The sequence below is a fragment of the Prionailurus bengalensis genome, chromosome X (genome assembly GCF_016509475.1).
Source record: "Prionailurus bengalensis isolate Pbe53 chromosome X, Fcat_Pben_1.1_paternal_pri, whole genome shotgun sequence".
Classification (NCBI taxonomy): Eukaryota; Metazoa; Chordata; class Mammalia; order Carnivora; family Felidae; genus Prionailurus; species Prionailurus bengalensis.
In genome coordinates, this window is record NC_057361.1 from 94,050,691 (window position 1) to 94,194,869 (window position 144,179).

Here is a 144,179-nt window from a genome sequence, read left to right on the forward strand (position 1 = left end):
TTCTGCCCCACTTGTACACTCTCTGTCTCTAAAATAAAAAAAAAAATAAGTAAAGAAAAAATGTTTTCAAAACTGTGTATTTACTCATATGAAAGGGTATGCCCTGGGAGAGAAACTTTTAAGTAGGATGAGCTCCCAAAATTAAATACAAAATTTAATGATAAAGGAGGAAATGAAGAAAGGAGGAAACTAGTGTGTAATTAAGAATATGCTAAACAATAGACTAGATATTTATTGTTTAACTGTGTTGACATGTGAGGCAACTGGGATTTAAAAAGGTTATTGCCTTTGAATACTACTTGGCAATGAGAAAGAATGAAATACGGCCCTTTGTAGCAATGTGGATGGAACTGGAGAGTGTTATGCTAAGTGAAATAAGTCACACAGAGAAAGACAGATACCGTATGTTTTCACTCTTATGTGGATCCTGGGAAACTTAACAGAAGACCATGGGGAAGGGGAAGGAAAAAAAAAAGTTACAGAGAGGGAAGGAGGCAAAGCATAAGAGACTCTTAAAAACTGAGAATAAACTGAGGGTTGATGGGGGGGTGGGAGGGAGGGGAAAGTGGGTGATGGGCACTGAGGAGGGCACCTGTTGAGATGAGCACTGGGTGTTGTATGGAAACCAATCTGACAATAAATTTCATATAAAAAATAAATAAAAATAGATAAAAATGAATAAATAAAAAGGTTATTGCCGAGTAAGTTTGTAATCTAGTCCGTGATAGAGCCAGGTTTCAAATCCAGGTTGGTCTGAGCAGTTGATTTTATTTCCCTATCCTCTAAGAATCAAAGCATATAAGTAAGGATATTTTGATAATAAAAAAAAAATTGGCCAATTTGTAAATAAATGTTTTTAGTGAATTCAAGCCTAATGAACATAGAGTCTGCTAGATCTGGATTGGATTTCTGGGTCCATTGACTATATGTCCTTTCATAAATCACTTAACATCTCTGAGACTTGTCTTTTGGACATACACAAATAGAATTATTAAAATCTATTTGAAGGTCATTAGAAAAATTACATGAGACAGTACAAATACACTGGCTAACAGAATATCTGACAAATCATAGATGCTCAAGGAAAATAGATTGACTTTGAATAGAGCCCCTTATTATGGTCTATTTCCTAACTTATAGAAAATCGGCAATTGTTAGGAAAAGGTTTTCAACCGGCCAGGAGCAAAAATTCTCTGACCTCTGTATTTAATCTTTGGTAACTTTATTTAATATCAAGGCTTCAGCTAGTGCTTCCCCAGAAGACTCGCATCTGATTCAGCAATTCCAACCACAAGCAAAAATCTTGTACTTGGATAGGATGGTATATCACAAACCCAATTCATCTTTCTTTCTCAAAGTACCCCTTCTGCTGATTACTTCTTATCTTTTCATTTGGACTGCTATTATAATAACTAGCTTAGTCCGTTGACCAGTAAATGTTTGCACATATGGAGTTTCCAAATCAGGCTTTGATGCTTCCCTTTCATTTTAGATCATTTGTCTAAATAGTAAGTAAAGAAAAGAAGGAATTATCCTTTTAGCACATATGTGTCAGGCACGTTGCTGTGCACTGTGAGTGATTTTGTCTCATGTATTTCTCCCAACAGTGACAAAATACATTTCCATTTCATAAGTAAGTAAATTGAGGCTCAAAAGGGTTATATAACTTTCCCAAGTCCAATAGGATTTTCATAGCAGAACTTTCTCATTCCTACCACCATATGGCCAATTCAAAAGTCTGTCTCATTTGTAATCCAGTCATTTATTGGGGATTTTGTTGTTTTCCTTCCTTCTTTCCTCTCTCCCTTTCTCTTTTTCTCCCACCCTCTCTTCCTTCCTTCCATGTATTTAACTTAGGACCAAGCATGTCTACCACAGGAATACTATGGTAATTTCCTAATTGGCCTCCCTGCCTCCAGACTCTCCTCAGCACTCCTGCTCACCAATGCCAGATTAGTATTTCTAAACCACCAACTTCCTTAATTTCCACTTCAAAAAGATTGGTAGTTTCCCCTTGCCCATAGGAGAAAATCAAAACTACCCATCGGCATGTGCAAAGACTTTCACAATGTGGTGCCAATCTGTCTTGTCAGCATTAACTTCTGCCCCGCCCTTAAAATAAACCTGTCCAGTTAAGTTGTTCTATTTATTGCCCCCTAGACACTCTTTGAAAATTGCCTCCCCATGCACTGGATCATTCTTCTCCCCTATCTCCTCCCTCGTCTCTATCCATCAAAGACTATTCCATTTTGGGACCCAGACCAAGTACTTCACGTGAATTCACACATGACCATTCCATCTATAATGGAATACATTTAATGCATTTGTTGCTTGGAATACCAAACTGATGCTTTTTCAAATCATCATTAGAATAAATTGTTACCTACATATGTAATAACCAGTATCTTCCTCTACCACAGTACTATCCAAGCTATGACCTAGATCACTGCAATACCTTCCTAACTGGTTGTGTTGCCTCCAGTCTCCCACCCCTTCTATCTACAATGCAGATAATGATCCCTTAAACACACACACACACACACACACACACACAAACATACACACAGACACATGAAATGAGTTGGATCATGCAGCAGCTCTGTTTTAAGATGCTTGAGCATTACTAGTCATGTGACCAATATGGTAGTACCCAAGGTTTTCCATGACCATGTGTTTTCTGGACGTCAAGATGACTATAGCTGCAACAAGAGGCTGGATCAACATCCCGAGGTTGGTAGCTGAGTGCAGCCACTCCAGAACCCAGATGAGTTTTAGCTGCCACTTGGGCCTTATGGTCATTTTTCCTCATGACACTGAACTTGCAGGCAATCACGAATGGTATCGGAGCAAAACAGCTGAACACCCTGGGTTGCCTCATTCGCTTAGACTACTCCATCTGGTCTTGAGACTGGACCCAGAGCTGATCTGGAAAACCAGCAGTCTCTGTGGCTTCGTGAGTTAGACCCACAACCTGCTGAAAAGAGAGCGGTAGCTTCTAGCAACTGTGTTGGTTTCAGGGCCCCCTTGAGTTCAGGGGAGTCAATAGAAATTGATAATGCACTGGGATAATCTGTCTTTATCTCTCTGAGTGACATGCTCACCCAGCTGCATGCTGTTGGGACTTCGCATTTTTGGAAGCCATGTATAGTAGACCCACTGCCCTGGCTAACTGGTATAATGGAGCCATCTGTCAGGTAGCCAAAGTTAATCTTTACGCTATTAGCTAGGAAGGAACAGACAGATCTCCCTAAACTACTTTGCTGGAAGGGAGGCATGAGCAGAGGCAAGATCAAGGACCGCCTTCTAGAAGATAATGGAAGATAAGTATATTCAAGGTATCCCAGGACAAGCCCTGATACCTCACTGGGGCAAATATATAGCTTTCCCCCAAAAGGGCTGTGTATTTCGGCTTGTCCCTGGTCCTCATAAGTAATCTCTAGCTGAATTAAAAACCATAGCAGAAGGATTTGGGCCCCATCAACCTAGAGTGTATCTGTCCCACCTGCAGGACCACAGGCAGCCCTTTACTGTATGTCACTTTGGGCACTGACACCATTGGCAGTCCTGTACCGTTTTTTTCATTGTATTGACTATCAGCTGATGAGCACCATGTGGGTAAGGATCACAATAAAACCTTCTTCTGACTTGGTGCCAGACACAATATCCAGAAACCCTGCATTCTTTCTTGTCCAGTCCAAGCACCTTGGCATTCATGCATCACCCTGGAAATGTATAGCTGGACTGACCTTGCAGTGGTTACGGCTTCAGAGTAGGGCGCCTCGGCCAGGGACGTTAGGGGATATTGAAATTTTAAAAATCAATTTATCGTATCTCTGTACTTTCTTGGGGAAATAATTGGTAATTGGCAAATAGCTGATCTGAAAGTTATTGGTGCTTATGTTGCTCTCTCCTTCCTCACACATTGATCAATAATAATAGTAATAATAATGTCAGCCATTATCGATACGCACTTAATACAATTTGGCAGATAGGAAGTACCCACTAAGTGGGAACGGTTATTATTGTGGTCCAGGTCTCACAACCACCCCGGCTGTAAGCACTGTAATTGTCCACATTTACAGTAAGGAAACGGAAGCTTAGAGAAGGGACCTGACCTGATAAAAGTCACACAATGGATATTTTGCCGAAAAAGATTTTGACCTCCGTTCTGACTACACGCCTCAAGTTCTTAACCATTGTGCTCTCCTGACCTGTGTGGTTTAAACTCACTTTCAATAAACGCAAAACTGATGGAAATAGGTAAGAATGCTTATTATGTGTCAGACTCTACTTTAAGCACTTCTCATTGATTTACTCCTCACAACCCTATGCATAAGTGTTATCATCCTCATTTAGATATGAAGAAACTGAGGTTCACAGAGATGGCATCACTTGTCCAATGTCATACAGTGAGTAAGCATACCAGGACTCTAACCTGTCTTTGATCACAAAATTCATAGTCATTGAAAGTTTTAGCTTATTTGAAGAAGTAATCATGTATTTGAACAAAAATGCAAAATAACATAAAAGGGTGTATGTACCATCCCAGGCCATAAATCCCCATTGCCAGAGGCAATAAACACTGTCAGTTTATGGTATAATTTTCAGGAATTTTCTGTTTCTATGTACCTTAATTTTTAAAAAAAAATTTTAACATTGTTTATTCCTGAGAGAACAGAGCATGAGCAGGGGAGGGGCAGAGTGAGGGGGAGACACAGAATCCGAGGCAGGCTCCAGGCACCGAGCTGTCGGCACAGAGTCCCGCACAAGACTCAAACTCACAAACTGTGAGATCATGACCTGAGCCGAAGTCGGACGCCACTGACTGAGCCACCCAGGAGCCCCACATGTACCTTAATTTTTAATAAACCTACTGAGTAGGGGCAGTTGATTAACTGGGTGGTTCAGTTGATTAAGCGTCAGACTCTTGATTTCAGCCCAGGTCATGATCTCACGGTTGGTGAGTTCAAGCCCCACATCCAGCTCCGTCCACGCTGATAGCACAGAGCCTGCTTGGGATTCTCTCTCTCTCCCTCCCTCCCTCTCTCTCTCTACCTCTCCCAATGCTGGCACTCTCTCTCTCTCTCTCAGAATAAATAAATAAATATTTTAAAAATTACTGAGTCTACACAAATCTGAGGATCTAAGCCTTTGTATTCTCAGCTTATGAGTCATACAGTCATCCTACAACCATCACATGGCCAGTGGGAGAATAAGAACAAAGGACTTTTAGAATCTGTCCTCTAATTAACATGTTACTCTAATATGGTGCTGTGATAGAACCAAGTTAACACTACCGGAGTTGTACTAAAGAGGATACCCAACCTGGCTTTGAAGAATTAGGGAAGACGTTACGGAGGAAGTAACATCTAACTTGGAAAAATGATCTGGTGGTCAGGAGGGAAGGAAGAAGAGAATAAAGCCTCTCTAGAAAGCACACATTTCGAGTGCGAAGGTCTGGAGCAAATTGATGACAAGGGGAGGCTTTCATTCACCCCCTCATAATCTCTATCAGCACTATCCTCCAGCTATAAAATACACGCACAAATGGGTTTGCTTGTTAAGGAAGTACAACTTCAGATCAACGATTTTAGCACCATCTTCCAACAACACTGCTTCCCTTAAAGACTTCCAAGAGCATTGCTTCCCCTAAAGCTTTTCAGACCTTTTGGAGTTTGGACCAGCCAGAAGCATATTTGAGTAACTGCAAATTATTTAGTATATACAGACGGAGCACATTTCACGAGCATTTGATGGGAAGAGGAGATAAACAGTGAAGGCAAGAGATAAGGCTGGAGAGATAAGCAGGAGGCTGATCATTAAGCATTTGATGAGTTACATCGTATTCAACAGACTTTATCTTAAAAGTAATAAGAAATGAAGGTTTTTTAACAGAGGAATTACATGACCAGTTTTGTGATCTGTGCTTTAGCAAATCAATTTGGGCCACACCCTAGAGACAGGGATTGGGAAGGGCAGAAAATGAAGGCAAGGGGATGAGTTGGGAGAAAGTCTTTCGGTAATCCAGATAAGGGATAATGATTTTTTTAAATTTTTTTAAAATCTTTTTTTTTAAAGGTTTATTCGTTTTTTGAGACACAAAGAGAGCGTGGGTGGGGAGGGGCAGAGAGAGAGAGAGAGGGAGACGCAGAATCCAAAGCAACTCCAGGCTCTGACCTGACAGCACAGAGCTCAAAGCGGGGATCATGACCTCGGCCAAAGTCAGATCCTCAACCAACTGAGCCACCCAGGCGCCCCGATAATGATGAATTAGGATAAAGTAGTGGAAGTACAGTATATGGGTTCTAGCGATATGTAGTTTGTAAACAAATCAAAATGGCTGCTTGGGAAGATCGGTTGTTCAATGGCTGCTTACCTTGAGTTGGCAGGCAGGCATTGGAGGAGAAGCAAGTTTAGGGAAAAGAAGGCAATCTCAGCTTTGATAAATTTGATTTTTTTTTAAGTATTATTTGAATATAATAGAAAAAGAACCATGTAAGTATAGAATTTGATGAATCATCACAAAGTAAGGACATTAACAATCACCAATAATGGAGAGATAGAGCACTGCCTGCCCTCTAAAGGCCCCCTCATGAAAGGAGAAGATAGGATTCAGTAGGCAGAGAAGGAAAGGTTAGGACCTGAGGTCCCTTGGTGGGGAAAAACAACTTTGGAACAATGCTGGGAGTGTCTGACCACAGCAAACCCCCTCAGGCATAAGGTTCCTCTTAAGAATGTAACAGACCCCACCTACCCCACCCCCCCACCTCAGGTTTCCCTCAGGTATTTGACAAAAGACCTAAGTATGGCCTAGACCACCCCTCCTACAATGAAAATGAGCCAATCAGGAATGGACAACCCAACACCTAGAGCTATCAAGCCAATAAGAGTAGAACCTGAGAAGGAACAAGGGGGAAGGAAAAGGGGGGTGACCAGAACCTTATAAAACAAGGACCCTTGCCTATAGTCCTTGGGCATTCACTTTCGAATGTCCCCTCTCTGTAAAGAGAGCTTTCCTACTATTCTTCCTTTCTGATCTTATATTCCAGTAAACTTTTGCCTGCTGCTGATTTCATGTCCACCTCTTCATTCTTCGAAGCGGCGAGACAATGAATCCCGGGTATTGTAAAAAATCCTGCAACTCCCTCATGTTTTCTAATCGGTCACTACCCCGACTCACTGACCCAAAGTTGAATAATAATACCTGACTGGTAACATCATAGCTTAGTTTTGCCCTATTTTAATTCTATAAAAGATCTCATGTATTCTGTACTTGTGTTTCTGGCTTTTTTGGTTCAGTGAAATTCATCCATATTTCCTATGTGTGGCATTTAGTGGCTTCATTCTCATAAAGCAATTTATTAAACGTGTCTACCGTTATGGGCTAATTGCATTATTTTCAATGTCAGGTTTTTGCAAATAGGCTGCTGTGAACATTCTCATCCATGTCTTTTTGGTGCACGTACATATGATCTTTTGTTAGGTGCATCGCTGAGAGAGGAATTGTTCGGTCTATGTATATATGAGTTCAACTTCGGTAGATACAGCTTTGCAGAGTGTGTTGTGCATAAGAGTTTCAAGTAATCCACTTTCTTGTCAGCACTGTTCTTTTTCTAGTCTTTTTAATTATACATAGCCATTCTGGTGGGGTTATAGGTGTATCTCCTGGTTTTCATTTGCATTCCCCGATGAGTAATGGTGTAAAGCATTTTTCATGAACTTATTGGACATTTAGATATCCATTTTTTGTGAAGTGCACTGAATTTATAGATCCTCCAATCTACTGATAAGGTGCATCTTTCTATTAAAAATTTTTTTTAATTCTTCTCAAAAATATATAACATTTGTTTGTAGCTGTTAAGACAGTTTTCATTAGATTTATTCTTACACATGTGATTATAATTTGATGTTATAAGTAGTATCTATTTTTAAAATTTTTAATTTTTATTTTTTAAGATGGAAACATGACAACATGCTTGAATTTTAAGTATTTGTTTTATATTCAACAACCTTGCTAAGGTTCACTTATTAATTCTAATAGTTTACTTCTAAATATTTTGGATTTTCTATATATACAACCAAACCTTTTGACATGAATGACTCTTCTTTCTTCCCATTTGGTATACCTTTAAAAATACTTTTCTCTTTTATTATTGCATTGGCTAGGACTTTCAACTCAATATTGTAACGTCTTATCCCTCAAAGGAAAGGCTTTTGACACTTTGCCATTCAGTGTGGGAATTGTCCTAGGGTTTTTATGGGAACTCTCTGAAATTAAGGAAGTCTCATTCTATTCCTAATTCTCTAAGAATTCCTTTGACCTTATTTATCACTAAGCAATCTTGAATTGTATCAAATACTTTTATTCCATCTCTTGAGATCATCATGATATTTCTCTTCTGTGTAGTGAATTTCAATGATCGCATTGCAAATGTTAAACCCATCTTGCATTCCTGAAAAAAATCCCGCTTCATCATGTATTATATGTTGCTGGTTTCAGTTTATACTTTTTGCACGTATGTTTATGGTAGGGATAGACTTGTAATATTGCGTGCACTCATTGGCCTTGTCAGGTTTTAGTATTAAAGTTACGCTGGCCTCATAAGATGAAGTGGGAAGTATTGAATTTTTCTCTATTCATTGGAAGAGTTTGGGCAAGAAATGGGGACATTTATAAATGTGTGGAGACGTTCACTGGTAAAGCTACTTTTGTATAGCATAAGTATAATTTTCTTAATGAGCTGGATTACTCAGATCTATATTTTTTCTTGTGTACACTTACAGGTTGTAGTTTTCTAGGAACCTCTAAATTTTATTTAAATTTTCAAATTCATTGGCATGAAGTTATTCCTAATATCCTCTTAATTGTTTAATGCTTATAGGTTCAGTAAAATGTTTTCTTCTATTCTTCATATTCACCATGTGTCCCTTTTCCATTTGTCTTTTTTCTGTGTTTCTCAGTCTTGCCAGGGGTCTATCAGTTTTATGGGTCTTTTTCAAAGAAACAAGCTATGCTTATTGATATTTTTTTACAGTATAGTGAGTTCTTTTATATTCATTTCTGCTCTTTGCCATTTCATTCTGTTTGCTCTCTTGTAACTAGTTTCTTTTCTTCCCCTCCTTTTTTTTTTTTTGACTTGAAATGGATGCCATATTGGACACACCTTGGGCCTCATTTCACATGCTCTAGGCCTGTCTTTTCTCGCCAGCCTTATTGTGGCAAACAACTTCACACAGCTGTAACTTGAAAGCACTTTACCTCACTTCAACAGAGCTTATCCTGTTCTGTGATGGTGGATATCTGTGACAATCTGCCCTGCACCCATGAACACACAGCCTAGAAGTTTCGCGGTTGGGGGCAGAAGTGTGGGAGTCCATGAAAAACTCTTGATTAGTGGAAGATAGAAGCAAGAGGGTCGGCTCCCTTCTCTCTTCCCATGAGCTGATAATTCTCAGACACATTCTTCTTGGCTCCTCAGAATACTCTCCTTCATTTCGTTTTCTAATGTATGTATTTCAGGCTACATTATTACACCATAAGAGAGGTTTTATCTACCTCTAACAAGTTTTAATATTATAATTTAATTATCATTCAATTCCACATATTTTCTCATTTCCATTGTTATTTTTTTTTTTTCCCCGTTACTCGTGGGTTTCTGAAAAGTATTACTGAATTCCAACTATTTGGGAGATTGATTTCCTTGTTATCTTTTTTTGTCAGTGGTTTCGAGATTATTCCCATTCTGGTCACATTATATAAGTTGTGTGATGTGGGTTCTTATTTTTTTTTATGTTTATTTGTTTATTTTTGAGAGAGAGAGAGAGAGAGCGAGAGAGAGAGAGCAAGCGGGGGAGGGCAAAGAGGGAGAGAAGGAGACAGAATCTGAAACAGGCTCCAGGCTCCAAGCTGTCAGCACAGAGCCTGTCAGTGTCGAACTCATGAGCTTAACCGACAGAGCCACCCAAACACCCCAGTGTGATTTTGGTTCTTAAAATTAGCTGAGACTTGTATCATTGCTCAGCATATGGCCAATTTCGGTAAACGTTCCAAGAACTTGCATTCCGTAGTTGACATTCATGTCTATAAATATCAATTGTCTTGATTTTATCAACCATGTTGTTACAATTTTATATATAACCTTAAATGTTTTTGTCTGCTTAATGTATGACTCAGAGTGTATGTGTAGATCTTTGCAAATATTTCCCCCCCTTTCCTCTGTCCATTTTTACTGTATGTTTAAGCTATGATATTAAGGGCGTATAAATTGTTATATTGTTCTACATTATTGACGTTTTATCCTAAAATATCCCTTTTCCTTCTAGTAAGCCTTCTTGCCTTAAAATCTTTGTCCAATATTAATGTTATTTCATGAAATATCTTTAATTAATATTTTCATGATATATATTCATTTTGTTACTTTCAAGCTTTCTGAATTTTTGTTGAAATTGTGTCTCTTGTGAAAGTGGTTTTAAAAATTCATTCTAGACATTTATTTTCGTTTGGAGGTTGTTTAATTTAATGAAGTTTAGGTTTAACTTACCAACTTTTTATTCTTTGTGTGTGGATCTGTTCTATGATTTATTTTTTTATTCCCTATTTTGGAGTAATCAGGTGTTTTTATTATTCTGTTTTCCCCTCTAGTAACTCATCAGTTAAATATTCTTTTGTTCTTCCTTCGGTAGTTTTTCAGCATGACATTTTTATTGTTTTATGTGGTAAATATTCATTTATATTTACCTACATATATAGTCTGCACTGTTCTTTTTTCTTTCTTGCATTTCTCTGCTTCCACCTGGATTAATACTTGGTTTTTACTTGCATAACTCTCTCGTGGTATTTCTTTTAGTTCAAGGTTGCTGCTGATAAAGTTTCCTAGTTTTTTGTTTATTTGGTTGCTGCCGATAAAGTGTCCTTGTTTTTTGTTTGTTTGTTTTTCTGAAAGTGCCTCGATTACAGTTTATTTTTAAGGAGTCTGGCTCCTGGCCAAAAAACGACGGTGTGAGATTTTTTAGGCCCTATTTGTGATCATTGAGCAGCCCATTACCAAGGCTTTACCTGGCAGTCCCTATAGGGGAAAACTGCCCTCCCCACACTAGGTTTGGTGCACAGCCAGTCTCGAATGGAGTTGCAGTCAAGGACTCAGACTCCACTGGCTGGCCATGTTCTTATGTATATTTTGCATTCCTACCCCAGTGCCTTTACTTAGAGGTCTCATTATCTGGGGTGTTCATTAGACATCTCTGCCTAGGCCTTCTTGTGGGAGGAGGGGGGAGAACTCGGAAGATACTTTTCTCCACTCTGACCCGGTGCTTGGTACTTACTAGACCTTGCCCAACTTTCCTCTCCCCAGCCCCCAAGTCTGGAGTCTATAAAATTCCAAGAGCCATTTTTTGAGGCTCCTTTGGCAGTGAAACAACCCCCACATCTGCTGATCCATTTTGTCCTCAACCAGCATGCCATTCCATGAAAGAAAATGGAACAGGGTTTTCTCTGGTTTAGCCTCTTGCTACATGATTAAAGGCTTGAATGTTACTTTCATTTTTGGCTTGTTGCTTTAACTGACTACTCCAACACCTGACAATTTGCTCTCTCCAATTCATCTGGGCTTGTGACAATTTTCTGAGATGTTTTTTCTTTGGTGCAGAATTCTAAATTGGAGATTATTACCAATAATCAGCATTTTAAAATGTGATTACATGGTTATCTGACTTCCACTGTTTCTGTTGAACAATTGGCTATCTGTTTAGTGTTGCTCCTTTTATAATAATATCCTTATTTTTCACATGGTTGTATTAAAATGTTCTCTTTTGGTATTATTATCGGGATATACCTAGATGTGACCTCCATTGAGTTTATCCTAATTCGGGGATATCAAGTTTCTTGAAAACATGGCTTTTGAGAGCTTTGGACAATTCTTGATTGTGACAGTTCAAATGTTTCTTTTATGCCACTTTTGCTCTGCTTTATTTCTGGCCCACCAAATTAAACATATATTAAACCTACCATAGGACTTTCACGCTCTTTTATATTATCTCAACTTTTTTTTTCTCTATCATTCAGTTTGGATACTTTATTTGAATCTATTTTCTAGTTCACGTATTCCCTCTTCTACTATATTTGATATGCCCTTAAGTACATCTAGAGCTCTTTTTAACAGCAGGGGGTGGGGGGAGGACACAATTTGGGCCATAACAAACACAAAGTATAAAATAAAAAATACAGCAATCCATACTGATATAAATAAGCAATTCAATAAAAATAAAAAAAAAGGAGGGGCACCTGGGTGGCTTGGTTGGTTAAGCGTCCAACTTCAGCTCAGGTCATGATCTCACGGTCTGTGAGTTTGAGCCCTGCGTCGGGCTCTGGGCTGATGGCTCAGAGCCTGGAGCCTGTTTCAGATTCTGTGTCTCCCTCTCTCTGCCCCTCCCCTGTTCATTCTCTGTCTCTCTCTGTCTCAAAAATAAATAAATGTTAAAAAAATTTTTTTTTTAAATAAATAAAAAAAAGGAATAAAGACAGTCTCTTCAGCAAGTGGTGCTGGGAAAACTGGACAGAGACATGCAGAAGAATGAACCTGGACCACTTTCTTACACCATACTCACACAAAACTCGAAATGGGTGAAAGACCTAAATTTGAGACAGGAAAACATCAAAATCCTAGAGGAGAAAGCAGGCAAAAACCTCTCTGATCTTGGCCACAGCAACTTCTTACTCAACACATCTCCAGAGGCAAGGGAAACAAAAGCAAAAATGAACTACTGGGACCTCATCAAAATAAAAAGCTTCTACACAGTGAAGGAAACAATCAGAAAAACTGAAAGGCAACTGACAGAATGGGAGAAGATATTTGCAAATGACATATCAGATAAAGGGTTAGTATCCAAAATCTATAAAGAACTTCTCAAAGTCAACATCCAAAAAAACAAATAATCCAGTGAATAAATGGGAAAAAGACATGAATAGACACTTCTCTAAAGAAGACATCCAGATGGCCAACCGACACATGAAAAAATGCCCAACATCACTCATTATCAAGGAAATACAAATCAAAACCACAATGAGATATAACCTCACACCTGTCAAAATGGCTAACATTAACAACTCAGGCAACAACAGATGTTGGCAAGGATGCGGAGAAAGAGGATCTATTTCGCATTGCTGGTGGGAATGCAGGCTGGTGCAGCCACTCTGGAAAACAGTGTGGAGGTTCCTCAAAAAACTAAAAATAGAAGTACCCTACGACCCAGCAATTGCACTACTAGGCATTTATCCATGGAATACAGGTGTGCTGTTTCAAAGGGACACATGGACCCCATGTTTATAGCAGCACTATTAACAATAGCCAAAGTATGGAAAGAGCCCACATGTCCATCGAAGGATGAATGGATAAAGAAGAAGTGGTATATATATACAATGGAATATTACTCGGCAATCAAAAAGAATGAAATCTTGCCATTTGCAACTACATGGATGGAACTGGAGGATATTATGGCAAGTGAAATTAGTCAGTCAGAGAAAGACAAATATCATATGATTTCATTCATATGAGGACTTTAAGCCACAGAACTGATGAACATAAGGGAAGGGAAACAAAAATAATATAAAAATAGGGAGGGGGACAAAACATAAGAGACTCTTAAATATGGAGAACAAATAGAGGGTTACCGAAGGGGCTGTGGAAGGGGGAATGGGCTAAATAGGTAAAGGGCATTAAGGAATCTACTCCTGAAATCATTGTTGCACTCTATGCCAACTAATTTGGATGTAAATTAAAAAAATAAAATTAATAATAATAAAAAATAAATAAATAAGCAATTCAATAAATTAAAAAAAAATAGAGAAGAGATCAATCTCTTGCGCTGAAGAATTACAAACCAATTTTGTAAGTCTTCCACTATCAAGGAGGGGAAACATATCTCTCCATTCCTCAAGCATGGGCAACACATGTGAGTTCCTTCCAAAGAGTGCAGTATAGAGGCACCTGGGTGATTCAGTGAGTTAAGCATCTGATTTCAGCTCAGGTCATGATCTCATGGTTCCTGAGTTCACACTTCATGAAGTATCATTGACACAAAATGAACTGCCTGTATTTGAACTACACCATTTATAATTTCTGAGGTAAGCATATACTGAAGAAACTCACCACAAGATATCAGACATACCTAACTCTTTCAAAAGGTTTCTTGTGCTTCTTTGTAATTCCTCCTTCAAACCCTGTCCATCCATTTCTAGACAATCACTGATATAATTTGCATCATGTTTGCATTTTCTAGAATTAATATAATGGAATAATCAGATATATGTTTTTGATTGTCTTTAAGTGTAATCATTTTGAGATTCAGCCATATTGGCATGGGTATCAGTTGTGTTTCTTTTTATTGCTGAATAGTGTTCCACTCATCGGATATACTATAATTCGTTTATTTGCATGTATATGCACATTTGGATTGCCTCTAGTTTGGGGATATTGTGAATAATGCTTCTTTGAACATTTGTGTTCAAGTCTTTCAGTGGATTGATGCTTTCATTTCTCTTAGGTAACCACCTGGAAGTAGGATGTTTGTATCATATGGTAAATGTATGTTTAAATCTATGATGATACCAAACAAATTTCCAAAGTGCTTGTACCCATCAGCAATTTATGAGTGGTCCAGTTCCTAGACATCTTTGCTAAATCTTGGCGGAGTCAGGGTTTTTGATCCATTTTTTTTTTAATGTATTGTAAGGCAAGGGTCCAACTTCATCCTTTTCCATATGGCCATCCATTTGTTCCAGCACCATTTCTTGAAAAGCCTATTCTTTCCCCATGGGATAGTTTTGTCACCCTTGTCAAAAATCATTGACTGCAGATACAGTGTTATATGAGGACTTTCAATTCTATTAACTTATATGTCTATCTTTATGTCATTACTACAGTCTCTTGATTACTGTTGCTTTGTAGTAAGTTCTTGGGGAAAGTGTGAGTTTACCAACTTTGTTTTCAAATTGTCTTGACTATTTTCGTTCCACTGAGTTTTCATATAAACTTTAGGAAGCAGTGTTTGTCAAGTGTCTCCATTGAAAAGTTGCTCTTTTCCCCCTTTATATACTGTACTCTTTCAAAATTCTTTAAATGTTTTATTTATTTCTTGAGAGAGAGAGAGACAGAGAGAGAGCATGAGCAGGGGAAGGGCAGAGAGAGCAGGGAGACACAGAATCCAAAGCAGTCTCCAGGTTCTGAGCTATCTTCACAGAGCCTGTCATGGGGCTTGAACTCACAAATGGTGAGATCATGACCTGAGCCAAAATCGGACGCTTAACCAACTGAGCCACTCAGGTGCCTCTATACTGTACTCTTTGGAAGGAACTCACTATGTGTTGCCCACGCTTAAGGAATGGAGAGATATGCTCCCCCTCCTTGATAGTGGAAGACTTACAAAATTCGTTTATAATTCTTTAACGTAAGAGATTTATCTCTTCTTTATTTTTTTTTTAATTTATTGAATCACTAGTTTATATTAGTATGGACTGCTGTATTTTTTATTTTATACTTTGCATTTGTTATGGACCAAATTGTGTCCTCCCAAAATTTACATGTTGAAGCCTTAACGCCAATACCTGCATTTGGAAATAGGGCCTTTAAAAAGGTAATTAAGTTACAATGAAGCCATCCAGGCAGACTGTAAACCTATCTGACTGACCTCTTTATCAAAAGAAATTAGCATCTGGCTGCTTCGGTTGGTTGAGCGGCTGACTCTTGGTTTTGGCTCAGGTCATGATATTCGGTTGCGGGATCGAGCCCTGTGGCAGGCTCCACACCGCCAGGGTGGATTTTCTCCCTCCCTCTACCTCCGCCGCTACCCCGCTTGCATGGGTGAATGCGCTCTCTAAAAGCAAAAACAAAAACAAACCTCATAAAATAAAATAAAATAAAATTTTAAAATTATTTAAAAAAAGAAATTCGGACATAGAGACACCAGCGTATGCGCATGCACAGAGGAAAGGCAGTCCGTATGGGCACACAGCAAGAACGCAGCCATAAAGTAATACCGCATTAGAATCCAGTGCTAATTTATTTATTTTGTTGTTCAAATTGTTCCAGCTTTGATCATTGGTGTCTCTTTCAGGAGGCTTCTGTTTCACATACCTCCCCGTCTTCGCTGTTTTTTTTCAGTAGTCTCCTACGTTCTGGCAGTAGAAGCAGCTATAAGCCCAACTTGTATATATCTTGCCCCAATCCTATAATCACCCATTTCTCCAAGGAGTCTTGGCTCCTTTTATCAGAAAATGGTATTAGAAACCATGATCGGAGTGCGAAGCATATTCTTCCTCTCTCATATTTTTTTTTTGCTTTCCTATTCTTTTTTTACTGCATTCTCTTGCATTAGATTAATATTTGTCTCATGTAGCATTTTAATTCTTTAATGAATTTTTCACTATATGTTTTTAGGTTATACATCTTGACTTGTCAGCATATAGTTCAGATTTGTACTAACTTAATTCCAGTGAGATAAAAAAAATGTTACTTCTATATAACCCTATTCCCCTTTCCCTGTTTCAGTGGTATTATTGTTACGCATGTTACATAACATGTACATAATATATACAAATACAACAATGCATTGTTAAATTATTAATACAATTATATATATTTTTAAATATGAGAGAATATAATTGTTTATATATTTTTTTTAAATATGAGAGAAGAAAGGAGGGACAAGATATATTTATAGCATTTGTTGTATTCACTTCACCCCTCCACCACCACAAGGGGAAGCTTGCGATGTTTCTCCTAAGAGGATACAGCCTTAGGTGTGCCCATTGTCAACCTCCCTGTGATGACAGGTTTCATTAGGTCTCTCTTTTCTTGTTTCTTTTACTGACCACTCTCGGCTGTCAAGCTCCACTAATTGCCGGCTGACTGCTCTTTGTTTATAAACAAGGACCTGGACGTAAATTGCTTCACTAACTGATCCAATTTTTGTAAGCTTATTTATTTATGTTGAGAGAGACAGAGACGGCACAAGTAGGGGAAGGGCAGAGAGAAAGGGAGAGAGAGAATCCCCAGCAGACTTTGTGCCGCTAGCATAGAGCCCAATGTGGGGCTCGAACTCACGAAACCACGAGTTCATGACCTGAGCCGGAACCAAGAGTCAGATGCTTAACCAACTGAGCCACCCAGGCACCCCCTAACTGATCCAATTTAATTTAGGCTCTTTCGTAGGGATAGTTCGTGTGGTCAGTGCTTGAGATTTGTTCTGACTCTAAAGGGGCTCTCTTTCCCTGGTTCTTTCTGGTAAATTAGCTGGCCTATGGTTTAGCTTATATGTTTAACAAGTCTACCTCTTAATTGCTTTACTCCATAATCTCCATCCTTTTTCTTTTTTAATTTTTTAAAAAATTGTATTCATTTAGAGAGAGAGAGACAGAGAGTGCAAGCAGGGAAGGGGCAGAGAGGGAGAGAGAGAATCCCAAGGAGGCTCCATGCTGTCAGCACAGAGCCCAACACAGGGCTTGATCCCACCAACTGTGAGATCATGCCCTGAGCCAAGATCAAGAGTCCAACATTTAACCGACTGAGCCACCCAGGTACTCCATTTCCACTGTTTTTGAGAGTGTCTTCAGGCTTGAGCTTCCCGATCATCTAGTGCAAATGAAGTCAGTTACTTTGGGAAGAGCTCTGGAGCTCTTGGTTTTGAGACCTGCTTTCCCCCCACGTCTCTGAGCCATGGCCCATAACATGAGGACACAGAAAGTAGTGCAATTATGTTTATGTGACACTCCTTTTTTAAGAGCTGGGCCCTGGGAGCAAGTGGGGTAGTAATCCCAGGTCTCTTGGCTTGCCTCTCTTGGTATGAAACTACTGCCTCTGAGCTAGAGAGAAGGCATTCTGGGCCCCAGTGTTCTCATCATGCTGTACCCAAGGTAGAGTCTCCATCTCATGGCGGGAGAGTCAGCAGAAGAAAGGAGCCCCATTTCTCGCCCATATTTATCCAGAACATACCCTCTGCAACAGGTCGGGTGGGGGATAAGAACTGCTAATGTCCTATTTCTCCTGGAGAAGACACCTCTCTGAGTGGTTGACACCTCTCTGAGGAAACACTAGGTTCTTTTTTTTTTTTTAAAAAATATTTATTGATTTATTTTGAGAGAGACAGAGAAAGCACAAGTGGGGGAGGGGCAGACAGAGAGAATCCCAAGCAGGCTCCATGCTGTCAGCCCAGAGCCTGACATGGAGCTCGATCCCATGAACCCATGAGATCATGACCTGAGCGGAAATCAAGAATCAGACGCTTAACTGACTGAGCCACCCAGGTGCCCCAAAATGTGTTTTTGTAGTTGTGAAATATTTAGGGATTTTATAGATATCTTTTCCTTATTGATATTTAACTGACTTACATTGTCATCAAATGACATACTTTGTATTATTTTGAATCTTTTAAAATGTGTTGATACTTGTTGTAGACTCAGAATATGGTATCTCAGTAAATTCTCCATGTGTACTTGTAAGGAATGTTTCTTTTGGTGTTATTGTGTGGAGTGTTTATCAATGTAAATCAGGTCAACTTGATCAGTGAATACTGTTCAGTGTTTTCAGTGTCTTGATGATTTTAATTGTCCCTAGCAAATATTAAGGAAGAATTGTCAGAATATCCTGTTTTAATTATGAATGGCCATTTCTTATTGCTATCTTATTAAGTTTTTGCTGCATGTGTTTGAGGCTTCATTATTAGTTGCATAAATGTTTAGGGCATTGTTATATCCTCTCTATAAATTGATGATTATGAAGTGAGCCTCTTCATACCAGCTAACATGTTTGCATTGCTATATATTTAGGCTGAAATTAATATATCCACCCAGCGTTTTCTTCATTAGTTTACCACGGTATATAGTTCTCTATCCTTTTCACTTGTGACATTTTATTTATCGTGGGTTCCTCGTATACAGTGCGTTTTTGAGCCTTGCCTTTTTGTACAGTATGACAACCTAGGGTTTTAACTGGAGTGTTTAGATAATTTACCTTAACTGTTTACGGAGAAGTTGAACTTAAATCTCGCTTTTTACCCTTTTTCTGCCTTCTTTTTGACAAATTAAGTATTTGTACGGTTCCATTTCATCTCCTTTGTTGGCTTATTAGCTGTATCCCTTTTAAGAAACATAGTAGTTTTATGATTTATAGTATATATCTTTATAATATCACAGTCTACTGAAAGTAATGATATACTTTACTTATTGTATAAGACCCTTACAATAATTTACTTTTCTTTCCTACCTTCTTGGCCTTCGGGTTATGGTTGCCATACAGTTTATTGCTGATTGCCTTAAACTTATTAGAAACTTAAATTTCTAAAAATTATAGCTTATAATTATACATATTTACCATCTCTGACCCTCCTTATCCCTTTGTGTTAAACCAGATGTTTTTAATGAAGTATAGTTAACATGCAGTGCTCTATCAGTTTCAGGTGTATAACATAGTGATTCAACAATTCTATACATCACTTAGTGCCCCCATGATAAATGTAGTCACCATCTGCCACCAAAACTATTACTACAATATTATTGACTCTATTCCCTATGCTATACTTTTAATCCCTATGACTTACTTGTTTTAGAACTGCAAGTTTTTACCCCTTAATTTCCCTCACCTATTTTGCTGATCCCCCACGCCCACCTCCCCTCTGTCAACCACCAGTTTGTTCTCTGTATCTGTGAGTCTCAAAACAGATCTTCGTCTCTATGGTTTTCCTTTGGCTTAAGAACCTCCCTTTAACATTCCAAGCAGCGAAGTTCTGGTGGTAATGAATTCTTTCAACCTTTCTATGTTCAAGGAAGTCTTTAGTTCATCTTTAGTTGTAGAAGATACATTTTCTAGTATCATTATTTTAGGATGATAATTTTTTTTTTCCTTCTGTGCCTAGAAGATTTTGCTGCACAGTCTTTTCTTTTGCATTGTTCCAAACATGGAACCCGTTGTTATTATTATATTACTATATTTTTTCTCTACCTTTTTTTCATCCAAGATTTTATTTAAATTCAAGCAAGTTAACATATAATATAGTATTGGTTGCAGGAGTAGAATTTAGTGATTCATCACTTACATATAACATACCAACAAGTGCCCTTATTAATGCCCATCACCCATTTAGCCCATGCCCCTGCCCACCTCCCCTCCAGCAACCCTCACTTTGTTCTCTATCATTAAGAGTCTGTTATGGCTTGCTTCCCTCTCTCTCTTTTTATCGTTTTTCCCTTCACATGTTTACCTGTTTTGTTTACTAAATGCCACATATGAGTGAAATCATATGGCATTGATCTTAATCTTCCTGACTTACTTCGCTTAGCATAATACACTCTAGTTCCATCCACGTTGTTGCACATGGCAAGATGTCATTCTTTTGACGGCTCAGTAGTATTCTAGTGTGTGTGTGTGTGTGTGTGTGTGTGCATGTGTGTGTATACATACAATTTCATCTTTATCCATTCATTAGTGGATGGACATTTGAGCTCTTTCCATAATTTGGCTATTGTCGATAGCACTGCCATAAACATTGGAGTGCACGTGCCCCTTTGAATCAGTATTTTTATATCCTTTGAATAAATACCTAGTAGTGCACTTGCTGGGTTGTAGGGTGGTTCTATCTTTAACTTTCTGAAGAACATCCACAGTTTTTTCCAGAGTGGCTGCACCTGTTTGCACTTCCACCAACAGTGTAAGAGGGTTCCCGTTTCTCCACATCCTCACCAATATCTGTTGTTTCCTGTGTTGTTAATTTTAGCCATTTTAACAGGTGTGAGGTGGTATCTCATTGTGGTTTTGATTTGTATTCTCCTGATGATGAGTGATGTAGAGCATCTTTTCATGTGTCTGTTGGCCATCTGGATGTCTTCTTTGGAAAAGTGTCTGTTCATGTCTTCTGCCCATTTCTTCACCAGATTATTTGTTTTGGGGGTGTTGAATTTGATAAATTCTATATGGATTTTGGATACTAAATGTTTATCCAAGATGTCATTTACAAGTATCTTCTCCCATTCTGTAGGTTGCCTTTTAGTTTTGTTGATTATTTCCTTTGCTGTCCAGAAGATTTTTTATCGTGATGAATTCACAATAGTTCATTTTTGCTTTTGCTTCCCTTGCCTCAGGATACATGACTACTAAGAATTTTCTACAACTGAGGACAAAGAAGTTGATGACTGTGTTCTTCTCTAGGATTTTGATGGTTTCCTGTCTCACATTTAGGTCTTTCATCCATTTTGAATTTATTTTGTGTATGGTATGAGAAAGTAGTCCAATTTCATTCTTCTACATGTTGCTGCCCAGTTTTCCCAATACCATTTGTTGAAAAGACTGTTTTCCATTGGATATTCTTTCCTGCTTTGTTGAAGATGCATTGACCACAGAGTTGTGCATCCATTCCTGGGTCCTCTAATCTGTTCCATTGATGTACATGTCTGTTTTTGTGCCAGTACCATACTTTCTTGATGGTTCCAACTTTATAATACAGCTTGAAGTCCGGAATTGTGATGCATCCCACTTTGCTTTTCATTTTCAACATTACTTTTGCTATTCAGGGTCTTTTCTAGTTCTATACAAATTTTAGGATTGATTGTTCTAGCTCTGTGATAGATGCTGGTGTTATTTTGATAGTGATTACATTGAAGGTATAGATTGCTTTGGGTAGTATAGAAATTTTAACAATTTTTTTTTCTTCCAATCCATGAGCATGGAATACTTTTCCATTTCTTTGCATTTTCAATTTGTTTCATCAGTGTTCTATAATTTTCAGAGTACAGATCTTTTACCTCAGTGGTTAGGTTTATTCCTATGTATCTTCTGGGTTTTTTTGCACTTGTAAACAATTGGAGTCAATTACTTGATTTCTCTTTCTACTGCTTCATTTTTGTTATATACAAATGCAACAGATTTATGTACATTGATTTTATATCCCGTGACCTTGCTGAATTCATGTATCAATTCTAGTAATTTTTTGGTGGAGTCTTTTGGGTTTTCCACATAGCATATCATCTCATCTGCAAAGAGTGAAAAACTTTGACTTCCTCCTTGCCGATTTGGATGCCTTTTATTGCTTTTTGTTGTCTGATTGCTGAGGCGCGGACTTCCAACACTATGTTGAGCAACAGTGGTGAGAAAGGACATCCCTATTGTGTTTCTGACCTTAAGGGAAAAGCTCTCCTTTTTTCTCATTGAGGATAATATTAGCTGTGGATCATTCATGTATGACCTTTATGATGCTTATGTTACTTTTATCCCTACTTTCTTGAGGGTTTTTATTAAGAAAGGTTGCTGTATTTTGTCAAATGCTTTCTCTGTATCTATTGAGAGAATTATATAGTTCTTAACCTTTCTTTTATTAATGTGGTGTATCACATCGATTGGTTTGTGGATATTGAACCACCCCTGCAGCCCAGGAATTAATCCCACTTGTTCATCGTGAGTAATTCTTTTAATGTACTGTTGGATTCAATTTGCTGGTATCTTGTTGAGAATTTTTGCATTGATATTCATCAGGCATATTGGTCTGTAGTTCTTTTTAGTGGGGTCTTTGTCTGGTTTTGGAATCAAGTTAATTCTGGCCTTGCTGAATGAGTTTGGAAGTTTTCCTCCCATTTCTATTTTTTGGAATGCTTTCAAAGGAATAGGTATTAATTATTCTTTTTTTTAAAAATTTTTAAACATTTATTTATTTTTGAGAGACATAGCAAGACAGAACACAAGTGGGGGAGGGGCAGAGAGAGAGGGAGACACAGACTCTGAAGAAGGCTCCAGGCTCTGAGCTGTCAGCACAGAGCCTGACGTGAGGCTCGAACTCACAGACCGCAAGATCATGACTTGAGCCAAAGTCAGACGTTTAACCAACTGAGCCACCCAGGTGCCCCTAATTATTCTTTAAATATTTGGTAGAATTCTTCTGGGAAGCCATCCAGCCCTGGACTCTGCTGTGTTGGGAGACTTTTGATTACTGATTCAATTTCTTTATGGTTACGAGTCTGTTCAAATTTTGTGTTTCTTTTTGTTTCAGTTTTGCTAGTTTATATGTCTCTAGGAATTTATACATTTCTTCCAGGTTGTCCCATTTGTTGGCATATAATTGCTTATAATATTCTTTTATAATTGTATTTCTTTAGTGTTGGTTGTGATCTCTCCTCTTTCATTTGTGATTTTATTTACTTGGGCCCTTTCTCTTTTCTTTTTGGTAAGTCTGGATAGGGCTTTATCAATTTTCTTAATTCTTTCAAAGAATCAGCTTCTAGTTTCATTGATCTGTTTTTTTTTTTATTTCTATATCATTTATCTGCTTTAATCTTCATTATTTTCTTTCTTCTGGTTTTGGGCTTTATTTGCTGTTTTTTTTTTTTCCCTAGCTTCTTTAGGTATAAGGTTAAGTTGTGTATTTGACTTTTCTTCCTTCTTGAAGAAGACCTTTATTGCTATATATTCTCCTCTTGTGGCAACCGTTGCCATATGCCAGAGGTTTTGAAGTGTGGTGTTTTCATTTTCGTTGGCTTCCATGCATTTTTTAATTTCTTCGTTAATTCATTCATTCTTTAGCAGGATGTTCTTTAACCTCCAAGTATTTGTTGTCTTTCCAAAATTTTTTCTTGTTTTTGACTTCAAGTTTCATAGCATTATGGTCTGAAAATATGCACGGTGTGATCTCAATCTTTTTGTACCAGTTGAGACCTGATGTGTGACGCAGTGTGTGATGTATTCTGGAGAATATTCCATGTGCACCCGAAAAGAATGTGTATTTTGCTGCTTTAGGGTGAAATTTCTGAATATATCTGTTAAGTTCCATCTTGTCCAGTAAGTCATTCAAAGCTATTGTTTCCCTGTTGATTGTCTGCTTAGGTGATCTGTCCATTGTTGTAAGTGGAGAGTTAAAGTCCCCTACTGTGTTATTATATTATTATCAATGAATTTCTTTAAGTTTGTTATTCATTGATTTATATATCTGGCAGTTCTGAGTTGGATGCATAAATATTTACAATTGTTAGATCTTCTTGTTGGATAGACCACTTTATTATGATATAATGCCCTTCTTTATTACTTATTACAGTCTTTGTTTTAAATTCTAGATTGTCGAAGTATGGCTACTCCAGTTTTCTTTTGATAACCATTAGCATGATAAATTGTTCTCTACTCCCATACTTTCAATCAGGAGGTGTTTTGGGGTCTAAAATGAATCTCTTGTGGGGCACCTGGGTGGCTCAGTCAGTTAAGCGGACAGTTTTGGCTCAGGTCGCGATCTCAGAGTTCTTGAGTTCAAGCCCCACATCAGGCTCTGTGCTGACAGCTCGGAGCCTGGAGCCTGCTTTGGATTCTGCGTCTCCGTCTCTCTCTCTCCCTTGCTTGTGCTCTCTCTCACTCTCTCAAAAATAAACAAACATTAAAACAAAAATTTTTTTTAAATAAAAACAAATAAAATGAGTCTCTTTTAAGCACCATATAGATGGGTCTTGCTTTTTTATCCATTCCGATACCCTGTGTCTTTTGATAGAAGCACTTAGTCCATTTACATTCAGAGTAATTATTGATAGATACGAATTTAGTGCCATTGTATTACCTCTAAAGTCACTCACTGTTCCTGTAAATTGTTTCTGTTCCTTTCTAGTCTTTGTTGCATTTGGTCTCTCTTTCCCCTCAAAAGGTCCTCTTTAATAATTCTTACAGAGCTGTTTTAGTTTTCACAAACTTCTTAGTTGTTACTTGTCTTTAGCATTCTGTCTCTCCTTCTATTCTGAATGACAGCCTTGCTGGCCTTTGCTGGATAATGTATTCTTGGCTGTAGATTTTTCCCATTTTCCACGTTGAATATATGATTCTGGCTACTTTTTAGACTTTCTCTTCACCACCAGTTTAAGTAGCTTGACTATCATGTTTCTTGGTGTCGTTCTCTTCATGTGTTTTTTCTGTGTGGATTTTGTTGAATATCTTGCATCTCTGGATTTATAGTTTTAATGGGTTTTGGAAAATGTTTGGCGTTCACTTCTTTAGGTATTTTTCTTTCTCAATCTTTTCTTTGGTGATGATAATTACACATATATTGTCTCAGTGTTCTTTGATACTCTGTCCATTTTTATGACCTTTTTTCCTTTATGTGTTTTATTTTAGATAGTTTCTATTGCTGTGTCTTTAAGTGTGCTATAATTTATAGTTATAAAACTAGCACTATAAAATAGTGTGCTAGTTTTGAATCTGCTGTTGGTCTATCCAGTGAATTTTTTATTTCAAATATTGTAGTTTTATTCTCTGGGGGTTTTATTTTGGTCTCTTAAATTTCCCATGACTCTACTTAATATCTTTTTGAGTATATGGAAGATCATGATAACTGTTTTAATGTCATTGCCTACTAATTTTATCATCTATTCTGTTTCTGGGTCTACTGATGGTTTTTTTTTCCTCCTCACTCTGAGTTCTACTTTCCTGCTTGTTTGCATGCTACACATTGTAGATTTTACCTTGCTGATAATTTTTATATACCTGTAAATGCTCTTGAGGTGTTTATTCAGGAATAATTAGGTCTTTTTGAGGTTTACTTTTATATTTCGTTAGGTAATATCAGTGCAACCTTTATTCTAGATCTAACTTTGTCCCTCTTAAGATAATAGCCTTCTGAATAGCCTATCCAAACTTCTGTGAAGCATATGGCTTTTTCCTCATTGTGGCTGGTGGAAACACAAACTATTTCTAGCCCCAGGAATTGCTGCCTCTAATTTGTTTAGAATTAGCGCGCCTGTGTGTGTGTGTGTGTGTGTGTGTGTGTGTGTGTGTTGTTTGGTTTTTTCTGGCCTTGTGGGTTTTTTTTCCCCACCCATGTTCTGGTTAGAACTTTTCTGAGGAATTGAGAGGACTCCTGTGGAGTCCTTGAGCCCTTTTACCATCTGAATTTTTCCTCCATATGCTTTAGCCTGAAATGTCTCTTCATCAAGTAAACTGAAACAGTCTAAGATTCACTTGTTTGTTTCCCCTTTCCTTGGAAATACGTCCTGTGCTACCACATAGTCAATGCCTAAAAACTGTTATTTCATATATGCTTTTTCTGATTTTTTAATTCTTTCAGACAGTAGATAAATCTTGTTTCTGAAATTCAGTTTTGGGCTGAAACAGAAATCGAATCTTCTGAATTCTAAATTCAGTTATTGTATTTCTTAAGTCTAGAATTATTATTTGATTTTTATAGTTACAAGTTCTCTGCTATTTTACATTTTTAATTTATTTTTTTGAGCCATCTCATGACAGTCATTTTCAAGTCTCTATCACCTTTTTACCATCTTTTGTAATTTTGATATTATGAAGAACTTAATTAAATTTAAATTAAATGAAATTTTATTTTATTTTATTTTATTTTATTTTATTTTATTTTAGAGAGGCAGAGAACATGAGTGGGAGAGCGGGGCAGAGAGAGAAAGAGAGAGAGAGAGAGAGAGAGAGAGAGAGAGAGAGAGAGAATGGCCCGATCCCATGACCTTGGGATCATGACTTGAGTGGAAATCAAGAATTGGATGCTCAACCAACTGAGCCACCCAGATGCCCCTATATTATGAAGAATTTTAAACATATACAAAGCGTATAGAATAATATAATTAATTCTAATATATTCATCAACAATCTTCACCAGATATTATGACATGTTCCATCCAACTCATCCTCTTCCTTTATACTATTTTGAAGCAAATCCCAAATGCTATCTCATTTTTAATAAACACTTCAAAATGCTTCTCTAAAATATAAGGACACTTTAAAAAACAGTAGTCTTAGTATGTTTATGATACCTAAATATTAACTAAAATTACTGTATATCATAAAATATCCACTGAGTATTTAAAATCCCATTTGTCATAAAGATCATACATTTTTTTTTTACCATTTAAAAATTAAAGTTAACATAATGTCCACACGTTGCCATGGACAGATATGTATTTCAAATTATTTTTATTTGTAGGTTCACTATTTTTTTATGCAACTTATTGCGAGGAAAAAGAAACTTAATCATTTTTTTCTGGATAGTTTTCCCAACTGGCTTTCGCAGATTGTTTCTGTGTAGTAGATAGATCAATATGTTTCCCTGTCTTTTATATTTTATCTGAATCAGAGTTGGTAAACTATAGTCCTTGGACCAAATCTGACCAACCACATGCTTATGTGTGGTGTGCAAGCGTGCAAGCTAAGAATGTTCTTTTCATTTTTAATGGTTGAAAATTAAAAAAAAAAAAAGAACATTCAGGAGAGACCAAATCTAGCCCACAAAACTTACAGTATTTACTCTCTGGCCCTTTACAAATTTTTTTTTTGCAGATCCCTGCTCTTAATTAAACCTGGATCCAGAGATTTGGGGCTCATCTATGAGGGCTCATCATCCTTTTTACTTTTTGTAAGACTATTGCATGGTTGTCTTGGCTTTTTCTGTCACATGACATACAATACCTGGTTGACACTTAACTGATTAGATTTGATTGAATACCAGACATTGTGAACAAAAAAAAAAATAGAGATTTAGAATCTGAACAATATTATCATTCCCTAGAGATTTAGTGCTAATTTCACAAATTACTTAGATTAGAGGCATATTATATTAATGTAATCAAGGAATATACTGATTCAAAGCTACGCGTTAGTCCTTTTAAGAGCTCATCTATTTTTAGTTCAACAATCCTTTTTTTTTTAATTTCAAGATTTTATTTAAATTCTTTAGTTAACATAGAGTGTAATATTAGTTTCAGGAGTAGACTTTAGTGATTCATCATTTACCTATAACACCCAGAGCTCATCACAAGTGCCCTCCTTAATAGTACTTCTAAGGTATGTTCTTTTCAGGTCTGAAATAAAAGCTTGAAGGGTTTATCAGGTCTCATCCTCATTTTGGGGCCTTGCACTTCAATAAACTTCCTCAGCCATGTGAAATTTCTCAAAGTTCTACACACAGATCTCCTGGGGAAAACTTGTTACCTTTTCTCCGGGATATTGGTCCCACAAGTGCTTCTGAATCTAAAGCTTTCCGATGCCTTCAGGAAGGCTTGTCTAGCAATTTTCCTTGTGTTCTTATCGGTAGGGTTGTCACAAAACAAATTATTGTGCCATTGCCATAAATGGTAACTACGTATTTTATTTGAGATGCTTGTATAACATCTAAAAAGGAAATGTCTAGAGGGCAAGCAGATATAAGGATCTGGAATTATTCCTCCACCTGTCTCCCAAATATTGGTATCTTCCTAAATCTCATCTTCCTGTCTTTCGCTGACCTATAAACCCCTATATCTTCTTTTACCTTCTATGTGCTTATGCCTCTTCCTTCTAAGGTATTTCATCCAGGACTTTCTCCTAAGATCCAGCCTTCAATTCCTAACTCTCTATAAGTTATCCATTTTGATGTTCCATACACACTTCAGAAACATATTTCTTGATTGTTTCCCAACCTACCAGCTGACATATTATTTGTTCTGAGTTCACATTCTTTCTTAAAACTGTCATCTAATTCTTCACCAAGTTCTGACTGTTTGCTTCCTATATATCTGTCAATTCCATTCATTTCCCTCCATGTTCGTTGTTACCCTATTGATCTTTTAAACGTCAGGGACCCTAAATTATTATTCACCATTTTACCTCTAGCACCTAGTAGAACGTCAAATCCTCAAAAACATTTAGTTAAGCAGCGTGGATTTTATTGAAATTTGAGGACAAACTACATACAAATATGTGAATTTGAATGTACCATCTTAACATTGGACAACATGAGCCTTGGGAATCTGAGTTCTATTTTCTCACACCTGGTTAGGAGCACAGATTCTAGGGTCAGACCATGTGGCTACAAATCCTGTATTTTCTTATTTACTATATGAAATTGAGTAAGGTTTTTAATTGCTTGGTGTCTCTGTTTCTTCATCTGAAAAATGAACTGATCTTGGTACGTTCTAAGATTGTAAAGATTAAATAATGGATGTAAAGAGCTTAAAGCATTGTCTGGGACATAGAAAGTGTTCAGTAAAGGTTAGGTAGTTAAAATTTCATTTTATACAGTATAAAAATTTGATGAGCACATCTTCTGTGCATCTATCCGTGTACTGACCGTGGTATTTAAATTGTCAAGATTTTATAACTCCTACCAAGAATGAGAAAATGTATTAGTTCATACATTTCAGTGTTAACAGATGATATTTACAACTAATAGCATTTGGGGGCGCCTGGGTGGCTCAGTTGGTTGAGCGTCCGACTTCGACTCAGGTCATGATCTCACAGTTTGTGGGTTCGAGCCCCGCATCGGGCTCTGTGCTGACAGCTTGGTCACAGAGCCTGCGGCCTGCTTCGGATTCTGGGTCTCCTTCTCTCTCTCTGCCCCTCCCCCTGCTCATGCTGTGTCTCTCTCTGTCTCTCAAAGATAAATAAATGTTAAAAAAAATTTTTTTTAAAAACTAATAGTATTTTGATATAACTTATTTAGAAGCTTTAAAAAATCAAATTCCTAGAGGAGTTTTTTAATCATTAAAAATCTGACACTACCGAAGCTAATGTGTTATTACAGATTCATTGATTTAGAGAAACATACATTTACTTAATGGGATTCTAAAGTTCTTCATTCTGGATATTTTTTATGTTTATTTATTTTTGAGAGAGAGAGAGAGACAGAGGGACAGAGAGCATGGGTGGGGGAGGGGCAGACAGAGAGGGAGACACAGAATCCGAAGCAGGCTCCAGGCTCCGAGCTGTCAGCACAGAGCCCCACACGGCCCGAACTCAGGAACGGTGAGATCATGACCTGAGCCGAAGTCGGTTGCTGAACTGACTGAGCCACCCAGGCACCTCAACACTTACTTTTTAAAAAACTGTATTTTCTCTTTAATGCCCCATCCATTTCTATGCTGCTATGTGTTCTGAATTTTCTGACACTCTAGAACAATTTTCTCTTCTTTGCACGAACATCATACGCAACCGGAAATGTATATGACCCAAAGAGGAAACTAGAAAATTAACACTTTGCGCTCAGGTTTTAAAGCCTCATTGTAGTTTTTACTAGTGATTGTAATATTAGGTTTTAAAAATTATGTTAAATCATAATCTTCACACAGTTAGCCCTGCCATCTGAACTGTATAGCTGTCTGTATTTTCCAGACTGGTTAAAAATGACCAGATCTTCAGCAAATCGTTCCCACTTATTCCCATGTTAATACTAACCTTGCCATGAAATATTCAAATACCGTGTATTTTGTGTTAACCACTTTTCTCGGGTAAAAATGGCCAATATATTTATTGCCTGTGGGGACTAATTTGGGGGGGGGGGAAATAAGATAGCAGTACGAGTAACTGCAACCTAAGCTTTTAAAAACGGCACATATCAGTCACCAGTAGGGGAAAGAAACAATCTAGGCATTCACTGAAGCCTGACCTAGAAATAAATGAGAGAGTTACACTGGAATGTCAATGTCTAGCTTAACATGGCAACCTTTCAATAATACACAGGAGGAGGCCTGTAAAAGCTAAGCTATTGGGGAGGCAACCCCCTCTTCTGATGGTTAGGGGGTTTATTAAGGTTGCTTGAAGTACTCCTGCGGCTGCTAATCTGTGTCCCTGGTTTTGTGTGAGTGTGGTGGTGATGGAAGTGTATGCAAGGTAGAAACCACTGAAGGAGGGTATCTGGGATGTCAGGGAAGTTGATAACCTGAGGGGGGAGCGCCTCGAACATCAACGTGTTCTGGGTCAATTGATCACCTGAAAAATAGTGACTTTTTTTTTTTTTTTTTTTTTTTTTTTACGTGAGAAATAAGCGAGGACGTAGTTGGACTCAGGGTGGACGTTATGAAAGGGAAAACAAAGAACTCGCCCGCTGTCTCTGTTTGGGAATGACTGTGATGGGGAAATTCTTGAAGGTATGGATCTAGTCTCTCTTGTTTAATGGTCTATCCTTCGCGCTTAGCACATAGCAGTGCTAAAGCTTCTTTGTTACGTAAGATATAAGACCATCCCAGATGTAGACAAGTTTTATGTTCGTGTGACTGCCTAAATCCTACGAGTCCCAGGAATTAGAGGTTGCAAACAGGGTGAGGAGATGGAAATTTGGAATATTAGACATATATAAGGAAAGTAGATCTGGATGCACTGGGGAGACGACTTGGTCAGCTAAACAGAAGTAAGACAGCACTGAGTACTTGGGGGAAAAAAAAAACAGAGTTCAGAAATTCAGATAGAAAGCATCAAAGAGGTTCTTAAACTCAATTGAAACCTTGTCCAGACCGTGAGGACAATGAACTGTCACCCTAATGCAAATTCTATTTAGTCTGCATGTTAAACATCTTTCCCATCGAACCCTTCTTTGTCATCCCGACTACTGCAAATCTAGTAAAGTTTCTCATGATCTCTCCCTAGGACATTCACAACAATTTTCCATGAACGTAGGTTCCCCAAGAGCAAGGGTTCTAGAAGTATTGTCTACTGCTGAATCCTCGGAATTTGGAACAGTGCCAAACATATAGCCCACTTTCTTTCTTTTCTTTTTTTTTTTTAGTTTTCTTTTTCACTTTTTTTTTTAAGTAGGCTTCACGCCCAGCATGGAGCCCAACACATGGCTTGAACTCACGACGCTGAGATCAAGACCTGAGCTGAGATAAAGAGTCAATGCTTAACTGACTGAGCCACCCAGGCACCCCCATATAGCCCACCTTCAATTACTATCTTATCCATTTATGCAGAAAGTATTTGTTAAGCACCTACCATGTGCCAGGCTCTAGGTAAGGGTATGGAGGAACAGTGGAAAAGAAGTTAGGCATTTATCCATGCCTACATGAAACTCACATGTTAGCAGGATTATAAATAGTAATAAACATGAATATGTAGCATATTTTCAAGTAGCAGATAGGTTCTACGAAGAAAAGGAGAGCAGAGTAGGAAGGCGGAACATCATAAGGAATGAAAATCACTTTAGACAGGGTTTTCAGAGGCTGGCATGAGGAGGTAACCTCCATAGAGACCTGAACAGAATAAAGAAGAAAATCACGTGAAGACCTGGGGAAAGATCATTTCAGGGAAAGGGAGCAGCTAGTTGTAAATGCCTTGGAGTGGAAACAAACTTGATGTGCTTAGAACAGAGTGAAAAAGGCAAAGTGTTAAGAGTTGTGGTTTGAAGTAGCTTTGTTGAATAAATGCTTGAACGGCAGGCACATCAGCAGCTTGTTTAACTCAGCCCTCTCTGTCAAGGCTGCGATGGCTGCCAGATGTTAACCTAGGAGAAGACGCTGGGATTCATTACGGGAAAATGGTTCCCACTAATTTAATCAGGCTAGCAAAAGAAAAAAAAATATATATGAAAATATACATATGAAAATGTACATATATATGAAAATATATATGTATATGTGTATATCATATACATATACATATATATGAAATATACATATATATGAAAATATATATGTATATGTGTATATCATATATACCATATATATATATATATATGTACATATATATATATATATGGCAGCCTCTGGCTAACAAAAGAAAAAATATATATATATGAAAATATACATTTATATGAAAATATATATGTATATGTATATCATATATCATATACCATATATATCATATATATATATATATATATATATATATATGGCAGCCTCTGTTCCTAAGTGGTGCCAAATAAGTCTATCTGTATCTCTGAACCTCTCTCTGCTGACTTCAGCCAAAAAAAAAAAAAAAAGAGTTGTCAAGGGCAGATTAGCCTGGGTACTGATAGGGCCTCCTAGAGCACTGTGCAGTTCAGCTGAAGTGCTAAAGAAAAGGCTGCAGAACTCAGAAAGAAATTTAAGTAAAATCTCAGGGCGAAGAAAGTCACAAACGGTTGTCCTTGTTCATCACATGTCTTCCTTTAGGTAACAGAAACTCCAAAGAATACCGATCAGCCCTCCGTGAGAAAAGCAGCAATCTGGAGACAATGGGAGTCATAGAGACTTTTGCTCATCCTATAAAGTACTACTGAGCTCCACATCAAGGGAGACAGCAGAGTTCATGAGACTCCAAGGTTAAAGTAGATATTGTAAATTAGCTAGAAGTTTAACCAGTATTCTAAATAAACTGGTAAGCTTATGGACAGGAGTACAACCTGTGAGATACGATCATATTCTGAATCTTGTGAAAGCAAGAACTGTATATTCAAGCAGGAAGTAATCAGTGTTCCACCTTCTGTAATCATTCAAGCAAAACGCTTATTTTCAGGGGGAAACTAAGCAGATATATTTGAAGGAATATGTAGCTCTGTGCTGTAGAATCGGACTCAATACATGACAAAGCAATATCGCACTTAACCTCCCAGATTAGGATTTACTTATTAAAAATAATAAGGTGCTGAAATTTTGAAAGCTCCCCACTCCCACTACTCCAACCCCAACAGTGGAGAGAAGCATTGGCAAATTCAGAAAATGGGTATTGAAATAAAGCCAGTCTTCCTAATTCGAGAGCTTTATCCAACTGATGAAAAGTAACACTAAAAGACCTATTTTGAAGGAAGTCTTTGAATCAGTTTTGTGGTCTTTTAAATTCAGAAAGGGTACCTCTTCTTGAATTCATCTTGTAGAAGAGTTCAGTAGGCATGGGGAAAAACACAGTCCTTTTGTTTTTTAATCATGGACAATGCAATGTACCATCACCAACATCACTGTCATGAAGATGTATCAATTATTTAGTACACGGAACTGCACAACTGTGATGTGTTATTTATAAGTGAAATTGGGACATGGGGTTTGGTAATCCAGATTTTACTGGCCATTTTGAGATCACACCCATCATATCATTCGCTCATTTGAGAAAATATATAAACCTCTGCTCCTCTGCTATATGCTAAGTATGCTATTTACATAGTTTGTGTTTTTTTTCAGGGAGCTCACCTTGACCTGGTTTTGGATGTTCAAGATCTGGTACATATTAGTTGCTAAGTAAATATTTATCGAGTGAACAAGTGAAGGAAAAGGTTCTTCTCATGCTAGAGTTTACAGTATAATGTATCTCTCATCATTGGGGCGCCTGGGTGGCTCAGTCAGTTAAGCATCCGACTTTGGCTCAGGTCATGACCTCACCATTTGTGAGCTCAAGCCCCGCATCAGGTTCTGTGCTGACAGTTCAGAGCCTGGAGCCTGCTTCGGATTCTGTGTCTCTCTCTCTCTCTGCCCCTCCCCCACTTGCACTCTCTCTCTCTCTCAAAAATAAATAAAACATTAAAAAAATTGAAAATATCTCTCATCATTTAATATGAAGACGAGGGGCACCTCGGTGGCTCAGTCAGTTAAGCACCTGACTCTTGATTTTGGCTCAAGTCACAATCTCACAATTTGTGAAATTGAGCCCCACATCAGGCTCTGTGCTGACAGCACAGGACCTGCTTGGGATTCGCTCTCTCCCTCCGCCTCTGCCTCTCTCTCTCGAAATAAATAAAAACTTAAAACAATGAAATGTAATAGGAAAAGTATGGACTAGTACATAGGCAGTAGAACAATAACATCAACACTTCTATTTCTAAAATTCTATGATTCTGTGTTAGTAGCTAAGATAGCTAGATTCTATATTAGTAGCAAAGCATTATTTTATCTGCTGGTCGGGATAAATAAGTTCTAAGAATGGAGTAAGAATAAGTTCATGCTAGGGGCAATTCTCAAAGTAAAGGAGGGGGCCCAAAGCTCTCTTCTGACAATTTGATTAACGTATCAGTTCTTCCGGAAGGAAGTAGAGTCCTAAGAACTGTTGAAAAGATGAGAATATGATATCGGTTGCTGGTTTTTTGTGCTGCCACCCTCTTCTTAGAGTGATGGTGTTGGGGCATTGAAATTATCCATTGTTTTAGTTGTGTGAGTGTGGCATCCAAGGAATATTTTATTTCTTGGTATTTTGCCTCAAATAAGATACCCTGACAACAGATGGCAGATAACAATATAGGAAGGCGGTATGGGTAATTGAGAAAATGCAATCAATTTAGTTTTTTCTGTATCATTACTATTTAAAACCAAACGATGATGCCACTAACTAGCTACGTGACTGTGATCATTTAACTTCTTGGGGCTTTGGTTTCCTCATTGTTAAAATGGAGCTTTCTTACAAGCTGGTGCCCGAAGTTGTTCCTGGATCCCTAATTTTATGATTCTGACATTCACCAAGCTCAACCCTTTTACCTTTGTGCTTTAAAAGTAGAAACTCTATGGTTTCTCATTTATTTTGAATTGCCTCCCTGTAAACGTCACCCCCCACCCTAAAACTCCTTTAGTTGCTGAGTAATAGATTATTTTTAATACAGAGATAAGATTTCTTAAATCAAGCTTACTGGAACATTACTCAGTCACTTCTAATCTTTTCTGGAAGAGAGTGATATATGAATAATAGATAAATGACATGAAAATAAGACAGCATATTTAAAAGCCCACTCAAACAAAACTTTAACAGGGTTTTTAAGCACAGGAAGCAGAGACATCAAAATCTCTCACCCCAGGGAGTTCACTTTGTGGGCGATGGCAAAGGGTATTCCAGGAATAAAACATTTTGGAAAAAAATGTCAGAGGTGAGAAGACTTATTATACCCAGACATATCTTTAGGCTGGCCAAAACAGTAAGGAGGTTTAGGGTCACAGACGCTAATCAAGAAATGATGCAACTTAGACTACCATGTAAACAAGGTACAGTGTTGACATGTGCTATAGTTAAAAGTTGGAAGACAACTAGATTGTCTTATAGTCATAGTACAAGTAATGATTCCCATTTAATTCAGCCATCCTGTGAGCCAAGCCCTGCATAAAGCATTTTACATACATTTACATATTTATTTCTCATATTAACCCTATGAAGTTAGTAGTTTTACCCTAACTACTAGGGTAAATATAAATTGAAGAAACTGAGGCTTAGAAAGTTAGTTACATGTTCCAACATCCCACAGCCTGTATGTATCAGAACCTAGCTGAAAGGTCTGCCTTACTATGGAGTTTATGATCTTAAATACAACGTACAGAGTCCGTACTCCAGTATAACCCTGATGATTCCAGGGATTCGCTTTCCAGCTTTGCATGCCTAAGAATTCTGTTGCTGACAGGGGCACATGGGTAGCTCAGTCAGTTGAGCATCTGACTCTTGATTTTGACTCATGACCTGACTCTCGATTTTGACTCGGGTCATGATACCAGGATTGTGGGATCAAGCCCTGCATCAGGCTCTGCACTGAGCATGGAGACTGCTTAAGATTCTCTTTCTCTCTCTCTCTCTCTCTCTCACTCTCTCTCTCTTACTCTCTCTCTCTACCAAAAAAAAAATTCCATTGCTGACATATAAATGCACACTTCTCTGACACCCTTTGATTTGAACTCTATGTTCACATCTCCTTCTATTTTGCCAACATGACTTGTGACATGTTACAATTAATTGACTAAAGCTCATTTTAACAATTGCTCCGTTTTTACTTCCTTAATGGAGTCTTGAGTGACACATTCTGCGGATTCAGTTCAGAAAGCTGCCTAGGTTGTCAGGAACACGTTTCTTAGTTTGCACCCATTTTCTAATCTGACCAGTGTCCCTTTCAAAAAAAATCGCAGGGTTCCCATTTTTACAGTAAATATCAACATTCATGATATCAATCTTACAGCCATTTAGCTTTAAAATCAAGTGTGGCTCCGAAATATTAGTAATGCCAATAGGTGTTTAGAAGGAAAAGAAAATCCACATTTCTTACTATTATATTTGAATATCCCAGTGCTCTTTTATGTTTAAAATTTTCTTGTTGGGCTACCTTTGTAAGAGTGACTATTTTCTTCACTTTCAATTTGGCTTGTAACCATTGGCTATACGGAGAGGTATAGATTTATCCCTCTATACTTATAACCTATGCTATGTACTTAAGAATATACAGAATGAACTCATGCACTGTGCTAGGCAACAGAGATACAGAAGTGAATTGGAAATTCTTCCTACCTTCAAAGGACCTTAGTGTCTACTCTAGCATTACCTAAGATGCGTTTCATGAAATTTTAGTATCCCTTGAGACAGTAGAACTTTAAAATCAGGGATTTCCTCAATACAAGTAATATCTTTTAAAGTAATGGATTTATTAGATGGGGAGAATCTTTTTAAACATTTTTTTTAAACCAGAGAAATCCACATTTACTTGACCACAGATTTTTTCCATCCTTTATTTCTCTTTCATACACACACATATAAATATTAACATTTAGTAGGATGTGTTTTATGGGAATAAACACATAAAACAAAGGCTAGAAATGCTCAAGTGCAAAGCAGAAAAACAAAAAATTAAAAATAAAATGAACAGATGTGATTTCTTCCTCACCTGGCGTCATACCTAGGGAAAAGCTTAGCTTACACCTGTAATCTTCTTACGGGACTGCTGGGAAAATGCAGGGGGTGTCTGTTGTTCATAAGACAATATTGTAAATTAATTCTATTTTTCAACCTTTTAAAGGAATATTTCAATTTAAGCTTACTATGTAACGCATTCTTTTATCAAAGTTAAACAAATAATCGAATTAAAAAATGGGAAGAAGACATGAGCAGACATTTCTCAAAAGAAGACATCCAGACGGCCAACAGACGCATGAAAAGATACTCATCATCACTGACCATCAGTTCAAAAGTTCTAGTTCAAAAGTCATGACTATATTTGTGTTAATCTAGAATTCCTAAATTACTGATCAATTTTAACTGTTACTTTTCGTAAATATGACATGGTTGCCGTGAGTAATTTCATTTACAAGTTAATTGAATCATTACAATTTATTCACAATAGTTAAATAATACTTGAGCATGGCACCGTGTGAATAATGGAAATAATATGAATGTTGTATTAAAACAACAGACTGGAGCAGTGATCTACAGATGCATCTTTTAAAAATTAATTTATTTATTTTCTTTAATGTTTCTCTTATTTTTCAGAGAGAGAGACAGACTGTGACCAGGGGAGGGGCAGAGAGAGGGAGACACAGAATCGGAAGCAGGCTCCAGGGTCCGAGCTATCAGCACAGAGCCTGATGCGGGGCTCAAACCCACAGACCGCAAGATCATGACCTGAGCCGAAGTCAGATGCTTAACCTCCTGAGCCATCCAGGTGCCCCAATTTATTTTTTTAATTTTAATTCCAGTATAGTTAACATATAGTATTATATTAGTCCCAGGTGTACAATATAGTGATTCAACGATTCTATATGTTACTCAGTACTCCTTGTAGTATGTGTACTCTTTAATCCCCATTACCTATTTCACCCATCACGCCCACCCACCTCTCCTCTGGTAACCATCAGTTCTATATAGTTAAGAATCTGTTTCTTGGTCTGTCTCCCTTTTTTTGTTTGCTCATGTGTTCTGTTTCTTAAATTCCACATATGAGTGAAATCATATGGTATTTGTCTTTATGTGGCTGACTTATGTCGCTTAGCGTTATACTCTCTAGCTCCATCCGTGTCATTGCAAATGGCCAAGAGTTCATTCATTTTATGGCTGAATAATATCCCATTGTATATATACACCATTTCTTCTTTATCTTTTCATCAATTAGTGGACACATGGGCTGCTTCCATAATTTGGCTATTCTAACTAAAGCTCTTATAAACCTAGGGGTGCATGTATCACTTTGAATTTGTGGTTTTGTATTTTGGGGGTAAATACCCAGTAGCGTGGTTACTGGATCATAGGGTAGTTCTATTTTTAACTTTTTGAGGAACCTCCACACTGTTTTCCACAGGGGTGCACCAGTTTACGTTCCCACCAAGAGTGCAGGAGGGTTCCTTTGTCTCCATATCCTTGCCAACACTTGCTGTTTCTTGTGTTGTTGATTTTAGCCATTCTGACAAGTGTGAGGTAATATCTCACTATACTTTCCATTTTCATTTCTCTGATGATCAGTGATGTTGAGCATCTTTTCATGTGTCCGTTGGCCATCTGGATGTCTTCTTTCGAGAAAAGTCTGTTCATGTCTTCTTCCCATTTTTAATTCGATTATTTGTTAATTGGGTGTTGAGTTGTATGAGCTCTTTATTTATTTGGGGGTACTAACTGCTTATCGAATATGTTATTTGCAAATACCTTCTCCCATTCAGTAGGCTGCCTTTTAGTTTGATCATTTCCTTTGCAGTGCAGAAGCTTTTTATTTTGATGTAGTCCCAATAGTTTGTTATTACTTTCATTTTCCTTGCCTCAGGATACATAGCTAGAGAAGTGTTCCTGTGGCTAATGTCAAAGAGATGACTGTGCTCTCTTTTAGGATTTTTATGGTTTCAAGTCTCATAGTTAGGTCTTTATACATTTTGAGTTTATTTTTGTTGTGGTGTAAGAAAATGGTCCAAATTCATTCTTTTGCGTGTAGCTGTCCAGTTTTCCCAGCACCATTTGTTGAAGAGACTGTTTCCCATTGCATATTCTTGCCTCTTTTGTCAAGGATTAATTACTATATAATTGTGGCTTGTTTCTGGGCTTTCTAACCTGTTCCATTCACCTATGTGTCTGTTTTTGTGCCAGTACCATACTGTTTTGATGACTACAACTTTGTAATGTCACGTGAAGTCTGGAATTGTGATACCTCCAGTTCTGTTTTTCTTTTTCAAGATATCTGGGCTATTTGGGGGCATTCGTGGTTCCGTATAAATTTTAGGATTGTTTGTTCTAGTTCTGCGAAAATTGCTGTTGGTATTTTTATAGAGATCGCATTAAATCTGTAGATTGCTTTGGGTATTATGGACATTGTAACAATATTTGTTTTGTGAACCCATGAGCATGGAACGTCTTTTATTTCTTTATGTCATCTTCAATTTCTTTCATAAGTGTTTTGTAGTTTTCAGAGTACAGGTCTTTCACCTCTTTGGTGAGGTTTATCACTAGGTATCTTATTAATTTGGGTGCAATTGTAAATGAGATTGTTTTCTTAATTTCTCTTTCTGCTGCTTCATTATTAGTGTGTAGAAATGCAACAGATTACTGTACCTTGATTTTATATGCTGTTAATTTACTGAGTTGCTTTATCAGTTCTAGAATTTTTGGGTGGAGTCTTCGGGGTTTTCTACATGTAGCATCATGTTCTCTGCAAATAGTGAAAGTTTTACTTCTTTTTACCAATTCATATACCTTGTATTTCTCTTTTTTTTTTTTCTAATCGCTGTCACTAGAACTTGTAGTACTATGTTGAATAAAAGTGTTGAGAGTGGACACCCTTGTCTTGTTTCTGACCTTAGAAGGAAAGCTCTCAGTTCTTCCCCATTGAGCATAATGCTAGCTGTGGGTTTTTCATACAGGGACTTTCTTGTGTTGAGGTATGCTCCCTCTAGACCTACTTTATTGAGGGTTTTTATCATGAATGGATGTGGTGCCTTGTAAATGCTTTTCCTACATCTATTGAATTAATAGGTTTTTATCCTTTCTCTTATTGATGTGATGTATCACACCGATTGATTTGTGGACTTTGAACCATGCTTGCATCCTAGGAATAAATTCCACTTGATCGTGGTAAATGACTTTTTAAATGTATTGTTGGATTCTGTGTGCTAATATTTTGTTGAGGAGTTTGCATGTATGTTCATACATAATACATACATATCTTGGCCTGCAGTTCCCCTTTTTAATCATGTCTTTATCTGGTTTTGGTAATAGGGTAATGCAGGTCTCATGGAATGAATTTGGCGGTTTGACTTTTCTATTTTGGGGGACAGTTTGAGAAGTATAGGTATTAACTCTTCTTTAAATGTCTAGTAGAATTCACCTGTGAAGCTGTCAGGTCCTGGACTTTTGTTTATTCGGTATTTTTGATTACCAATTCAATTTAATTTCTGATAATCAGTCTGTTCATATTTTCTATTTCTTCCTGATTCAGTTTTGGGGGTTATATGATTCTAGGAATTTTTCCATTTCTTCTAGGTTGTCCAATATATTGGCATATGTTTTTTTCTTAATATTCTATTATAATCCATTGTATTTCTCAGTTGTTATTTCTCCTCATTGATTGTATTTATTTGAGTCCTCTCTCTCTCTCTCTCTCTCTCTCTCTCATTCTCTTTGATGAATCTGGCTAGAGTTTTATCAATTTTGTTGATCCTCCAAAAAACCAGCTCCTAATTTCATTGATCTTTTCTATTGTTTTTTGTAGTTTCTATTTCATTTATTTTTGCTCTAATCTTTATTATTTCCTTCCTTCTAGTGGTTTTGCATTTTGTTTGTTGTTCTTTTTCTAGCTCCTTCAGGTATGACTTTAGGTTGTTTACTTGAGATTCTTCTTGCTTTTTGAAGTAGGCCTATATTATACAATACTTCCCTCTTAGAACAGCTTTTGCTGTATCCCAAAGATTGTGGACCATTGTGTTATCATTTTCACTTCTCTCCATGTAATTGTTGATTTCTTCTTTGATTTCTTGGTTGACCCATTCATTGTTGAGTAGCATGTCGTTTAACCTCCGTGTATTTTTGTTCTATCAAGATTTTTTCTTGTGGTTGATTTCTAGTTTCAGAGCATTGTGGTTAGAAAAGATGCATGGAATGACTTTGATTTCTCTGAATTTGTGGCGGCTTGTTTTGTGGCCTAATGTGTGACATATTCTGGAGAATGTTCCATGTTCACTTGAAAACAATGTGTACTCTGCTGTTTTAGAATGGAATGTTCTGAATATATTTGTTAGATCCATCTGGTCCAATGTGTCATTTCAAGCCACTCTTTCCTTCTTGACTTTCTGTTTAGGTGATCTGTCCATTGATATAAGTGGGGGTGTCAAAGTCCCCTTCTATTATTATATGACTATATATACGTTTCCTTATGTTTATCATTAATTACTTTAAATATTTGGGTGCTTCCATGTTGGCTACATAAATACTTACAATTGTTATATCTTCTTGCTGGATTGTGCCATCAATGATTATGTACTATCCTTTTTGTCTCTTGTTACAGTCTTTCTTTTAAAGTCTATTTTGTCTGATATAAATTTTTCTACCCCGCTTTCTCCTCACATCCATTTGCATGATAAATGCATCTCCCATGCTTCACTTCCAATGTGTGTGTGTCTTTAGGTCTGAAATGAGTCTCTTGTAGTAAGCCTATAGATAGGTCTTGTCTTTTTATCCATTCTGTCACCCTATGTCTTTTGATTGGACTGTTTAGTCCATTTACATTCAAAGTAATTATTCATAGGTATGTACTTGTCATTTTGTTACTTGTTTTATGGTTGTTTTTATAGTATTTCTCCATTCCTTTCTTCTCTTGCTTTCTTCTCTCACAATTAGTTGGCTTTCTTAATGATATTTTTGGATTCCTTTCTCTTTATTTTTGCATATTTGTTTCTGGTGTTTTATTTGTGGTTACCATTCAGTTTGAATATAACATCTTCCACATACAGCAGTCTATATTAAGTTGATGGTCACTTGTCTTTGAACCTATTCTTTACCCCTCTTCTCCCCATGTTTTAAGTGTATGCTATCATACTTTACATCCCTTTATTTGGTGAATCCCTTCATTGATTTTTACAGGTATACTTATTTTTACTGCTTATGTGCCTCCTATCGTCCTTATTCTTGCTTATGGTCTTCCCTTTCCATTCAAAGAGTCCCCTTTAACATTTCTCGTGGGGCTGATTTATTGATTATGATTTCCTTTAACTTTTGCCTGTCTGGGAGACTCTATCTGTCCTTCTATTCTGAAGGATACCCTTGCTGGATCGTGTAGTCTTGGCTGCAGATTTTTTTTTTCCTTTCAGTACTTTTAATACAGCATTTCACTTCCTTCTGGACTGGAAAGTTTCTGGTGAAAACTCTGCCAATATTCTTATGGGCATTCCGTTGTATGTGACTGCTTTATTTTCTCTTGCTGCATGGAAAATTCTCTTTACAACTACTTTTTGCCATCTTTTTTAAAATTTTTTTTTTAACGTTTATTTATTTTTGAAACAGAGAGAGACAGAGCATGAACGGGGGAGGGTCAGAGAGAGGGAGACACAGAATCCGAAACAGTCTCCAGGCTCTGAGCTGTCAGCACAGGGCCCGACGTGGAGCTCGAACTCTCGGCCTGCGAGATCATGACCTGAGCCGAAGTCGGACGCCCAACCCGCTGAGCCACGCAGGCGCCCCTACTTTCTGCCATCTTAATTACTATGTGTGTTGGTATGGACCTCCTTGAGTTGATTTTGTTGGGAGATATCTGTGCCTCTTGGATCTGGATTTCTGTTTCCTTCCCTAGATTTGCCGTGTTTTCAGCTGCCATTTCTCCAAATAAATTTTCTGTCCCCTTTTCTTTCTCTTATTCTGGGATCCCCGTAATGTGAATGTGATTACACTTGATGGTGTCACTGAGTTCCTCAAGTCTATTCTCATTTTGCCTGTTCTTTTTTTCTCTCACCTGCTCAGCTTGATTACTTTCCATTACTCTGTCCTCCAGGTCACCGTTTCATTCTTCTGCTTCATCTAGTCTACCGTGTATTCTATAAAGTACATTTGTAATTTCATTTATTGTGTGTTTCATCTTGGAATCGTTCTTTTTTGTCCTATTATGAAGGGTCTCTTTGAAGTCCTCTACACTTTTCTCAAGCCCAATGAGTATCTTTATGATCATGACTTCATTACTTGAAATTCTCTCTCAGGCCGATTACTTATTATCTGTTTCCCTTAGGTCTCTTGCTGTGATTTTTGTCCTGTTCTTCCATGTGGGACATGTTCCTCTGTCGCCTCATTTTGTAGAACTCTGCGTCTGCTTCTGTGTATGAGAAAAGACAGCTACGTCCCCTGCCCTTGAAAGTAATGGCCTTACCTGTTGGGATGGGCACTGGGTGTTGTATGGAAACCAATTTGACAATAAATTTCATATTAAAAAAAAAAAAAGAAAGAAAGTAATGGCCTTATGAGGAAGAGGTCCTATAGTGCCCAGCCATGCATTATCCTCTCTTCACCAGAACCTGGCACTTTGGGGGTGTCTTCTATGTGTAATGCTATGTGTATCCTGCCGTTGTGATTGAGCCCCTTTTCCCTTTAGTCGAGTCGTCCGCAGTGGCTCTCTTGACCTCTTGTGGGCAGGGTTTGGTCCCTGTGGTGTTGGTGGGCCCATCTGGGGGGATGCCTTGGTCTTGAGTTGAGTCAGCCCAGGCATTTGCCAGAGATGCTGTGGTACCAAACCGCAGGGCTGTTTCCCTGTGTGGTGGTGGTTGTTGTTTTTCCCTGAAAAGCTTTCATTGGTGGACAGGTTCTGCAGTCAAGCCAGTTGTCCACCCGCGGCCCCGTTGCCGGTTCCTCTAACTGGTGTATGTGGTTCTCTTTCCCTCTCTCTGGGGGCAAGAGTCACTGCAGCACCACTCTGTATGGGCTCTGGCTAAGAGCATATTTGAGAGGGCAGATCCGCAGGTGCCCAGCATAGGGGAGGGTAGTGAAATGGGCAGGAAGTGCTGCCCAGCTTTTTGTGCCCCATCCTCTGCGGGAAGGGCCCTGCAGTGCTGACGATGAGGGACCCGAAGACCAGCGGAGGGCAGATCACAAGCTAGCACCCCTCCCCTACCCCCGCAGGAGGGATCTGTGTGATATTCCTCAGGCACTCCTGGCTGCCCAAGAACAAAGGAGAGAAAACAAAATGGTTGACTGATAGAGATCACAGTCCTACAGGACAGGAGTCTTGTCAGTTTACAAGTGGCTTAGTAAATTGTAAGAAAGAGACAATCTTATCAACAGCCTAATCTCCAGAAACCTATAGACTCATTTTCCTACAGCTCCTAGTATCTACCTCCCCCTCCACAGCGATGTGGGGAACAAAGGCAAGAAAGGAATGGTGGGTAAGATTAAATTTCCTTATAACCTGCAGCCCATCGACAAATACTGGAGGCAGGCAGGCTAGAATGTTTCTCCAAAAACCCCTTACTGTCACAATGTTAATGCCTTACTAGAGGGAAAACAGCCTTAACTTGACAATAGCAAGGCCACTGGCAGGTTAGGAGCCCTCTTTAGCATATCAAAGTCCTTCTGGAGGCCTCCCTTTGGTCTTTACATCCCCCCCACAAAGCCGGAGTGTATAACCAGTCACGCTTCACAACCCCTTTCTGCCCAAGGGTCCTGTTCGGGTGTTTCAATAAAGTCACCTCTTTGCACCAAGGACGTCTTCAAGAATTCTCTCTTGGCCTTCCGCTCTGCCCCTCCCCATGCCAAAACCTCGTCACTGGGACTGAGGTGGGATGTCCAGAGGACTGGATTGGCTGAAGCACAGTGTAGGAGGGAGGGCTGGCAGGACTGGCACAATAGGGAGTGAGTGAGGGTTTACTCTCGGGGCAGGAGAGGGAAATGGCCCCTGGTGGTTCCTTGGTTCCTGGAGGAATTCCCCATCAATTTCTATCCCTCCGGGACAGGCTCTGAGATGAGAAAGCGATGCTTCCTCCCTTAGGCCCCAGGAGTTTTTCAAACTTCAGCCTCTATGCTGTATCTTTGCAGGCTCTGCTCTCCCAGAGCTGAACCAACTGACTTCAAAATTCCAAGTTTTAAGTCCTGCTGATTGTAAGGACTCACAAACTTTGGTCCCTCTCCTTTTCAAAACCAAACGTCATGGGGATTTGTCTTCCCCACGAGGGCGCCCCGGTGCGGAAGTCTATTTTCTCCACCCTCTGGGCCTGCTGTATCCCTCTCCCTCACAGTCCCCGGAGTCTGGTTTGTTTGGTTTGTTTTTCCCAACCGTGTCTCTGTCCTTCCTACCTTCAGTGGGGCCACTTCTCTACATTTAGTTGAGGAGTCTATTCTTCCAGTCTTCAGGTCATTTTCTGGGTTATTTATACTGTGAGTGTTATCTCGTATCCATGGGAGGAAGTGAGCCTAGGGTCCCTCTATTCTGCCATCTTCCCCAAGGGAAGACAGACCCATCTTAAAGGATTTTGTCAGCCTTGTACTATCCACGCTGAGGTTATAGTTTCATATTCTTTGGCAAGAAGCAGGGCATTTGCACTATTCTAAATAGTTAAACCGTGAGTACTTCTCCCACCGGTAGTTTAAATCTAATTTCCAATTTCAGATGAAATTCTATGTGCAGAAGATGCCATAGCATTTTTTCCAACTATGATTTTTTTTAAGTCCAAGTTACCAGAATGAGTTAACTATTTTGTATAAATCAACAGTGCCTCAGAGGAATGTAATTTCTAGTTTTAAAAGCTCAGATGGAAGAAAGTACCACAATTTATTACATTTTCAAAAGTATCGCATTACAACTTGATATTATATTCTGCTTTTTTGTCAGTGTTGTTCATAATTGTGTGGATCAATAATAAATTAGCATGAAATAGCAATTCGAATCATATCGGTAGGCATGTCCTCAAGGTCAGTTTAAATGATTTATGACTGAGAAAATTAGTATAGATTTTACGATTTGTTTATCTAGATGTCTTTCATGTGCAGGGACTAAGAATTTCTCAGGTTTTTCGGGGTACTCAGTATTCTAAAATGCCATCCCTTGAAAGTGATTTAAACTGGAAGGACAAGTTGCAGTGATATACTCTTACATATCCACTTGTTCATTTGTTCATTCCATCAACGTGTCCTGAGTTCCTACTTGGTACCAAGCATTGAAGTAGAGAAGGGAATATAAAGTTAAGTGGATCACAGAACCTGATCTCAACATTTAGTGGATAAGAAGAACCTATAATAGATAAAAACAATGAAATATCTTAGACACTTTGCTAGAGATGAATAAAGGGCTATAGAAACACAGAGGCAAGGGGCGCCTGGGTGGTTCAGTCAGTTAAGTGTGGGAGTCTTGATTTCAGCTCAGGTCATAATCTCCTAGTTCATGGGATCGAGCCCTGTGTCCGGCTGCAGGCTGATAGTGCGGAGCCTGCTTGAGATTCTCTCTCTCTCCCTCTGTCTCTGTCTCTCTTCTGGTTGCACACGCATCCGTTTTCTCTCTCTCTCTCTCTCACAATAAATAAATAAACATTTTTTTTAAAGTTACTTCAATGAAAAAACGTATTTGAAAAAAGGAAACACCGAGGAAGGAGCAAAAACAAGAACTTGTACCAAAGTAGAGGTAATTCTAGGACCCAGGCATCAACAAAGTTAGAGTAAACTTTGGAAGCTCTATGGAGCAGAGAAATCCTTTATTTTTAACCTTACATGGAAGTCATTTCTCAGTCTTATTTAGACTATGTTCAAAAAAATGGAAAATGCTAAGTCTAACTGCATTGCTCGGTGTCACAAATACTTTGAGGGCCTCAGTCCCTACATTCCAGCAAAGTAAAATTATGGTGAATCAGCATGGAGACCGACTCGTAATGTTAGTTTTAACGTTAGGTATCTTCAGATTTCATGACTGTTGGAAAGTATGGCAATTTACTATAGACACCGTAAAAGACATGAATTCATTTAAATTGAGTTCAGTGCAATGCAGTTTGATTTAACTTTTAATTTCCCACATATATGCCTGATTATGTTCTATTAGAGAACCAGACTTCCACTGGGTCAGGAATAACACACGGAACAAATTGTGAAATGCCCATTCTTCAATTAGTGTTTGAACTCATTTCGGACGAGTTTGTCTTTATAAACTGTTTGACTGAACGGCAATTATAATAAAATCAGTGTAAGTTACAAACGCCTGGTTCTTTACTGCTGAAAGGTAAGATAGATTTCACCATGAAAAGTTTGTATGCATTGTTTTAGTTGTCAGTTCTTTAAAAAATAAAATTTTATGGCAGCTTAAAGAAAGAATCTCAATCAATTACTACAACGTTTCCCTTATAGCATCCTAAATCTTCTATACAAATGCAAATGCTTTGGGTATTATACCTGACTGAATCGAGTGTGCTATGTGCAGGAGTAATTGCTCAGGATTCTGTTCAGCCATAATTGCAAATAACCAAGAGCAGAGCCCTGGAGAATTCATAATCAGCAGGAAGTGTTTTGACACAGAATGAGCAAATGAGCTATTTTAGCAACACAAAGAATGGTGTATTGCACGCAGAATAGAGATGGTGATCCTGGCATCAGGATCAATAGAGAGGAGAAAACAGAAACATTGGGAAGAAGTATTGAAAAGAAGGGTAACATTGTGTACATAGATTTTTTTTTTTGGCGGGGGGGGGGGGGGGGGGGAGAGAGAGCTCAAGTATTAAGAGCTAAACCAATTAGTATAAAAGGAACGGAGATGTGGCCAAACTGTCACTCTGTTGTTCTTTAGAATCTTTATTGATTAAAAGTAACAGTCACTGGCAGTCTTTTATACAATGGACTAGAACGAAATAGCTTTGACCAGTCTGTTTAGTATCCCTCAGGCCCTTTGGGGAGAAAATGGTGTGTTTCATTGAAGATTCTAGTTATTGGGGAATAGTAGGGATTAGATGCGGAATTCATCCACATATGGTAGCTGCAAGGAAGAAGAATGTTTTCAATAAAATTAAATGTTGCTCTTACTATGACCTTTTACAACCCACCATCTTGTAGGGCCTCTAGGACATCAGTATTATAAAGGGCATTTATGAAAAAAAAAAACACTGAAATCAACAAACATCTTATGATCCATAGAGAATGCTGACTATCTAATGTGATAATTTACTAGTTTCACTTAATCTTTATACTTGCTATTCCTTCTGCCTGGAACTCCCCTTCTTCCCATGACTCCCCCCTCACATCATTTAGGTTTCTACTCAAATACCGTTGACTCAGGGAGAGATCTCCCTGAGATCCTCCTCTTCATAGCAATATTCTCTATTCTTTTATCCTGTTTTATTTTCTTCATAGTGATTTTACTGCTTGACGTTATATTGCATGCTTGTTTGTTTATTTCCTGTCTCCTCCACTAACATGTAAGTTGCTTAAAGACATAGCATTTATCTGTTTTGTTCATTGTTATAACATCATTTCCTAGACTATGCCTTATATAAAGTAATTCCTCAATAACTACTGGTGTAAAGAATTAACCTAGAATTTAGTATATTAGTTAACCAGTTTCTTTGGTCTTTGTTTGGGTGAGACATAGAATAGTTACATGTTGATGGGTGGGGAGTGGAGAAAAAGAAGGTAACCATGTGATTAGTGTTCAGATCAGGGTAATCAAGGTCGAAGAACATAGTGTGGAGCGTGAGTACCTAGGGGCCAATGTGAAGACATTTGGGTACATCCCGTCTAAATGGAGGATGACAATTTACAGTACAGACAATGATAAGGGCATTTTTTGAAGGAAGCAGTTTAGAGGCAGATTATCAATGAACACAGACAAATGAAACAAGAAGGAAACAGCAGGACCGAGCATAGATAAACAGATCACCCCAGCTTTACATTGGAGTTCTCACAAGGGTCTAGCCTACTCAGTACCTAGCACTGTCATAGCCTGGGAAATAACTGTCTTCAATAGTTATCTATTGTGATAGTCTTGTCTGAGTCCTAGTAACATTTTCTGAACCCTGATAAGGAGAATAAAGCTTCTCATATTGGATGCAGCACTCTCTTCTTTAACAAGGGCCTGTCTCACAATAGTATCCATTGCATTTGACTAGAAAAAAGGGTTTCCCATGACCACTATAGCTGATAGTCACTTGCATAAGCTGTGTTTGGGTGAGAAATGTAACTGGTGGGGCACCTGGGTGGCTCAGTCAGTTAAGCGTCCAACTTTGGCTCAGGTCATGATCTCGCGGTCTGTGGGTTCCAGCCCCACGTCGGGCTCCGTGCTGAGAGCTCGGAGCCTGCTTCGGATTCTGCGTCTCCCTCGCTCTCTGCCCCTCCCCCACTCACGTTCTGTCTCTGTCTCTGTCTCTCTTTTTCTCTCTAAATAATAAAATAAACATTAAAAAAGTAAAAACAAAAACAGGAAATATAGCTGGTAAGGAAAGAAGTTTCTTGAGGAGCTTATCAACTACACAGTAACGACCTGCCATACCATCCATCATATTTTCTGGAGCTGTGATCTGCGCCTACAGACTTGAATGCACACAGCCTGGTGCCCAGCTGTCCTAGTGTCCAGGAGCTTTCTCAGTCGGGTGTTTTTTTTTCACTATATGAGTTTCAGAATTTATCTTTTATTTAGTGAGGTGACTCCTTGGTTTTTGTCTCACGCTCAGCTCTTTAAATATTAAATTCCAATCTCAGTTCAATAAAAGCTCATACAACTGCTTTTAAATAAAGAAAAATGAATTAGGGACCAAATAGCACAGGATTATGCTGTGCACTGCTATCTTTTTAACTTTTTATCCTGAGATAATAGTGTTTTACATGAAGTTACCCTCACCAAAGAAATGTACAGGGAGGTCCCATGCGTCATTCACTTAGTTTTCCTCACTAGTAACAATGTGAAAAATTACGATACAATACCAAAGCAAGGAAAACATGTAATGCTATTTTCAGATGATTTTGTTCCCCTATCCCTACTATTTTAGCATAAGAAACTAAGACAAACCTTCATTCCTGCCTCCAAATTGCATTTTACCATGACCCATCTGTCATGGAATGGTCTGAGATTCAGCCAGGTTATGCATGCTCGGTAGACAACTGGCATTAGGAACTTCATTCAAATCTCCCAAGATCAAAACTTTGAATCAGTTTTGGAATTTTTAGAGCTCTCTCATTGTCTGCAACAAACCACTTTTAGATAATGTTCCCCTATGATTTGGGAGAATCACTTAACCTCTCTGTGCCTCAATGTCCTTATAATGTATCCATTTGCCTCAGAATTTTTGTAAAATACAGATGAAGCAATCTAAGAAAAGGTACTTTGAAAAGTATAAAGGGGCGCTTGAGTGGCTCAGTCGGTTGGGTGTCCAACTTCGGCTCAGGTCATGGACTCAAAGTTAATGGGTTTGAGCCCCATGTTGAGCTCTGTACTGACAGCTCAGAGTCTGGAGCCTACTTCTGATTCTGTGTCTCCCTCTCTCTCTGCCCCTTCCCCACTCGTACTCTGTCGCTCTGTCTCTCTCAAAAATAAATAAACATTTAAAAATTGTAAGCATAAAAAGCAGTACATTATGCAAATCCTCTTGTATATTGTTTATATGTTGTTTTGGGTATGAGTCAACCATTTTCTGGAGTTCCCTCTAATTGTATCATAAAGCTAGCCTGCCATCATTATTGTCCCACATGTTGAAAACACCAAATGGGAAGGCAGACTGAGTGAGTAACATTGTTTGAGTGCTTAGCGTATACCATGAACTTCCTTTGATGTTTTAGTGTGCGCTATTTCATTTCATCTGCATAGCTACACCATGAGGAAAATCCCCTGGTTTTCTGTGAAAGCTTTAAAGACTGTAAGTCTTTTGCCCAAGGTCACTTTGGTGTTAAGATTCAGGGGTGCCTGAGTGGTGCAGTTGGTTAAGCATCCGACTCTTGATCTTGGCTCAGGTCACGATCTCACAGTTTGTGAGTTCAAGCCCCGCATTGGGCTCTGTGCTGACAGTGTGGAGACTCCTTGGGACTCTGTCTCTCCTTCCTCTGCCCCTCCCTGGCTTGTGCTCTCTCTCTCTCCCCCCCCCCTCAAATAAATAAAAAAACTTATTAAAAAAAAAGAATCAAGATTCAACCTAAGTCTGTTGTCTTTTGGAGCCTATTTTATCTTCTTCTAGAACCATGCTATTTTCTGAAGCAACAACCAAGCTCTCTTTAGGTCATGAACAAATCACCTCCCAAAGGCCATCACCTTAGGCATTAGAGTTTCAACATAGGAATTTGGGGGCAACACAGTCATTCACTTATAAAATAGGAAATATCAAGTATAGGGTTAAAGTCCAAGCCTAAGGTCATTTTAGACATGAGGTGTGAGATACAGAAGAAGAATGTTTTTGCCTATAGTAGGCAGTTAGTAAATTTTGTAGAAATAAATTTGAAGTATTTTTTTATAAAGCATATATGCAGATACAGATAGCATGTATACGTACAAATCATTTCTGTCCACTGCTGCATCTTGTTTACAAACACAGTTTCCTGAGAGCCCGAGGAACAAGGTGTTAGAAAAACATACAGATCCATTCTCAAAGTCCTGGTTCTTTGATACTATTTCATATCAAAAAGAGAGACTTTTTGTGTAATTTAAATATTTGAAAAAAAAAACAAACCTTTTATCCAAGACGGCAATACACAGAACATTTCAGCTGAATTTATTTATTTATTTATTTATTTATTTATTTTTAATTTTTTTTTTAACGTTTATTTATTTTTGAGACAGAGAGAGACAGAGCATGAATGGGGGAGGGGCAGAGAGAGAGCGAGACACAGAACCGGAAGCAGGCTCCAGGCTCTGGGCCATCAGCCCAGAGCCCGACTCGGGGCTGGAACTCACAGTACCGTGAGATCGTGACCTGAGCTGAAGTGGGACGCTTAACCGACTGAGCCACCCAGGCGCCCCTCAGCTGAATTTAATATTCAGACATTCCTTGGTCATCAGATCTACCTGTCCTTAAACAGGATGTTACAGAGAGCACTTCAGGGCAGGAAGTAGAGCCTGGTGAGCCATGAGCTGAGGCAGAAGGCAGAGGAAGTAAAGGTAGATGGGGGAAATACAAAAGACATAAATGAGCTACAATAAACGCTGGCTTGTTCAAGTCACTGTCAGGGTCACGTCTCAGAAACACCGTCTTACTGTCTCAATCTGTTCAGTCTGCCATAATGAAATACCATGGACTGGGTACCTGATAAGCAGAAATTTATTTCTCACAGTTCAGGATGCTGGGTGGTCCAAATTCATGACAACATAGCAGAAGGGGGAGAGAGAGATCTCTCTGGAGTCTCTTTTACAAGAGAATTAATTCCATTCATAAGGGCTCTGCTGTCATGATCTAAAAACTTCCCAAAGGCCCCACCTCCTAATACCATGACCTTAGTCATTGGGTTTTCCATCTATGGGTTTTGAGGGGACACAAACATTTGGACCACACCACTCATAAAGAGGAAGCATCAAGCATAGGTTTAAAGTCTCAACCTTGGGGCGCCTGGGTGGCTCAGTCGGTTAAGCATCCGACTTCAGCTCAGGTCACGATCTCGCGGTCCGTGGGTTCCAGCCCTGTGTCGGGCTCTGGGCTGATGGCTCAGAGCCTGGAGCCTGCTTCCGATTCTGTGTCTCCCTCTCTCCCTGCCCCTCTCCCATTCATGCTCTGTCTCTCTCTGTCTCAAAAATAAATAAAGGTTAAAAAAAATTTAAAAAAAATTAAATAAAGTCTCAATCTAAGGTCACGTCAGGCATGGGGAGTGCGATGTGGTAGAATGCATGTTATCGCAAGCATCCACGTTTTGGTATGAGGACATACTCCATGTGTTGGGTTAAACCAAGCAAGAACCAGCAGAAGACAGAAGTTTAAGCACTTGAGAACAGAGATGCAAAAGCAAGTTAGGGAGGTTATCGAAACGGTAAAGGGATAGGTTTGGGATACAAACAGGTCTAAGTTCTGGTTCTCCAACTTACTGGCTGTGAGGACTTGACAAATTACTTAATATTGTACCTCAAGTGTTCTCAGCCTCCAATGAGGAAAAAAAGATAACGTCAATTTCACAGGACTGTTTTGGAGCTTCAATTGAGACCGGCGATGTTGAGTATGTAACACAGCGCTTAGTATATAATAAGCCGTGAAAAATGTTAGATGGCTGCATTGTCTTCCGGCATTTAACGCCGAACTTTGAGGCCAGCCTGGTTTTTACTCCTTTAAGGCAGTCTGATTTGGGATCAAGCATTCCTTTTATGTTTTTAATGTTTATTTACTTTTGAGAGAGACAGAGTGAGAGATCGAGCAAGCATGACCAGGGGAGGGGCAGAGAAAGAGGGAGACGCAGAATCCAAAGCAGGCTCCTGGCTCTGAGCTGTCAGCACAGAGCCCAATGTAGGGCTTGAACCCACAGACCGTGAGATCATGACCTGAGCCAAAGTTCCATGCTTAACCGACTGAGCCACCCAGGTGCCCCTCAAGCATTCCCTTTAGAATGCTTTGTGTATAAAATCTAAAACTTTCAAATATGATTACTTGAGATTTTAATCCGTTTTCTTCATTTTTCTGTTCTCTGGTCAGTTCTTTCAACTTGTTGATTTCATTCTCCACTAAACCCTCATTAAACTTTAATTCCATCATGTCTCTGCTCATTATTATTTTATATTTGTCCTGATCTATTTTAACCAGCTGTGTGGTATGGGGCAAGTTACTTAATGAGTCTGAACTTCAGTTTACTTATCTATAAGATGGATACACAGTTGGCCCTTGAACAACACAGGTTTGAACGGCATGGGTCCACTTATATGTGGGATTTTTTCGCAATAAATATTTGGGAAAACTTTGTGGAGATTTGAGACAATCTGAAAAAAATCTCACAGATGAACTGCCTTGTCTAAAAATATCAAAAAAATTAAGAAAAAGTTAGGTATGTCATGAATGCACAAAATATTTGTACCTATCAGCCTATTTGATCACTTACTACCATAAAATATACACAACTATGTTATAGAAAGTTAAAACTTATCAAACTTTATGCACACACTGTACATGGCACTATTTGCAGTCAAGAGAAATATAAACAAATGTAAACAGGCAGTATTAAATCATAATGGCATAAAATTAACTGTAGTAATACTCTACTACTGTAATAGTTTCCTAGCCACATCCTCTTTCACATATTTTCATTTTTGATGTCCAGTGTGAGTAATGCATATAACATCTAGTGTTTTGTACCATATAAAGTAATATTTTAAAAAAATTTAATGTTTATTTTTGACAGAGAGAGAGAGAGAGAGAGAGAGTCTGTGTGTGTGTGTGTGTGTGTGTGTGAGTGGGGGCAGAGAGAAAGAGAGACACAGAATCTGAATCCGAAGCAGGCTCCAGGCTCTGAGCCATCACCACAGGTTCTGACATGGGGGCTCGAATGCACGAACCACGAGATCATGACCTGAGCTGAAGTCAGACACATAACCAACTGAGCCACCCAGGCACCCCTGACATAAGCTAATATTGACATAGGTCCTAACAGATGATTCACGTTATAAGCAGATGATGTCAACTTACAGTATCAGTATAGTACTACGTATGTATTTTCTCTTCCTTATGATTTTTTAATATTTTCTTTTCTCTAGCTTACTGTATTGCAAGACTACAGTCCATAATACATATAACATACAAAAGTATGTGTTAATCGACTCTTTATGTTATTGGCGAGGTTTCCAGCCAGAGTAGGCTACACACAATTAAGTATTTGGTGAGTCAAAAGTTACATGTGGATTTTCGACTGCACAGGAGGTCGGTGCCCTTAACCCTCACATCATGCAAAGGTCAACTATATCAGTAATACTAACTTCATGGGGTTGTGGCAAGAGGTCAGCGAAAATATGTGTGTAAAGCATTTGTAACAAAGTCTTGTATATCAGTAAATACCGTTGTTCATACTGTAATTGTCATAATAGCTTCCTTCTATGTGCTATGAAGATTTATGATATAAAATATACATCTCCTAATATATCACTTGGGATTCAATGAGCAGGACTGCAAAGGGCTACAAAAGGATTAGTAATTAACAGTGTTAACCACAGTCCTAATAAAACACCGGAGATAAGCATGCAGTGGGCCACAAATTTCCCCCACTTTGACCAATAAAGAGCTTAGCCTCTTCTGCTGAGCCATGCCACCAAAACAAACGTGGGATACAGCACATAGTGGCATTTGACCAAATATGTTAGCAGAAAGCTCGTTGTTAGCCAAAACACATCACTCAACGGAAATTACCTACCACTTTATTTAAGTGCTTTCTGTATTTACAACACTGTGCTATATACTGAGAAATGACTGGGATATGGCCCTAGCAAATCACAGAGATGTGGGACCGTCACTTAGCTAGACGCGTATATACGAAAATAATGCAAAGCAGGCTGTGTGCTTCGTGCTAAAATAGAGATGCCGATAAAGAATGAGATACAATTTGTTCGTTTCCACAAAACTGCTGGGAAAAACACAAATGCGCATCTAGTTCCACGGAACTGGGATCAATGAACAAGTAATAATTTAGTTATGAATGCTAATTTCACACAAGCTAAGTGAAAACAAAAGTTATATTCAAAAAAATAAAAGCGTCAACATGTTGCAGTCAACTTAGTTTGCAGAAGAGATGAGAAAGATCAAGAAGGTGTACGGGTGCAGGTCAGCTTTGGAAAGGGGACGTGATTTGTCAAATGCCACACAGATGTTGTCTTCAGTGACTTTGGATGCAAGTCAGAGGAATGTCCAATTGAATACGCTTTATTGGTTTTCTGAAAACCAGGGAAAAGAATGGAGAACCCAATGAGCGTTGAAATTGGGAAATAAAAGCAACATCTTTGTGATAAGCAATCTGTGAAAGAAAGAATATGAGTGCACCATCAAAGAGTAATTAGTCAGAACCATCTGGGGGCGGGGAAAAGCAGGGTTCCCTTTAACGTAGGGACAGGTTTTATACGTTGTGAGTTTAATTTTTGAGACAGAACCTGGACACGGGAAATAGCACTGATAGGTCTCCAACTATCCTGCAGGTAACTGATATGATGTAAAAGCTGTTGTGGGTCATGTATTTAGGGCGATACAAAGCAAAATCTGCTGCGATGTTATTTAGGGAATATCTGTAGTAACCTAACTATTCAAGAAGGGAATCTGTGCTACGGAAACCCTTTGTGGTTTATATTAAGAAGTAAGGCCGCCTCACAAGTGTGCCCTCTGCCCAAGTTAGACACGATCACATCACAAGAGATTGAGGGCGCTGGCACCTGACAATATGTAGACGAATCTGCCAAGAGAAGGAACAGTCCCTCAGCAGGAAATTAATCTGGAAGAAGATAAGAACAGTCAGCCAACTGAAGGATTCCAGTCCACTTGGAAGATATGATTACCACGTGAAACTGGGATATAAGAGCCAAGGTTCCTGCAATTATCCTATGAAGTGGGAAATGAAATCAAAGTTACCGAACTACGTTAGTGACCTGAAGTATAAGATGACTGCCGTGAAGCTCCATATCCATGATCCTTGAGATGTGCCAACACCGTGCTTTCTGAAATCGATTCTGCTTGTTCTCCTCCTGAGGTTGTAGTTTGAATCTATTGTGTAGGCATGATGTTTAAGACTGAGCTGTGTCATATCGGGCTTTGAAATAATAATAAGGGTAGGAATTCAGAGGAATGTTGTCATGCCTGAACGGTTACGAGAGTGCAAGTGCTTAGGATGATGTGTGGCACAATAAGGGATCAAGAATAGTATCATGCGGTCTTGGGATCCAGAGCCGCAAACCTCATGGATAAGCTCCCCACGGATCACCCTCAGGTATATTCTACAACTCTTCACAGGAAACAGCAGCTTCTGTATATCTTTCAAAACCCAGGGAAGCTCTCAGGGAAACTCTGGTATAGAGGCAACCTCTGAGGCCTTCTCCTTTCAGAAACTTCCAGAATCTCAAACAAGACGTGAGCCACATAGGAAAAGGAGGCAACCAGACATTTACCTATCTCTCCCCTCTAATCCGGATATTCCAGTGGGGTAGTAGGATCAGGCTTTTCCTTTCTCTTCTTTTTAATGGTTTTTTAGTGTTTATTTTTTGGGAGAGAGATAGAGAGAGAGAGACAGAATGTGAATGGGGGAGGGGCAGAGGGTGAGGGAGACACAGAATCCAAAGCAGGCTCCAGGTTCTGAGCTGTCAGCACAGAGCCCGACACAGGGCTTGAACTCACCAACCGTGAGGTCGTAACCTGAGCTGAAGTTGGATGCTTAACTGACTGAGCCACGCAGGTGCCCCTTCCTTTCCCTTTTTATCCGACCATGACTGGTTCTTTCATATAAAACTCTAGATCAAGTGCCTCTGCCTCTTGCTGTGTTCACTGTGAATAACAAGAATTTAGGAAATTAATCGCTGTCTCTCTCACTTTCACCCCCTCCCCTGCAATTTGGATTTCATAACTTGTTTTACAATAGGAAACACAGGCTTTGTAAGAAGAAAAAAGAAGGAGGAGGAGGAGGGGGAGGAGGGAAGAAGGGGGAGGAGGAAGAGGAGAGAAACTGCTACGAGGTAGAATATAAGGACAGATGCACATTTAGGTATAAGGAAGAAATAAGGAGAAAATGGGAATGGGTTTTCCCTTATGAATACATCTAAGAAGGATCTTAGGGAATAAAGGGAGAGGCAGGAGGGGAACAGGCTTCAGGAGAACGTTCGTAAGAATAACTAACGTTGGATGTGAGAACAGCAGCTGACAAGACACTTATAACAGGGATGATATTTTCAAGATATGTGACTGATCCATTTTAATCCCCCTCTGTTTTATTGTGGTAAAACCTATGTAACATAAAATTTACCATTTTAGCCATTTTTAACGGTACAGTTGGGTGGCATTAAAGACATTGACATTGCTGAGTCGCCATCACCGGTATCCGTCTCCGGATTTTTTTTTCTTCATCTTCCCAAATTGGAACACTGTACCCATTAGACACCAACGACTCATTTCCCTTCCCTCAGCCCCTGGCAGCCACCGTTCTACTTCCTGTCTCTATGATTTTCACTTTAAGGCTGAATAATAGTCAAGTGCACATATACACGGCATTTTCTTCATCTGTTTTCCCGCTAAGGGACATTCGGGTTCCTTCTACCCTTTGGCTGTTATGAATAATGCTGCTACAAACATGGGCGTACAGATATCTTTTTGAGTCCCTGCTTTCAATTCTTTTGGGTATCAGCCCATACCGGGAATTGTTGAATCATATAGTAATTCTAAGTTTCAGTTTTTTGTGGAACCTATACCATTTTATGTTCCCACCAACAGTGCACAGGGGCTCCAATCTCTCCACATGCTTACCAGCACTTACTATTTCTCTCTTTCTCGTTTTTTATAATAGCAATCCTAATGGGTATGAAGTAGTATCTTATTGTGGTTTTTTTAAGTTTATTTATCTATTTTGAGAGAGAGAGAGAGAGAGAGAGAGAGGGCATGTGTGAGCAAGTGGTGGTGGGGCAGAAAGAGAGAGAGAGAAAGAGAGGGAGAATCCCAAGCAGTCTCCGTTCTTTCAGTGTGGAGCCCAACGTGGGGCTGAATCTCATGATCCACGAGATCATAACCTGAGCCGAAGTCAAGAGTCGCACAACTGACTGAGCAACCCAGGCACCCCCTTATTGTGGTTTTGCTGTTTATTTTCCTAATAGTGATGTTGAGTATCATTTCATGTGCTTATTGGCTAACTCTATATCTTCCTTGGGGAAATGTCAACTCAACCCCGTAGTCCATTGAGTTCATTTTTTTAATTGAGTGGTTTTTGTTGTTGTTGGGTTAAAGGAGTTCTTTTGATATTCTGGAGATTAATCCCTTATATATATCATTTGCAAGTACTTTCTTCCATTCTATTATAGGATACCTTTTCATTCCGTTAATAATGCCCTTTGATGCACAGAAGATTTTAATTTTGATAAAGTTCAATTTATTTTTTCTTTTGTTTCCTATGCTTTTGGTGTCATGTGCAAGGAATCGTTGGAATCATTCCAATACCAGGAAACTTTTCCCGTATATTTTCTTTTTTTTTAAATGTAGATACAATTGACACATAACATTGTGTAAGTTTCAGGTGTAAAATGTGTTGCCTTCATACATTTACATATTACAGTATGATTGCCCCCATAACATTAGCTAACACCACTGTCCTTTCACCTAATCATCCTTTCTTTTTTGTGGTAAGAACATTTAATATCTAGTCTCTTAGCAACATTGAAATTTATAGTAGAATAATGTTGACTATAATCACAGTGCTGTGCATTAGATCTCCAGAACTTATTTATCTTCTCCGTGGAAGTTTGTATCACGTGACCAATATCTCCTTGCTTCTCTTACCCCCGGCCCCTTGTAACCACCATTCTACTCATTTCTACAAGTTCACTTTTTATAGATTCCACGTATAAATGAGATCATACCATATTTATTTGTCATGGCTGAATAATATTCCATTGTATGCATATGTGTGTGTATTGAGATATATATATATGTATATATGTGTGTATATATATATATATATATATCTGATATCTGTTTTATCTGTTCACCCACTGATAGACATTTAAGGCATTTAAGCTGATAGACATTTAAGCTGTTTCCATATATTGGCTATTTTGTATAATATTCTCAATATCCTGTTTTCATTTCCTTTGGATACATACCAAGAACTGTGATGACTAAATCATATAGTAGTTATATTTTTATATTATATTCTATTTTATATTTTATCTAGGGATAAATGTTTGAGGAACATCTACATCGTTCTATAGTGACTATACCAACTTACATTCCCACCATCAAAATACAAGGGTTCCCTTTTCTACATATCCTCATCAATACCTGTTATCTCTTGTCTTTTTGACGCTAACCATTCTGATAAGTGCAAGGTGATATCTCATTGGGGTTTGATTTGAATTTCCTTGATGATGAATGATGTTCAACATCTTTCCATGTACCTGGTGGTCACTCGGATATCTTTTTTGGAAATAGGTCTATCACTTCCTCTGCCCATTTTTGAATCATATTATTTGTTGTATGGGTTCTTTATATATTTATGTTAACCCCTATCTGATATATGGTTTGCAAATATTTTCTCCTGTTCCACAGGTTGCCCGTTTGTTTCTTTTGCTGTTAGAAGCTTTTCAGTTTGATGTAGTCCTACTTGTTAATTTTTGCCTGTGTTGCCTGTGCTGCTATTATACATCTTCTAGGAGTTTTATAATTTTAGCTCTTACACTTCAGTCTTTGATCCATTTTGAGTTAATTTTCGATATGACGTAAGGTAAGGGTCCAATTTCATTCTTTTGCGTGTGAGCATCTAGTTTTCCTCACTCTCATTTATTGAAAAGGCTGTCCTGTCTCCATTAAGCGGGCTTGGCACCCTTGTCGAAAGTCATCTGACCATACATGCACGAGTTTATTTCTGAGCTCTTGATTCTGTCTTTATGCCAGCACCATGCTGTCTTGATTAATATAGCTTTGTTTAGTGCCCCTCTTTAAATCATGTTCTCTTCAAGTCTCCTACTTCTCAAGCTTACCCATGAAGCTTATTTCCCCGGGGAGGGGGGGAGTAGGTACGCTTAGGAGGCCGTTGACCATCTCTGACTCTCAAAGCTTGTGCAGTTATGTAAGGGCCAGGGGGCAGGTTGTAAAACAGTCTCTTTGCAGAGTTCTAAGTAGTAACCGGTACAGAAGCCTCCTGCCCTTTCTGTTCCCTTCGAATTGTGCGATTAAACCTCTCCCTTCAGGGCTTTTACCCAGAAAGGAGAGACTGAACAGATATCTGACCATCAGTTTTCCCTACCTGCCTTCCCTTTCTTCTCCCCCTCATCCACCAAGAGTAAATTAAATGTTTTCTTTCTTTCTCTGTCCGTCTAACCTGGACCTCCCTTATATAAAACTTGATCGTGAAGTCTGCTGACACTACTTCTTGAAGCTGTCAATAACCCTGAAAACTTGGCTTCTTCACCTTAGCTTACAGATTTGGGCATGGCTCTATAAATAATGAAATAGTCTGTGTGGGACTTTACTTGGCTCAACTATCATGCAAAAACTAGCGTTTCCCCCCCCCCTTCCGTTTCTACCCCAAGCAAAGAATGGTCCAGTTAAGAGTCCTTAGAGAAAGCGTTCCTGAGGGAGACAGCAAAAGGACTGGGGCTGTGCCTTGCATGGTGATGGGAAAGGCCTGTGGAGAGGAAAAAACATTCATTCTGGGCAAGGTAGGAACGCCGAATTGCCTTGCCTACTGGGTATGAAATATCGGCCGAGGAGATACGCAGGGTTCCAGGGCTCCATTAAAGTGGGTCTAAACTCAAACTGAGTGTTCATTTATGTTTTGGGGTCAGCAGAGGCTCCCGAGGCATTAACTTGTGGAATCAAAACACCCATCGGAAAATGACATGTTGCTCTCATGTGAGATATTCTCGACTGCAAAGATTTGGGGACAGTAGCATGGCCAATACTGCTGTCAATGGAGAGGCAGCTGAACGTCTGAAAAAGGGTACAGAACCAGGAATAGTAGACAACAAAGAAAGAATTTGCCAACTGGCTAGCATTGCCAAGCGCTGGCCTTCCATGTAGATGATCAAAGAAACTATTGCTGAATGTTGAAAAGCGTTGCTTGGACGAAGCCACACAGGGGTCATTGCCATCTGTTTTACTGGCATTTGCATTCTGCAGACTTTAGCCAAGTTTGCATAACATGTGTAAGTGGAATCTTCGCAAAATTTCACTTACTGAGTTTTGAAAATCTAAGCTGAAAAAAGAAGGAACCTCACCAAATCTTTCGTTCTACTTCTTGAACTTGAAACTTTATTAAAACCTATGTGTTGCCCCAAATTTACTCCCTCTTCTTTTGTAACAGCAAAGAATATTTTGTTTATTTTCTTAAGAGTATTTATTTTATTTTAAGAGGGGGGAGCGCAGCGAGGGGGAGAGAGAAGCCCAAGGAGGTCTTGGGATTAAGTAACACTGTTGGCCCAGAGCCTGATGCGGGGCTGGAACCCATACACTGTGAGATGATGACCCGAGCTGAAACCAAGAGTCAGACGCTCAACCAACTGAGCCACCCAGGCGCCCCACAGCAAGGAGCATTTTAGATGCATATTATTCCCCAATATTTTCCTCATTTACCATCATATAAATAATATTGGGATGAGGAAGAATAGAGGTTCTTAACTAATGAGAAACATCTTAGGCAAATTAGACGATGGTGGGAGTAAAGTAATGCATTTGGGTTTTCTTTTTTTATAATATCTGGCACATTTCTAGATTCATAAAAATCTTAACAGGGCTACAATAAAGTGCCCTGCAATGGATTCCAGTGAAATTTAATAAGATACTCAGTTACTAGCTTCATTAAGACACAGTAAGTTCATTATAACCCAATCTGGCAGAAGCTTGCGTATTATTTCATGTGCTTTTCTGCTTTCTGCCCCCTCCCCCTCCAAAGCCCATCGTTCCTTCGGAGCTACATTACAACCAATTAACACAATTTAACAGCTTGTTTGCAATGCATCATTTTTTTTCATTACTCTTCGAAAGGAGTTTGCTTTTTCTCCGTTTTCTTCATCAGATCATTGAAGTAAGCCTCCAAAGGCTTTAAATGTTATACTTAATTCTACTCAGCGTTTTAAAGGAATGCCGTTCTAGGACTACGAGATACCAACATTTTGACTCATTATATGTTCCTTATGATAAGAATATGATCCAATACTGCTCTTTTCCCCGAATCGCTAATAAAAAAGATATGGGAGGCTCATATAGGAAAAATGCATATCTAATAGACAGTAAGCTTCCTGAGAGGATAATTATGATTTTATTTCAAAGCAGCTACCATTTATCAGGGGTTTATACCGTATCAGTTACTGTGCTAAGTTGGACATGTGATTTCACTTAACATGACAGCTGAATGATGCACGTACTGTGCAGTTATCCAATTATCCCAATTTTACACATGGAAGATAATCAGACTCCCGGGGCGAACCACTACCCCAAGGTCACAAACCTAGTAGGTAGAATGAGAGGTACACTCTGGTTCAGAGTCCAAAATCAGCATATTCTCCATTCTAACAGGCTGCTCCTCCGGGTCTTTGTGTCCTTAGGGCCCAGGACAGCACTGAGCACGGAGCGGGCACTGAAATCTTTGTTGACTCTAATGTTGATGATGCTAACAAATCGTCAGCAAGTGCTTGCCGTTCAGTTCTTTTTCATTTCAATGTTGTTCTTTTTCATAGCCATTTCTGGTTGAAGTCAACCACTGTTTTGTTTATTGTCAAAATGATGTACGAGCACAAAGTAAATGCTTACCGTGGCTACAGGGAAGGCAGTCGGGGGGGTCAAGGGGTTAAGACGGAATTTGGCAATCGGAGGATGCCGACAGACAGGAAAGTGGGGAAGAGAAAATCAAAATCAAGAAACAAAACACAGGCCCCTGTACCCCCTCTTGTGCTCTCCGTCTCATTTCATTTCGTGCCACCGTCATTCTTCCAGTGACATCAGCTGGAAATTTAGGATGCATCTATGATTATCCCTTCTTGACTTCCCTCATCCTACTTAACGATGTGCCTGTTCCAAATCCTGCATATATTTTTGCAGTCTGCTTCCTTGTCTTCTCCCCTGCAGTCACTTGCTGTTTTAATTGTCACCTGGATTAAAACCTTTCAAATTAATCTGCCTGCCTTCATATTCTTTCCCTTCTTAGGTTCTTTGTCCACACGGTGATAAGAACGACATCAAAATTTCCCATCTCATTAGCTCGCTCACCTCTTTTACACCCTTTAGTGGCTTGCCAAGTTTGTGTGTGTGTTGTTGTTGTTGTTGTTGTCGTTGTTTTGGAAATATGGGGAGCCTCTGGTGGTGAGAGGTAGTTGGGGACTATATGTTCTCTCTCTCACATCCTGACTAGGAGATGGTATGTTACAATGAAAGAAAGTCTCAAGTTAAATTCCATCTAACATCAAAACACGCATTAGGAATGAAACCAAATATACTTTATCCTGTTCTGTAGTTCTGGGAGGTCCCACTTTCTGACCTAAACCCAAAGACTGGCACTTTGCATATAAATCCCATTCTGAGGAAGGTGCACTGAAGTAGCAAGGGTAGGACTAGAGAGCTTTGCAGTCAGGTTAGGCAGCAGAAGACTGAGAAATGGACGTACGTAAGACCAAAGGGGCTCTAGACCTCTAGCCCTTTGTTGGTTCTAAACCTTCTCCATGAGAGGGTAAGCAGGTCTGATATGCTACTTCTGACAATAGCCTACCTTGAACACCATGAATTTCATCAATTAAAATTCATTTCTTATATTCATGCAAATGAGTAGACTCTATGGTGTAGTTTTTCTTAAAGATGATCCCTGTTAAGTAACCAACCCTTAAGGAAATAATTCCTGATTATGGCATTTCAGGTGTTGACGACCACAGGAGAGATGATTGCAATGAGGGCACTTCTAAATCTATTTAACCGTCCTTATAACGTGCAGCAAACTCACTTTCCTTCAATTTTAGCTCTAATGACATGCAAGGACCTGTCGTTTCTTCACTGATTCATCCATAGATGTTAATTTTTTTTATTTTTTATTTTTTAAGTTTATTTATGTTGAGAGGGTGAGCACGCAAGTTGGGGAGGGGCAGAGTGAGAGGGGGAGAGAGAATCCCAAGCGGGCGCCGATGGCGCGGAGCCCGATGCGGGGCTCCAACTCACAAACCACGAGATCAGGACCTGAGCCAAAGTTGGACGCTTAACGGACTGAGCCACGCAGACGCCCCTCGTCCACAGATCTTTATACGGTACCTCCTTTAGGCCGACCACTGTTCTGGATATACAGTAGTGAACATAGCAGACAGTCCCTGTTCTCAAAGCACTTGCACTACTGTGATAACACAGAATATACACACACGCACGCCCCCGCGCATGGTAATGATAAACTCTGTGCGCCAATATTCCAGATCTTTTCCAGTTTGCAAGTGAGAGCGATCCAAGTAAATGGCTTTACCGCCCCCCAAAAGGAAAAAGCCTACAAGAAAGATAAAGTCAAAGAAAAGGTGATCTGCAAGCACTAGTGGAGTTTTGATTTAAGGGCTAGAACTCAAGATAGAGTATAGACTATAATGAAGGACTCATTCAGTCTAAATCACTCCATCTCTTGTCTATGTACTTCTTCCCACGTTGACTTCCTTCTTTCCTGTAGCTACTGGTCTTTCTCCAGGTGGAAGGAGAAATGGCTGCAGTGGTTCTCACGCCAAGGCAGTTTTGTTCCCAGTGGAACGTTTGGAAATTTCTGAAGACCTTTTTTTGTTTGTCGCAGCTGGGTCGATGCTTCTGGCATCTCATAGGAGGAGGCAGGAAGTGATGCTACCTGTCCTATAATGCACAGGGCAGCTGCCCACAACAACGAATTATCTTGCCCAAGATGTGAGCAGTACCAATGTTGAGAAACCTGGCTTTAGTGGTGATTCAAATCATTTATCATCCCCAAGTAAGAATCCCATAGCAATCAGTAGTTAGTATATAACAACAACGTGTTTACTATGTACTGCCTGAGTTCCAAGAATTATTCTAAGTGCTTTACGTGTATTAACACAGTAACCCTCACAATACTGCGATGTAGGTACCATTGTGGTCTCTATTTTACAAATGAGGAAAGTAATATACAAAAAGATTAACTACTTTAACTTTACACAGCTAATAAGTGGTGGAACTTATATTTGAACCCAGGCAGCCTTATACCAGAGTATATTATCCTAGCTTTTGTGGCACACTCTTTTTCCTTTTTTTTAATTAAATTTTTATTAATTTATTTTTGAGAGAGAGAGCACAAGTGAATAGGGGAGAGGCAGAGAGGAAGGGAGAGAGAGACTCCCAAGCAGACTCCACGCTGCCAGCACAGAGCCTGACGCGGGGCTTAAACTCACAAACCGTGAGATCATGACCTGAGCCGAAATCAAGAGTTGGCCGTTCGATCGACTGAACCACCCAGGTGCCCCGACACACTCTTTTTCATTTGCAACTTGGTATATTAAAACCTTCGTGAAAGAGTCTGATTTCTCTGGCTTGGGTAATATGCCATCCCTTGTACGGGCAGCTATGCCCAGGGGAATGGTATCATATGATTGGCTGTATCTGGGGCACATGCCCACCCGTGTATCCGTGGGGATAGTTTAACATGGTTAACAGTCCCACCACATAGTTGGAGTGAGAGAGAAACATATGGATAAACTAAGAAAGGGAAAAGGAGTATGAACGGACAAAACACTAGAGGCCTACACTTTTCATGATGCTATTTCTCATCTCTGTTCATTAGCTCATCTCGTTCTTTTATGTTGCATGCTCTACCCAACATTCTCCCACAAGGAAATACCTCAGTTTGACGAATGTCACAAGGTAAAATCTCTACCTTAGAAACCTTCTATTATCATCCCTCTCAATCTGAGTTATCTATTCCTTTCCTCTATGTCCATAATATCCTACATATATCTCTATCATGATATTGTGCTCATGGCATATGTTTCTATCTCCCCCACTATACTATGATTGTCTTTTAAAACCATGACTCTGGGGCCGCCTGGATGGCTCAGCCAGTTGAGCGTCGGACTCTTGATTTCAGCTCAGGTCATGATCCCATGGTTGTAGGATCGAGCCCCACATTGGGCTCCGTGCTGAGTGTGGAGGCTACTTATGATTCTCTCTCTCTCCCCCCCTTTCCCCACGGATTCTGACTCGCTCTCTCTCTAAAAATAAAAAAAAATAAAAAATAAAAAATAAAACCATGACTCTGTATTAGTCATCTTTTTCTTCCTAAGGCCACGCAGTGGCCACGCATATTTCTTCCAGTGTCCACGCATATTGTAGGAATCCAGTAACTGTTGGTCAACTAAATGGCACTTTAGTTGGAAGCCCCTTGGGGAAAGTCAAAGACAAGTGTCCTAAGATTACTTGAGTTCCTAGAGTAGGATGTTAAGAAGACAAAAATCCCAGGTGACACCATCTGTCTGATAATGAATTTTTCAGCTGAGCAGCCTGCCCAAAACAATGCTTTTATAAGTGGCTGTATTGTGTGGTTCAGAGAAGTCAGGATTCTCATTTTTTGGTTAATTTATGAATCATAGAATCATGGAAGGGTTGATATGGAAGAGTATGTGGAGATAATTTAGTCAAGTACTTGTCATTTAATAAAGAACTCTGAAGTGGGATATTTTATGATAAAATATTCAGAGTAATGATGCTTTCAGAAGAGCCAGAAATAATGGCCAGAGCTCAACTACCTACTCTCATCTCTGGTGTTTTACCTTTTTAGACTGACTTTATCTTTGGTTCCAGCTACACACTCTTCTCCAATATTATTGCCTGACTGCCTAGGTGCCTCTAGAATCTTTTAGCATTCTGGCATTTCCAGACATTCATCTTGACTTGATGTTGGGTTTTTTTCCATTCCTTTCTCCCACCCTCAGACCTCAGACATCAAAACTTACTTGCCCTAAGAAAAACCCAGATTTCTATTTTCCCGAACCATGGCTTCTGGCAAAGCGATTCTGTGCCAGTAGTGGTTGTTAGGAGGCTCTCTCGATCTGTGCCCTGTTGTGCTATACTCCTCACAAGCATGGTCTCCAACTTTCTTAATTCCCTGACTAATAGGGTTGCCAATCCTCAAACATGAGGTATAGCCACCAAATTCTGAGGCATCAGTCACAGTAACTAGCCTTCCCATCAGGAAGCTAACCGAGCAGAAACAAACGCTTGCTCTAGGTCCAAGGTTTAAAGATTCTGTGTGATTCTGTGTGGTTAATTCCTCATTCCACACTTTCAGGAGAGAAATCCAGTGAGAAGTATGAGAACACATATCATGCTAGTCATTTTAACACCCCCCCACACACACCCTTGTGTATCAGTGGAAAAAATGTGAAATCTATATAGGAATAAGGCCTGTGGGCATTTGGGGCTGATCACATAAGCTTTGAGGAATAAGAGGTAATGTAGCATTAGTGGTAAAGCACATACAATCTGGAGCTAGATGGCCCAGATTCCAATTCTAGCTCTACAAGTGTTCTGTGGAATCTTGGTCAAGTTACTTAAACTTGTGTCTCAATTGCCCCATTTGTAAAACAGAGGTAATGAAAATAGCTCTCTTATAAGGGTAATATGGAGGTGGAATTTGTTAATACCTTTAAAATGCTTATAACAGTACTTTGCACATAGTAAGTGCTATATTGTTATTGTCTAGACCCAGGGACAGAAATCATGTAGTCAGTTAGCAATGTTTACCGTGGTATCAGGAGAGGTGACTACACGTGTCATAAATGTGTCATTTCTGATAGAGACAAAAAGCACATTTAAGCGCAAAGAGCCTACTTTGGGGATGAATAGCTTAGCTGTGGTCCCATAAAGACCAGACAATTCAAAGTTCATTGAAATAAGTATAATGACTTGACGACCCTACGCTAACATTGTAAACGGCAAAGAAGAGAAAGGCAGTGACCTAATTATTCCAAAGATGGGAAAAAGTAACCATAGGAGAGCAAATTCTACAGTCTAGGCTAAATTCCAAATCTACAATAACCACTTCAGAAGGTCTAAAAGTCACCTAGAAGCTATGAGAAAGGAAGAGTAGGGAATCTTAGAGTGCAGTGACAAAGTTGAATCGAGTTAAGAACCAACACCTAAACAATTACCTGTCCTTAAGTTTGTGTGATCTGGGAAAAAAATGATAATGTATGTCAATTAATATCTGCAGGTAAATTTAGAATAATCCAAGTACCACTTAGAACAGTACCTCTCCTTGACCTTGTGAATTCCGCCTGTTTCTAATTGGAGTCCTTCCCAGAAATCTGAATTCTTTTTCTGCTTCCACAGGCTTCTACTGTCAATGCAACCTGAACTCTCTGTGAGTTCTTATCATCACTGATGAGGCAGTAACACCTATTTGATTCCTCTGAGATGGATTCCGCCATATGCATAAATGTTTCTATTCTCCTAGTTGTTGGCCTTCCTGGGTCTCTACACCTCTTAAAGTTGACCCGTTGACCAGTGCCTTTTTTTTTCCTGTTATTAGCTATTCTATTCTCCCTACCTAGCCTCATTTTGGTATCTGGCTATTTATCCAGCAGTGGTGCAGGGAGTTAATTCTTCTAAGACCCAGAGATCGTATCTCTATTAATAATTATCTCTATTCATTAGCATACATAAGCAATTCCAAACACATTGAATATAGGTACAAAAGCAGGCCTTTCTTTCTAGTCAAGGATTCCAAATGTATTTTATATGTAATGTTGGGCAATTTTCCTATACTCTCTAGGGCTCATTTGCTCTATTTGTGAAATAGCACATGTGGAGAAACTATATGGGATTTAAAGCAATATGATCTCTTCTGAAGAAAGCAGTTATACATAAAGCCCAAAGAAATCTCTTCCTTGCTTAGAACCATGAATAATTCAGTTAGAATATATTTCTGGCACAGACCTTAGTTCATGGAAAGAAAAAACAATAAAGTAAGACAATATGATTTAGTTGGAAATATCTAGAGTAGAACATCAGTTTATAATCCTTGCATATCTTTATATAATCTTTATAGCCCTTTAATCCTTTTAATCTTTAAGTAGCTGCATGACCTTAGGCAGGGAAAATACTAGCGTTCTGCCTACTTCTCAGAGTGTTACCTTTGTAAAGGTACAGAAAAGTACTACATAATTCTACAAGACTCTCCTTCCCTTCCATAAAATATTTTAATAACATTTATTTTAGTAAAATTTAATAATCCATAAAATCAACAAAATTTAATACAAATATGGATTTAATTAACACTTTTAAATTCTAAATTTATTAGGATAAATTCTTACTGTTCTTAGGGAATATATTATTGCTTTAAGTATTAGAATAGACATAAATCTTGCTGACGAATGAGAAACCTATTGATAGTCTTTTTTTTCTTCTAAGTCTTATTTAAATTCCAGTTAGTTAACAAACAGCGTAATATTAGTTTCAGGTGTAGAATTTGGTGATTTAGCACTTACATACAACACCCAGTGCTGATCTCAACAAGTCCCCTCCTTAATCCCCATCATCTATTTAACCCACACACTCCCTACCCACCGACCTCCCTCTGGTAACCATAAAATTTTTCTCTATAGTTAAGAGTCTGTTTCTTGGGTTTCCTCTCTTTTCCCCACTATGTCCATTTGTTTTGTTTCTGAAATATATATAATGGACTATTACTCAGCCATAAAAAAGAATGAAGTCTTGCCATTTGCAACAGTATGGATGGATCTAGAGAGTATTATGCTAAGCGAAATAAGTCCGAGAAAGACAAATATACGATTTCACTCATATGTAGAATTTAAGAAACCTATTGGTAGTCTTATAGGCTTTTGATGACAACTGTTTTATGTGATTACCATTTGGTCATTGCATATAAAATCATATTAATATCGGGGGCACGTAGGTGGCTTGGTCGGTTAAGCGTCCCACTTCGGCTCAGGTCACGATCTCGTGGTCCATGAGTTCAAGCCCCACATCGGGCTCTGTGCTGACAGCTCAGAGCCTGGAGCCCACTTCGGATTCTGTGTCTCCCTCTCTCTCTGCAACCCCCCCCCACTCGTACTCTGTAGCTCTCTCTCTCAAAAATGAATAAATGTTAAATTTAAAACCATATTAACATTGTATAATGAAAAGCCATTTGATTTTGTTATATCTTTAAACGAGGCAAAAATCATACTTGAGGATTCCACATTAGTTTGAATGAATGGTCAGGGGACACTACTTTCTAATCAGATGTATCAGAAGGAGAACCAGTTGCATATTTTGGATGCCTATGTTTATTTCACGTTTCAACCATGTTATTTTATATTGCCAAAAGATTGCAAATACTCGTGGGTGATCCATGTAGTTGAGCAACAGAGACCCCAACCCAAGTTTTTAAAAATATTTTCATTTAAAAAAATGTCTTCAGTTTATTTTTGAGAGAGAGAGAGAGTGTGTGAGTGGGGAAGGACAGAGAGAGAGGGAGACCCAGAATCCAAAGCAGGCTCCAGGCTCCGAGCTGTCAGCCCAGAGCCCAACGCAGGCTTTATATATAAAGCATAGTGCACTTAGGCTTCCCTGAATTCATGACTGAGTAGATTGGTATTCATCATTTCTGGAAAGTACACGGCCATGGAGGAGAGATTGTTCTGTTTCTCTTATGCCTAGAGATCACCTGAGAGTCTGGTTGCATGTGTATTGAGTTGGGGGTGGTGGTGGTGGTGGAGAGAGTTGCTGATGGTGAAAGAAGGCTATGGAGTATAGCTTCTTGCAAAGGTCCATTCTCAATATATAACCTACCACAGGAAAGAAGCCTGCCGCCCCAGAATTAATTAGTTAATTAATGAAGTCATTTGCCATGTTAATGCCAAAAAGGCTCTAATGATGAGAACTGGTATGCTGTGGAAGATGGGCACGTGGTAGGGAAGTTTCTTGCTTGTTTGTGAAGAGCAGTGGTCCTACAGCTCCTAACATTTTTTTATAGGGAGGCTGCCTCTCCCATGTAGGTTGAGACCTCACCAGACAGCTGGATTTGAATAGTGAATAGCTTTTAAATCCTCTCAGAAGATTTTTATTGCTAGAGCCCACCCAATTTCTGAATTTCTTACATGTGACTTGATGATACTAAGCTTTTCAAATGCTGAAGCAGAAGAAACTTGGAAAATAAGCCAACCTTTTGGAGACTGTATTTGATCTCACCTTTCTGCCCTGCTTAGGGATGGATCGCCTCTTCTGGGCCACTGGCCCTGGCTGACAGGGTATTCAGTGATAGTGCCCTTCAAACTCAGCCTTTAAGTCTGCTCTTTTCAGAGGAATCAGCTTTAAAAACAATATGGCCTACTAGCGACCATCATTGTAGTAGTACCTACAGGCCAAAGGAGTGAAAAGCAGCAACTGAAGATCTAAACGTTAGGGAAAAATTCCAGCAAATAAATTTGGTGTGAAATGGGACAGTGTGAGGGAGGATAAAAATCACATTATTATAACATGCCCGTCACACCTCCTTGAGACAGATGGTTCCAGATGAGGAAGAAGAATCTGTGTGAGGAAAGACTGGCCACAAGTAGAGGTTAACATTTTAATACTTTGCACTAAGTGATCACGGTTGTCATTTATTCCATACACATTTATTTGCTTTTTAAATCTGTGTCAGGCACTGAGCTAGACTCTCAGAAATTATTTTTAATGGGCCCCTTAAAAAGTATTTGTACTGGGAGGTGCATTTCACTCCTGCAGAAGCTCAATTCAGTCGAAAAGATGGCAGACGCAATAGAGATTAGGAAATCATCAAAGGAACAGGTGAAAAATAATTCCTAGAATAGAAGGCTATCAGCTCCTTGACTGAAAGGACCTATTACTTGTGTAGTACCAAAAAAAATTAAAAGACTTACACTAAAGCAAACGACATGAAATTTAAGACTCTGAGGACAAAGGGGAGCTTTTAAAAAGAAAAATAAATAGGTTATGTTCAAGGGGATGAGAATCAGAATAGCTTCAAAATTCTTTTTTTTTTTAACGTTTATTTATTTTTGAGACAGAGAGAGACAGAGCATGAATGGGGGAAGGACAGAGAGAGAGGGAGACACAGAATCGGAAGCAGGCTCCAGGCTCTGAGCCATCAGCCCAGAGCCCGACGCGGGGCTCGAACTCGCGGACCGCGAAATCGTGACCTGAGCTGAAGTCGGACGCTTAACTGACTGAGCCACCCAGGCGCCCCTTCAAAATTCTTAATACCAATACCAGAAAGGCAAAATTATTTTAATCTAAAATTCCATAAACAGGGATACCTGGTTGGCTCCGTTGGTTGAGCATCAGACTCTTGATTTCAATTCAGGTCATGATCCCAGGGTCATGGGGTTGAGGCCCATGTTGGGCTCTGCACTGAGAATGCAGCCTGCTTAAGATTCTCTCTCTCTCTCTCTCTCTCTCTCTCTCTCTCTCTCTCTCTCCCTCCCTCTGCCCCTCTGCCCCTCTGCCCCTCTCCCCACCCCACCTCTTTGCATGCTCTAAGATAAAAAAAAAAAACAAAATAAAATTCCACAGTGAAATTATCAATCAGGGTTTGCTTTTTATACGTGCTTTCACACATGAAAAGCCTCAAAAATTTAAAGTGACTGGAGAAAGTATTCTACCAAACCAAGAAAATAATATGCCAGTAGGTTAATCAACGCATGGGAGAGTGACAGAGAGATGAAGGGAATCCCACTAACGGCCAGTGGAAATCCCAGAATAGCAGTTATTCAGCAGAGCTGAAATGCAAGAAATCCAGACTAGACTAGAATATAGAACCTTCCAGAAAAGCATGGAGCCTACAGATTGCTAGACTGTCTTAAGCATGTGGGAGGCTGTAGAAAAACTTAGATATATTTCAAAGGAAACATGACATGTAAAAAATATATACGATTATTAAATCCAAGGGAAATGCTATACACAAAGCGAGTATTACCAGGAGTGCTAGGCTCTTTATCTCATGCATCATCTTTGCAAGACCCTGAATCCATTCACCTAAATTTAGACTTGGCAACACTCTTTGATAGTGAACTTATCAGTAGGGTGATCATCAAATTAATTGTCCAAATTTGGAAAGGTTTGAGAGTGAAAAGGAGGTGCTATGAATAGTTAATATGGGGGGTGCCTGGGTGGCTCAGTCAGAATTTGATTTTGGCTGGGGTCATGATCTCACAGTTCATGAGTTGGAGCCCCGAGTTGGGCCTCATGCTGGCAGTGCGGAGCCTGCTTGGGATTTTCTCTCGATCCCTCTGTCTACCCCTGCCCTGCTTGCACACACACACATGCTCACTTGCTCGCTCTCTCTCTCAAAATAAATAGATACTTAGAAAATCGTTAATATGGAACACCAAGCAATAGGGACGTATTGTGGTGATCCCAGTTGTCATGAAAATACCACCTTCCACCTGGTGGCAGCTTTTAACTGCAGTCAAAGTACTCAGGAGAAAACAAACTATTTGCTGATCTTGGAATCTCCCTCCTAAAACATGAACAAAAATATCGCAGTCTACTTCTGAAATAGACGTGAGATGCTTTATTTGCAGGTGTTCAGGCACACATAGCTCACTAAGTAAAAACAAGTAAAGCAAAGCATTCTCCTTCATGAAAAGTAATCTGAAAATCACATTTTTGGAATTGACATTATTTGTTTATAATAAACAAGTATCTCATAAATTACTGACGTTAGCAAACATGGATTTTAAGAGAGTTTCTCAATAAGCCTCTACATGCGTATATCCAATTAAGCCTAATCTAGAGCTCTGACTTGATTTCATTAACTGATGAATAACTCCCATCTTCCTACTTTTTTGTCAGCCCTCCAGTGCTTAGCTAGGCTGATTCATTAATTATATTAATTACATGAAAAACCCTACCTCCAACCTCAGTATTCACTCGAAATCCCCACTGTGTGCATGCAACATTTTAAAAACTATATAGCTGAACCATTAACACAGGGGCCAAAATCAAAATATCTCCTAGTTCAACAATATGATCGAAGTTCTGTGACAACTCTTCAGTATTGAAGCCAGATTTTCTTTTCCAAGCAGCATCGTGAATAGATTCATAAGGGTTTGAACCGTGATGTTCTGCCAAGGAATCAAGACATTACCACTATTCTTGTCATTCAAAGCCTTTGCCATCCAATGTGCCTGAGCCAAGGATGGGCTATGACCTTCATCTTCACATTTCATTTTGATAAGTTCATGTGACCACTGTGATGAGTTTTATGCTAAACATAAAGAAGACTCAATAAAGAACTTTCATGGCTTTGAATGTCTTCAGGATTCTGGTGCCATTTATTATTAATTATAAGTGAATTCATGCAAATGAGTGAACATAATTATTAAACAAAACCACATAGCACTAATAGAAAATATTTTTCTAAACTTAAGTAGATATTCACATTATTAGAAAGTTGCCCACCTCAAAAGAAGCTTTTATTTGGCTTTAAGCTTATTATTCTTTTATTTCTTTTGTTTTTAAATCTGGGTTTTGTTTTGTTTTGTTTTACCTTTCTTTTCATTTTTATGGAGTGAGCTGAAAAAACACATTGATGTCAAATGTTTTTGGAATCTTACTTTTTAAAAGAACATGTAATGAATTCAGCATTTTAATAACATTTTTACCTGTGAACACCCATAGATATTGCTTTCACTAGTGCTTATAAGAGTAAAGCAATTTTAAGCATTTCTCCACACTCCTGAACAATTCTGGCTATTGTTCTTCAAAAAAAAAATCTTTGTTTTCCCAGACTGAGAAGAAAGAAAGAGACTATGAGTAATTCAATGAAGTTTTCTTCATATGCATGGATACATATAACCAACCTTGCCCATGTCCAGGCATGCCAACTAAATACTAAGCCATCAGCATGTTGGAAAAGAATGGGCAAGCTTGAAAGGAAGCTATTTGGGATTAGAGAGTAACAATAAATAAAATAAACCAAGTTGGTTCAACCAAAATTCAAGTTAGATATCAAGGCTATATTTTTGAAGTGATACAAGGTTTTCACAATTTAAGTGTGTGTGTGTGTGTGTGTGTGTGTGTATGTTTACATACTTCTGTAAACATGTGACATGTGACTCTTGTGTGGTGGAAAGTTGCTGGGAACCAATTCCAGTTCCTGGGTTCTAATTTTAGTTGAACCCTAGGTCAGTTGAGACAGGGTCACTATTTTGTGCAATTGCCAATTTCTTTGCATAATCCCAGAAAGGCCTATGCTCATATGGGTACACAGGATTACATAGGAGTGTTAATCAATGTAGTGAAGGGGGTAAAATCCCTGTTTTTGTCTTTTGGAAGCTCGAACTATTGTCTGCCTCCTAAAGAGAAACTCTTAAATACAATGGCCTTTTTGCCCAGTGATTGAAATCTGTTAATGTGCAATTAACATCTGTTTCAAAAATGGCTATATTCAGCCTCAGCTCTACAATACGAAACTGGGATTATATAGACAAAGCCTAAGTCACCTGAAAGAGAAAATCAGCCAGCGATCCCGATCCATTTGGGTACTTACACGTCAAAGACAACTTGGAATTTTAGCTAACTTTTGTTAATGCATCAGGCTTAAAAATCAATTAGCATCCAAGGAAACAAAATTGTGAGGGTTTGCAAGATGCCCTTTCCAAAGAGAAAAGGCCTTTCAAGGATGCTTGAAGGGGCTTCGTTCCCTGAACAATGGGTAGTCAGCCTTGGCAAGGAAATCTGTCAGGTGCCTGTGTTACAGTAACAGCACAGGGTCAGGAGGGAGACAGAGTGTGAGCAGGGGAGGGGCAGAGAGAGAGGGAGACACAGAATCCGAAGCAGGCTCCAGGCTCCGAGCTGTCAGCACAGAACAGACCCCTGAAGCGATCAATCAGCAATCAACCAACTAGCCTTTCCCAAGATGCTATTCTGTGTCAAGCTCTAATAGTTAAAGAGTGAGCTGAAATTCAGAAATTAGAAATCGAATAGTTTCTATACTGACTCAAAGTTCAGCTTTGGCAAGATTACTTAGAATGGCTTGTCCTCATTCATGCTCTCTTTGCTCCAAGGCCCTGTTCTAGAATATACTGCATCCAGGTTTTAGCCACACAAATCATAGTGATGTCACCAATAAAATAATTTTGGTACAGTTAGACTTTACATCATAAACCTTGAAAGAGTATGACCTATATACTGATGTGTAATTAAAAATAAAACTTTCTTGGGGCGCCTGGGTGGCTCAGTCGGTTGGGTGTCCGACTTCGGCTCAGGTCATGATCTCGCAGTTCGTGAGTTCGAGCCCCGCGTCGGGCTCTGTGCTGACAACTCACAGCCTGGAGCCTGTTTCAGATTCTGTGTCTCCCTCTCTCTCTGACCCTCCCCCATTCATGCTCTGTCTCTCTCTGTCTCAAAAATAAATAAATGTTAAAAAAAATTTAAAAAAAAAATAAAACTTTCTTTTTCAACACAACATAAAACTTGAATATAAGCTAAAGTTAAATATTCTGGATCTTTTCTTTTTTCTAGATTTAAAAAAAAAATTATTACAAAATCTGGATAGATTAATCAAAACTGAATTTTGCTTCTCCAAACATGAGTTTAGTTTGAGTTTTGGGTAACTCATTTCCTGGATCTTGGTTCCGATTTCTAGTATCAATCAGAAAACATCCCTCCAAATTGGACTCACTGAAGTGTATACCACAGACAAATTCTGGAAAACTGACTTAACAATTGCAAAACTTCTGAAATCTTTTGGGAGCTCCTACAGTTTCTTGCCTATAAAGGAGGCTTCATAATTATTTCACTGAACTTTATTTTTAACTCTTGAAAACGTAGTGTCTGTTGGTCTGGAGTTAGATGCCCGCAAAGCATGTTCGGCTAAAGTGGTTAATGTAGAGGTTTAGGACTTTCAAATTTCTCCATTCAGGGTATTCATCTGTAACATCCTAAACAAACCTTAATTGATGTACACATTCATTTCTCAGAGGTGGATACTGATCATATAGTGCCTTTTAACAGTGAGAGTTTAGCCTATGCACAAGACCAGATCTAGAAGCCTCTTAAGGAATTTTAGTCTAAAATCAAATTACTCAACTAATTTTTCCCCTTCCCTTCCCCCATGGTCTTCTGTTCGATTTCAGAGGGAGGGAGGCAAACCAATACAGAGAACAAACTGAGGATTGATGGGGGGGTGGCAGAGAGGGAAAAATGGGCGATGGGCATTGAGGAGGGCATTTGTTGGGATGAGCACTGGGTGTTGTAGGTAAGCGACGAATCACGGGAATCTACTCGAAAAGCCAGGAGCACACTGTATACACTGTGTGTTAGCCAATTTGACCATAAATTATATTAAAAAAAAATCATGAAAAAATAATAAAATAAAATTACTCAGGCTAAACAAAAATTTGGTAAGTAGCTCATTCCAGGTAAATCAGTTGATCATTTGGTTGACTAATTATTTTTTGCCACATCACCCAGGAACTTTTAGCTGGTATAAATGCAATTCTTTGGCAGATAGGAGGCAAAGATGAGACAGTGTTGCAAATACAAATTTATGAGAACCTCCCAACTCAGATATAGAATTATCATGAGGCTGTACTCAAGGTACAGGGAGAATTAACAGCCATTAACAACTAGTTTCCAGGCACCTTGCTATGTTTTATTAAATCTGTTTTATATCCTCTTTACATTAACCCTGTGAGGTTTATATTATCATAATATTACAGATGCAGAAACTGAGGTCTAGAGATACCAAATAACTTGACTATGACTAGTCAGGCATAGATCCAGGACTAGAGCCCAGATAGGACAACTCTAGAAAATGTTTCTCTCTTCTTCCTCTTTCTCTTTCTCTTCGCCTTCCCCTTCTCCTTCCCCCTCCTCCCCCTCCTCCTCCTCCTCCTTCTTTGCATCTATAATAGTTAAGACTTGTGGCTCTGGAGCCAGACTGCCTGGGTTTAAATCCCTTAACTGTTTCAATTACTAGTTGTGTGACCATGAAAAAGTGTTAATTCTCTGTGCCTCAGTTTCCATGCTTCTGTTGTAAAATGGAACAATAAGTGTCTGTCCCATAGGATAGTTATGAAGAATTAGTGAGTTAAAATCAGTAAACATTTTAAAGCTTTATTTAGAATAATGCTCAGTATAAAGAAAGTGCTAAATAAATGGTAGCTATGGTTACTATTTTTATTATATCATCCAGTTGATAGTTGCCAATAATGAGAGGCTATTGGTATTTCAAACAAAGTAATTCATTACAAAAAGTATTTGTCTACAAGTGTTTACAAATAAATGGGAATGGGTTTCTGGATGACTCACGGGTTGAGGGTCGGACTCTTGGCTTCAGCTCAGGTCATGATCCCAGGGATCATGGGATAGAGCCCACCATGGGGCTCCATGGTCAGTGTGGTCAGATTCATTTTCTCTTTCTCTCTCTTTCTCTCTCTCCCTCTCTCTCTCTCCCCCTCTTCCCCTCTTCCCCTCTTCCCCTTCCCCCTCTTCTCGTCTCCCCTGCTCTCTCTAAAATAAAAAATAAAAATGAATCAGTGGGGAAAAAATAAAACTAGGATTTCCTCACCAATTTCACGTAAGAGTAATTTTTCCTTGAACATTTTTTATCATCAGAACGTAGCAGAATATTTAGTATGTTATTTTTCCTACCTATGATAAGCCATGCCTCTTTGGTGTATGTAAACAATTTGAAATTACCTTTAATGTTATCTGTAATTTTCAGATAAACTAAATGTAAAGATGGAAAACATTGAAGTGAATGCAACAAAGGGTAGCTTTATTTTCAAAATCCGCTTTCCATCTGTTCCTACATTTGAGAAACATGGACTTGGCAGATGGGACAACATGTGCTGAGTGTCCTTAGACGAGTAATATAGTCTCTGAGAACCCAGGCACCTGTTGCAAAAACAGAGAAATGCACGGCTTTGATCTCCTGTCCCAGGGTGTGCAGGGAATCAAATAAAACGCTAGCTATAAAGGCCCTTTCTATTCCATAAAGCCTGATCCACAAAAGAGACCCATTACTGTTGTGGATGGGAGCAGTCTTGACATCTTGCTGTTAGTTGCTCATTCATGTTTAGCTAAAAGCATCCACATGTATTTCGTTGTTCTCAAAGACATCCAGACCTCTTCTTGTCAGAGAAAGGAAGTGATATTTCGGTTTTATGATGGACAGCTCTATGAGGAAAAACACACACAAACCAGTCATGAGCAGTAAGGCTGGTTTTCCAAATGCTTTCTGGTCGAAATCCACCTGGCTACTCATAATTTAATGAAATGACTGTTACGCATATCCAATGCAAATGGCCGTCCTTATAATTCATGATATTGTGAGGAAAATATAGTGTGAGTCACTGCCATTTAACCAGAAGTGATATACACATCCTAGGACACATTTTATGGTAATAACTAAAATGAATCATGGAGTCATTCGGAATGAATATATTCCTGGTCACTGATTGTGGGAAGATTAGCTAATATACCACGTTCATTATCGGTGCAACCTCTCCTTATTGCTATATTTGCATGCAAATGACTTAGTTGTTCCTTCAATTTAAATAGAATTTTCCATTATAAACAAAGAGCTGAATGTAAAACCATAAAAGGAAATTTGTGGGCTGCTTTCATTAAAAAATGGTCCTGATAAAATAATAGAAGGAAACAGCTGCTGGCAGATTAATCCCATTTTTACATCCCAACTGGAATCTTAGCAAGTTTCAAGCAAAACAGACTTGCCTTTTTTTCTCAATAGCGATGGATCAAGAAATCCATTTATGGGGTAGGACTTGAGTCTGTGGTTACAGAGGGAGAGTCGGGGAAGAGAAAGAAATAAAGGCAAGGGGTAAAACAAAAAGAACGTGGGTGGGGAAGGCAAGGAAAGAGGTCTGGAAAAGTTTGCAGCTGCACAAATACAGAAGAGTGGGCTGGAAGTCACCCGCCTACCAAAAAGAACTTCCTCCTCCTCCTCCTCTCCTCCCTTGTCCTTCCCACACATGTTGCAGACGAGATCAGCCCCACTAATCCTCACTGTCGTTCAGTTTAAAGCACAGAGCAGATTTTGTCTGGCAGCAAAATGGTGGCGTTGCGTCATTTTTCTATAAAGAGCAGTTTTAATGCTTTGCCAAGATGAAAGCGGGTTGAAATAGTGACGTCTTCCTTTGTGGGGTTTCCCATAAGGGCGTTAACTTTTTCTGATCGCTTCAACGGACCCTTACCTGTGCATGCAAACTCCGGGAAGCTGTCGGAATACCGTAAAAATAATGCCGGTTTAAAAACAACGATAACAGCAACAACAAAAGCCTTGCCAGAGACTATCGTATTTTTGGACTCTGTCTAGGAAAGGGGGATTGCTAAGCAAATTAATAGTTTCAAGAGGATTGTAGGAGGAATGCCTCAATCACTGATTCAAGCTCTTAAGTTCTAAAACCAGTTTAGCAACTTCTGTTTACTAATAAAGAAATATGTCAAGCATTGTTGAGCGTCACAATCTCACATAATATCCATTCTAATCCTGTCATTTATTATAGATGCGAAAACAGAGTACTCGTAGCGGCAGATATGGGAACAGGGTGCATGTGACTGGACTCCCAGTCCATTGGGTATTTCTACTATTTTCCATGCTGTTCCCTTATGGCCCAATCGCAATCACATTTTTACCCAAACACATCCCATCAATTGCCAAAACTTGGTTAGCTTTTTATTTTTTTTTTATTTTTTAAGGTTGATTTATTTTGATACAGAGCATGTATGAGCACAAGCATGAGCGGGGAAGGGGCAGAGAGAGAGAGAGGGAGAGAGATCATCCCAAGCAGGCTCTGCGCTCCCTAGTGTAGAGCACGACACAGGGCTCGAACCCACGAACTGTGAGATCATGGCCTGAGCCGAAATCAAGAATTGGATGCTTAAACCACTGAACCACCCAGGCGCCCCTGGTCAGCTTTTTAAAAAATTCATCTCATTACACTGCTCGAAAGTAACTCGGCTATATTCCTTTCACACTTTGTGATTTAGACTTTTCACGAAATCAGAATTGCCTTTCTCCCAAGTATTCTTGACTATTGAAGTTTTATCTGTAGTTAACATCTCGAAGCTTTGTTATTTTTCAAAGTAGAAATTTAGTAAACAGTGACAAAGTTTTGCTTCCATTTGCCGTCCTCGTATTTTTTATCACCTCAAGATGGTTCATAAATCAGTGTCCTTGCCATGGATCTAAAGAGAAAGGAAATTAACTATGAAAAATGATTTTTTGACAAGTGCGCTTGAAAACTTTTTTTTTTATGTTAGACTGTGGAATCATTTTATGCTCATTATCTGATTTATGGTGCGTGATTTGGCTTTTTTAAATTAGTCACTCTCCAGAGCATACTCATTTCTGTGCAATTCGAAATGTCAAAATCGATAAACACGTGTAGCCCGTAAGCCTAGTTTATGTTTATAAGAATGGAAAACTTCCTGGAATGTTTATGGAAGGGTTCCTTTTTTGAATGAGCATGACCTGTTTCCGATTCTGTGTCTCCCTCTCTCTCTGCCCCTCCCCCGTTCATGCTCTGTCTCTCTCTGTCCCAAAAATAAATAAACGTTGAAAAAAAAATTAAAAAAAAAAAAAAAGGGGGCGCCTGGGTGGCGCAGTCGGTTAAGCGTCCGACTTCAGCCAGGTCACGATCTCGCGGTCCGGGAGTTCGAGCCCCGCGTCAGGCTCTGGGCTGATGGCTCGGAGCCTGGAGCCTGTTTCCGATTCTGTGTCTCCCTCTCTCTCTGCCCCTCCCCCGTTCATGCTCTGTCTCTCTCTGTCCCAAAAATAAATAAAAAACGTTGAAAAAAAAATTTAAAAAATTTGAATGAGCATGAGATTATTTACCTGTCCGTCATGGCGTACGCTGGTCCTCTCAGCCCTCATTTTGTGACACCGGCACGTGGTGTCTTCGTGCCTCATTTGCACGAATCAACATAGGCCATGCCCTTGTTTTACTTCTCCTGTCAAAGCTTACCATGTAGGTATCCCATTCTCTAGAGACCTGTCAGACGATTTGCCGGCAGATTGGTGGATTATGCCTCTGTCTACCGGGCATCTCATGGATTCTACGATGCACGTTGTTTTTCTACATTCAACATCTTTGATATAAGGCTGGATCCTAAAACTCTATGGCATTTTACCATCAATCAGGCATAAGTTGGTTGTCGTTGTCTGCATGGTAAAACTTGCTCATAATTGTTTATATACTCATCGCTACAGTGTGTCTTCCTCTCTCTTGATACTATTTGCATTGTCTTTTAAATTTTTTTTTCAACGTTTATTTATTTTTTGGGGGACAGAGAGAGACAGAGCATGAACGGGGGAGGGACAGAGAGAGAGGGAGACACAGAATCGGAAACAGGCTCCAGGCTCTGAGCCATCAGCCCAGAGCCTGACACGGGGCTCGAACTCCCGGACCGCGAGATCGTGACCTGGCTGAAGTCGGACGCTTAACCGACTGCGCCACCCAGGCGCCCCTATTTGCATTATCTTAAAAATGTCTCCAGAAAGACTATCATGTGATTTCTCTCTGAGGCAAAAGTTACTGAGCATGCAGGAAGGGGCCAGAAAAAGAACCGGGGCCCTGAATGTGATGTGAACGATCGTGGTAAGAAGAACAATGTCTCCCCCAAGCCCAAGATGTCAGCATCCTGATCAGAGGAATCTGGGACTGTCCCCCTATATCTTATACAGCAGAGAGTAACTAAAATTGCTGATCAGAAGAACTAAACAGGGTAAACCCAGCGGGATCACAGGGGTACTTAAAAATGGAAGAGAGAGAGGCGGGAGATAAGTCAGAGTGAGCAGATGTGACTGCAAAAGAGAATCGGCAACGTGTCAGTGTGAGAATCTACCCCGGCACTGCCCGCTTGGAAGAAACGGTGAGCCAAGGAGTGTGGACGGCCTCTAGAAACTGGAAAAGGCAAGGAAACAGATTCTCAGGCAGAGGCTTCAGAAGGAATATAGCCCCGCTGACAACTTGATTTTAGCCCTTTGAGACCCATGTAAGACTTCTGACCTCCGTGATTGTGAGTTCATAAATTTGTGGTGCTTTTAAAAAAAAAAATGTGTATATATTTTCAAGGAGAGAGAGCTGCAGGAACATTACTGGGGGAGGGCTGGAGGGAGAATCCTAAGCAGGGTCCATGCTCAGTGGACTCGAAGTGGGGCTCAATCCCCCGACCGGGGCCAATCTCAAGAGTAGGATGCGTAACCAACTGAGCCACCCAGGCACCCCTAGAATATTTTTTTTTAAGATTTTTAAAAAAATTTTTAATGCTTATTCATTTTTGAAATGGAAGGAGAGAACACGAGCTGGGGAAGGGCAGAGAGAGAGGGAGACACAGAATCCGAAGCAGGCTTCAGGCTCCGAGCTGTCAGCACAGAGTCTGACGCGGGGCTCGAACTCACAAGCTGTGAGATCATGACCTGAGCCGAAGTCGGACACTCGACCGACTGAGCCACCCAGGCGCCCCCTTTGTAAAGAATTTTAAAAAGTAAACTCTGCACCCAATGTGGGGCTCGAACCCACAACCCTGAGATCAAGAATCCCATGTTCTGACTGAGCCAGCCAGGCACCCCAAACCTGTGCTGCTTTTAGCCACTGATTTGGTTGCAGTTTTTACGACAGCAATAGGAAGCTGGTTTTATTAGTGATTAGCAGAAAAATGACAATTTTTTAATTTTCTTGCAAAGAACAAACCAAAATCTTATGAAACTTAAATAATGAGGCCTACACGTAGATGAACCCGCATTACATTCTTTTTCCTATGTGTGAAAAATGATTATTTACCATACGTCTAATAATGCAAGTGAAGGCAGAAGAAAAAAATCACCACATCCTTTGGAGCTGATAAACGAATTGTAAAGCAGCAAGAGACACTGATGTGACCAGTTTAAATAGTGCATAGGACTATCATTAAAGCATTAAGTTATAGTTTAATTTACCTTTGTTTTTTCTTAGGGGTACATAAAATCATAGTGCTTCTTACCATCGATGTCGCCTTTCATTCAATGAAATAAGTTAATAGTAAGGGATTTTTTATATTGATATACATATAATTTTATAATATATAAATTATTTTTAGTGTATTTATTTTTGAAAGAGAGAGAACAGGGGAGGGGCAGAGAGAGAGGGGGAGACAGAGAGTTCCAAGCAGGCTCCGCACCGTCAGCACAGAGCCAGACGCGGGGCTTGAACCCACGCACCGAGAGATCATGACCCGAGCCCAAATCAAGAGTCAGATGCTTAACCGACCGAGCCACCCAGGTGCCCCATAATTTTATAATATGTAAATATCCTTTTATATATTGATATAAATTAACCTCTTGAAAGATTAATTCAAGCTCATTGTGTATATTTTGTGAAACGGAAAAATGTATAGAGAAGAAAAATGAAATCTTCCATAATCCCATGGTATCAGTCAGGATAGTCCAGTCCGTGTCATATAAGCAACCCCAAATCGCCATTACTACAAGATTTAGTGCTTACACATTCTACCTGTCAATTGTGAAGTGGCAATGAGAATTTCTACTCACAATAGTCATTCAAGGACTGAGCTTACCGGCATAGCAGCTGAGTTGAGCATTCTTGTTATTCATGGCAGAGGGCACAGGGATTTTAAGTAAGCTCCCAATCCAACATGGGGCTTGAACTCACGGCCCTGAGATTAAGAGTCACGTGCTCTACGGACTGAGCCGGCCAGACACCCTTGAGGGAAGAGGGATTTTAGAGTCTAACAATGCCAATGCTGCATCCCAGAAGTAACGTATTATTATTTCTGTTCACAACACCTGGCCAAAGGTAATTGTATGGCTCTGCCCCACTAGAAGGAAGCCAGGAAATGAACACCTATCATGTGGTGGGAAGGCTGAAATGTTAACAAACAACAGCTACTGATTTTGGTATTTAACACTCAGATAAACACTGTTATTAAGAAGGTAATGCCTTTTCATCCAATTTGAAAACGTGTATTTACGGATTACTAATGAAATTGACATTCAACTATATATATAATTTTATTTAACATACATATTAATATGTTCTAATGTAATTAAATATTTTTTAATTTTTTTTAATGTTTATTTTTGAGAGAGAGCGAGCACGAGCAGGGGAAGAGCAGAGAGAGAGAGGGAGGCACAGAATCGGAAACTGGCTCCAGGCTCTGAGCTGTCAGCCCAGAGCCCGACGCGGGGCTCGAACTCACAAACCGTGAGATCATGACCCGAGCCGAAGCCGGACGCTCAACCGACTGAGCCACCCAGGTGCCCCTGTAATTACATATTTTTGAGAAATATCAGTTAATGGCTGTATGATATTTCACCTTATATATTTATCTTAACATTCCCATTATTTGGATATGTGCTGTGTATTTTTTTACATTGGTGCAATTATAAACAAATGCTCTGGTGAATATCCATATAAACTAATACTGATAATATCAAGTATTAGCTGTCAGTACCTTAAGTTATAAAATAAGCAAAATGAGGATTTGAGTAGCTATAGCATACCGAGTAAAGACTAAAATACACAATTAGCCTATTGGGTGCCATCTAAATGAGTTCTTGCAAAACAGAGCTAGAATTTCTGGGTCACTGAAAGGTGTCTCGACAAGACGGATGTCTTCTTACATTTAAATGTAAAGTTACACAGGCGGAGAATGCCAGTTCCGGCCAAAAGTGGAGTCGTAGGGACCAGATTTAACCTCATTCCTGAAACAAACCTACAAAGCAAAAATACAGTTAAGTGAGGTGAGCGATATGATTTTCCAAGTTTAGTGCTTTGGGAGAGTTTCTAGGCCGTAGGGCGGGTAGGGAAAAGGCAGGCAGAGTCCTGGGGAGTCCCTGTGTTGAGGGGCTAAAAGTCTGGAGAAAACCAAGCTAACTAAAATATACAAGGCAGTGTGCTGGAGAGTGTTCAGGAAGTTCTAACGAATGCCAGGGACGTGAGGTTTCAGAAGTGACACGAAGTATGCGAATACTGAAGACAGTTATGAGGACCCAAAGAAGCCAAGCCTGTATAAGCCAACCCTCAGGCCTGGCTTCCTTTCTTCACACACAGAGAGAACTTAGGGTATTGAGAATAGTGGGCGGGTGACTGGATCCAGCGTGTGAGGAAATGACCTGAGCCAGGGGGGCTTTTTTCACAAGTAGGACTGGAAAATCTCATAGTTCATGGGGCACTGGGCAGAGTACTCAGATGGACCTTGACTCATTAGTGGGGAATAAATGGTGCTAAGCTAATCACAGCTCTGGTTATGCCTAACAGTCCTTGAAAGCAAGACCTGAAAGGATCAAACCCCAAATTTCCAAGTAATTTTACTTGGAAAAAAAAGCCCCAGAATACATACATACAAGAATACATACAATTTTAAATTGGATTTTAAATTGGTGGCTTAGTCGGCTAAGGGTCCGACTTCGGCTCAGGTCATGATCTAACAGTTTGTGAGTTGCAGCCCCGTGTCGGGCTCTGTGCTGACAGCCCAGAGCCTGGAGCCTGCTTCCGATTCTGTGTCTCCCTCTCTCTGACCCTGTCCCGCTCATACTCTTTCTCTCTCTCTCTCTCTCAAAAATAAATAAACATTTAAAAAATTAAAGAAAAAAAGAATTACCAGGCATAGAAAGAAGCAGAAAAATAAAATTCATAATGAAGAGAAAAATCAAATAATTGGAATTTACCTACATTGTAGATGGTAGCAGATAAGAACATTAAACCAGTTGTTACAATTGTACTATATATGTGCATAAAGGTAAGCAGAGACATGAAAGATATTTAAACAGGTTCAAATAAGACATCTAGGGATGAAAACTACAATGCACACGATGAAAAATTCACTAGTTGGGATTAAAGGCAGACTAGGCATTGGAGATGAAAGGATTCATGAATTCACACACATACCAAAAGAAATTTTCCAAAATGAAGCAAAGAGAGAAAAATAATCCAGTGAAAGTAAACAAGAACAGACTGTCCCGAGCTCGGGGATAATTTCAGGGAGCCTAATATGTGAATAATTCATGCCCTTAGAGAAGAGGAGACAGAGGGGGAGGACAGGAAAGATGTTTCAAGAAATAATGACCAAAGAAATTCCAAAATTGAGAAAAATCATAAACCCAGGGATCCAGAAAGTTCAAGAACCCTCAAGGGCAAGAACTCAAGGAAAAGTGCAAGGACTGTCAGTATCAGATTGCTTAAAAACCAGTGGTGGGGGCACCTGGGTGGCTCAGTCGGTTAAGCGTCCCACTTCGGCTCAGGTCATGATCTCACGGTTCGTGAGTTTGAGCCCCGCATTCGGCTCTGTGCTGACACCTCAGAGCCTGGAGCCTGCTTCAGATTCTGTGACCTCCTCTCTCTCTGCCCCTTGCCCGCTCATACTCTGTTCCTGTCTCTCGAAAAATAATAAATAAATGTTGGAAAAATTAAAAAGCTGTGGTGAATAGAAAAATCTTCAATGCAGCCAGAGAATAATGAACAAACTCGGAGGGCTAACACTGTCTGATTTCAAGATTCATTATAGAGTTTAAAAACATAGAAAGCAGTGTGATTTTAGCCCTTGGGAGAGACACATACATGTGAGGAAAGAGCTGAGAAAGAGACCCCTAAGTATGTGAGCAACTGATTTTGACAAAGGTACAAGAGAAAGCTGGTGGAAAAGAGAGAGGATTTTCAGCAAATGTCACTGGCCAGTTAGATATCAAGAGGCAAGAAAATGAACTTTGATCCATGTCTTGTACCATATACAAGAATTCACTCAAAACGGATCACGGACCTAAATGTAAAACCTAAAATCACGACACTTCGAAGAGAAGGGTTCGGCTATCTATGACCTGTGTGCCAGCCACCTGTCTTTATAAATAAAGTTTTATCGGGAAAGAACTCCACCCAGGTGTTTGCGTGTTTTCTATAGATGCGTGTATGTTACGACAGCAGAGGTGAGTTGGGGGTATTTCCAAAGACAATGTTGAGACAAGGGGCAGGGATAGAGATGGACACACACGTGTGCGCGCACAAGACACACACACACACACACACACACAGGGATTGATGAACGGATTATATTTTAAAGTAACTGGCACCTGGGTGGCCTTTGCAAAGGGTCTTCAAGTACAGCCTTTGCCAGGCAGAAGCATAGTTGAAACTCACATAATTACTACCTCATCAGGCACTGATTTTATCACCGTGCTTTTCCGATACAGGGATTTCAAGACTTGCAGGCCTTGGAATGATAAAATTCGGTGGCTTCTTAGGGTGCTTAGGGTGCTTCTCAGACGGGCACCGTATTCCCCAAATTGGCCACCCATGGCGGGTGCCTGAAATTCCACTGTCAGGTTGCACCACGGTTGCTTAAAATGTTGACCCTTTTCCAATCAGTACAAAAGGCTTATTTTTCAGAGCACACGGTGGATGGGGGATTTATAAAGCATGAAGTCACTTTTCACTTGATGGGGATGGAAGCATAGTGCATCCCTGAAGATGTGAAGGGCACCAAAGCTGAATCTAATTGTTGCAATTTGGCTGAGGCTTCTCCTGGCGACACGTCACTGAAACACACGAAAGCTAGCAACTGAAGTGGCAAGGGCCTTTCACCCCAACATAGACATAGTCTGAACAGCAGCATGTGTTTTCTCGCATTCTGCTTCTAGAGGGCTGATATCACTTTCAGTGGTACATAACTGAATAGAAGTCCCTTTCCCTTCTTCCTACGATGCCCGGACAGCCGGATGCAAAATAAAATATTCACTCTTCCATCTGAATATTTGTCGCCACGGTGTGACCTGTACAACTGCTCGCAAGGTGTGGAGCTACTGATGACATTCTTTCTCGTCCCTTTACAATGTGTAGGCACGGGTGACGCAAATGCTGTAAATGAAAACAGATTGAGTTTGTGTAGTTTCAAGAATATTTAACTGGAGGGGTGCCTGGGTGGCTCCGTCGGTTAAGCCTCTGACTTCGGTTCAGGTCATGATCTCAGGTTCGTGAGTTCGAGCCCGGCGTCGGGCTCTGCGCGGACAGCTCCGAGCCCGGAGCCTGCTTCAGAGGCTGTGTCTCCCTCTCTCTCTGTCCCTTCTCTGCTCACGCTCTGTCTCTCTCTCTCTCTCTCTCTCAAAAGTAAATAAATATTAAAAAATTAAAAAAAAAAAGAAGTGTGACTCAACAAACTGTTTAGTTAATTACATCACTAGCCCCTCAGTTTCGCTGGGTCCTGTTCATCCACCGACAACTTGCCTATCTCTGCATCTGCAAAATGGAGATAATAAGCGTCCCTAAACAGAATTGTTGCCATGGTCAACTCAGATAAATGCAAAGTGCCAGACATATAATGAACCTTCAATAAGTATTGTCTTCTTTTAAAATTCTTTGTAGTAAGGCATTCAAGGATGTCACAGAGCTACCTTGGAACAAGGAAGAAGACGACCCTGGGGGCTCTCAGGTCCCCAAATTCTTCTATTCCATTTGCTAAAACACATCTGGAGTGACTTGAATGGCCTGAATGCCAAGCCAGTTGGGAGGTGGGGGGTGTAGGACCTTGGAATGGCCTTCAAGCCCTTGTGGGCCTGCTTGGGCATGTGATCTCATTCTTTGCCTTCTGCTCACAATGGAAGAGAGTCAGGGGGTCTTCTAAAAAAGGGATAATAGCTACTGCTAATCTTCCCTGATGGCCGCAGGAATTTCCTCTTATTAAGGGCCTTTGTTTTGGAATTTGGATTTCTGATTTCATAGCCTAAATGGAATGGGGTGGGGTGGGGGGGCGGAAACAAGCTATTTAGGTTTGTACCTTCCAGCCAGATAATTGTCCTTCAGAGGTGGACCCTCTGTCCAGTGTCTTCTTAATGGCCTGGATCTTCCTTCCCAGGCCTGAAGGAAGGGATTCTGGTAAATTAACTGTCAATGAGGTGTCAGCTACCTGATCTATAACCTCTTCGAGAACAATTTTGAAAGAGACTGTTCGAAAAGGGGAAAAACTTCTTGGTGGGAATTACGCCGTAATGAGTCTCGAGAAAAGAAGGGTCTATAACAGAGATTTGGCAATTCTAATCTTTATATCCCAACCGACTATAATACTGGAGTGTAAGGCCAACTCTACCTTGAGTTCTTAAAATGGTCAGAAGGCTAAACTGTTCTCTTGCAGTAATTATAACTACCATGCCCCAAGTGCCAGAGAGCATCTGGGGTGGAAATAACCTTGGAAGAGAAATAACATAAGGTTAAAAGGAAGAGAACTTTGAGCTACAAGCCTGTCAATCAGTTTGAGTACTGTGTGGAAAACCCCCCAGTGTGGGTAAGACACCCAAAGCTTGTCAGGATCAAGGGATTTATTCCCTTTTAGTTCAAATATCTGTAATCTGTTAGAATATACGGCTTTAGGAACTCATTAAGTTTTTGTGAATCAGAACCCACGGTCTCCTAACTTGACAATGTCATTGCCCTTTATCTTCTATACAAACAAAATGCAACATCTTTTTTAATGAGAATTTTGATTTAAAGCTAACACTGATGGGAGTTTCAGCATATTTCTAATTTTATGTTTATTTTAGTGTGTAGTATATAAAGTTCTTATAAAATAATTGCTTACGCATGAATTTCTTGCAAACAGCAACCATTAGGAATCAGGAATCCATTCCATCTATATCCTTTATATTTATATTTCTTATTTTTTTCCCTCGTTGGTAGCGTTCTGAACACATGTCCAACACCATTTTACCATGGTCCGTATACCTGTCAAAATAGCTGTAATGTGATTTAAAATTTCCATTATTTGAATGAAATCAGCATAAATTGGAATGAAAGCACTCTATGATTTTATAAGCAATAGGACTGAAAGCTTTATATTTCAAAAGCATGAGACTGGATGGATGGGCCCTGAGTTGCTTGAATAGCCTAATTTATCACTGTAGGAATAGATTTCAATCTTAGAAAGGAAACCTCACTGGATAGACACATGCCTTTTTTTGGCAGTTAAAATATTGCAAGAAGGTTCTTTGTTAATATGTGCTGTACATTTCTCCCTACTCACAGATTTTCCATAAAAAAATTCACATCCCACAAGGGGAGTGGAATACAGGCTTCCTTATATGGTCCATCTCCTGAGGCAAAGGTATATGAAAGATTCGTGTAAATTCTACCCCACGGTGTTTCTCCCTTTCCCGACATACCAACCCAGGGGTCTGTTCATCTGTCCCCACTTTCTCTGGTTAATGCTTCTCTCAGAAAAGGATTACATGTCAGTCATTTTCACCTTACAATGAACTCCATTCAGTGTGTAGAAGAAAATCTATTATTTTAAACTTGTAGTTATTCAATTGTATATACACAATTACATACCGTGTCAAAATAGGCCTCTTTGTACAAAAGAGATAACTTGCTAGATTATCTCCTCAGCCTCACTTTAACGGAGAGGATTTAAAGTGGCCCAGGCAGAAATGCTTCCATATGCTCCCATTAGCAGTGCAGAAGAAGGGGACAGATTTGAGTGGGGCCCACATCTGAACATGAACCAGAGAGCAGAGGTTTCATTTAGAGAGAAAAAATGCTGCAGATCCTTCTGAAAAGAGGAAGTTCCTTTATTCTTTAAAACAAAGGAAGTTAGTGTCTCTTATATTGTGGTTTTTCACAAAGTAATTGCAGAAAGAGCCATGTAAAAAATCAATTTTGTTACAAAACCATGAATAGGCTGAGAGAGGAACACGGTGTGAATAAAAATAAATTTATCTGTCAAAGAAGAAAAGGCAATAACTGATGTTTAGTTCATCATTCATTTCCTTGTTGCTTTGTGTTCATTTGAGGAACTGGTTTTTTTTCAACGTTTTTTTTTTTTTTTTTTTTTTTATTTTTGGGACAGAGAGAGACAGAGCATGAACGGGGGAGGGGCAGAGAGAGAGGGAGACACAGAATCGGAAACAGGCTCCAGGCTCTGAGCCATCAGCCCAGAGCCTGACGCGGGGCTCGAACTCACGGACCGCGAGATCGTGACCTGGCTGAAGTCGGACGCTTAACCGACTGCGCCACCCAGGCGCCCCTTGAGGAACTGTTTTAATTACTTTAGCTTTACTCTCTCTCTCTCTCTCTCTGTGTGTGTGTGTGTGTGTGTGTATAATCAGTTTGGTTACAATAACATTAGAATGATATTTTCAAAGAAGTCCTTATTTGTCCAATAGTACGAACCACAAATGAACAGGTCAACGGGCAGCGATAACATAAGAAAATACAAGACATTTAATAAATTCATTAAGCTATTTCTAATACATATGGAAAGAAGTTCAGACATCACATCATACAGGAAGGAGCAGGAGAGTTAATATTTGGGGAGGTAGGGAGTTTGGGGGGAGGTTGGCGGTCGCATCCCTAAATATATTATCTCCTCATCTAGAGAGGATACCGGGTTACAGGTATATGATTTGTGTAATAGAACCATATTTTGAAGTAAAATCCCTATGTTGAAGAGGATGTAATAAAGGTCATTGAAAGGGCTATTAAAAAAGGCAGTTCACATTTTTGTAAAGTGAAAATGTTGGGGTGTCCGTGTGGCTCAGTTGGTTAAGCATCCGATTCTTGATTTCGGCTTAGGTGATGATCTCAGGGTTTGTGAGTTCAAGCACCGCATTGGGCTCTGCACTGGCAGCACGGAGCCTGCTTCGGATTCTTTCTTTCCCTCTCTGTCTGCTCCTTCCCTGCTAGAGCTCTTTCCCTCTCTCTCAAAATAAGCGAATAAACATTAAAAAAATTAAAAAATAAATGAAGTGAAAATGTCTATCATTTTCTGATTTTTCCCCCTAAAAACTACTTGAGGGGCTCCTGGGTGGCTCAGTCAGTTAAGCATCCGGCTTCAGCTCCGGTCATGATCTCGCGGTTTGTGGGTTTGAGCCCCGCGTGGGTCTCTGTGCTGACAGCTCAGAGCCTGGAGCCTGCTTTGGATTCTCTGTCTCCCTCTCTCTCTGCCCCTCCCCTGCTCATGCTCTGTCTCTCTCTGTCTCTCAATAATAAATAAACGTTAAAAAAAACTGCCTGCGAGATCAAGACCTGAGCCGAAGTTGGACGCTTAGCTGACTGAGCCACCCAGGCGCCCCAGGGATATTTTTCCTAAAATCTAAATTTTCTAAAAAATTTACTGCTGCTATGACTCAGTTTAGTACATTGCTTTGTACCTTGCATTTCTCCTTTCAAAACATATTGGGCTAAATCAAACTCCTAGTGACACAGGAGTTGTAACATGTATGCCTTATAATTCCTTATCCTCTGCTATGGGTACTCAACTGTGGCAATTCACATGACATGGGTGCTATGTAAAATTCTGGGATGACGTCTGAAAGCATACATTTGTCTGTTTATCAAGTGTATATGTCAACTCTTTGAGGAGTTTCTGAATGGGGGCACTCTATTTTCCCTACTACTTTTGACTCTGAAATGTTTATATCTATGCGATGAAAAAATTCTTCTTTAGCAGATATTGGGGTAATATAGAAAACACACTGTTTACAAAACACGATGTTTCGGGTGGGTGGTCAGCCAAAGGTTATAAATTATAAACACGGTGTGAGGAATGTGAGTTGTCGCTAATAAGCTAAGAAATACTCAATACACCCAGTAGGCTCACCATTTTTCCTCATCTTGTCTGGTCATATGATGGTAAAAGATTAAGATATATACGATTTATCTGGAGTTTATAAATATTCATGTGTACTTATAAATCAGAAACTGTTGCACAGCTAGTACTCTGTTAAAACTAGATGTTAACCTGGGAATGCAATTTGTCAAGCTAAATATTTTATTTGTATTCGAGAGATAACGTTTCTCCACTTGTAATGTATTTTGTTTGGGAATTTGGAAATAACTGAAGAGATTACACTCGCTAGTATAAAATGCTTTTGTTTTTAAATCTGATCCCTTGGGGAAATTGGGATTGGGAGAAGACCCCAGTTGGTGGATTTCGGTTTAAAAAAAAAAAAAGAATAAAAATCTAACTTTACGCTATACCTATCTTTGTTCAGTTCAAGAGTCAGAGGCAATATGCTAGTTTATTATACTTTATTTTTCTCCTCTGTTAAAAGAAATACTTGCTGTATAAACTGGTCACTGAAAATCAAGTTTGAAAGGATGAGACATGTCCGTATAGAGACAAACATTAACTGAATGGCCTTAGGCCACTCTGCATTTTGCTTTCCACATCTGTAAAAATCATGATAATAGTTCCTCATTTCATTTGATGTAATGTAGTAAGCATTCAATAAGCTCTACTTACTGTCATGCTTCTTATTCTTACGCAACTATACCCAGATTTGAACAAAAGAAGCCAGACCTTCTTTTGGTCGGCCTTTGGTCTTTGACCTTTTGGTTGGCTAACACAGGCTTGGCTTCTTTTGCCAGTCATTAGTATCTCTCGTATTTCCTTGTGATTCAAGCTTGCCATATTCTTTTTTTTTTTCAATATATGAAATTTATTGTCAAATTGGTTTCCATACAACACCCAGTGCTCATCCCGAAAGGTGCCCTCCTCAATACCCATCACCCACCCTCTCCTCCCCATCCACCCTCAGTTTGTTCTCAGTTTTTAAGAGTCTCTTATGCTTTGGCTCTCTCCCACTCTAACCTCCTTTTTTTTCCTTCCCCTCCCCCATGGGTTTCTGTTAAGTTTCTCAGGATCCACAGAAGAGTGAAAACATATGCTATCTGTCTTTCTCTGTATGGCTTATTTCACTTAGCATCACACTCTCCAGTTCCATCCACATTGCTACAAAGGGCCATATTTCGTTCTTTCTCATTGCCACGTAGTACTCCATTGTGTATATAAACCACAATTTCTTTATCCATTCATCAGTTGATGGACATTTAGGCTCTTTCCACAATTTGGCTATTGTTGAGAGTGCTGCTATCAACATTGGGGTACAAGTGCCCCTATGCATCAGCACTCCTGTATCCCTTGGGTAAATTCCTAGCAGTGCTATTGCTGGGTCATAGGGTAGGTCTATTTTTAATTTTCTGAGGAACCTCCACACTGTCTTCCAGAGCGGCTGCACCAGTTTGCATTCCCACCAACAGTGCAAGAGGGTTCTTGTTTCTCCACATCCTCTCCAGCATCTATAGTCTCCTGATTTGTTCATTTTGGCTACTCTGACTGGCGTGAGGTGATATCTGAGTGTGGTTTTGATTTGTATTTCCCTGATGAGGAGTGACGTTGAGCATCTTTTCATGTGCCTGTTGGCCATCCAGATGTCTTCTTTAGAGAAGTGTCTATTCATGTTTTCTGCCCATTTCTTCACTGGGTTATTTGTTTTTCAGGTGTGGAGTTTGGTGAGCTCTTTATAGATTTTGGATACTAGCCCTTTGTCCGATATGTCACTTGCAAATATCTTTTCCCATTCCGTTGGTTGCCTTTTAGTTTTGTTGGTTGTTTCCTTTGCTGTGCAGAAGCTTTTTATCTTCATAAGGTCCCAGTAGTTCATTTTTGCTTTTAATTCCCTTGCCTTTGGGGATGTGTCGAGTAAGAGATTGCTACGGCTGAGGTCAGAGAGGTCTTTTCCTGCTTTCTCCTCTAGGGTTTTGATGGTTTCCTGTCTCACATTCAGGTCCTTTATCCATTTTGAGTTTATTTTTGTGAATGGTGTGAGAAAGTGGTCTAGTTTCAACCTTCTGCATGTTGCTGTCCAGTTCTCCCAGCACCATTTGTTAAAGAGGCTGTCTTTTTTCCATTGGATGTTCTTTCCTGCTTTGTCAAAGATTAGTTGGCCATACGTTTGTGGGTTTAGTTCTGGGGTTTCTATTCTATTCCATTGGTCTATGTGTCTGTTTTTGTGCCAATACCATGCTGTCCAAGCTTGCCATATTCTTGACATTTCCTAGAACTCAGTGAAAAGTCTTGTTTCTTACATAGAAATTCCCATATTTAATTGAAATACAATAGGTGATTAGCATGTGCAAGGAAAAAAAAACCCAGAAACTCTGATGGAATTATTGATAATTAGCATACAAAAGGCTATCATTTGACAAACAAATATTACTCTGTTCTTTCAGCAACGGAAGGGGCCTGATAGAAAATGTTCTATCCGTATGACCGACTAACATCTGTGAAAAACTGGATGTGCTTGTCTATCAGATTTATTAGCAGTTTTATAACAACTTTTTCCTTAATTTTTTTTAATGTTTATTCACTTTTGAGAGACAGAGATGGACAGACTGTGAGTGGGGGAGAGGCAGAAAGAGAGGGAAGGAGACATTGAATCGGAAGCAGGCTCCAGGCTCTGAGCTGTCAGCACAGAGCCCGACGTGGGGCTCGAACTCAGGAACCATGAGATCATGGCCTGAGCCAAAGTCGGACGCTTAACCGGCTGAGCCACCCAGGCACCCCATAACAACTTTTTAAGGTAAAATTCAGGTCCCATAAAATTCACTTTTTTTTTTTAAATGTTTTTTTTTTCAACGTTTATTTATTTTTGGGACAGAGAGAGACAGAGCATGAACAGGGGAGGGGCAGAGAGAGAGGGAGACAAGAATTGGAAACAGGCTCCAGGCTCTGAGCCACCAGCCCAGAGCCTGACGCGGGGCTCGAACTCACGGACCGCGAGATCGTGACCTGGCTGAAGTCGGACGCTTAACCGACTGCGCCACCCAGGCGCCCCAACTTTTTAAAAGTATATACTGCATTCGTGTATAGTGTATTCACTATACAACAAGAGTGGTACAGATGTTACCATTATTTAATTCTAGAAATGTTTATCACCTTAAAAAGAAACCTTCTAGGGGTACCTGGGTGGCTCAGTCATTTAAGCATTGGCTCTTGATCTTGGCTCAGGTCCTGATCTCACAGCTCGTGGAATCGAACCCCGTATTGGGCTCTGCACTGAGTGTGGAGCCTGCTTGGGATTCTCTCTCTCTTCCTCTCTCCTTGCCCCTACCCACCCCTCATGAGTGCACACACACACATACTCTCAAAATAAATAAATAAACTTAAAGAAAAAAAAAAGGAATTTTCTATACATTAGCAGCCACTCCCCATTTCCCTATTTCTCTGTGACTGTTGTGAATGGCGTTGCTTTGAACATTCCTGTACAAATTTTTGTGTGAGTCTGTCTATTTCCATTCTTTCAGGTATATACCTAGCAGCGAAGTTGCTGGCCAATATGGTAACTACATTTAATTTTTGGAGGAACTATCAGACTGTTTAGCCAAAGCAGCTCTAGCATTTGGCATTCCCACCAGCAGTGGATAAAGATTCCGTCGGGGAGGAAAGGCACTTTTACTCCACTCTCTTTAGTTCAGTGTAGGAAAACTGTGAATTAAAATAACAAAAGATAGATTAGCTTGAGGAAAGGTTTATGCCACGTGTACACAGGAGCTTCACCGGAAGGAAATGAAAACCTCAAGGAAGTGATTTAGGCACAGGGGCTTATATACCACTTTAACAAAGGACAGGAAACTTTGGAGAAGTGGCAGAAAGATGAGCGTTATTTAGGAAGATTAGTTGCGTAGACAAGTCAGTGCTCTCTCCATTGATGAGTCATCGCCTCTTCCGGGGAGGGGCGAGGGGAGGGGGTACCGCCAAAAGGGAAATTTATGCCCTGCTTTTAGATAGAAAAGGGGAGGACAGAGAATTCTTTCCGTGGCCGTTGTTTCTAAATTGCCTTCAGCTCAAAAGAATCCTTACACCAGAGTGGCGTATTTTCCGGTGGTGTATTCTTAACCAACTTTAGTTTCAATTTCTCTGCATCCTCACCAACACTGGTTATAGTTCTTTCTTTCGGTTACAGCCATCCTTGTGGGGTATAGTGGTACCTTTACCATTTCGATTTGGATGATGCGGATGGTTAGTGATTTCAAACAAGCTTTCATGTGCTAATTGGCCATTGGTATATCTTCTTTGAAGAAATGTCTATTCAGAGACGTTGCCTATTTTTAAATTAGGTTGTCTATCATTTGTTGTTGATTCGTAAGTATTAATTATACCTATTTGCTTTTGGAGAGAGAGAGAGAGAGAGAGAGCACGTGCACAAGCACAAGGTGAGATGGGCCAGAAGTAGAGGGAGAGACAGAATCTTAAGCAGGCCCCATGCTCAGTGAGGAGCCCAATGCAGGGCTTGATCTCACACCCATGAGATCATGACCTAAGTCAAAATCAAGAGTCAAACAAGTAACCAACTGAGCCACCCCAGTGCCCCTAATTATAACTATTCTTAATTTTAATGTCTTAAAATCAGTTTTTAAAGTATAGTTTACTAGGTGAAGAATTCTTGTTTGATGTTTTGTTTTCCTCCTTTCAGCGTGTGAGAAATATATCATCCCGCTGGCCTTCTGTCCTCCATAATTTCTGATGTGAAGTTAACTGTTATTCTGATTGAGGCCCCCTTGTATGGAAGAGTCGCATTCCACTTGATGTTTCAAGATTCTCTCTTTGTCTTTGACTTTGGCAGCGTGTCTGTGATGTTTGGATGTCTGGATATTTTTTAGTTTATCCTACGGACTGATCACTGGACTACTTGGTTGTGCAGATTTATCAAATGTTAGTAGTTTTTAGCAATTATTTCTTAACCACTCTTTCTGCCCTTTCTTCTCCTTCCAGAATGCCTGTTATACATATGTTGGTATATATGTGATGGTGTTCCATAGACCTTTGAGACAGTTGCTGCGATTTTAAGCTACAGAATTGCTGTTTGGTTCTTTAAAAAAATTATATCACAATTTTTATTTTGGGGGCGCCTGGGTGGGTGGCTCAGTCGGTTAAGCGGCCGACTTCAGCTCAGGTCATGATCTCGCGGTCCGTGAGTTCGAGCCCTGTGTCGGGCTCTGTGCTGACAGCTCGGAGCCTGGAGCCTGTTTCGGATTCTGTGTCTCCCTCTCTCTGACCCTCCCCCGTTCATGCTCTGTCTCTCTCTGTCTCAAAAATAAACGTTAAAAAAAATTTTTTTTTAATAATTTTTATTTTGAAACGTTTATTCATTTTTTGAGAAAGAGAGAGACAGAGCATGAGTTGGGGAGGGGCAGACAGAGATTGAGACACAGAACTTGAAGTAGGCCCCAGGCTCTGCGCTGTTAGCCCAGAGCCCCACCGTTAGGACTCGAACTCACAAACCAAGAGATCATGACCTGAGCCAAAGTCGTATGCTTAACTGTGCCACTCAGGTGTCCCAATTTGATTCTTTTAAAGAAACAAATTCTGGGGCGCCTGGGTGGCGCAGTTGGTTAAGCGTCCGACTTCAGCCAGGTCACGATCTCGCGGTCCATGACTTCGAGCCCCACGTCAGGCTCTGGGCTGATGGCTCGGAGCCTGGAGCCTGTTTCCGATTCTGTGTCTCTCTCTCTCTCTGCCCCTCCCCTGTTCATGCTCTGTCTCTCTCTGTCCCAAAAATAAATAAAAAACGTTGAAAAAAAAAAAGAAACAAATTCTGTCTCTTAACTAACATTCTCTGTTCAGTGAGACATCATTATCATACACTCCATTAATTCTTTAGATATGGTTTTCCTTGATTATTTGAACATTTTTATAATAACTTAAAGCTTTTATCTAGTAGGTCCAACATCTTGGCTTCCACGGGGACATTTTCTGTTGTCTGCCTTTTTTCCTTTGTAGGGGCCATCCATTCCTAGATCTTTGCATGTATTCTAGTGTTTTACTTGCCATTTCAAATAATTTGGTGTCTCTGGAATCAGAATTTCACTCTCCCCAGGATTTGGTTGTTATTGCCGTTAGCCATTGTTGTGGTTGCTATTCTTAATTTGTTTAGTGACTTTCTTGGATGAATTTTATAAATTCTGTTTTCTTTTTCACATGCAGCCAGTAAAATGTGTTTGGTTAGCCCAAGCGTCAACTAATAACTAGACAGAGACTCCCTTCAATGCTGTGAACCAGTAGTTCTCCCAGATTTTGCCAAAAGATTTTATACGTGCCTTGACATATGCCTTCCATGCTCCTGTAGTTTACAGCTCTGCCTTGGCCTTATTTCCTGCTTATTTGGAGCCTTACAGTCAGAGGTAAGAGATTAGGGTTTTCTGAGATCTTTCTTGGGCATGCCTACAGCCCTGCATTCCTAAGTGGACATCAGGAGTCCCCAAACATGTTGAGCTTTTCTTTTTCTGTTATTTTTTTTTTTTAGCATTTATTCATTTTTGAAAGGCAGAGAGACACAGAACGCGAATGGGGGAGGGACAGAGAGAGAGGGAGACACAGAATCTGAATCAGGCTCCAGGCTCCGAGCTAGTCAGGACAGAGCCCGACACGGGGCTCGAACTCACAGACTGCGAGATCAGGACCCGAGCCGAAGTCGGCCGCTTACCCGACTGAGCCACCCCGGCGCCCCAACATGTTGAGCTTTTCAAAGCCTGCTGTGAACATCTCATTTTTCCTTTTACGTTTTTAGTCAGCCTCTTGTTAACTCCAACTGGTATCACTATCTCAGGTAGCTGCAGTGTTTAAAAATTACCACTATTTTTTTTTTCCAACAAATTCCCTAGGTATTGGCTTTGTTTGCACAGAGGGAGCTCTGACTCGGGTCAGTTATAGAAAATCCTGAGAAGGGAGCTATGCAAGGAGCTTCCAGTCATGTTAAGTGGTGACAATGATCAGAAGATAGGTTTTGTGGAATTCTAAACCTGTTTCTGTTCCCTCCAGTGGTTCCTATGTGCTGGTTCTCACAGCTACTAGAGTTGTGAGGCTGTTAGTTTTAAGGTTCCCACAGATCTGGGGAGTGGGAGATAGCAATAGGGAAGCTAAAATACCACAAAGCTTGCTGGGGTTTTTGTGTGTGTGTGTGTTTTTAAGATTCAACTGTTTTTCTTGGGGAAAAAAATACTCCTTGGATTATTATATGCCTTTAGTTAACTTTCAGAGTTTTTGAAAAAGTTGATTTTAAGCATTTTTTTTTTCCAGTATTCTCCTTGCTTTTATGGAGGCGAGGACTTTTGGAGAGCTTCTTTATTAGGACCTTTGACAGCTCTTTGACTTTTGTTCAGATCTGCAGAACATCGTCTTCTTTCTCATAATAATAAATTCTAATAAATCTTCCTTGCAAGATATGGAGAAAAAGTATTTCAACAGTTGAATATTTCGGGATATAAACAAAGCCATCTGTTCTATTTAAAGTATAGCCTTATTTAACTTTTATTTTTCGGAAAAGTTTTGCTGCCTCCATAGATAGCATTTTCACAGTGAGGCAGGGAAATAGAATTCCCTGAGAATTTTGGCAATAATAGCTCTCATCTTACAGCACCCCTCCCACTCTATACACATACACACTCATTCATGCCCTCTGGACATCAGTCTACAAGGCTGATTTCATTGTAAGACCCTGAGGCGTGCTATGTTTACTTCTGTTTCAAATTATATTGTCAGGTACAGAATGTTTATCTTGGTGCACGAAAGCCTGAATGGCACATATTACACATACAGTGATAACGCATTCACATTCTTCAGATTAGATGCGTCTGATGTGGAAGATCCTAGAATGTTAGAAAGACCACCCTTCTCAGATTCCTTTTAGTTTGTGTCTTTTCTAAGGAAATGTGGATTTATCACCTTTGAACACAACCCAAGAATGACTCTCAGGTTTGATATCTAAGTGATGTGTTCCAACCCCACATTTGCTTTTTTGTTTTTTTCAATGTTTATTTATTTATTTTGCGATAGAGCATGAGCAAGGGGCGGGGCAGAGAGAGAGGGAGACACAGAATCCCAAGCAGCCTCTGCGCTGTAAGCACAGAGCCTGAGGCCTGCTCGGACTCACAAACCATGAGATCGTGGCCTGAGCTGAAATCAAGAGTTGCTCACTTAACCGACTGAGCCACCCAGGCACCTCCAACCCCACATTTTCTAATGCTTACTTCCTACATAGTAACCAGCAAGAATGGTCATTACATTTTATAGTGATGCCCGCAGATCTTCAAATTAGTTTGTTTGTTTGTTTGTTTGTTTGTTTATTTATTTATTTATTTATTTATTTATTTTTTCTGTTTAGTCCACGGAGTCTGGACTCCTTGGCATCTGTAATAATACGAGAGAAACATGATCTTGCCTATAACAGATTATTCAGCTTGGATTCTTTATCTCTTGCTCTCTAGGTACTTCATTGAACTGTTCTGAGTTTATGGTCAATTAAGTGGAGAACAATGAAATCGCATTCATTAGAGCTTGCTTAATTCAAGGAAACCTGGCCCACGAATGAGGATTAGTAGAGCTCTTGCTGTTTTTCAAATTATATTTAGATTGCTCCAAAAGTGATATGCAAATGTGAAATGTAAAAAGTCATAGTGTCAAAGATCGACTGTAATACACCATTTGGGGATCTTTAGACCATTACTTAAGCCCCTGATGCCCCCTCAGCTATATCAAAGGGATCATGATGGGGAAATCTCAAGCTTTTGGTTATTTGTGAAGGGCCTAACTATGCTTCTGGGACGTAGACAGAGTCAACGTGCATTGTTTGAAACTGTGTGTATTTTTCCATGAATTTTAATAGCTCGCACCAAAACAACGTCACTTGAAAACATTTGCTTCGGGCTCGCCTGGGTGGCCCAGTTGTTTAAGCGTCCGTCTCTTGGTTTCAGCTCAGGTCATGATCTCGTGGCCCATGGGTTCTAGCTCTGCACTGAGCTCTGCACTGACAGCATGGAGCCTGGTTGGGATTCTCTCTCTTCCTCTCTCTCTAGCGCTTCCCGGCTAGCTCTGTCTCCCTCTCAAAATAAATAAACTTTTAAATAAATAAATAAATAAGTACCATTGCTTTTGGCTGTTAACACAGTAATTCACTATAGATAAGTTCACAAAGGAGAGTGATATCATACATATCTGCATCTGGGGGTAGGGGGGGGTTGAAGGGTCCGGTAGTGTTTTTCATTGTCCAAGGACTAGAGTGCCACACTAGCATTTAGTGAATGTTGGCCGGAGATGCCGAAGGGTCCCGCGTAACAAGGACTTGTCCCACCCAGAATTCCAATATGGTCCCCTTTAAGAAACAGTGAGAAATGGAATTGCACTCTAGTTGTAATAGGCAACATACTGCAATGATAATGCACTTTCTTCACACTCACATGCCCCTGCAATGAAATCCATTGCAACGTGTCAGAATTCATTGTGCTATCTTATGGATCCCACCATTGCTTAAGACTTCGGAGCTGAATGAATTGTAAACTCTTAATAAAGAACAATTGTAACATGTAGGTATCTGCCTTGTAGTGCCATCTCGTGAACTCTTGATGGCCTCGGTACACATTCACAACCTTGTCTATAAAAGGGACTCTGTCCTCTCAGATTCAGAATAGGGTTTGAGAGGGCTCTGGATTCATTTCAGTGATTGTGATCGTGGGCTGAGTTCTGCATCTGAGTTGGTGGGAGGCAAAAATAGAGATTGATCACAGGTACAGGGGAACTGGAGAATGGGACAGATAACACACATTCTTATATAACAAATGATAAGCTATGCTTTAGTTCCCAAAGAAACACAATATTGAATAGGGTACAGGATAGTAGATTGCCCTTGAAGTAGATTTTGTTTGAATTGGAAAGCCGAGAAAAAATAAATAATAGCAATATAATAATGATAACAATAATAATAATAATAATAATATGTAAAATGGTCAAATAAATTGTTAAATGTAGTGGTGCTAAGAATGTGTACTTGAGGAACTAAGAGATAAGGATGTAAATTTAGTCCGTTTCAGTGAAGAATTGCTTTATGGCAGCTGTGCAACTTCGCTGAGTTTTGAGCACTGGGCACATACATAGTAACTTATTAGGAAGTGATGAAAAGTCCATCTTGGGTGAACCCAATACCATAATAGGTTTTTGTATACTAGTCTCGGGTTCAAGGTTCTCCAGGCCTTACCCACCAGTAATGTGATTGAATTCATAATTATGATCTATATTATTAGCTCATGACCTCAATTACTGATGCAGGACCTCCACATTTCTTCAAAATTGTATCCATACTGATGTGTCTCACACGTGTTTGCACGTGTTATATTTTCATGTTATATCCCCACCCTTGTTTTTGAACCATGTCCGATAAAAAGCTTGACGATAGTATTTGGTCCTGATGTCTGCTATGGAGTGAGTGTGTCTGACCAAAATTCATAGGCTGAAACCCTAATTGCCAATGTGTTGGCATTTAGAGATGAGTCCTTTGGGAAGTGATTAGATCATGAGGGCACAAGTTCTCAGTATGGGGTTAGTTCCCTTATAAGAAGAGACATGGGAGAACTTGCTTCCTTTCTCTCTCCACTTTCTACCGTGTGAGGTTACAATGAGAAGATGGTCATCTGCAAACTAAGAGGGGGATTCTCACCAGATGCCCGATCTATTGGCACCTCGATCTTGGACTTCGTAGCCTCCAGAACTGTGAGAAATAAATGTTTATTGTTTAAGCCACCTAGTCTATGGGTATTTGTTATTGCAGCCCAAACTGACAGTGTCTTTTTCCCACGTCCACAATATGAATGACAGGGAACTGTCTTCTAATTATTTTCCAACTGCAAACCCATGGGATGATGAGGTGATACATGGCCCTTGGGAATCCCAAATGAAAACAATGTCATGGTCTTTGCAGAAATGGGAAAATGTCCTTTCTTCTTGTAAGTGTTATGCTTTGTCATTCAGGCCCTGAAATAGTATTACAGATTTTGCCATATTCCACAAAGTCTCCCTAGTAAACAGAGAGCTCTTGCCTAAAGTCCATTTCTCTTCAAGACTCAAATGCTAACTCATACAGCGAGGTCAAAGGACCAATTTTTCCAACAAATAGTATGTTACCTACATCTCCCTTTCCTTTATTCAGCCATGCACACACACACACACACACACACACACACATACACACACACACACACACACACTCACTCAAAAACAAAACCCCTCTTAACTTTGTGCAAACTATGTCTGCTCGTTCTTGCCCAATAAACATCAACAGGTATGCTCAAATGTATCTGAATCCCAGGTTAAGTGAAATCTGGTCTTCTCCTAGGCATAAGGATATAGGTGTGTTTTTTTAATGCCTCATTCTCCATACATATATGCTGTCTATGTGAATATATTCTAGTCCCATCTTCTCATTAACTTGCAATGGATTTTGAACCAGACTAATTATTCCAAATCTGAGTATTCTTATGTGCAAAATGAGAATAGGACAGAAATCAGATGTTATCCAAGCTTGAGGTCATTTTCATTTGTGTTGTTTCATCATTCTATGATTCTAAAGGCAGAATCAAAGAAGATGTATTGTTAGCCTAAATTAAAATTTCCTCTTCTATTCCCTGAGAATAATTCACATATTATATTTATCAATCAATAGTGAATGTTTTAATGAAACATTTACTATTCAGTTAACAGTTACTCAGTTAAGGAATTACATATTCAAAGAAAAGGATTAAGAGGATGGTATTTTTTGGTATAGAAAACCATAACAAAAGATTTCTAGAAAAGGGGATACCTGAGATGAGTCCCAAAATGCATAGGAATTTACAGATCTAAGAAGACTGGGGAGACCTGAGATATTGCAATGATTCCTATAACTTCACATAGTTCTGTTAAGGCCATTGGAGTATTGGTGGAATTTCAAGAGAGGTGAAACTAGAGATGTGGGCAGAGGCTTGGTAGAAACATCCTCCTATATCACAGTACAAAGTTTGTATTTTATCTGGAAAGTAATGGGAGTCACTGAAGGGTTTTGAGCAGGAAAGAAGATGATCAAATCAGCCTTCTAGAAAAATGTCCTGGCAGCAGTATGGAGAATAGATTGGAAAAGGGTAGCATTGACAGCAAGTATACTTGGTAAAAGCTTATGGGCAGTAATCCAGTAGGAAGTGAGTGCGTGAACTAAGGCATTGGCAAAGGCAAAGGAGAAGACTAATTTAAAAGTAATAAGAAAATAGAAGCAACATACTCTGCGATATGTTGATAGGAGGAGTTTTAGCAAAGCAAAGGAGCTCTGACTTGAGCTATTGAAAAAAATGGTATTTCTGCTCATTGATTTCAAGAATTTGGAGAAAGCTGCAGCTGTAGAATGATGTGGGTAGGGAATAAAAGAAATGGGTTGGAGCTACCTGGGAAACATCTCTGGGAAATGATACTGAAGCTAGACCAGAAAAAATATGTATCTGGAAGTCATCATCATATAAGGAGTAGTTTAAACTGATCAGACTAGATGAAAGTGTTCTGGGGGCAGGCTCTGAGTATTGTCTTCAATGTGTGATCTTCACACGGCCTTCATAAATCTGCTGGATCCTAACATTCTGAATCAAGATCTTTAGGAGTGGGCCCTGAAATTTGGTATGCCTCCCCGGGGATTCCTTAGAACGAACTTTTAAAACTACTGTTTTATGGTAAGAAGCAGAGATGATGAGAAAGCGAAGCATGGAGTGTTAGCCAGCCTCCAAAATTGGCCTTGAATAAACCCCATCTCCCAGTATATACACCTTCATATAGTCCCCTCCCACGTTTGATCATGTTTGGTCTCTGTCACCAATAAAATATGGCAAAAATGATGGTATATCTTGCGGTTCTCTATGATCACTGGCTCTGGAAGAAACCAGCTGAGACACCCAGGCAGCTTATAGAGCAGCCAGCATGGTGGCTAACAGAGGCCTCTGGCCAACATCTCATGAAGAACTTAGGCCCACCAATAATCATATAAGTGAGCTTAGCAGAAGACCCCAAAGTCCCCATCAAGATTTCTGATGACCGTATCCCTCGCTGCCCTTTGGATAGCAACCTCATGCCACATCTTGAACCAGAGCCGCGAAGGTAAGTCACTCTTACATGGATCCTCACCCTTAGAAACTGAGCAAATAAATCCTTGTTGGTTTTTTTTTCAACCCACTAAGTTTTGCAATAATTTGTTATGCAACAATGCACATGGTAAATTCCATGTGAAAATCGTAAGGCAGTCTTCAAGATCATTAACTGAGGTTTTAAGAAATATGCAAAGGCTTTTTTTCCTCCTCAATCAATTAGAATTGATATATTGATTCAACAGATATTTATTAGATGTCTTTTCTGAATATATATATGTATATCTACGTATCTCTCTCTCTCTCTCTAGATACATATATTACATGTCTTTTCTGTATGTATATATATTTGTAGTCTGTTTCTTCCATTAGAATTACAGTGATCAGGGGCACCTGGGTGGCTCAGTTGGTTAAATGTCCTACTTCAACTCAGGGCACGATCTCATGGTTTGTGAGTTTGAGCCCCACATCGGGATCTGTGCTGACAACTCACAGCCTGGAGCTGCTTCAGATTCTGTGTCTCCCTCTCACTCTGTCCCTCCCTGCTCACTCTCTCTCTCTCTCTCTCTCTCTCAAAAAAAAAATAAATAAATAAATATTAAAAAAAGAATTACAGTGATCAACTCATCCCAGATTTCAGCTTTCAGATTTTCTAAGTTTTAGCACCGAAAGTCCCACATTGCAGGGAAAAAAAAAAAAAAACACAACTTCTTTTTCCCATTAAAACCAGGTGAGTTGGTCACCCTATTTAGAATGAGTCAAGAAGTCAGAGACACTTTCTTATTTCTAGACCCCAGTTTCTAGAACAGAATCCTGCGTATATAGTTGGTATCGAATAAATATTCTGAATGAAAGAATGTGTGAAATAACACTGCAAGTGTTTGCTGATCATGCCCCTCCTCGTGTGGCCGCAAGCTGAGCTGGGCTACATTTCAATGGTATACTACACTGTTATGTCGTGATTGGTTGGGAAAAAGTCCTAATCATAGGATTAAAACCAATGAGGGCTGATCCTTAATATAGTTTTCTACCTTGATCACACCGGGCATTGTAGGTAAAAAGATTTCGTTGTATTCTACCTGTGATGGAAAGTCATTGGAGGGTTTGAAATCTAGGGGGTGGAATAACTTGATTTATGTTTTGAAAAAGATTATTCTGGATGCTCTGTGATAATGATAACTAGACACTGTGGATGATTTGGACGTACATAAACACAATGTAGATGGAACACAGAATCAGTGAATATAAAGCAATTTGTTACCAGTACAAAATAGGTATACAACTTTACGGCATTTGTGGTGAAGCCTGTAAAACATAGGGAATTTAAAAGGAGGGAAGATATTTATTTATAATCGATGTTTTCAGAGAAGACATCAAGGGAAGAGGTGGGAATTGAACTGATGCAAGACTCGTGAGTAGAGTAGACAACAGACTGGTTTTTGGCAAAAGAAATGAAGTCACAGGGGTGCCTGGGTGGCTTGGTTGGTTAAACATCCAACTTGGACTCAGGTCATGATCTCACGGTTCGTCAGTTCGAGTCCCGCCTCAGGCTCTGTGCTGACAGTTCAGAGCCTGGGGCCTGCTTCAGATTCTGGGTCTCCCTCTCTCTCTGCCCCTCCCCAGCTAGTGCTATGTCTGCCTCTCAAAAATGAATAACAACGTTCAAGAAAAGAAATAAAAAAAAAAAAAAAAGAAATGAAGTCACAGGTGGAATAATGGTAGTACATTTTAGTAAAAGAGATCATTGGTACTGATCAAGTCTGAGGATTCTTTAGGGAGCAGCAGACTATACAGCATGGAGAAACAGGTTTGCCACTCCTTGTTTCTCTTGATGGGATGGGGTATGTTTAAATTAAAGGCTCTGTAGAGTTGAGGATGCGGAAGGAAGAAGACCTGATCCAATTCCGTAGGTCTCAAAGGTAAGATCTGGGCAGGGGACAACGGTAAGTTGGTACATGCAAAAGTTCTTGTGGCAGAACGGTGACCAGGGGAGGGATTTCAGCTATGAGAAACCCCACGGGAGAGGGCTAGCTTTGAATGCTTAACATTAATGGCTAGCAGGCTCTGACATGTCTAGCAAGATATTTGTGGCTTGTGATTCCACTTAAAATTGACAGTAAAAATTACCTACCAGTGGTCTTGCCAACTGCCTATCGTTTATCATCTCATGATGGGGTTCTTAATGCTAACTTTACATGAAATGAAACCAATGACCAATAATATATTTTGAAAATTCACCAAGAGGACTGCCCATGTGGAAAGATCAAGGTCCTTTAAGGAGAATGACAATTTCATTATGGGCAATTATTTTACTTTTATTTAGTAACTGACCAGGGGAGTGGAAATGATTTGAGATCAATCCCTCTATTATCTAATACAACAATTCATGGACAAGATCAGAGAAAGTTTTTTTTTTTAATTTGTTAAAGTTTATTTATTTTTGAGAGACAGCGTGTGAGTGGGCAGACGGGCAGAGAAAGAGGGAGACACAATTTGAAGCAGGCTCCGGGCTCTGAGCTGTCAGCACAGAGCCCAGCACTGGGCTTGAACTCAAGAACTGTGAAATCATGACCTGAGCCGAAGTCGGACGCTTAACCGACGGAGCCACCCAGGCGCCCCAATCAGAGAAATTTTTATTCAAACTGTAAACATGATCATCTTACTCTTCAACTTTAGAATGAAAATCAGAAACATTTTTTCTCTCAAAATGTATTCATCGTTTTCATTTTGGGGCATGCTACCGAGTCAACATTATAAATTGCATGTGATCTTCCTGATGGTGTTATCCCAGCTCATCTTTTATTTTTTTATCTTGTAATTTAACTGAAATATCTTTTTTTAAACCTTTTTAAAACCAACGATATTATCAACCAGTGTCTAACAAACATTTCTCTTTTTCGTATATATTCAATTGCCATCATGTTTTTGCTTTTTAAAAGCAAATTTTAACGAACCAGTAACACATAAGTTTCAATCTGAGGACATATGAATGATAAGAATTAGTGAGTACTTACATGTAAATTTTGAACATTCAGCAGTTGGGTAAAGAAACAGAGTTAGGATCTGACTAGATGTGTGCTCTCCCAGCAGCACTCCATGGCCTGCCCTGAGTTTTCTGACTTTCCACCTAACCAAATCTTCCTTTAAATTTCTTATTATTTAGGGACTATGAACCCCAACTCTCATATTTGCAAGTAACATCAAGTCTAATTTATTTCAGGCGCTCCTGGGTGGCTCAGTTGATTGAGTGTCAGACCCTTGATTTCGGCTCAGGTCATGATCTCTCAGTTTGTGAGATTGAGCTCCCCCTCAAGCTCCATGCTGGGAGCATGGAGCCTCCTTGGGATTCTCTTTCTCTCCCTCTCTCTGCCTCTTCTCTGTTCTCTCTCTCTCTCTCTCAAGCTAAATAAACTAAAAAAAAAAAGACTAATTTATTTCAGGCGGTAAATGGGTGAGAGTCACTTGCTGTGTTAACTTTCATCTTAACTAGGGCCTCTTAGAGGCCCTATAAATTAATACAGAGGATATAATTCCAATTCTAATTCCATTAGACAGATTGTGGTGAGAGAATGGGGAATGGATTGATATTCCTGGTCTTACCGCCAAATTTATTTTTATGGAGATTCCACACTCAACAAAAATCTTGTGGAAAACTGGCAGTCATGCAGAAACATCTACATTAATCGAAGTACAAACTAGAAATGAGAATTAAAGGTAACAAGATATCATAGATAATAAAATATGTTTTGTATATTGAATAGCATATGCCTGCCCCGCTATGATGGGTCGGTATTACCGTGTCACTCTTCATTCATTCATGAAACACTTCATGATCCAGGTACAGATAAATAAGGAAGAGCATAAAAAATTGTTAATTCATTAGTTTAAAGGTCACACTATTCTAAAAAGACATCCACAATTACAGTGGATTCCACAATGCAAGATATGTGTTTACTTCTCTCTCAGGTCCAGAATAGGTAGACAGAGAGAAGAGGAAAAACTTTTCCTTCCATCTTATTAATCTACCTTCCCCCAAGATCTTGATCTTTTGACAGACCCATACTAGCCTTTGAGAAGCATTAACAATCACAATCCAGAAAAATTAACTTATATTTCTGGAGGAAATGACTCAGATCTTACATGCATTACATACATTCATGTTCCATGGGCCTGAACTTAATCATATGGTTACATCCGGCTGCAGAGGAGAGTGGGAAATGTACATTCTAGCTGAGTGTGTGACCATTTGGCCAAAAAGATGGGAAGAATTGTTTTGTTTTGTTTTGTTTTTTAGCCTAAGTGGTAGTCTAGAATGGAGTGTTTTTCCATTTTCATTCGATTCTCCTATTGGCAGTGGGAGCTCCTGAAAGATTTTACACAGAGTAGTGCTATGAAGAACAAATTGGAGAGGGATATTACTCTAAGAGACCACTTGGAATACTTATATAGTAGCTCAAGGATCCGATGAATCTAGTCCTTAACCAAGGCAGTAGCCTATATTCATGGTTCACATAAATTGTATACTCAGATGTTAGGCACATTAAAACAGGAAAACATACATCCTAATTGGAGAGAGGGAGTGGTGCCCACTAAATATATTTCCATTCTCCCACCCTCTGTCTCAGGGAAGAAGACTCTGAACATTCTTCCCTTTGAACTAGATGTCGCTAATGACAGATGTCGTATTAACGCCTCCTCTTAGAACTTTGCACAACAACGTAAGTGTTCATCTCTCCTGATTGCAAAAATCTGGTGAGAATAATAGCGCACTGACCTCATTATACCTGCCATTACAGGGGGAACCTTAAAATATACATTTCTACAAGTTCCGCGTGTGATTCTTAACACTCAAGTTGATAAACACTATTAAATTATGAATATGTGGAGATAGTTATAACAATAGGCATTAATTTATTGCTAGTATACTTTTAAAACAGACTTTAAGGTTTAAGGACCAATAGTAGAACAACGTTCTGTTATTGGTAACATGAGTATTGATGGGCATCTTGATGTAGGACCCTTAGAATTTGGGATGATCAATAATTAGACTTGCTTAACGTGTGCCAGCCATCTTGAAATCTCATGTTAATCATAAGGATATTCCACATAATTTCTGTTAATTAATGGGAACCTTCCCTTAGTTTCCTCAGAGACTCAAAATTTCTTTACAAACTCTGCTTATTCATTGCCTTTCCCTTCCCTGTGTCACCTTACCCAGTCTTCTGTGCCCTCTTCCTGCTCTGTCCTAGTCAGCCTTTCCGTTCTCTGTTAGGTATGGTTGTGGCCTAGAATAACCCACTTTATAACGGTTTTACTTATTCTGCTACATCCCTCGTAGCACTATATGGATTTTACTTTTTCAACCCTATCCTGACCACTGGTCTGCAGTGCCCCACCTGCCTTATGCTAGCTTACCGTGACATAATCCATCATGCCCTGCTTTGCCCTGCATCGTTCCAACGTACTCAACCCTTCCTTGTCCTAAGCATCTCTAGCCCACCCCACCTTTTCCTTGTCTCGCAAAAGAGAAAAGGTCCTGCTCAACCCCTCCTGACCTTTCCCAAACTTTCCTTACTCCGGCTGGAACCCACACTACATTCTCGAGTATGCACTACCCTGCCCTGCACAGCCTTTTTCTGTCCTGCGCGATACTTTCCTGCTCTGCTCTTCAATTCTTGTGTCTCTTCTAGTTCCTGGGTAATGATACTTGTTTATCAAATAGGCCTTGAGGAAAGCTCTGATGCCTGTTATTCAACAGAAAGATGATGGCGGTGACCCAACATACTGCCAGTGTCCCGGCACGAAAAGAAAATCTCTGAATTTGGGGTTGGTATTTGTCAAAATTTAACAAAGCTCTTTGTTTTATTTGAGATTTAGAAACCGTCACAAGCTCTTTTTTATTTCATTCAAGCTTCATGTCAACAGCTGTAAATAATAGCAATTTAGACAACTATTTCAGCAATCACAAGTTGCATTGAACTTTTACAGTATATGAAATGACCAAAAAAATCAGTTTTAGATAGAAATGAAGAAAGGAAGAAAAACCAGACTGGGATTTTATATATATATATATATATACATATATATATATATATATATATATATGAAATATATATTCTGAAATATATATTGAAATGAAAATATATCTGAAATATATATCTGAAATATATGTATCTGAAATATATATATCTGAAATATATATATATCTGAAAATATATATATATATATATCTGAAATGATGAACAATTGGGACAATATATGAACTACCACTGGTTTTTAGACTTTCCATATTTTATGGCTTTTCAAAACTATAGCATCTTTCACTAGCCTTGGTTTCAATAAAACTTAGATATTTACATTCCAGATGGATAAAGACAGGAACTGCAGTAAAACAATTTGACAATAATAGAACTTTATTGAATGCCGAAAACATTCAATTACTCAACATTCAATTCAGTAAAGAGGCATTTGTCATATACAATTAAGCACACAAAATAGGCCAGATTACTCTCATTTTAATTTTTTTTGTCAATTTCAATAGTCAGTAAATGCATTATGAATAATTTGTAGCTTTTGGCTTATCATCTGACAGACAGCTATTTATAACAGAGAAAGTGAATACGTCAAGTGATTTTAGGGCCAAGAATTTGTTTATAATTTTTCGTTAATAAAAGCTGGTTCCTCTTTTCAAGGATGTAGTAGGTTGAATGGTGGCCCAAAAAGGCATTATTAGGTTTTAACTCCTGAAACATATAAGCGTTAACCTTATTTACAAAAAGGTTTTCGGAGATATGATTAAGTTAAGAATTTTGAGATAAGGAGATTATTCAGGTGGACCCTGAATGCCATCATCAGTGTCCTTAGAAGGATAAATCTTTGTTTATTCTTAAATGATCCACTCTTTGGGGTAATTTGTTATAGAAGCCACAAGAAACGAATACAGATTTTTGCACCGGGAAATGGGATGCTACCGTAACAAATACAAAAATCTAAAAGTGGTTTTGCCTCGAGTTATGGATAGAGGCTGGATGAAATTTGAGAAACAGGGTAGAAAAAGGATTTCAAAGGTTCCGCCATTGAGGTCTCAGGAGGAAATCAGAAACATGGTAGAGAAAGCCTGTATCATCTTAGGGAATACACATATTACCTGTCATCATGCACAGAATACTGGTAGAAAAAGAAACATTAAGGGCATTTCTGGTGAAGGCTCGGAAAGAAATGGGGAACGTGTCATCGGAAATCAGAGGAAAGATCACCTTTTTCAATATCCTGCCAGAAAACGTAGCCGAATTGTCTCCTTCTCTTTTCTGAGCATGCAGCTTGTCTTGCGATGTGCGATGTGCGTGTGGCTTTCTGAATTCCCCAGGGTACACAGGTGCTTTTAAATGTCTTTATTTCCCAAAGCAATTCTCTCTCCAGAGTTTTCTGCCAGGCTGTAGGTGGCCAATTGTGTGCTCACACATAATCCATGGTCCCAGTTGGCTGAGGAATTTTCTTTAGGTTTACAATGTTTTTGAGCAACGCTGCCATTCCCAACCCCCCCCCCCCCAGCCCCCCAAGTGAGTTTTTAGTTAGGCAAAGAGATGGTACCTTTTGTCAGTCTATCAGGTAGCCCCGGGCAGACTAGAACAGATAAACACTGTAATTTGCAAGTAACATCTGCTAGGTTCCCTCCAGAGCCAGGTAAAAAGGGCGGACACTGCTGAACCCAGGAGAGGGTGCGGTAAGGACAAGTGAAAATGCCATAAAGCTTCCCTACCATTTTTAAGTCGCTTTTTTCTTGATTTAGCAGTCACTTGTTTGCTGTAAACCTTTGTTTTCCAGATGTCTAACAAAATCGGCTCCGACCGTTCTCGCTTGCTTTTCAATGCTTTTGCGGAGAAATGAATGTTTGAAATTGCTACTCCACGGTCTTGCTGACCTCACTCCCATATGAACCTTTTCATACGTTACTGGATTTGATTTGCTGACGTTTTGTTGAAGATTTTGGATCTGTGCTCATAAGACATAATGGCTTCTAGTTTTATTGCCATATCGTTGCCTTATTTTTATGTCAGGATAACACTGGCCTCCTAAAATGGAATGGGATTGTTCCTTCCTCTTTCATTATGTGTAAGGGTTAGTGAAGGTTTGATGTTAGATCTTTTTTAAGTGGTTGGTATACTTCATCAAGAAAGCCCTCTGGAACTAGGCTTTTTGTTGTGGAATTTTGGGGGCGGGGGGTGCTGGTTTATTCAATCTGTTTATTTCTTAGAGGTCCATTCTGATTTTCTATTCCTCTCGAGTCAGTTTTGATAGTCTGTGTTACTATCAGACTTGGACCTGCCCATGTAACCTATTTTATTTGCACATCATCACTTTTAAATATTCCCTTATATTTATTTTGTATCTCTAAAACCAGTCGTAGTATCTCCTGTCTCATTCTGGATTTTAATCATTTGGGTCTTCTCCTTTTTTTCTCTTGCTCTGTCCAGCTAAATGTTTATCAATTTGTTGATTGTTTTCAACGTTTATTTATTTTTGGGACAGAGAGAGACAGAGCATGAACGGGGGAGGGGCAGAGAGAGAGGGAGACGCAGAATCGGAAACAGGCTCCAGGCTCCGAGCCATCCGCCCAGAGCCCGACGCGGGGCTCGAACTCACGGACCGCGAGATCGTGACCTGGCTGAAGTCGGACGCTTAACCGACTGCGCCACCCAGGCGCCCCTGTTGATTGTTTTCAAAAGGAAAGCAACTTTTGGTTGAGTTCATTAGTTTTCAATATTTTATGTATTTCCAGTCTAGTCATTACTATTTGTTTCTTCAGCTAGCTTTGGAGTTTGTTCTTCTTTCTTTTTCCAGTTTATTAAAAGTAAGAGATTAGAATACTGAGTTTGAGATCTTTTTTAGTATAATAAATTGCAGCAATCATTTTCGCTCTAAGCACAGCTCACTCTGCATCCCTTAAGCTTTGATATGTTGTGTTTTTGTTCTCTTGTATTTCAAAGTATTTTCTAATTTGTCCTGTAATTTCCTTACTGACTCATCGGTTATTTAGTAATGTGTTATTTAATTTCGGAGACTGCAGAATTTTCCAAACCGCTTTTGGGTATTGATTTCAAATTTCAATCCATTGCGGTCGGAAAACATACTTCGTATGATTTCGCTCCTTTTATATTTATTGTGACTTATTTTGTGGCCTAATGTATACAGTTGATCCTTGAACAACATGGGTTTGAACTGCGCGAGTTCACTTTTCTGTGGATTTTGTGACAGCGCCATATTGTAAAAGTAGTTTCTCTTCCTTAGGATTTCCTTAATAACATTTTCTTTTCTCTGGCTTTCTTTATTGTAAGAATACAGTATATAATACATATAACATATAAAATGTGTGTCAATAGACTGTTTATATTATCTGTAACATATAAAATGTGTGTCAATAGACTGTTTATATTATCTATAAGGCTCCAGTAAACAGTAGGCTATTAGTAGCTAACATTTTGGGGAGTCAAAAGTTATATGTGGATTTTTTTTTATTGTGTGGGGGTTTGGTATGCATAATGTCTGTGTTGTTCAAGGATTAACTGTAGTCAGTTTTGGCGAATGTGTTCCCAAATCTGCATTAGCTTTCTGTTGCTGCTGTAAAAAAGTTCACAAGTGAATGGGTTTAAAATAACCAATTCTTTGAATTACGCTTCCATACTTCAGAAGCCTAAGTGGGTCTCGGTGAGCTAGCTTCAAGAGGTTTACATAGCTGTGTTGCTTTATGCAGGTCCTAAAAGAGAACCTGTTCCCTTGCCTTTTCAGTTTCTGGAAACTACCTGCATTCTTTTTTGGCTCATGCCCATTGCACCTTCAAAGACAGCAATGGGGGGTGCCTGGATGGCTCAGTCGGTTAAGTGTTCGACTTCAGCTCAGGTCATGATCTCACAGTTCGTGAGTTCAAGCCCCACGTTGGGCTCTGACAGCTCAGAGCCTGGAGCCTGCTTCGGATTCTGTCTCTCTCTCTCTCTCTCTCTCTCTCTCTGCCCCTCCCCCACTCATGTTCTGTCTTTCTCTCAAAAATAAATAAACATTAAAACATTTTTTTAAAAAAAGCAGTGGTCATCTGCTTCCTTCTTGAATCACATGACTCTTTTCCTCACATTGGATAATCTCAATTGAGCTAGCTTCAGTTTTGCTGATTTTTTCTTCTGTTTCTTCCCATCTGCTGCTGAGCTCCTCTAGTGAATTTTTCCTTCAGATTATTTTATTTTTTCAACTTCAGAACTGCTATGTGTTTCTATTAAGAAGTATTTTTATATCCCTTTGTTTGTATTCTCTATTTGGTGACATTATTCTCATATTTTTAGTTTTTTAGGCATGATTTCTTTGTAGTTCACTGAACATTTTAAAAATAGCCATTTCAGGGGCGCCTGGGTGGCGCAGTCGGTTAAGCGTCCGACTTCGGCTCCGGTCGTGATCTCGCGGTCCGTGAGTTCAAGCCCCACGTCAGGCTCTGTGCTGACAGCTCGGAGCCTGGAGCCTGCTTCGGATTCTGTGTCTCCCTCTCTCTCTGACCCTCCCCCATCCATGCTCTGTCTCTCTCTGTCTCAAACATAAATAAACGTTAAATAAAAAACAGCCATTTCAAAGTTTTGGTTAGAAAGTCTAATGTTGGAGCTTCCTCAGGGATAGTTCATACTGACTGTTTCTTTTCCTATGTATCAGCCATACATTCTTTTTTTTTTTTTTTGCATCTGTTGCAATTTTTATTAAAACCTGGAAGTTTTAGATATCATGCAGGACATCTTCCAATCAGATCCTTCTCCAAACCCTTGCCAGTATTTGGTAGTGTCCATGCTCTGGATTTTGGTCATTCTAGTAAGTGAGTACTGGTATCTTGTTTTTATTTTAGTGGGGTTTCTAAACTACTGTAGTAAAGCCTGTATTGTTTGTTATGTGTCACCACTGACCTCTCTGCTCAGGATGCTTCATGGGCAGCTAATGAGTATGCAAAGATTTCCTTAGATATCCGGAACAAATAAATCTCCTTGTTTTTGTAGCAGGGTTCTGTGTGGGTATGTGTGTGTGCTAGGATATGTCTTAAACACCCAGCCCAGCAGTTTACAACTCCACCTTGGTTTCTACTTCCCCCTTGCTTAAAGTCTTAAGGTTAGGGAGAGGTGAGAGCTGAGGGCCTTCTCAGATGTTTCCTGGGCATGTGCGTAGCCCTAGGTCTGTTCGGTCCTATACGTGGGGCCTTCTGGATGAAAGAGAAAGGTAAAGAAGGGAGGCATAAAGGTTGGGTAAGAGCATCCTAGCCTGAACCGTGGTTCAAAGAGACTTCTCCAAGGTCACTGGGGAGTCCCTGAGCCAAAGTCTCCCATCAGAGCCGTTCTGAATGTCTCAGAAGTAGACCTGTCTTAGCATCTCTGTTGTGCTCAATTACTCACTGGCTGGGAGTACCTGGTAAGAAGAATGGCCTCCGAACAGAGCAAACACGGTGATAGATTTCGAAAGTGCTGGAGCTGGGCTGCAGGTCCTTTACACTCCCTACCGTCTACCATCAGAGATACAAAAAGGACCTTTTCGTGCCATTATGCGTGGCAACATCAATGTCTTTATATATTTGTAGGTCAATTCGGCAATAGTTTTCCAATTTGTCATGCTTGTTCAAATTTGAACAAACATGCTTGTTCCCTTTCACATCCGATTCTATCCCTAGGAATTTATCCTACTGATATACTCACAAACTTGCATCATCATTTTTCATTGTTAGAAATTAGAATCAATTTAAAGGTTCATTAATAGAGGGAAAGGGAAAATAGCCTACAGCAATTAAAGAGAATGTTAAATAGGATATTGTCGAAATACCTGTATTAAAGAAGCCATAAAAAGGGAAGAAAACTGGGGCACTTGGGTGGCTCAGTCGGTTAAGCATCTGACTTCGGCTCAGGTCATGATCTCGTGGTTCACAAGTTCGAGCCCCATGTTGAGCTCTGTGATGACAGCACAGAGCCTGGAGCCTGCTTCTTGGATTCTGTGTCTCCCTCTCTCTCTGCCCTTTCCTGTTTGTACTCTGTCTCAGTCTGTCTCTCTCTCTCTCTCAAAAATAAATAAAACATTAAAAAAAAAATTTTAAAGGGAAGAAAATGATGTGGATGGAATGAAAGTATCTTCCTGAATAATAGGTGAATTTTTAGCTCCAAAATTTTATGGCATAGGAGAGAACTTTATAATTCTTCTCTCATATTATGAGTCCTTTCACAATTACTTTATTTTAACCAACTACTTGAGGAAGATACATTAGTATAAAATAATCCCTATCAAGGCTAGTTTTGGATATCAGTAGATATCACCAGTTACAATTCATAAGAAAAAAGAGGACAATGAAAAATCAATACTAAATTTTAACTGATTGTGCATAGAGGAGATGACATCACAACTGGAGATTTTAGGTCCCATTGTAAACAAGCCTTTTAAAGACTACTTTAAAAGCAAATATATAGGGGCGCCTGGGTGGCTCAGTCAGTTAAGTGTCCGACTTCAGCTCAGGTCATGATCTCCCAGTTTGTGAGTTCGAGCCCTGCCTTGGGCTCTGTGCTGTCAGCTCAGAGCCTGGAGCCTGCTTCGGATTCTGTGTCTCCCTCTCTCTCTGCCCCTCCCCTGCTCATGCTCTGTCTCTTTCTGTCTCTCTCTCAAAAATAAATAAACGTAATAAAAATAAATAATAAATTAAAATAAAAGCAAATATATAAGTGGTTATATCATAACATGATGAAAACAGATACCTACTTATGATTTAGAATACATTTCTCATGACAGCATTATATGTAGATTTAAAAAGTTTTTTTCTCTAAAATATCTTAGAAATAAATATGTTGTACTTTGGAAAACTGGGTCAGATCACTCAAGGAGAAACTTTAGTGATGATAAAAACCGGTGTTAAATTTTCAAGGAGAGTGTGAATAAAATTGGTTCATGAAACATGAGACAGAGAATATAGCATTACTAAATGTGTGGTTTTAAGTACATATGTGTGATTAATTTATTAAGTATTTTCAAAATCAATATTATAAGTAGATATTTGCTTATGTAGCTTCTATTTAAACAATTTTCTGTATTCAATTTAGCCACAGATTCCTTTTCAAAATTTTGTTTCTCCTTGAGAAAATAGAAAAAGTCTATTCAAAATTATCTTCTAAATGAGCATATTTGTAGAATTCTCGAGCCTTGCAGAAAATCTGCTTCATTTCTCATAGGGAGACATTGAAGGGCTTATTTTTCATTGTTGAAATCGTTTACATTCATTTTCTATCACTGCCAAACAAATTATCATGAATTTAGTGGTTTAAAATGATCTCTGTAGCACTGGGTGTTATATGGATGGAATGAATCATTGGATTGTACTCCTGAAATCATTATTGAACTGTATGCTAATTAACTTGGTTGTAAATTTAAGTAAGTAAGTACATACATACATACATAAAATAGAAGCCCCTGGGTGGCTCAGTCAGTTAAGAGTCCAACTTTGGGTGAGGTCATGATCTTGCAGTCCATGAGTTCAAGGTCTGCGTTGGGCTCTGTGCTGACAGCTCGGAGCCTGGAGCCTGCTTTGGATTCTGTGCCTCCCTCTCTCTCTCTGCCCCTCCCCTACTCACTCACTCTCTCTCTCTCTCTCAAAAACAAACATTTAAAAAAATTGAATGAATGAATGAATAAATAAATAAATAAATAAAATAAAACGATCCCTGTAGATCGTAAATCCAACATGGATCTCCTGGGCTAAAATCAAGGCATCAGCAGAACTGCATTATTTCCTGAAGACTCTGGGGGACAATTTGTTTCTTGGTCTTTTCTAGCCTCTAAGAGCTATCCACATTCCTTGGTTCATGGTCCTCCTCCTCCACCTTCAAGCTAGCAACAGCAGATTTAGTTGTTCTCATGTTACTAGGTCATGGATTCTCTGCAGCTGGGAATGATTCTCCACTTTTAAGGACTCAGAAGATTAGATTGGACAGTCCACGATAATCCAGAATAATCGCCCCATCACAAGGTCCTTAACCTTCTCACAATTTTAAAGTTCCTTTTGTCACACAAAGTAACATACTAACAGGTTCTGCAGATTAGAACATGGAGATTTTGGAGGGGTGGGCATTATTCTTTGTTCCACATTATAACTTAAAGAATAAAACTTAAGGGTGCCTGGGTGGCTCGGTCCGTAAGCATCTGACTTCGGCTCAGGTCGTCATGATCTCAAGGTTGGTGAGCTCGAGCCCCGCTTCAGGTGAGCCCTGCTTCTCTCTCTCTCTCTCTCTCTCTCTCTCTTTCTCTCCGCCCCTTGTGGGATTCTGTGTCTCCCACACTCCCTTGTGCCCTCTCCTTCTCTCTCTCACTCTCTCTCTCTCTCTCTCTCTCTCTCACACACACACACACACACAAAGAATAAAACTTAATGATCAATTAACGTAATCTCAGACTCATGTCAATAGAACACGATGTATCAACAAATCTGTGCCATTGGGTTGGGTGCTATAAAGTAAAATATAAAGAAGTGTGAAGGAGGCCCCACCTTGAAAAGCATACTATATTGATGGCTCGTCAGGAACATTCATGAAAATGCAATTAACAATAAAATGCCTGCATGCTTTAAAATTCAGTTGTTCAACAGGATTTCTTGAGTACCTGCTATGTTGTTCTATGCTCTGATAATACTGTAGGAGTGCACAGCCCAATGTCTACCTTCACGAAGCTGATTTTCAAGTGGGGAAAATAATAAATAAGAAAAGAGACTGATAGATATACTGTAATATCAAGCAGTGATAAAATGGTACGGAGGAAAATAAAGCAAGTGAAGGGGATAAAAAGGAGTGGGATAGCTATTCTGAAAACCATAGCCCTCTATGAAAGCTGAATGCATAAACGGTACTGAGAGATGTTTACTTGGCTAGAGTAATCTTGAAGTCTTCATGTTTTTTTAAATATTTATTTATTTTTGAGAGACAGAGAGTACAAGCTGGGGAGGGGCAGAAAGACACGAAGACACAAAATCCAAAGCAGGCTCCAGGCTCTGAGCTGTCAGCAGAGAGCCCAATGTGGGGCTCGAACTATGAGATCATGACCTGAGCCAAAGACGGATGCTTAACCGACTGAGCCACCCAAGTTCCCCCTGAAGTCTTCATGCGTGACAAATGGAATATATGTCTTAGGAGGATAAGTAAAGTTAACAAATGGACAGACCAGTATTTCTCCTTTTGTTCCATGGATCACCCTCACCAGAATCCACAAAGGTGACTGCTAAAAGTGCCCCCTCTGGGCCTGCTGAGTTAGAATCTCTGTGGATGAAAGCCTAGGAATATATCAGGTGATTATTAACCTACACTGAATCATGGGGGAAAAAATACCAAGATACAGTCTTAAAATATTAAAATTCAAAAGAGAACTATACTGTCCCTTCCCTGCAGCAACATATAGCTCATGTTGTGCTTGGGGACGTAATGAGTAGACTAAACTGGTGAAACAAATAGTTGAAACTGGAAGGATGCTTGCCACCGCGTTAAGGAATTTAATCTCTTTATAGAATGATGAACCATCAAGTATTAATGAGCAAGCAATTAACATTAAAAAGCAATATTTTAGGACTGTTAGCAATACTTAGGACTATTATCACTTGCATCACCGCACAGGATGAGCTGGAGGTAAGGATGTCAATAACAAGGAAAGGTATGATAAATCAATGGTAGTATTACAGGCATGAGGCATTAAGCATCAGAGTCAGGTCAATTTCAGTAATAATCAAGACGGAAGAACAGAGAGGACATTATGAGTCAAGTAGAAATGGGGCTCTGTGACTGCATTGATTGTGTGAATGAAGGAAATGTCAGGAATGACTCAGATTTTGAACCTAGATAACTGACGAAATGGATTTGATGATCATTATGGAACACCATTAGTTAGCTTGATGGGGACAATAGTCATAAATGATTGTAGAAAAGTGTAGGAGAAAAAAGCTATTACTTGTTCCTGCAATTTTTCTAAATTTGCCAGTAAGCCAAGAAAAATGATTAGAGCCTACTCTTGTACCTCTACTCAAGTTAGCCACATGAAATAACACCTTGCACTTAGGAATCAATGTGTAAAAAAAAAACTTTTAATATTAAAGAAAGTTGAAACTAGTCCTTTTCAGCAACCATTAGTAATTTATTGGCTAAGGAGGGAGTAGAATTTAATTATACCTTTATGATTGTCAATATTACTAACATTTTGGAGACAATGTATACTCCTTCATGTGTGGTTCTTCATTTATAGCACATATGATTAAACATAATAATACACTAAGCAATAATTACTATCGTTTGCTAAATTATAAGCCTTTCAATTACCTAGTGATCCATGTAGAAGAAATCTCGTTTTTTTTAAGAAAAGAAAACAACTTACTTTTTAAGGCTGAAGTACACGTTTTTCTAAACCAAGATGTGGCAGGATAGGCACAAAAATAAGGAACAGGCAATTTGGCATTAGAGTCACCCATGCATTTTAAATTAAATTGACTGTGGATGTGAATAATATGTGCCCTAACCTCTCTCTCTCTTCCTGTCTCTCTCTCTCCTACTCTTTCTTTCTCTCACCCTCTCTCCACACACATACACAGGGGTGTGCATATACATGTATAATTTAAAATTTTGTTCACTACATTACATGCCTGTGGAATTATCTATGTATATCAAAAAGCATTTGGCAATATGTTTTTACTACTCTAGAAACATATCTGTTTTCATGCCATCTTCTCTACAAAGTCTACTGTCTCTGCTTTATTTGAAAGACAAATCATGCGTCTCTCTTCCCTTAATTTTCAACTTGAAGAGAAACAGCAAGCAACTCTAAGAATCAAAGACCCTCCCTTACTTTTTCTGAAGCCAAGCCTTTAGAGAGACTCAACTGGGTATTTTTGAGTATTCACGTGACTACTTTGTCTTCTCATGTGTAGCTATTTAATAGATATAAGGAGGGATGGATTCGGCATCCATTAATGGCTCAGTATTCCTTATCAGAACAAACCTTGTAAAGGTAACGCTACTCTGGATGCAATGTTTAAAAAAATATTTGAAGGCATTGGATTATGCCCAAACGCGAGCAGCAACTGGAAAAATTTGACTATAGGAAGAAAGTTAAAATACTAGTGGGGTTTATTTTCTTTTAGCCTGAAGACAGGTCCCAGTCACTGCCAGCTTTGTGGCTAATACTATGACGGAAAGTTTCTAGTGTCAACTTCCTAGAAAAACCAGAGGAGGGAGTTCTGGGGAACCACAGCCACTGAAAAGTGAAGAGAAAAATGGCAGAAGATAGAGCCTCGGAGCGAGATGCCCAAATACTATGAATAGTCTATGACCAAATTTCTGGCCGATCCCTGAATGATATATGAATGAGACAGACCACAACCAGTAAGACGAAAGGAAAGGAAATGGATTGAGATCTCAGCTGTTATCCACCACACGGAGACATTGCTCACATTATGAGTTCAACTACTGTCTTAAAACATGATACTCTTTTGAAAAATATTACAAAACAAAAGCCAGAATCTCTGTAAGATAAGCTCTACAGCTTTAAATAAAAAAAAATACTCAAAATATGAATAACTGGAGAAATGACTGATTCAAACAGAAAGAAAGTCCATGGAGACCAACCTCAAGATTTTATGACTATTTTATTACTCTGAAGACTCAAGACTTTATTTTGTTTTCTTAATTTTTTTTTTTTTACATTTTGTGTTTGTTTTTTTTTTAAATTTGCTCCAGCTAGGATTTTAACTGTCACTTTCCCACACTCTGGATTATTTCTGACCCCATCACAAGGAGCCCTTGAATCAGCTAATGTAAAAAGTTGGAAATGAAGACCCTTACCCTGCCATCTTGCCAACGGAGTCTCCTTTCTGAAAAAAACCAAAAGGTTATTGTGTGAGCCTAGATGAATCCCACTCTCAGATTTCCACAGTCCAACCACCTCATCTCAGCCCCTTTTAGGCAGGGAGAAGAGGAGAATATGGTTCCCCAATTCTCTTCCTTCACCTTGTGAAATAACAAGGGGAAAGCCTGCCATGGTAACGATTCACCTTAATTCATCTTTTTTTTTTTCAACGTTTTTTTATTTATTATTTTTGGGACAGAGAGAGACAGAGCATGAATGGGGGAGGGGCAGAGAGAGGGAGACACAGAATCGGAAACAGGCTCTAGGCTCCGAGCCATCAGCCCAGAGCCTGACGCGGGGCTCGAACTCCCGGACCACGAGATCGTGACCTGGCTGAAGTCGGACGCTTAACCGACTGCGCCACCCAGGCGCCCCCTTAATTCTTCTTTAAGCTGCCTCCCTTCTCCATCCTCATAAAAACCCAAGATTTTATAAGTATGATCAGGGCTGTAAAGAAATTATGCTTGTTATGAATTACTAGAAATCTCAACAGAAAAATAGAACCTATAAAATAAACAAAAGGGGACTTGTAGTATTAAAAAAAATACAATCTCGTGACATAAATTGTTGAATAGGCTTAACAGCAGAATGGAAATGCTAGAAAAGTCAGGAAATTTGCAGGTAGATCAATAGAAATTAGCCCATCTGCCACAGGAATTAGACGACATAAAGAAATAGAAGGCATCCAAATTCGTAAAGAAGAAGTAAAACTCTCACTATTTGCAGATATCATGGTACTATATGTAGAAAACCCTAAAGACTCTACCAAAAAACTGCCAGAACTGATAAATGAATTCAGTAAAGCCACAGGATACAAAATGAGTATACAGAAATGTGTTGCATTCCTGTATCTAATAATGAAGCAGCAGAAAGTGAAATTAGCAAAACAGTCCCATTTACCATTGCACTGACAATGATAAAATACCTAGGAATAAAACTAACTAAAGAGGCAAAACACCTATATTCTGAAAACTGTAAAACACTAGTGAAAGAAATTCGAGATAAAGCAAACAAATAGAAAGACATTCCATGCTCAGAGCTTGGAAGAACAAATAGTGTTAAAATGTCCATCGTGCACAAAGCAGTCTACAGATTTAATGCACTCCCTATCGAAATACAAACAGCATGTTTAACAGAAATAGAACAAGCGATTCTAAAATTTGTATGGAACCACAAAAGACCTCGACTAGCCAAAGCAATCCTGAAAAACAACTTGCAACTTTACTGATGACTGGAGTCATTACAATCCTGGATTTCAAGTTATATTATAGAGCAGTAGTAATTAAAACAGTATGGTACTGGAATAAAAATGGGCACATGGACCAGTGGAATAGAACAGAAAACCCAGAAAAAAAACCTCCACAATTATATGGTCAAAAGTAATGCATATGGAAAAGTAATGCATTAAATCAGGGAAAATTATTTAATAAACAGCGACATAGCAGAACAAACACTGAAAGTCAGTAGATAGTAGAAGAACGTGTTAAGTGCTGGAAAAAATCTGAAATGTGATATTATACTTTGTTAATGAAGGCCAAACAAATTCATTTTCAGAAAGAGGTAAAAGATCTGTATGCTGAAAACTATAGAAATCGTCTGCAAGAAATTGAAGAAGACACAAAGACATGGAAAAACATTCCATGCTCCTGGAGAGGAAGAAGAGATATTGTTAAAATGTCGATACCACCCAAAACAATCTACCCTTTCGATGTCATCCCTGTCAAAACAACACCAGTATTCTTCACAGAGCTAAAACAAACAGTTTTAAAATACGTGTAATATAAAAACGGGGAGGGGGACAAAACATAAGAAACCCTGAAATAGGGAGAACAGAGGGTTACTGAAGGGGTTGTGGGAGGGGGGATGGGCTAAACGGGTAAGGGGCACTAAGGAATCTACTCCTGAAATCATTGTTGCACTATATGCTAACTAATTTGGATGTAAATTAAAGAAATAAAATAAATATGTATGGAACCAGGAAAGACCACAAATAGCCAAGGTAATATTGAAAAAGAGAACCAAAGCTGGAGTCATCACAATTCTGGACTTCAAGCGGTATTACAAAGCTGTAATCTTCAAGAGAGTATGGTACTGGCACAAAAACAGACACAGATCAATGAAATAGAACAGAGAACCCGGAAATGGACCCACAAACATATGGCCAACTAATCGTTGACAAAGCAGGAAAGAATATCCAATGGAAAAAAGACAGTCTCTTCAGCAAATGGTATTGGGAAAACTGGACAGCGACATGCAGAAGAATGAAACCGGACGACTTTCTTATATCATACACAACATAAACTGAAAAGGAATGAAACACTTAAATGTAAGACAGGAAGCCATCAAATCCTAGAGGACAAAACAGTCAACAATCTCTTTGACCTCAGCCGCAGCATCTTCTCCCGAGGCAAGGAACACAAAAGCAAAAATGAACTATTGGGACCACATCAAGATAAAAAGCTTCTGCACAGCGAAGGAAATGATCAACAAAACTAAAAGGCAACCTACCGAATGGGAGAAGATATCTGCAAATGACATATCAGATAAAGGGTTAGTATCCAAAATCTATAAAGAACTGATGAAACTCAACACCCAAAAAACAAATAATCCAGTAAGTAAATGGACAAAAGACATGAACAGACACCTTTCCAAAGAAGACATCCAGATGGCTAACAGACACATGAAAAGATGCTCAATATCACTCATCATCAGGCAAATACAAATCAAAACCGCAAGGAGATATTACCTCACACCTGTCACAATGGCTAAAATGAACAACTCAGGAAACAACAGATGCTGGCAAAGATGCAAAGAGGATCTCTTTTGCACTGCTGGTGGAAATGCAAAGTGGTGCAGCCACTCTGGAAAACAGTATGGAGGTTCCTCAAACAATTAAAAATAGAACTACCCTACGAACTAACAATTGCACTACTAGGCATTTATCCAAGGGATACAGGTGTGCTGTTTCAAAGGGACACATGCACCCCCATGTTTATAGCAGCACTATCAACAATAGCCAAAGTATGGAAAGAGCCCAAATGTCCATCGATGGATGAATGGATAAAGAAGATGTGGTATATATACACAATGGAGTATTACTCAGCAATCAAAAAGAATAAAATCTTGCCGTTTGCAACCACGTGTATGGAACTAGAGGGTATTATGCTAAGAGAAATTAGAGAAAGACAAATATCATATGACTTCACTCATATGAGGACTTTAAGATACAAAACAGATGAACATAAAGGGAGGGAAGCAAAAATATTGTAAAAACAGGGAGGGGGACAAAACAGAGACCCATAAATATGGAGAACAAACTGAGGGTGGCTGGAGAGGCTGTGGGAGGGGTGATGGGCTAAATGGATAAAGGGCATTAAGGAATCTACTCCCGAAATCATTGTTGCACAATATGTTAACTAACTTGGATGTAAATTTAAAAATAAATTAATTAATTTAAAAAATTAAAAATAGAATTACCCTCCAACCCAGCAATTGCACTACTAGGTATTTATCCAAAGGATATAAAAATGCTATTTTGAAGGGACACATGCACCCCAATGTTTATAGCACCACTATCAACAATAGCCAAAGTATGGAAAGAGCCCAAATGTCTGTCAACTGATAAATGGATAAAGAAGATGTGGTATATATATATATATATATATATACATACACATATATATATATGTGTATGTATATATATATATATATATATAATGGAATATTACTCGGTAATCAAAGAATTAAATCTTACCATTTGCAACAACGTGGATGGAACTAGAATGTATTATGCTAAGCGAAATTAGTCAGTCAGAGAAAGATAAATATCATATGTCACTCATATGTGGAATTTAAGAAACACATCTGATAAACATAGGAGAAGGGAAGGAAAAATAAGATAAAAACAGAGAGGGGGGCAAACCATAAGAGGCTTAAATCTGGAGAACAAACTGAAGGTGGCTGGAGGGGAGGTGGGTGGGGGATGGGCTAGATGGGTGATGGGCATTGAGGACGGCACCTGTTGGGATGAGCCCTGGGTGTTGTATGTAAGTGATGAATCACTAAATTCCACTCCTGAAACCATTACCACACTATGTGTTAACTTCAATAAACTTTAAAAAAAGAGAAATAATTTGTTATTAACAGACTTCCATTATAAAAAAAAGTTACGTAGGAGATTTTTCAAAATTAAGAAAAATAATACCAAAAGAAAATGTGGAAGTTTATAATAAAAACTCAGCCGTAAACGATAAATTATGCCAAAACAAAACATCAAGGTAGTCTCTGTCATTTATATTTTAACCCAGAAGTGGTTTTTCTCATATTTCTCATATTTTCTCTTCTCTGTAGATTTGGGAATAAATCATGATGCCAGTGAGTTTTGAAATAATGTTTGTCAAGTGTGAATATTTAATTTCCAAAGAAATTATGAAAGATGCATGTGTGTGCATGTAAATGAATGACTTTGATTTTAGATGCTTTTTAAATATCTTTGGTTTTAACTATTTTTGCAATGATTTGATTGAGAACTCTGGTTATAAAATGGGGAGTAAAATGAAATTCTCTACCTTGACCTTCTGGAAATCCCCCAAACGCAAAAGGAGAATAAGAAAAAGAAATACAAAAAAGAAAAAAACAGTTTCTTGTTTGATTGCCCTAAAGGATGTCTGGAACTCTGAATCACACCCTGTGAGGATGGGCTTCATACACATTTAAAGTTAAATAATGATGCACAAAGACACCAAGAAAAAAAAAAATGCCCTTTCCCATCTCCCAGACATGTGGCACATTCTGAGGAGCAAAACAACAATTTATTATTACAAGTGAATCGAAGCCATTACTTTAATAGTTTGAAATTGTGTTCTGGGGACATCTCAATATTACTTACCTTTTGGGGGACATCTTTCAGAAAGGGTTGAGGAAAATTATACATAAGTGGTTCTTTGGAGCTCACTTTTAGTTCAAAGAGATTTAGTTATTTTTTTTTTCATTCCAATAAAAATGAAAATAAATTGTAAAAATCTGAACTCATTGACAAAAGTTTATACTACCTACAGATGGTGACCAAATGGGTCAACTGTCTCAAGTTATAGCAGTGTAAAGCATCATCTTATTAGAATACAATACAAAGAAGGTCCTTTAACCGCACTATCTATTCATTGATTTGCCAAAATAATCAATATTCTGTTTCCTCTATAAAGCATCCTAATTTTTTATGTTTATTTATTTCTTTTGAGAAAGAGAAAGAGAGAGTGTTTGCAGGGGAGAGGGAGTGAGAGAATCCCAAGCAGACTCCACACCACCAGCGTGGAGCCTGATGCAGTGTTCAAACCTACAAACCATGAGATCATGACCTGAGCAGAATCAAGAGTCAGATGCTTAACCATCTGAGCCACCCGAGGGCCCCTCTCTATAAAGCATTCTAATTGATGTCCAGGACAGGCTAAATGCTGATAGTTGGCTATATTCTTAGTACTTTCACATTCTTTCCCTCCCACTATTCAAATTCTGTGCTTACGAAGAGTCTACCAAGTTTGTTCCAAAAGTTATTTATGCCAGTTTTATATGTTAATATATTAGGTGATTTAAGGAAATGCTATGTAAAGTGATGAAGTATAAATGCAAAAAAGAGCTGTTCTTTCTATGAAAACAAAGTTCAGTGCTTTGGAAACTACTATTAAAAGTGTGTCTGTGGGGCGCCTGGGTGGCTTAGTCGGTTAAGCGGCCGACTTCGGCTCAGGTCACGATCTCGTGGTCCGTGAGTTCGAGTCCCGCGTCGGGCTCTGTGCTGACAGCTCAGAGCCTGGAGCCTGTTTCGGATTCTGTGTCTCCCTCTCTCTGACCCTCCCCCATTCATGCTCTCTCTCTGTCTCAAAAATAAACAAACGTTTAAAAAAATTTAAAAAAAAATAAAAGTGTGTCTGTAACACAGAGATCAATGGAACAGAACAGAAAACTCAGAAATGAACCCACAACTATATGGTCAATTATTCTTCAGTAAAGCAGAATAGAACATGCAATGGAAAAACAACAGTCTCTTCAACAAATGGTGTTGGGAGGACTGGACAGCTACATGCAAAAGAATGAAACTGGACCACATTCAAAATGGATGAAAGACCTAAACGCGAGACAAGAAACCATCAAAATCCTAGAGGAGAACACAGGCAATAACTTCTTTGACATCAGCCACAGCAACTTCTGACTAGATATGTCTCCTGATGCAAGGGAAACAAAAGCAAAAATAAACTATTGGGACGTCATCAAGATAAAAGTCTTCTCCATAGCAAAGGAAACAATTGGCAAAATTAAAAGGCAGCCTACTGAATGGTAGAAGGTATGTGCAAATGGCATATCTGATAAAGGGTTAGTATCCCAAACCTATAAAGAACTTATCAAACTCAACACCCCTAAAATACATAATCCAGTTTAAAAAAATGGGCAGAAGACACGAATAGACATTTTTCCAAAGAAGACAGACATCGAGATGGCTAATAGAATCATGAAAATGTGCTCGATATCACTCGTCATCAGGGAAATACAAATCAAAACTACAACAACTACCTAAAAAATAACTACAAAAACTACCACCTCACCTGTCAGAATGGCTAAAATTAACAACACAGGACACAAGTGTGGGCGAGGATGTGGAGAAAGGGGAACCTCTTACACCATTGGTGGGAATGCAAAGTGGCGCAGCCGCTCTGGAAAACAGTATGGAGGTTCCTCAAAGCGTTAAAAATAGAACTACCCTACAATCCCACAACTGTACTACTAGGTACAATTTACCTTTTACCCAAAAGGTACAAAAATGACTCCAAGGGATACATGCACCCTGATGTTTATCGCAGCACCATCACCGATAGCCAAATTATGGAAAGAGCCCAAATGTACGTCGACGGACGAATGGATAAAGAAGTGGTATATAAACATACGATAGAATATTACTCAGCCATCAAAAAAGAATGATGATGCCATGGACGGAGCTAGGGAGTATTATGACGAAATAAATCAGTCAGAGAAAGACGTAATACCACATCATTTCACTCATATGTGGAATTTAAGGAACAAAACAAATGAACACAGGGGGGAGAAAAGGCAAACGAGAAAAGAGACTCGTAAGTCTATTAAGAAACTGATGGTTACTGGAGGGGAGGGGAGGGGGGTGGGGTAAACAGGTGATGGGGACTAAGGAGAACACTTCTTGTGAGGAGGACCGGGTGTTGTATGTAAGGGATGAATCACTAAATTCTACACCTGAAACTAATATTGCACTCTGTTAATTAGCTGGAATTTAAATAAAAACTTGGAAAAAATAAATATAGATATCTATGTAAGTAAAAAAATGTGTGTCTCTAAACATTGCTTTTGAACTTGATGTGGATGAGACTGCAAATATAGGCAAAACTCCATGAATGTTGAAAGGTTTTTGAACTCAGATTTCTTGCCAGTTCTTTAGGTCTTTAAGGAAACTCAAAAAAATTGTAGAAAAATGAATTATATGGTATAGTTTACATCAGAAAGATAATGTGGAGTTCAGACTACTGATATTGTAAGGGGTATAGCTCAGGGGCAGAGCATTTGACCGCAGACTACTGATTTTGTATACTCAAAGCAAAGACCCTATGTAAAAAAGGGCAAATGTACATTTTATGTTTTAAACTTTTATGGCACATGTTCATCATCTTTATGTTTCCACACTTTAGAACACCTAAAAAAAGTTGTACCACAATGTCACAGAACAACAACAACAAAAAAAACGGTTTATCTGTACCCCTTGATGTGTGATTAGCCATGAAACGTTCATTTTCTTTTCTTTTTTAATTTTTTTAATGTTTGTTTATTTTTGAGAGAGACAGTATGAGTGGGGGGGGGGGCAGAGAGAGAGGGAGACACAGAATCCGAAGCAGGATTCAGGCTCTGAGCTGCCAGCACAGAGCTTGGCTCGGGGCTCGAACTCGTGAACTGTGACATCATGACTTGAGCTGAAGTTGGACGCTTAACTGACTGAGCCACCCAGGCACCCCCACGAAACTTTAATTTTCAAACAGTCTTCTGGAGAATTGCTAGATATATATTTTTTTGGTCTCTCCAATCAACAGGAGTTTAATAACATGAAATATATGCTTTCTAAAATGGAGAAGTCATGCGAATAAATATGGTGTTCAATTATCATTGTCCGACTCCATTGTTCCCCTATTAGCATTTCATTATTTTAAGTTAACTTGGCATGATGATAATAGTTAAAAGCCTATGTAGAAAGCTTCGTAATCATTTGAACAGTAGCTAGCATTTGTGGAGGCTTTACTACATGCCAGTCACCTTGCTAAGTGCTTCATGGGAATAAGCCCATTTAATTTGCGCAGCTCTGAAACTCCCAGTTGTAAGACATGCTATCATCCAGTAGCCTATCATACCCACTTTTGTGTCAAATACGTATCATAATGAAGCATCTCGGTGCCTCGTTCCAAAGCGAGTAACGCAGCATAATATGAAAAGCCTGCTGCTTCTGAGAGGAAAACAGTGCAGAGTAATGAAAGCCCTTTGGTTTAAAACGTGGAGCAAATTCCGAAGATTAATCTCTTCTTTACTCAAGTGCATGGAGCAATCAAATTGAAAACGAAAGGTAAAATTAAGGAAATGTGTTTCGCTGAAGGATAATGATAGTTCCATGACCGATCCATCGAGTCATGTATTATTGTCACTACTGATGTAATTCATTTTGACTTAAGCATATGTGATACAGTTTGCATCCTGTAAGAGATCATTTCCCCTAAAGTCACAACACATTACATTCACTGTATTAGTTTAATTTCTACGGAGATCCGGCTTTTCCCCAAAGAAACGTTTAAAAGTACCCTTTACATTTTCCTGAACAAGGAAAGTCTTGGCCAGCCCTTCACATCCACTCTTATTTAAACTTAACAAAACAAAACAAAACCCAAAACTCTAAAAGGGTAGGTACCTTATTCTTTCCAATGTACTGATACGCAGAGTGAGACTGGGAGACTATAAGACGCTTGCATCAGCACCCGTGATAAATGTGGAAATCTAACGAAACAGAATGTCGAATAGGACTTCTCTTATTGCCATGAGGTGGTCCACCAGAACCCCCAGCTGAAAACTCGTGGGGGAAAAAATGATACGAAGTCACTAAGCATCTTTTTCTAAAGGGAGCCTCCATCAAGAGGCCCCCGAATTAGGTCCAGATGTCACACTGAATGTGTCCCAACTCGTTCTTCCCATAGCCAGCCACCGCCCGCCTGCTTCACCCGGTATAATGAGAGAGCAGGAAGCTCGTGGGCTGTCGAGTGACTCCACTGCCTCCTAGTGGAGACGGCGTGCCATTTTCTTCTGGAAACCAAATAGTGTGGCATGCCAAGGAAACGCGTTCCTGACGTTTGGGATGCATGTGAAAAGAGTAGAGGGGCATTGCATTCTTGGGCCAATTTGTTTTTCTTTTTCAGGACTCTTTTGGCTAGTCAAGGCCCCTGCCATTCCTTATGAATCAGAGGATCAGCATTTCCCAAGATTAATCTCTTCTTTACTCAAGTGCATGGAACAATCGAATTGAAAACGAAAGAGAAAATTAAGGAAAGTGCTAGAAAGGGGCTGTTTGAATTTTGATAGGGGGGTGCACTGTATCTGAAGATCTCTTGCAGCAGTATTGATATTTTAACTCTTCTTGCCCAGTTCCATAAAATGTAGACTAGATTGCTTATTTGAAATCTTTCTTTTCTAACGTAGGCATTAATTGCTGTAAATGTTTTGCTGAGCAACGCTTTCACTGCACCTCAGAAGTTTGGGTATGTTGTGTTTTCATTTTCACTCATCTCTAAATACTTTCTAATTTGATTTGTGATTTTTTTTTTTAAGTTTATTTATCTTGAGAAAGAGAGAGAACGTGCGAGCAAGGGAGGGGCCGAGAGAGAGAGGGAGGGAGAGGATCCCAAGCAGGCTCCGTGCCATCCGCACAGAGCCTGACACGGGGCTTGCGCTCAGGGACCCTGAGATCATGACCTGCGCCAAAAGCAAGAATGGGATGCGTTGCGATTTTTTTGTTGTTGACCCGTTGGCTGTTGAATGTGTTGTTTAAGGACCACGTGTTAGTGAAATTTACGGGTTTTTGTTATTGATTTCTATCTTCATTTCATTGGGGTCGAGAAGACATTTTGCATGGTTTCAATAGTATAAAATGTACTGTGATTTCAATAGTATAAAATGTATGGGCCTGGAGGGTTTTCTATTTGCACTCGAGAAGGATGTGTGTTCTGTTATTTTGTGGGGGGGAGTGTTCTCTATATAGTTAGCTTAGTTTTGTTTTTGTCCTCTGTATTCTTGTTGCTCCTCTGACTAGATAATCTATCGATTACTGAAAGTGAAGTATTGAAGTCTACAAGTATTATTTTAAAACTATTTCTCCCTTCAAGTCTGGCAGTGTTCGCTTCCTATATTGTGTGGCTCTGTTTTTAAAATAGGTTTATTGTTATTGTTTATTGTTATTATATGTTATTGTTCTAAAATATGTTTAAAATATTGTTGTTTCTCCTAATGAATTGACCCTTTTCTCAATGTGTAATATTTTTGTGTCTTATGACAATATTTGACTTCAAGTCCATTTTTTTCTGATATTAATATAAATACCCATCTCTCTTTTAGTTGCCATTTGCTTGGAGTATCTTTTTTCCATCTTTTTGCTTTCAACATATTTCTGCCTTTTCATCTAGAGAGTGAGTCTCCTGGGGCGCCTGGGTGGCTCAGTCGATTAAGCTTAAGCGTCTGACTCTCAGTTTCAGCTCAGATCATGATCTCATGCTTAGTGAGTTTGAGCCCTGCATCAGGCTCCGCGCTGACAGTGCAGAGCTTCCTTGGGATTCTCTCTCGCTCACTCTCACTTTGCCCCTCCCTTGCTTGCAGGCACTCTCTCCCAAAATAAATAAATAAACTTAAAAAAATAAAGGGTCTCTTGTAGAGAGCATATTATTGAATCATTCTGGTCAAATCTGACTTTTGATTGGAGAGGTTAATTTACTTACACTCAAAATAATTACTGACAAAAAAGGACTTAATTACTCTCTTTTGGCTGTTTGTTTTCAAAATGTCTTCTACTTTTCTCCCCCCACTGACTCCATTTTTCCATTTTTTTCTCCCCCCACTGACTTCTTTTGTGCTTCGTTGATTTTTGTAGTGACATGTTTCGATTCCCTTCCCTTCTGTTTATATTGGGTTAGGTCTTTTCTTAGTGGATACCATGGGAATTATAATTAACATGGTAAAGTTATAACAATCTACCTTGAATAGATACCCAATTACCTTCCATAACATACAAAAACTCTAGTCCTCTTCTCCTTGGGTTGGCCGCCTGCCCAGTCAGCTACACCTCTGCACACCCCACCTCTCCACTCTTGGGTCCTCAGCCTTGCATCCAGGGGGTGTCCCCAACCCCCCACCCAGAGGGGTGCTGGGAAGGACTCAGCCCCAGGTCTGTCCCCACCAGCGGTGTGACAGCAGCTGTTCCATGCACACACACCCCAGCCGTCCCCCCAGTACTCCTGCCTGGGGAAGAGGCTGTCGGCCAGGCTGCCCTGGTGGGCATTTCGTGTTCAGAAATAAATAGTCTCTCCTGGGGAGGGAGATTCTGGTCCTATGCAACTCCCTCCCTCTCCGTTCCATTGTCGCTTTTACAAGTTGCTTCTTCATATATTACGTGACAAATAACTTAGATTTATACTTATTTTTATGCGTTTGGCTTTTAAAAAATTTATTTAAATTCAAGTTAGTTAACATATAGTGTAGTATTGGTTACAGGTATAGAATTTAGCGATTCATCACTTACATATAACGCCCAGTGCTCATCACAGGTGCCCTCCTTAATGCCACTGTCTTTTTAGCCCATCCTCCCACCCACCCACCCCCCCAGCAACCGTCAATTTGTTCTCTATGTTCAAGAGCCCCTTATCATTTGCCTCCCTCTGTTTTTGTCTTATTTTTATGCATTTGTCCCTTAAATCATGTAGAAAATAAAAAATTGTGGTTATAAGTTAAAAATACAATAATATTGGCTTTTATATTACCCACGTGGTTATCTTCACTAGAGGTATTTACTTCATTGTATGCTTCTAGTTACCTTCTAGTGTCTGGTCATTTCAGTGTGGAGGACTGTCTTTATCATAATGTGTGGGCAGTTCTCCTGGTAACAAGCTCTCTCAGCTGTTGTTTATCTGAGGATATCTTAATTGCTCCTTCGTTTTTGAAAGATAGTTTTACTGAATATAGAATTGAGTGACAGTTTCCACCCACCCCCCCCCCCCGCTATCATCTGCCCTCCGTGCTTTCTGATGAGAAATTAGCTGATAATCACATTGCAAATCGCTTGTATATGATTCTCTCTGATTGGATTTCAGCACATTGATTATAATATAGCCTAGTGTGGCTCTCTTTTAGTTTATCCTTCTTGGGGCTTATTGATTACCTGGATAATTTCAATACTCCTATCTTCAAGGTCACTGATTTTTTTTTTTTTTCTTCCCGTTCAAATTTGCTTGTGAACTCCTCTGGTGAAATTTTCCCTTCAGTTATTTCACTTCTCAGCTGCAGAATTTCTGTGTTTATAACTTCTATCTCTTTATTGATATCACAATTTTCTTCATAAGTAATTTTCCTCAATTCTTTTAATTCTTTGTTCGTGGTCTCCTTTGGCTTTGAGCATATTTAATAAGGCAGCAGGTTTAAGGTCTTTCTCTAAGTAAGTCCTATACTTGTGCTCAGGAACGGTTTCTGTCAGCTTATTATTATTTTTTTCTCTGGGTCATAATTTCCCATTTATTTGTATGCTTTGTGATTTTGTTGTTGTTGTTGAAAACTCAGCATTTCAATATTGTAATGTGAGGGGCACCTGAGTGGCTCAGTCGGTTGAGCATCAGACTTCGGCTCAGGTCATGATCCCACAGTTTGTGGGTTCGAGCCCAGCGTCGGGCTCTGTGCTGACCCTGGAGCCTGCTTCGGATTCTGCCCCCCCCCCGCCCCTCCCCCACTCATGCTGTGTCTCTCTGTCTCTCAAAAATGAATAAACGTTAAAAAAAATTTAAATATTGTACTGTGATAACTCGGGGAATCAGATTCTCCCACTTCCCGAGACTTAGCTGTTCCTGATTGTTAAAAGGTTATGATCATCTATTTGGTTCGTTAGCTTTCCAGATTCTTTCTAGAAAGACTCTATTGCTTGTCATGTGTGGTCGCTAAAGCTTCTGTTCTTTTATCTTGTGTTCAGCTAGTGCTTTGATAAAAATGTCCTTCAACACAGGATTAGAAACAAACAAGAAGATGTGCACGCCAAATAGCGTGTCTCTTAGACTTTGCAGTGTCTCTGTTCTGGGTCTGTTTTGTCACTGTGTCTTAGCCTTCATTTCCTGCTTGCCCTGCGCCTGGAGATCAGCCAGAGGGAAAAGCTTGGGCTTTTCTCATGTCTTTTCAGAGCAGGCATCCTGTGCTAGGCATGCATATAGCTTTCTTAATTCCCTAGAGGAGCCTCGCATTTTTGAGCACCCTCATTTCCTAAAGAAAGTCTCGCCTTAGCTTTTCTTCCTAGGCTTTAGACAGTCTCTTGTATGTCTCAACCGTAATTGTTTAGCTAGGCAGCTGCTGGCTTTTTATTCTCCTTACGAGATTTTCAAACAATACCTGATGCTTTTCCGCCCAGAGTGAGTTCCAAGTTGGGCAGGACAAAGAAGAATGCCTTGTCTTAGACTTCAGGTTGTCCTCAAACTGATCAAACTGATTAAGACACACAAGCACAGTAATTTATCAGTGTGATCTGTTCTACTCCCTTCAAAATAAGAGACCAGGGTCACACCATGGGAATGTAGTCTAACATCACCAAGACTATTTCTGAGTCAGGGAGGGTGTGGGACAAAGGCAAGTAAAACCTCCACAGAGCTTTCCCACCAGTTTTTTTTTCATATTTATTAATTTTTGAGAGAGAGAGAAACAGAGCATGAGCAGGGAAGGGGCAGAGAGAGAGGGAGACACAGCATCCGAAGCAGACTCCAGGCTCCGAGCTGTCAGCACAGAGCCCGACGCGGGGCTTGAACCCACGAATTATGAGATCGTGACCTGAGCCGAAAGCGGACACTTAATCAACTGAGCCACCCAGGCACCCCTCCCACCATTTTGAAGTTGCCTTTTTCTTGATTCAGTGTTCACTTGGTTGCGGTAAACCCTTGACTATTTTCCAGGAATCTGACAAAGTTGTTTCTGAAGACATCTGCTTGTTTTTTTAATATTTTTGTGGAAGGACAGACATTTGGAGAAAAACTTCTCTACCAGTTCACTTATGTGACTCCTATTTTTTTTTAGATATATATTCTCTTTTTTTCTCATTATAACTCTTCTTTCCTTGCAGACTCCAATTATGTGTATTTGGAAGTAATGAGAGTATGTCAGTTATTGATAGGTGGGTACAAATCTCCAGCTATATTTGTGTATGTATCTCTTACTTCCTTTATGCTGTGTGATATTGTACCATATTCTCTGTGACTCTGTTAAATTTTTGTTTGTTTGTTTATTTATTTATTTATTTATTTAATTATTTTAGAGAGAATGTGAGTGCGGGGAGGGGCAGAGGGGGAGAGAGAAAGAATCTGGAGCAGGTTCCAACCTGGGGCTCGATCCCGTGACCCTGGGATCCCGTGACCCTGGGATCATGACCTGAGCCCAAATCCAAAGTCAGATGCTGAAGCAACTGAGCTACCCAGGCACCTCTGTTATCTTTTTTTTTTCAAGAAATCTTGATTGTTTTCCTTCTTTCTTTCTGAAGAAATTGCTATTGACCTGTATCCAGGTTCACTTTTTTCCTCCCGTCGCCCATCTATTATTAAGCAAGAGAGTAAAATTTACAGTTCATGCATTCTGCATTGCTTTCCTAAAGTTTCCTTTGGATTCTGATGTATAGTTTTCATTTCTCTACTAAGCTTCCCTTTTACTCGTTGATACCATGTTTTTCCTTAATTATTTGACTCACATTTTCTTTAATATTTTGGACGTATTTTTAATGACCTACTGATTGATTGATTGATTGATTTACTGTCTACTAAAATCCAACATCTAGACCACTTTAGGGTTGATTTTTATTAACTGCTTTATTCTTGACAACAGGACATGTTTTTGGCCTTAACGTCTAGTGTTGCTTGCACCATAATAACCTTTGTGATTGTTGTGTTGTGTATACCCTGAGCACACCCTCCATCTTACAAAGAACCAAATAACTGTATAATCCCCACGAGTTTCGGCGGGCTTGGTTTTGCACGTTTTCAAGGCAAGTTTGTAAAAAAAAAAAAACAAACCAAAACCCAAAGTATTCTCAGAACCCCGATAACACAGTAGAACTCAACCTCTAAACTCTTTTCACCTAGAATTTTCTAAGGTCTTGATTTTGAGCCTTGTTATTGTGGTCCTTCATGAGACCTTACTCTAGAACAGGGATCAGCAAACACACGGACCTGTTTTTCTCTACTAAGAATATATTTTTTAATGTTTTTAGAGGGCTTTTTAAAAGAAGGCAAAATAAGAAGAAAAGCAGCAGAAGGAGAATGAAAAAGAGGAGTAAGAGAGCTTATATGGGCCTCCAAACCTAAAATATTTACTACCCAGACATCTACAGAAACATTTTGCCAATCCTTTGCTCGAGAACATGGTCCTTCCTCGTAAGGCACAGTCTTTGTGGATGTCTCAGTTGGATGCTATAGTTACCAGCATTAGTGCTAAGCAGAGAGCTCCTCTCTGGTATGCCAGAAATGCCAAGTTCTCCATCACTAAGTAACTCAGTAGCAACACCGCTCCGGTCGCGTCGCGGTCGCGATCCGACAGCAGCCACACTGTGTCTTATCATTCGCAGCCAGCCCGGCTCTCAGCCAGGGACCTGCAGGGGACGTTCAGGTAGACTCAGAGCCCCCTCTGCATAGCACCCTTGCCTCTGATAACCTGCTGCACAGAGTGCAGTTACCCTGAACTCTGATCTTTGTCTTTTAATTCAGCCGGACTGCTGGATTCTGCTTGGGTTCCAGCCCATACACGTACCTGGAACAGAGTGACCAGCAGAGAAGTGATAGTTATGTTAACCAACAACTCATTAAACTCTTAAAACAACATTATGAGTTAGGTATCATTCTCCCCATTTGGCGGATGGAGCAAATGAGGCTCAAAGAGTTTAAGCCACTTTCCGTAAGCCACAGAAAATGGTTCTTTTCATGAAAACATATGAAATAATATATGTGTGCGAAATATAAAAGGCGGTACAGCAGATTTAATTGATATTGATGGAGATGGGCCTTTCTCCTATACCTAAAATCATCTGCATGCTGATTAGCACCATTCTATAGACATTCCAAAACAGAAAAATTTTCAGAGTTTGAAACAGTGCATATTAACCTTGGTAGCATTTAATTATGGACTAATCGCTGTAGTTGTTTGAGTACACTAAATAAATGCCAAGTATCTATATAAAATCACATACAACCACATTGAATATTTAATAAAATGAAAGTTAGGCAACAGTTCATTTTCAAAAAGCAGTCATGCTAATTGAATGACAGGTGAATAACAGAATAAGAAAATATTTTAGCTCTATGAACAATCATTTTGAAAAGACAAAACGTGATACTCAGTAAATGAGAATTGAAATGGTTTGCTACAGGGGTGCCTGGGCGTCTCAGTCCATTAAGCGTCCGACTTGGGCTCAGGTCATGAGCAGCACCTGGTTCGTGGGTTCAAACCCCACGTCAGGCTCTGTGCTCACCGCTCAGAGCCTGGAGCCTGCTTTGGATCCTGTGTCTCCTTCTCTCTCTGCCGCTCCCTGCTCTCACTCTGTCTGTCTCTCTCTCTCAAAAATAAATAACGATTAAATTATTTTAATTTTTTAAAAATGTTTATTTATTTTTGAGAGAGACAGAATGCGAGTGGGTTAGGGGCAGAGAGAGAGGGAGACACAGGATCCAAAGCAGGATCCAGGCTCCGAGCGGTCAGCACAGGCCCGACGCGGGGCTGGAACTCATGAGCTGTGAGATCGTGACCTGAGCTGAAGTCAGACGCTCAACCGACTGAGCCACCCAAGTGCCCGCGATTAAAATTGTTTTAAAGGTACTACTACTCTTTTACCAAAGTTCAAGGTTTGGCATTCAGCTTGCTTTCATTATAGTAAGATCAAATTTATAAATAGCCAGGCTCTTTTTGTGCGTGATTGCATGTGTAGACACATTTGGGATAGGGTGGGAGCGAGGAGGAGTTCAATTGCGGGGGTAAGAGTATAATGCTGTTGTGACTTAAATTAATTGTATCTTTAAAAAATAATTGGAGTCATTTAAGTAGTACTATATTTTAATTTAATTAAGTTGCTTCGAATCTCTGCTGGACCTAAAAGGACTTGCTTTAAAGTTGAAATAAAAGAAATGAGAGTTCGGTTTAACAGGGCCTTTAACAACCAAGAAATAAATCTGTCCTCAACACAACCCCCGAATCTCTCAATTAATTAGTTTTTTAAAATTAATTAGTTTTAATCTCTCTGGAATTACGGTGATCAAAATATAATGGTTTGCAAATATATAGTTCACTCTGGCATATACTCAGAAGGCGAGGAAACCTATAAATGTTGACATGAGATTTATGCTCTACAGATAGACCAGTTGCATAGGGGAGGGAGGTAAAGTCGGGTTTATTACTGTTACCTGAGCTTTTAGTCATATTGCTAACTCCAGTGCTATTAATTTAAGTGTAATGTCAGAAGGGACCAGAGGTGCCCTGAGATCTTTGACTTCTTGGGAATAAGGTTTATGTTCCAAAGGCCTATTATGTGCGGCCCTGTGGAGACTGTACAAGCTAATAGAGGAACAATAACTTGAGAAATCTAAGACCAGGTAATCTATGTGCTTGTACAGGCTCATTCTCATCAGGAAAAAAAAAAGATTAATGTCATTTGTGCAGATTACATTTGTCACAGTCCCATCTACCTGGTCCAACTCTGCCAGCGAAATTTCCACATGACACACACCGAACCGTGGGAAGGGGATTTTCTAGAGGCACCGAAGTTGCAATCGCCCCACACAGTGTGACCCCAAACCGTTTGAGAACCATCAGTGATCAGCAATTAGCTTGCCGATGACGGCAAGCGAATCATTTTTATGGCTTTAGAGATAAATCTCTAGGTTGGTTAATATAAAAATAATGGATTGCCCCAGATCGTCCCTATTCTCAGCCCTGCTTAAGTCAACATTTCTTTGAAAATTTGAAAAGAGCTATGTCTTCTTTCCGCAGAGAAATCTATACATGGACATATATAGCATTTTGTACACAATTTCCAGGCATTCGCATACTCCATTAAACCCATCATGACACTGAAACACCACATTAAAAAGCCCTGCTTTAGAATTGTCAGTGGGAGGAAAGGGGAATTGAAAATGAAGACCCCACTGAAAGGGAAGTGTTTTGTTTTATTTTTTTAAATGAGACAAGAAATTTTGCCAAGAGGTGGCAAATCTCTATCATACGTTCTTTCTTTCCTCCCATGAAATTCCGCAAAAACAATATAATTTTTATTCCTCTGGACCCAGGAACCAGGCTATGCTCTTACTATGTAATGATAAATGCCCAGGAGAAAACGAAGGGTGTTGTTGTGTAAC